This window comes from Syngnathus leptorhynchus, chromosome 8 (genome assembly GCF_054491065.1).
Source record: "Syngnathus leptorhynchus isolate UIUO chromosome 8, UIUO_Slep, whole genome shotgun sequence".
In the NCBI taxonomy this organism is placed as follows: domain Eukaryota; kingdom Metazoa; phylum Chordata; class Actinopteri; order Syngnathiformes; family Syngnathidae; genus Syngnathus; species Syngnathus leptorhynchus.
In genome coordinates this window covers 7,155,783-7,277,678 of record NC_141202.1, presented here as the reverse complement: position 1 = coordinate 7,277,678, position 121,896 = coordinate 7,155,783, and the positions used below count along the sequence as shown (strand labels likewise).

The 121,896-nt window shown below is 40.1% G+C and overlaps 16 protein-coding genes across 27 annotated transcripts in view; 8 read left to right on the top strand and 8 right to left on the bottom strand.

Moving 5' to 3' along the window:
- Nucleotides 1-1,346: 1,346 nt before the first annotated feature.
- Nucleotides 1,347-3,651, bottom strand: LOC147052211 (gamma-glutamylcyclotransferase-like). The gene is made up of 5 exons (XM_085918512.1): nucleotides 3,490-3,651; nucleotides 2,768-2,879; nucleotides 2,560-2,705; nucleotides 2,339-2,471; nucleotides 1,347-1,577 (listed from the first exon to the last, which is right to left on the bottom strand). Exons 1-5 carry the CDS (start codon nucleotides 3,597-3,599, stop codon nucleotides 1,455-1,457), a joined length of 624 nt encoding a protein of 207 aa, XP_085774638.1. The 5' UTR covers nucleotides 3,600-3,651; the 3' UTR covers nucleotides 1,347-1,454.
- Nucleotides 3,652-4,046: 395 nt separating this feature from the next.
- On the bottom strand, nucleotides 4,047-18,188 carry LOC147052210 (oxysterol-binding protein-related protein 10-like). Of its 2 annotated transcripts, none has more exons than XR_015066984.1 (12): nucleotides 17,829-18,188; nucleotides 15,823-16,001; nucleotides 15,447-15,526; nucleotides 12,381-12,473; nucleotides 11,870-12,179; nucleotides 11,405-11,502; nucleotides 9,193-9,345; nucleotides 7,134-7,644; nucleotides 5,809-5,995; nucleotides 5,447-5,629; nucleotides 4,732-4,847; nucleotides 4,047-4,616 (listed from the first exon to the last, which is right to left on the bottom strand). XR_015066984.1 is itself a non-coding variant. In XM_085919159.1 (12 exons), the coding sequence occupies exons 1-12, from the start codon at nucleotides 18,020-18,022 to the stop codon at nucleotides 4,572-4,574; spliced, it is 2,187 nt and encodes a 728-aa protein (XP_085775285.1). In that variant the 5' UTR covers nucleotides 18,023-18,045; the 3' UTR covers nucleotides 4,059-4,571. The 2 variants fall into 2 exon arrangements, 1 of the variants encoding a protein (XP_085775285.1); XM_085919159.1 differs by having other exon boundaries at nucleotides 4,059-4,616; nucleotides 4,732-4,885; nucleotides 17,829-18,045.
- Nucleotides 18,189-18,898: 710 nt separating this feature from the next.
- Nucleotides 18,899-24,102, top strand: gpd1l (glycerol-3-phosphate dehydrogenase 1 like). Its single transcript, XM_085919043.1, has 8 exons — nucleotides 18,899-19,173; nucleotides 19,514-19,691; nucleotides 19,882-20,022; nucleotides 20,986-21,124; nucleotides 21,220-21,332; nucleotides 21,800-22,036; nucleotides 22,116-22,222; nucleotides 22,863-24,102. The coding sequence occupies exons 1-8, from the start codon at nucleotides 19,130-19,132 to the stop codon at nucleotides 22,957-22,959; spliced, it is 1,056 nt and encodes a 351-aa protein (XP_085775169.1). The 5' UTR covers nucleotides 18,899-19,129; the 3' UTR covers nucleotides 22,960-24,102.
- Nucleotides 24,103-24,426: 324 nt separating this feature from the next.
- On the top strand, nucleotides 24,427-29,212 carry tcaim (T cell activation inhibitor, mitochondrial). 2 transcript variants are annotated; one of them, XM_085919445.1, is made up of 11 exons: nucleotides 24,427-24,995; nucleotides 25,458-25,559; nucleotides 25,993-26,125; nucleotides 26,303-26,453; nucleotides 26,544-26,799; nucleotides 26,951-27,073; nucleotides 27,214-27,311; nucleotides 27,601-27,692; nucleotides 27,770-28,002; nucleotides 28,081-28,212; nucleotides 28,295-29,212. In XM_085919445.1, the coding sequence occupies exons 2-11, from the start codon at nucleotides 25,525-25,527 to the stop codon at nucleotides 28,518-28,520; spliced, it is 1,479 nt and encodes a 492-aa protein (XP_085775571.1). In that variant the 5' UTR covers nucleotides 24,427-24,995; nucleotides 25,458-25,524; the 3' UTR covers nucleotides 28,521-29,212. The 2 variants fall into 2 exon arrangements, with proteins under 2 accessions (XP_085775571.1, XP_085775570.1); XM_085919444.1 differs by having other exon boundaries at nucleotides 24,440-24,568.
- Nucleotides 29,213-29,536: 324 nt separating this feature from the next.
- On the bottom strand, nucleotides 29,537-35,682 carry cnot10 (CCR4-NOT transcription complex, subunit 10). 3 transcript variants are annotated; one of them, XM_085919020.1, is made up of 19 exons: nucleotides 35,485-35,682; nucleotides 34,291-34,382; nucleotides 33,835-33,996; nucleotides 33,588-33,738; nucleotides 33,346-33,485; nucleotides 33,165-33,236; nucleotides 33,006-33,089; nucleotides 32,759-32,876; nucleotides 32,460-32,609; nucleotides 32,162-32,364; nucleotides 31,851-31,972; nucleotides 31,557-31,736; nucleotides 31,388-31,468; nucleotides 31,133-31,246; nucleotides 30,913-31,043; nucleotides 30,604-30,639; nucleotides 30,301-30,428; nucleotides 30,050-30,125; nucleotides 29,537-29,892 (listed from the first exon to the last, which is right to left on the bottom strand). In XM_085919020.1, the coding sequence occupies exons 1-19, from the start codon at nucleotides 35,498-35,500 to the stop codon at nucleotides 29,750-29,752; spliced, it is 2,199 nt and encodes a 732-aa protein (XP_085775146.1). In that variant the 5' UTR covers nucleotides 35,501-35,682; the 3' UTR covers nucleotides 29,537-29,749. The 3 variants fall into 3 exon arrangements, with proteins under 3 accessions (XP_085775146.1, XP_085775148.1, XP_085775147.1); XM_085919022.1 differs by having other exon boundaries at nucleotides 30,604-30,636; XM_085919021.1 differs by having other exon boundaries at nucleotides 33,346-33,482.
- A 594-nt stretch (nucleotides 35,683-36,276) lies between these two features.
- calhm6 (calcium homeostasis modulator family member 6) lies at nucleotides 36,277-38,142 on the top strand. Its single transcript, XM_085919023.1, has 2 exons — nucleotides 36,277-36,816; nucleotides 37,278-38,142. The coding sequence occupies exons 1-2, from the start codon at nucleotides 36,277-36,279 to the stop codon at nucleotides 37,692-37,694; spliced, it is 957 nt and encodes a 318-aa protein (XP_085775149.1). The 3' UTR covers nucleotides 37,695-38,142.
- Nucleotides 38,143-38,169: 27 nt separating this feature from the next.
- Nucleotides 38,170-40,792, top strand: LOC147052205 (calcium homeostasis modulator protein 5-like). Its single transcript, XM_085919024.1, has 2 exons — nucleotides 38,170-39,489; nucleotides 40,025-40,792. Exons 1-2 carry the CDS (start codon nucleotides 38,947-38,949, stop codon nucleotides 40,412-40,414), a joined length of 933 nt encoding a protein of 310 aa, XP_085775150.1. The 5' UTR covers nucleotides 38,170-38,946; the 3' UTR covers nucleotides 40,415-40,792.
- A 229-nt stretch (nucleotides 40,793-41,021) lies between these two features.
- On the top strand, nucleotides 41,022-43,803 carry rwdd1 (RWD domain containing 1). Its single transcript, XM_085918003.1, has 7 exons — nucleotides 41,022-41,338; nucleotides 41,626-41,691; nucleotides 41,943-42,073; nucleotides 42,380-42,523; nucleotides 42,695-42,827; nucleotides 43,105-43,167; nucleotides 43,410-43,803. The coding sequence occupies exons 1-7, from the start codon at nucleotides 41,266-41,268 to the stop codon at nucleotides 43,520-43,522; spliced, it is 723 nt and encodes a 240-aa protein (XP_085774129.1). The 5' UTR covers nucleotides 41,022-41,265; the 3' UTR covers nucleotides 43,523-43,803.
- Nucleotides 43,804-44,016: 213 nt separating this feature from the next.
- Nucleotides 44,017-48,572, bottom strand: zup1 (zinc finger containing ubiquitin peptidase 1). Of its 3 annotated transcripts, none has more exons than XM_085918002.1 (11): nucleotides 48,468-48,572; nucleotides 47,383-47,908; nucleotides 47,215-47,313; nucleotides 47,006-47,101; nucleotides 46,785-46,894; nucleotides 46,190-46,358; nucleotides 45,825-46,013; nucleotides 45,336-45,501; nucleotides 44,958-45,118; nucleotides 44,346-44,566; nucleotides 44,017-44,183 (listed from the first exon to the last, which is right to left on the bottom strand). In XM_085918002.1, the coding sequence occupies exons 2-11, from the start codon at nucleotides 47,897-47,899 to the stop codon at nucleotides 44,136-44,138; spliced, it is 1,776 nt and encodes a 591-aa protein (XP_085774128.1). In that variant the 5' UTR covers nucleotides 47,900-47,908; nucleotides 48,468-48,572; the 3' UTR covers nucleotides 44,017-44,135. The 3 variants fall into 3 exon arrangements, with proteins under 3 accessions (XP_085774128.1, XP_085774126.1, XP_085774127.1); XM_085918000.1 differs by having other exon boundaries at nucleotides 48,323-48,471; XM_085918001.1 differs by lacking the exon at nucleotides 48,468-48,572 and adding an exon at nucleotides 47,982-48,229.
- A 25-nt stretch (nucleotides 48,573-48,597) lies between these two features.
- Nucleotides 48,598-55,785, top strand: kpna5 (karyopherin alpha 5 (importin alpha 6)). Of its 2 annotated transcripts, none has more exons than XM_085917997.1 (14): nucleotides 48,598-48,739; nucleotides 50,023-50,154; nucleotides 50,489-50,590; nucleotides 50,673-50,772; nucleotides 50,886-50,980; nucleotides 51,179-51,310; nucleotides 51,741-51,829; nucleotides 51,911-52,010; nucleotides 52,112-52,275; nucleotides 52,619-52,697; nucleotides 52,790-52,915; nucleotides 52,996-53,123; nucleotides 53,369-53,547; nucleotides 54,076-55,785. In XM_085917997.1, the coding sequence occupies exons 2-14, from the start codon at nucleotides 50,026-50,028 to the stop codon at nucleotides 54,261-54,263; spliced, it is 1,611 nt and encodes a 536-aa protein (XP_085774123.1). In that variant the 5' UTR covers nucleotides 48,598-48,739; nucleotides 50,023-50,025; the 3' UTR covers nucleotides 54,264-55,785. The 2 variants fall into 2 exon arrangements, with proteins under 2 accessions (XP_085774123.1, XP_085774125.1); XM_085917999.1 differs by having other exon boundaries at nucleotides 48,635-48,735.
- A 2,834-nt stretch (nucleotides 55,786-58,619) lies between these two features.
- Nucleotides 58,620-64,827, bottom strand: gprc6a (G protein-coupled receptor, class C, group 6, member A). The gene is made up of 6 exons (XM_085919215.1): nucleotides 64,524-64,827; nucleotides 63,464-63,758; nucleotides 62,002-62,799; nucleotides 61,174-61,389; nucleotides 60,955-61,078; nucleotides 58,620-60,665 (listed from the first exon to the last, which is right to left on the bottom strand). The coding sequence occupies exons 1-6, from the start codon at nucleotides 64,721-64,723 to the stop codon at nucleotides 59,545-59,547; spliced, it is 2,754 nt and encodes a 917-aa protein (XP_085775341.1). The 5' UTR covers nucleotides 64,724-64,827; the 3' UTR covers nucleotides 58,620-59,544.
- A 575-nt stretch (nucleotides 64,828-65,402) lies between these two features.
- On the top strand, nucleotides 65,403-67,689 carry cnih4 (cornichon family member 4). The gene is made up of 5 exons (XM_085918430.1): nucleotides 65,403-65,563; nucleotides 65,925-65,993; nucleotides 66,360-66,472; nucleotides 66,570-66,710; nucleotides 66,794-67,689. Exons 1-5 carry the CDS (start codon nucleotides 65,495-65,497, stop codon nucleotides 66,819-66,821), a joined length of 420 nt encoding a protein of 139 aa, XP_085774556.1. The 5' UTR covers nucleotides 65,403-65,494; the 3' UTR covers nucleotides 66,822-67,689.
- A 5,418-nt stretch (nucleotides 67,690-73,107) lies between these two features.
- On the bottom strand, nucleotides 73,108-81,246 carry wdr26a (WD repeat domain 26a). Its single transcript, XM_085917737.1, has 14 exons — nucleotides 80,536-81,246; nucleotides 79,544-79,643; nucleotides 79,402-79,458; nucleotides 78,687-78,823; nucleotides 78,402-78,499; nucleotides 77,800-77,956; nucleotides 77,211-77,349; nucleotides 76,981-77,121; nucleotides 76,308-76,427; nucleotides 75,652-75,797; nucleotides 75,291-75,369; nucleotides 75,080-75,209; nucleotides 74,775-74,969; nucleotides 73,108-74,687 (listed from the first exon to the last, which is right to left on the bottom strand). Exons 1-14 carry the CDS (start codon nucleotides 80,835-80,837, stop codon nucleotides 74,665-74,667), a joined length of 1,824 nt encoding a protein of 607 aa, XP_085773863.1. The 5' UTR covers nucleotides 80,838-81,246; the 3' UTR covers nucleotides 73,108-74,664.
- Nucleotides 81,247-81,913: 667 nt separating this feature from the next.
- On the bottom strand, nucleotides 81,914-100,945 carry adcy3a (adenylate cyclase 3a). Of its 2 annotated transcripts, none has more exons than XM_085917736.1 (21): nucleotides 100,155-100,945; nucleotides 98,343-99,544; nucleotides 95,269-95,418; nucleotides 94,331-94,461; nucleotides 93,839-93,950; nucleotides 93,470-93,597; nucleotides 93,074-93,232; nucleotides 92,140-92,305; nucleotides 91,906-92,025; nucleotides 91,373-91,515; nucleotides 90,833-90,994; nucleotides 90,530-90,617; nucleotides 89,153-89,269; nucleotides 88,776-89,032; nucleotides 88,550-88,631; nucleotides 88,236-88,394; nucleotides 87,960-88,106; nucleotides 87,493-87,606; nucleotides 87,278-87,401; nucleotides 86,450-86,574; nucleotides 81,914-85,355 (listed from the first exon to the last, which is right to left on the bottom strand). In XM_085917736.1, exons 2-21 carry the CDS (start codon nucleotides 99,015-99,017, stop codon nucleotides 85,176-85,178), a joined length of 3,339 nt encoding a protein of 1,112 aa, XP_085773862.1. In that variant the 5' UTR covers nucleotides 99,018-99,544; nucleotides 100,155-100,945; the 3' UTR covers nucleotides 81,914-85,175. The 2 variants fall into 2 exon arrangements, with proteins under 2 accessions (XP_085773862.1, XP_085773861.1); XM_085917735.1 differs by having other exon boundaries at nucleotides 87,278-87,404; nucleotides 100,155-100,944.
- Nucleotides 100,946-102,374: 1,429 nt separating this feature from the next.
- preb (prolactin regulatory element binding) lies at nucleotides 102,375-106,067 on the top strand. Of its 2 annotated transcripts, XM_085919062.1 has the most exons (10): nucleotides 102,375-102,541; nucleotides 103,182-103,369; nucleotides 103,460-103,658; nucleotides 103,786-104,030; nucleotides 104,107-104,187; nucleotides 104,277-104,404; nucleotides 104,505-104,678; nucleotides 104,849-104,921; nucleotides 105,008-105,167; nucleotides 105,247-106,067. In XM_085919062.1, exons 2-10 carry the CDS (start codon nucleotides 103,235-103,237, stop codon nucleotides 105,339-105,341), a joined length of 1,290 nt encoding a protein of 429 aa, XP_085775188.1. In that variant the 5' UTR covers nucleotides 102,375-102,541; nucleotides 103,182-103,234; the 3' UTR covers nucleotides 105,342-106,067. The 2 variants fall into 2 exon arrangements, with proteins under 2 accessions (XP_085775188.1, XP_085775189.1); XM_085919063.1 differs by lacking the exon at nucleotides 102,375-102,541 and having other exon boundaries at nucleotides 103,231-103,364.
- A 7,744-nt stretch (nucleotides 106,068-113,811) lies between these two features.
- lyplal1 (lysophospholipase like 1) overlaps nucleotides 113,812-121,896 on the bottom strand; it is a 10,735-nt gene continuing 2,650 nt past the window's right edge. For 2 of the 3 annotated variants that reach the window (XM_085918562.1, XM_085918560.1), the window contains exons 2-5: nucleotides 121,821-121,896; nucleotides 120,489-120,658; nucleotides 117,815-117,930; nucleotides 114,934-116,124 (exon numbers count right to left, since the gene is read on the bottom strand). The exon at nucleotides 121,821-121,896 is cut by the window's right edge and continues 24 nt beyond it. In XM_085918562.1, the coding sequence (XP_085774688.1) occupies nucleotides 115,888-116,124; nucleotides 117,815-117,930; nucleotides 120,489-120,658; nucleotides 121,821-121,879 (582 nt within the window). In that variant the 5' untranslated portion in view covers nucleotides 121,880-121,896 and the 3' untranslated portion in view covers nucleotides 114,934-115,887. Of the gene's footprint in view, nucleotides 114,265-114,933; nucleotides 116,125-117,814; nucleotides 117,931-120,488; nucleotides 120,659-121,820 lie in introns of those variants that run through there. The other variant, XM_085918561.1, reaches the window with a different exon arrangement.

Here is a 121,896-nt window from a genome sequence, read left to right as displayed (position 1 = left end):
TCATTCATTACAGTCATGTGTTAAAGTGCTTTACAAATAATATTGTATTGAGAATTGGATTGAGTGGGCTAACAATGAATTCTGAATAAATTACCTTTTTGATTGACAAATGATAGCGATTGTGAAGCTGGCACAAGAATTGCTAAGAATCATTTTTGGAACAGACAACATCAAACAATTCTCATTAATAAAGCCGTGGATGGAGAATATCTTCCTTTTCTGTATCTGTCGCGTCTGTCTTTAATGCTGCTTGATTCGTGTTCCTCTCTATGTCAGATGTTTTTTTTCCAACTTATCCATTCCAAATTTCAATCCCGGTTGGTGTACTTTGTCTATTTCTATATTTTTTTTACATCGCGTTGTCATCTGTGGATGTTTGGGAAAATCAATGATGTGCCTGTTTTGACAAATCTTCTGAAGTGCAGTACACTTCTCACCACTGCACTTTGGCGCTATAGGTTGGACTCCAAATCTATAATAACTGGGTCAAGAACTCACCTGAAGTGCACTGTATGAAGTTAAAGGCTGATAACATGACAATAAAGGAGTTGGTAATATCACCTGAGCGCGCCATTCATACTTTTTCGATTGGCTTCTCCTGATTAGCATCAGAGGAGAGTACCTGTACTAGCTGACTTTACACAAACACATTTCCATTCCTATTTAAATCCAATTTAGTCTTTAAATTTTCAGCTACCTACTTTATTTATTGATTTAATAAACATGCCAGAATCAGCCAGAAGCGTAATGATGACCAAAGTATCTAAAATAACTGTGGATGGTTTCTCAAGTTTCTCATACCACCATGTAATGACTCCATTAGCACTTATCGTGTGTATGAAAGTTCAATCATTCTTTAGGGTTGAGTGCTTTTCAGCTCTGCACTGCTGGAGATCATGTGTTGACTGTGATTCTGAGCTGCAGCTGCATTTGTTTTGGATTTCACCCCCCACAGACGGGGCAAATCCCTGCCTGAGATAGTGCACATCTCGGTTGCACACATGGTGATTATTTGTGATTTTGGCACGATCATGTTTGTATGTCCATGAAGACAGCAAAAAGAAAATCAGTAGGGATGACATTTTGTATGCAGAAACTAAAGAGCCACCTGGTTGGCTGATGACGTGCGTGAGGGGGTTGTTTCGTCGGCAGATAAACAATTTTAGAGAAGGCACTACTCTGCTTCATTTCCATAATATTTCACAGCTTACCTCTTTGAAACACTTCAAATCCTCTCAATGAGAGGGACAGCTGCATCTTAGAACAAACACAGCCCTCGATCTTGCCAATTTTGATTTTTGTCTTAATGTTTATTGTCAAACGACCCCAAGGACTATAAATGACAGTACACTTGACACCCTGCTTTATTTGAGCCTGTTTGCCACTGCTAATAGAACAAGTACACCAGAAAACAACAGTTTGTTGATCAGGTCTTGTCTTTCTGCTTCTCTGGCTCACTCAAGCTCCAGTTCAACCATCAGAGGTAGAGAACCCTCATACTTGTTGGTCTCGATTGCTCTTAGCTTCTCCTGGTAGTCCTTAGGCAATCTGTTTTGCTCTGCTCCCATCGCAATCACCTTCAATGGGGAAAAGTCAAATTATACATGGTCTATATATAAACATTGTGTTTGCTGCAATTGTACAATTACTAAAGACTACATCTTGGATATGATTATATCCTCAATACAAATTTATTTTGCAATAACCTGAGCGATTCTGCTGAGCAACAGTATGTTGTCACGTTAACCGTTGGGGAAACTTCAATAGCCAATTTTCCATACCGCTTCATTGTCACGGAAAGGCCTGGAACCAATTCGAACCGACCAGTCATTCGCAGGGGGCATTGAGTCGGAAACGGTGTCATGCTAGCCGCATATAAGTCAACGATGAGAACCACTAGAATACATTTGACCCTGAAAATTAAAAATGGAAAAAAAAATACCCCAAAGTGGAATTATATCTGGCCTTGCACCTATGGGGTCCAAGCATATTTCACTCTTTACCCACCATCCCAGCTCCGCCAGTGCATACAGTGGTCTAATGCACACATTGTATACATATACAGTAGAAGACAAAGCCTTACTGTCTTCATCTGCATTCATTCTCTCAGCCATGCGTACATTATTTGAAGTTCTCAATTGTGCAAGAGAACAATCTGGGATTGTCACAAACAAACTGTGATCATGGAGCGATGTGACCGATTGGTTGTCAGGTGACGATGGGGGGCGAGCGGATTGAACCCTTTTCTAGATTTCCATTTTCTCTTCCAGCATGAATGTCAAAACATGAAAATCAATATCATTAGAAGTAGGAAATTATGTACAAAAGTTATGCTTACCAGTCGATACTGTGGTGATGGTGGGGCATACACACAGCTGTTCATTAAGTAGGTGCGGCAACAAAGCTCCTGGCTTTTTGTCCTTACCGATATTTCCACAGGGCTGTACGCACCCAACGTGACGTTCTCTTGACTGTGTGTGCACATTGGAACACACACAAACACACAATGTCAGTTTCAAGGGGAAAACGTTACACGTTGCTCGCGAGATGCTATGTCACCTGTCGAGAGACTCGAGGTCAGAATTGTTCATCCTCCACACCACCCCCCACACTTCATCTCCTGGACTGTGCTCAATGGTGGCCACACCTCCTTGCCACCGCTCATTGGGGAGGCCTTTAAAGTTCCCAAATACCAATTTATAGTCCTGAAACAGAAATATGTTGTCTATGTATAAGAGTAAAACGTGGGACAGCGATTTAACCGTACCTTTAATCTGGCCACACAGTGTAACGTTGCCGACGGGTTCTTCAGCCGCAGTCGTTCCTTTAGCAGGTTGCTACCATATGCGAAATACAAGAAGTTGCAGCTATCCTCCATGCTGTCTCCGGTTACCAGAAGAAGAGTCAAATAGTTACTAATTTCAGCACTCAGGGTGAGCTAACAGTAACAGAGCTGGGTCCAAGCTCCGTGTGCAGGGCAGTATGGAGCAAAGGTGAAAGAGCATGAGCTGGACTGGGATAGAAATGAACTACTGACCTTCCAGGACACACAAACTATTCTCATGCTAATCCACGGGCGCTGCATCTGCACCCAGTTGATGTTCACAGAGTCCCTTGGGGCTAGTCATTGTTCAAGTTCATCCAAATTCAAATACGGTGAACCACGTCTAGTAGCAAGTTTATAATTCATAGCATGCTTTATTGCAGATTGAAGGCAATCATTTTTGGTGTGTTTTTATGGTACGGTATAGAATTTTAAGTTGCACACTTTCAGTGTCAGACCAATCAAGGTGTGCTGCAACATCGTGCATCATACAGGAGTGACCTCTACTGGAAGAGACGCTGGATATTTGAAGTTTTAGTTCTACAATGTAAGAACTATACTGAGTTCAACAGTGCATTGGCTAGCCTAGCTAGGTTAGCTAATACTTCCTGCTCGAACCAACACTGTAACGTCAAACTGGGACTATTTAACATCCGCTCCCTCACCGGCAAAGGACACCTTCTATAGGACCTTCTCCTTGAGTTGAAGTTTGACTTTCTGTGTCTGACTGAAACGTGGCAACATCCTGGTGACTTTTCTCAGTTGAATGTATCATGTCCACCCGGGTTTGTTTACATATGCAAACCACGTCTCAGGAGGAAGTCTCGCGATATTTCATCGTGAGACTTGGAAGGTCTTATTTGTTTTAGTGCCAGAGACCAGTTCTTTTGAATCAGACGCTCTGCAGCTAAATGGACCCTCACCAATTATTTTAACTAATATCTACCGTCCACCCAAACCAAATAACCCTTGCCTTGCTTGATCTCCTTCATGTACACATTCCTACCCGGTCTCTCAGGTCTGCCTCCAGTATCACCCTCACTGTCCCCTCATTTCATCTGTCAACTATGGTTGTCTCATTTGATTACTCTGCTGCGGATGTTTTTTGCTTTTCGACTTCTTTTCTTTTAATTGGGTCTATTTTATATGTGTGTTCGGCGACCTTGAGTGCCGTGAAAGGCGCCAAACAAATAAAATGCATTATTATTATTATTATTAAATCTAAATTTATGGGTTTGTAGGTTATTGATGGAATCTGCTCACCTGCTCAAGGGTAAAAACATTTGAATAGTGACAAAACCTGTTATTGTTGTTTTTATTACGACCAACATTTATAAAAATGTGAAAAAGTATCCTCAGAGGAAAGTTGGAATTAAATCCACCAGAGGATGACTGGTGGAACCAAAGGAACCGTTTGGGTTACTTAATAATTACAAGAACGTAGACATGAAAACATTTGGCACACTATGCAGTGCTGTTTTCCTGACTATATTAATTTGAATAAAGACTTAAGGTCGCACATATAGTGTCATTTCACTCATTTACATTGGTACAGTAATCTCAAAAGCATTAAAAACTATGCGTCCGTCCGTCCATCCATCCATCCGTCCATCCAACCTCTGAACCATTTCATCCTCACAATCAGATGAAATTTGTCTGAAAGCTTTGCTCTCCTATTTCTCTTTTTGCCATTGATGGCGGACCCTCTTCTTTGATTATTCCACTTGTTTTCTGAGATGGTCTTTGTTCAATGAACTTTCCATAGTGGGTTGTGGTATACCCAATCTTCACCCTGTATAAATAAACAAACAAACAAACAAACAAACAAACAAACAAACAAATAAATAATAATCGATTCCTATCTGCCTTTTTTGGGAAGGATTCACTGAATTTATAGTATTCCTCACCTCTTTGATAAAATATTTGGGTTTCCAAGGAGTTTTGGTGGCAGCTCTCTGTTTGTCCTCGCTACGTTGCCTCTCTTCAAGGCGCTGTTTGTGTTCCGCGGCTTCGTCCATCCTTCCTGCCCGCAGAGATGCGGTTACATGCTGCCAAAGGCGCCTAGACTCAGCACACAAAACATGCGTGGTACACCCCAGGAAAGCTTAGTACAGCTTCACTTATTGCGTCTCCTATTTTTTCTCAAACAAATCAATTCAAAACCAGTCATCGTGCTGCAGCCAGCAAAACGTTCTCCACTTCTGCAGAATCTATCTCGGGTTTGTTTTTGTTATCTGGTAAATGCCAATCAGGCTGCCCAGTGGGAGGCTGTAAGCAGAATCTGAACATTTGGAGATTAAGCACTTGGGCCTGTCGTGGAGTTTGTTTCTGGCAAATTGGGAAGAATCATGCACATCAAGAAAGTGGTCCTGCAGTCACCAGTGTGAAACTCTCAAGGTCTGCGGGCCAGATCGAGCCCTCCACATCATTCTATGTTGCTGGCCCACAAATGTTGTTTGACTTCTGCTCAAGACTACAAATTACAAAACTACAAAAGTACAAATACAACTATACAAAATCTGGTCAAAAGTCATGGTAACCATTTCACTAATGTTTTGGAACGCTTTCTACAAAAATTTACTAATCACCTTTTTTTTTTTTTCATGCATCCGATTGACTCACCGTGACTCATTTTGTTCCTGCTTCTCGATTGGTCTGATCCTCTTTTTGATGACGGGCAGCTTGGAGGTGTCAATTACTTTACTTTCTCCATTACTGTAGGTAAACTCCAGCACGCCGTTCCACTCGCCTTGGACTTTACACACTACGTTTCCTGTTTGATTGTGCTTGACCTCAGCTGTTACTCTGTAAAAGGAAGATTTGTTCCGTTCAGGAAAACATTTGGAGTGGAGTGTTCTACCGCTTTTTCGCTGTTTTGTGATTGAGTCAAAATCATGTCTTAATGGACAAATATTGCTTTGGGCTTGTTTTATAGACAAGGACAATAGGCTGTTAAAAACTCGTACAAAATGTGTGTCACCTACCGGTGAACTTTCCCTCCATAGAAAGGTTTGGTGTGGAATGTGACTGTGGCTGAGTACCCAGTTTTGGCACAACTGATTGTAACCTTTCCCCCCAGCTCCACCCAAGGCACGGCCAGAATGGAACGGGCGTAGGCACAAGGAAGTGTGAACACATATTCTTCATCATGCTCTAGCAGATGCATTACACCTGGGAACAACAGGGCGGAGACATGGGTGGATGAAATGCTCTGATAAGGATAACAGATTTTTCATTTAGATGGATGGGATTGACACATAACGTGTTGCCCAACAATGTGGACCAGAACTGGTACACATCTTTATTGAATTGAACTGAATCAAAGTACAATATTGAAAAAAAAACAACAAAGATTGATTTCCCTCTATTGACTAAAAATATTTCACTTTTATCCTGCAGTGATTCTTTTTCCCAATTTTTTTTCCTGTGGTTGTTTGATTGATTTTATTTACAGTATTTATATAAATGTAATAAAATATGCAATATATTTTGTAATAAAAACAATTGTTTGCTTTATTTTGTGTTCTTACATTTTATTATCTTGAGTAATTTTAAACCAATTAATTTAATTTATTTCGGATGCCTTTATAGTACTAATTTGACGACCCGGGGAAGACTATCAACCATTTTGTGGATACTAATGGGAATTCTAATAAAAAATAAAGGATCATTTAATGATTGCCGATAATGTCGCACAGCGCCCCAGCACCTTGGTTGGGAATCACTGTTCTAAATCTACCATGAATAAATGAACATTCTTTACACTCAGCTTCCTAGCAAGAGCAATTGTGTACTTTAAATGTGTCATGTTTCAATTTTAAAATGCAATCTATATGTCAAAGAAACAAATTTAAAAAAAAATATTTAAGAGGGTCCATGTCAGTTTAGCTTGTATACTGTGAATTTTCAAACGTCTGCCTTGTCCTTATTGTGCACGCTTCATACTTTGCCCCCCTTCCTCCCTGATGCTTATGTAATAGCCAGCTGTCTTATGTCCAGGTCAAATGTATTCATATCTGTTTCCTTCCCCAAGACACACATGCGCTCACACATGTACACACAAACACACAGTCAACCAAAACTATGTCGAGCAGAAGTCATGTATGCATTGTTTAACATCTTCAGGTATATCATATGATTTGAAACACGTGAACTTACCTTTGTGTATATGTGCATTCTCTTGATTGCATATATAAATATATGTATAAATAAAATATATATCAAAGTCAAAGTCCGCTTTAGATATATAGATATATAAAATGTCAAATCCAAAGTGGAAACAGGATAATGTAATCATAGGTTATCTTACCTTCTCCAACCATTGAAACTCCAACAGACATTCCCAAGAATTTGCTTTTGGTCCATACATGAGTATTCACACACATCCTCTTCTCCTTGCACTCATAGTAAAAGCCTGATACAGGCGGGTGGTGAGACACCTGCTCTGCCACAAAGCGAATCTGATAACAGTCAGGTTTTACCCCACTGCAACTTTCTGTCCCCCTCTGTGAAGGGTTTGAAGTCGTGACTCCTGATTTAGGAGCCGTACAGTTGCTGGCTCTGAGGGATCGAACGCGTTCCCGAGGCACACACCAGGTACAGTGGAAGGTTTCACCCAGGATGGGGTTGTAGGGCTTTTTGGCTACCGCGCCCTTCCGGCCTTCATGGAAGCCAGTAAGATAGTATTCAACAAAGCGGATGATGCGCTCCTCTGATGTCGATCCAGTTGTGATCGAGAGGAAGATGTCAGGGTGAGCCATGAAATTGGCATACATCTCCAGTAGAGAGCGCTTCTCTAGGATGAATGTAGGGAGGACAACCTGTGAAGGAAAGAGAAGATGGAAAGAATTAAGCTGCTCTTCTATTTGATTAATTCTCCATCTATTTTCTGCTGGGCCAAATTAAGTTTGCGAGAGAGCTGGAGCCTATTTTTGGGTGACATTTATATTTTTTGGAATGTGGGCGGAAGCTGTAGTACCAGGAGAAAAAACACTCTGGCACAGGGGGAACATGCAAACTCCACACTGGTTTGTCAGTGTTGAAATGCAAATCCTGTATCACAAATGTAAATTCTGCTTAGCACATTGATGTATTTTTCTTGGATGCAAACACATTCAAATCTAAACAGGCGACTGAGAAATGATGAGGTAGTGAAGCTCAATGGAGTCGCGGGCTGAGCAGTTTGGAGAGTTCAGTGCCACTGTTTCCCAAATTATCTTATTGACTATATTTAACTGAGATCTGTGACAGTTGCCCACTTAGAATGAACCTCTGCTATTTGCAAGGTAACGAGACCAAGCCCAGCAAAAAGTGGAAATCACCGAGAAATTGACCCCTACCGCAAAATGGTTTAAAATTGTCTTTTTTTTGTTGTTGCTGCCACAAGATGTTAGAAAAGCACTACTTTTGTCTAAATGAATCTCAGCCATGGACGACGAGGAAACTGTGGCAATCCATCGCGCTTCGAGGTCAACTCGAGTATGCAGTAGTTGACTTTGAGTGCAATGTAAATGTGAAGCTTAATAATGTGGGACGATCGACTGCGCAACGATCGTTGTGTGCTTCGGGGTAGTTACCCCTCTCCTGTCCCTTGCTGCATTCGCCCATGCTTCCTAATTACGTATCATCGTTTCATAATACATAACTGCAACTTCCCTATATGTGATCAAAATAAATTCATTCTGCTTATTTGTGTGATGCAAGGTGGTAGTAATCATTCACAAGCGACAGCAGGAACAACTGCATTGATTATACTTTACATCACATGAAGGCCACAGGGCACTCACACCAGTCCAAAACTCTGACTTTGAAAATCGAGCGTGACCCAACATTGCACAGATTGGCCGGTACCAGTGGACCCTGAAAAAGCGACCAATATGATCCAACAAAACACAATCCACACATCCATTTTTTCTATCGCATTCTATTTCGGGTTGCAGTGGGAGCTCGAGCCTAGCCGATGCAGCAGATGGGTAGATGACGACTGATTTTGGGAGTGGATGACTCTGTTGACACTTCCTGCCGTTTGAGAAGCACAATCTAAATCCTTGTCTTTCTTGTATTCTATTCCATCAGCACATTCTTCTTGTGATCCAGAGCAGCGGGCCATCGATAATCACATTAGCTCATTGGTCTGAAAGAGTCACCACAATCACCTGAGCAGAAGTCATGTGATTGTAGCATACAATCAAAAGCCTAAAGGTTGATAACACTAGAAAGCAAAGGACTTGGACTATAACAATCAAAACTTAATTGACTTTATCAGCCATGTCCCCTAAATTAACTCAGCTGCACATTTCATATTTATACAGATGCTCTTGCATAGGGAAGGTAAAGTCATCTAAAGAAGCCAAGGATGAGAAACTCACCTTAGTGAGGTCCATTCCAAGTTTGAGCTGGGACAGTAGATGGAGGATTATACTTCGCTGCTCATCAAGAACTCCCAGGTCCTCCTCATCGTTATCTTCTGTGTCCGTGGTCTCGGCACTGGGATCCAGGCTCTCTGGGCTGTTGGGCTTTCCCTGCAAATGCACATATTTTGCCAATGCTTTTATTGAAATTGAATGAGAAAAGCTAGTTTGCTGTTCTTAAACATTGGCTTGGAAATTGTAACTCATACAGAGTTGTTTGTAATTCCTTCTAAAAATGCAAAACTACTGCAAATGCACACTTCACAATGATTTTAGAGCATTCTGACCTTTCTTAAGTGCAGTGAAATATCCATTTATTAGTGTAGAGTATCGTGCCAAGTTTGCTCTGTAAATTACTGCACTCTGTAAACACACCATTCGTACACAGAACCACTCACTTGGCTCGGCTTGAAGTCAGCCACTGCAGGCAGAGGAGTCCTGTTGGATTTCATATCCAGCAAAGTTAAAAAAAAAAAAAAGTGCAGGTAGGGAATAGGAATAAGGTAGCGAGAGACAGAATGTCTGCCTATTTGTGTTTTTTTGGAGCAGCAGATTAACCCTGATGCTTATGATGGTTTCTGTCTCGCCATCCAGCTTTACACATAAGCCCCGCCCCTTACACACTCACCATGTACATCACAACTCGTCCTACTTTAATAGCTCCCCCTCACTCCATCAGTCTTTCATTTCCCTTAGGCATCCTGCCTACTCTGGACTGGTTTCACTTTTTTTTTTTCACGCTATTAACGGCAATATCGTTTGTTTTTGCTCTCTTTTGGAGTCTTGAGAAACAACACGGGAGATACATAAATTCCAACATATCTTGATAATTATAAATAAGAACAATGGACTGCTTGTCGCAAGTTTTACTTCTCGTTTCATCTGTAGCAATCTTAGTGGACATAAATAAAAACCAACAGTAGTTCCACTTGTCCCTTATAACAATATAAAAGAAGCAAATGTCAAAAACATTATGCAAGACACCATTTAACACAGCTTCCTTAGTTAGGTAACATGTCTATGAATATAGAAATGAAATTGTTTTCGCTTGCTTCACAGCTGTAAGACCATGCTGATGTGGCTTTTATTATTTTTTTAATTTGATTATTGTAAGTGATTTGCTACTTTATCTACTCAGCCGACATCCCAACAACAGAAACAATCGTCTTCAGTTAACACTACCGCGTTTTAGCCACAATCAGCAAATAGCAGAACCAAAAAAAGAGATGCAGGTATGACCTGAGGCACAACTTCTGGAAAAGTAAATGTTGGCTTGGAAGTATCTTTAGTCAAATTAATAATCAATGACAAATATGCTTTCAGACAAGCAAGGACTGTAGTGTGAATGAAGTGTGCTGATGTAGCGAGGTGTACAAAATACAACAGGAACTAAAATTAATGACATGAATTTGCATCACCTATTTTGCATATCATTTCATTAATCAGTGCCAAACTGTATGCTTTGGATTTTACCCAAATCTGTAACTGACATGCCACCACAAGGGTTTTAATTGCTTATATATGCAGGGAGAGAGCAATGTGCCCCCCTACTCGGGTGAAATTTTCATATTTGGGATTTTTGGGCATTTTTCACCCAGATGGAGTATTAACTACACATTTAAAGATAGATCTTCCGTCAGTACACATTTTCATTTGTCTTCTGAAAATCTGTTTATACTGTATTTAAAAAAATGAAAAATCTAAAAAAAAATCCAAATCCTCTCCTCTGCAGAGCTGCTACAACTAAAATTATTTGTCATTCCCATTTATCTCACAGTTGTCCTTTACTCTTGAGGAACATCCAGTTAATGCGTTATGAGGGTTTGGAGAGTGTGAAATTGTTTGTCCATCATTTCGTGCTGCAGTACTGACAAAGAGGTGCACTCAGCCAGCCAATGTTTCAAGCAAGATTTATATATACAGTGGCTTTCATTTTCATTGGTAGGAGAGATGTAACAATATTTGGGGCCACTGCAGCTTTTTTATATATATGTATATATAATAAGCCGTTTTGACAAAAAAATAAATAAGAACTTTGATTGAAAATGTGTCATAAATGACAATCTTTAGGTTTGTTTTGTATTTCGAATACACAAATGTCAAATATTGTCATCTCCCTAACTATTTGTTGCAGCTCTGATATGGTGTAAATGAACAGAATGTGCGATACCTCAACGTGGTGTTGGGACTGGTTACTGAGCGTGACCGCTTTTGATGCATCATTTGTCATCTGCTTCTGAGGAGATCTGATCCATCCAGTCGAACTATCTGCAGAAGGGATTCCAAATTAGAAAAGTCAGATGACTTCCTCAGTCATTGGAAGTAAAGTATAAATAGGCAATTTTGTAGAAGCAGCACTTCTTTTTTGGAAATAAATTGTATTCTATTGGAAAATCTGTGTTTTTTTTTTTTAAATGGTGGTATAAAAAATGGAGATTGCTGTCTCCAATGACTAAACATGGACTGAGATTGGAAAGTTCAGGGGTGCACAAGGCTTACGATCCTGTAGCGATACGGTAAAAATTGACACTTGATTAACACCACCACAACAAAAGTCATTAATATAAATAACAGTGGTCATCAAGTTGGTAAATAAAATTTAAATCGGAGATGCAAGAATCATCTCTCAGCTCACCTGTGTGACTCTGGATGTGGTTGTCTTGACTCCGACTGTAGCTACCGTGTTTGGGACTTTGGATGTCACTAACATGGTGAAATGGACTTTGACCAGTCGACTTGAGGCTAGCGGGTTCCATCTGGTGCACGTTAGGGCTGCAGCGCTGACTCCAGGACTTAGCTTTCTCTGCAGGGGCTGCCTCACTTGAACTCATTGAATGATGGTTTTGGTTCTGGTTGTGGGCCCGCACGTTGTGGTGTAGCAAAGTGAAACACTCACCCAAGCAGCTTAACGTGGCTGCAGAAGTAGCTTTTAAAAGGAGTAAGTCCTAAAAAAAAAAAAAAAAGGACAAAACATGAGAGGCACGGCGAAAATGTTCTCATTTTCCAGAAATAAAAAACAAGTATTTTGGGACATCTCGCTGATAATCTTCCTCCTTTGTTGTCAATATAATGGAAGTTGTCGGTGAAGTGTTTGTGTGAGCAGATTCTTATGTCTGTAGTCTAATTGGATTGAAAGTGTTCATTACCTCATTGAGACAGGAAAGCGGTCCAGCTCTTGGGGGTAGAGTTTCATTGGAGTTGACCAGGATCTTCTGTTCCTCTTGTGCCGCAGTAATCCCCTACACACAAACAGACCGGATAAGACAATTGACAATATTGCTTGTGGCAAATCTGCTATTTGCGGGAAATAGGTGTCGAGTCTTACAATCAATATTGAAAAAAATTGTGAGTAACTTCAAAAGGTTCAATATTGTAGAATGATAGCAACTCCAACATAGTTCCTTGGAACCAAAAAGCCTCAAAAGTGCGTGTGGCAAAGTACTACAACACATGAAGTGCGCCAACTTATTTCAATATAACTCCAAAATGCCACAAGATGGCACTGAAGGACTACTATTTAAACTAGACTGGGTTTTGGCCTGGATACAAAAACAGCCATAGATGAATTGATCATTTAAATTCTGGCCATGACAGAACTTTTTGCAACCCTAAACAGAGTATATGGTTTAGAAAATGGATAGATGTGTGTTCTTGCTGGGCACATTTGACCTTTTAACTGACAAACCAACCATCAATCCTTAAAACAGAGATATTCTTTCATTGAATGCTTTTTTTCCACATGGTGGAGGTAAAAACATTTCCAATCTCTCAATGATGTACCTAGGCAGAGCAATGGAATTGACAGAGAAGTATACTCATGTGAGGAGAATTAATGAGTGTTTCCTGTGACCCTTGAATGTAATTAGGACTGGCAATGGCTCCTGAGTACCTCAACTGGGACATGAGCTTATTTAACGAATAGAGATGAACTGTGATGATGAATAATAATCACATCCTGCAGTAATCCATGAAACAGTGCACAATAGATTATACTAGTATATATAGATATATAGATATATATTTTTATTCCCAAAGAAATATTATAAATTAATCGAAATGGCATAAATCACAATGGTGGTACAGTTTTTGATGCAGTCTGAAATATTGTAATTTCCATGTCAGGCTTTAAAAAGACCTTGCAAAAGTGCTAAGATCTTGACCAGCGCTTTCGTGTAAACACCAATACTGACGCTCAGCATCTCAGAATTCTGTTCAATGCTTGATTATTTATTTATAGGGCATAAAATGGTCATTGGTATTTTAGAGGTCACTTTCAGCTCACTAAATCACTCCACTATAGTTTTATTTTTAAACTCACCTTTCAGTTGCAAAGCTTCATTATTTATTTAGGTCAACATCATTGGGATTGTTGTTTCTATGATTTTCTTTTTTATTTTACCACGAGTCAACTTGAGGTATGTTAATAAGAGTGTTGGTCCATGTTAAGATCTCACACACCATTGCAATCAGGCCAAATTTGATCTTCAGTGATCAGCACGCAACTCGCTTCATATATATGTCATGGTCCTACATAGAAAAAAGTTTAACAGCAGAATATAATTTGACCAAAGCTTTATGCAGACCGAGTTCTTCTCTTGCATGGAACATAGACAAGAATGACAGTTAAACACAAAAATGTAGGTTGGCTAAAACAGAGGCAGAGTTGAAGTGAGTCTTTTTATACACTGCCACATACTCTCAGACAGCCTCCCTCAACACGTGTCATTCTCAAGGGAGGGTGAGTCATCACTCCTCTGACAGCGAGCGAAAGATGTTAAGACACGTTCACAGTGAAAGTCCTGATGTACCCAAATATAGATTTGACAAAATACCAAGTTCACTTTATCACTGCAAAAGAAAGACAAAAGCCAAGTAAGATAAACTGTGGCAACAGTTCTAATTAAAACACAAGTATGTTGATTTTATTTAAAGATTTGGAAAGAATCTTGCATTCTCCTCTCAACACCTTTTTAATTTTCTCTGCGGCTTTCGCACATCGTTTTCTCATTCACCTCCTTCACTCATTTCTTACATTCTTTTTTCGCACTAGAGTTTCTCGTCTCTCACCCCGATGATCAAGACTTTATATAAAACTAAACAACACCTCTTCCTTTTTCCCAAATCTTTTATTCTCCTTCCCTGACTTCTGTTCACACGGTTTCTATTCATAATTCAATTGATGCATAACGATACCTCTGAATTCAAATAAATAATCAACATTTATCGTTTATCTGTGGTACCTTGTGACATCTTTAAAAATCAGGAGCTAAAGGAAGTGCAGGAGACGTAGGGTGAGAGGCAGTTGCTAACCTAATTCCTTTCTGGCTTTGCACCCACTGCACCTTCGGGCTACACCGCTGCCATCATAAGTCCAAAACGCACACAAGAGCAAGAGAATTGTGTGGCATTTATCCCCCCATTAGGAAAGAGACACGAGTAGAACAATATGTTCATTATAGAAAAATAGGCACATCAAGAATTTCTTTGAGCATCATTCCAAGGTCCGAAAAGGTGAATGCTTTCAGATAGATAATGGATCCAGGTCGCCATCGCTCCACTCTGATGAAACCTCTCATTCGATAATAATAATAGTCACATGGTTGCCAAGTTAAACACAGTACACATAGTCCTCACCCAGCACATTAGCAAATGAACCAGACTAAGATATGCTTAAATATATCAAGCGCTTGGTACAGCTGCGAGTGGAGAAGACTGAACAGATGGGAGGCTTTCAGCAGTGAGATGAAAACCAAAGAGGATAGATATTTGGCTGAAGGTGGAAAACAAAGCAACAGCATCAAAGTGCATGGATAATTTTGGTTGTCCATTTAGAGACAGCGGGACATATTGTACATCACACTACCGAGGCTGCGTTGCTTTTAAGACACCTGTGATGGTGAATTTGTGTCGGGGGGGGGGATAAACCATTAGCGAGATGCGACATCTGCTTCACATGCCTGAGTGGAGAAGATGTCGATGAGGCTGAATAAAACAAACTATATCTTACAAGTGCAGCACCTGGGTAGAAATTTAATCAGGCTCCAGTGTGTCTCGAAATCTAAAATCTCTGGCCAAGCACATTTTTGGAGTATTGCCAATCCAATAAGGAAGCAGGAAAGAGAAGGGAATTGAACACGGCTGTCTTGTGATCAATGTAGAATTCAATCGGCGGTTTAAAATGACTGCGTGTGTGCGTGCATGTGCGCGTGTACCTTGGCTCCATTGTCAGAGTGGCGTCGAGAACAGAGCTGTAGCTGTGTCATCCATAACTCCTGCTCCTCTGCATTTGATGCTAAAAACAAACAAATAAGATTGCTCAAATTGCTGTACAGGATGCATCACAGACTGCAAGAAAGTGACTGAAATTTTTAAATCGTTAAAAAAAAAAAATCCAACAACCTTTACGATTTGTTTTCCTGAAGAGATTTGAAAGAAGTTATCTACACTTATTATAGTATATTCAATAGTGAGTACAAAATTTACACTCAACAAACAACTCCAAAAATTGCTTCGTTTTGTACATTTATGTGTTCATATATTTATTTATAAAATCTCTAAGTATTAGAGAGTATTACATGTCACACTTACCTCTAAGTTTATAAGATTCACCATTTGGGGACTGAATAGCAAACATGTAAGGAAAGTCACTGCAGGAGACAACCAGTGCTCCAAGTAGAGACAGAGAACCTCTTGGGGGTCGCTGGCTTTTGTTGTGTTCATGTCTATAGTAGTCAAGACGGCTAATCTTGGGGTCAAGCACAAAATACCTGCAAGAGAAGTCACAAGAACAACAGAGAAAAATCTGAATACCTTCATGTTCTTTGAGGACCAAATGTATGTATTTTGTTGTGTCCATAGCAGGACATTTTTCTAACATCCCATTTTAGACCATGTCATTGAAGTATCAACACTATGATTGTGTAAACAACCTAACACACCCAAAACACAGGGAATACCAGCTGCAGAGAACGTGAATATGCTAGTGTGATAATGCTCAGTCAGCATTCTCGAATGGGTCGGAAAGAACAAAATGAATTCATTTCACTCTTGACCTCATGAGCAACTTCAGAAAGAAAGATTAGACCCAATAGTCTTTCCAACAGTCACGATGCAGTCTCTCTAGGAATACAAATGAGAGCTACTAATGTTAGGTTTAAAAATGTGCAAAAATATGCAAAGGCATGTAACCAAATAAATATATACATATAAATGTGTGTGTGTGTGTGTGTGTGTTTGGAATTAAGTATACATCACATTGTCAAAGTGTGATCATGGAGCTCATTACACATTTGGATGGTTCTATCGATCCAGCTGGACAGTTTACAATAGAGAGGAAGAGAGTTGGAGTTGAGGGGGGGGGGGGGGGGGGGTTTGGGGAGAGAAGATGCAGGAGAGCTTCAAGTGCAGGGCTTTCCTGGATGACTCATTCAGTGTTTCTGGGACAGCCACCCACATGATTTTCAAAAACATCTCAAATGGAATGAATGGAAACATGCATGAACAATTGAATGGCTACAAATATGACATATAGCAATGCAGTCAGTAGGCGGGAGTTGATGAACAAAGTTGGCTGTGATGAGATTTATAGGACACAATGCAGTACACGTTTCAGTCATCCACAATGACGGATGGAAATCTCGAGTTTCATTTTCATAGAATGAATGGGAACGTAGTTCAGGCAGTGATTATATTGAGAATTAGTGTGTTGGCTCCATTAGAGTGGCAGTTCTTCAAAGGACTAGAACAAAAGACCAATAATGCCAAATATGTACAGCAGTACAATCGACTCTCTTTCTGACTAACATTAACCATTGAGCAGCCTTGTGTTCACAAAGTAATAATTGTTTTGTTACTTAGAAGAGAAATTAATTGTAAATGTATTTTCTTCGGGAAAATTGATTGAAATGATCTGTCATTGTTTTTTTGAGGGACATTTTATGTGGCAAAAGTTCTAGTGGTGTCGTTACTTGGTATCATATCGAGACTACTCAAGAATTGTGTATTTGTAGTGGTATCGGTCTGGAAAAAAGTGGTATCAAACATCCCGAATGTTAATTCAAGACTGGTCACTACTGGATGAACCTTGTTTTTTGCTCAGAATTAGATGGCTCAAACTCATCTGCAATCCTGAACAGAATACGCGTAAGAAAAATTATGAATTATACTGTACTCTGATGGATAAAATTGCACTATGACTAAAATTTTATCACATAGTATTCATCCATCTATTTTTTTTACAATGCTTGTCTTTGTAGTCATGGGTGGAAAATGAATGAAAATGAATCAAGGTGTAACGCTTCTTATGAAACAGGGGAAAAACAATCCTAGATTTGGGGATTGATAGTTGGATAACAAAGCTCCCTGAATTTCTTCCATGAATTTTTTTTAGACATCAATCATTATTTGAGCTTTTGGCAATGATTAGTTCATCACTCGTTAATCCTGCAACACTATATAAAATGCAATTACGTTTGCATATGATGCATAGCTAGTATCTTCAAAAAAAAAAAGTGGGCATATAACTTAAACAAAAATCTATATCTAATAGGCTACAATAAAAGTTAGTTTTTTTTAAGACACTGCATTTCACTTACCTATTTTGCCAGCCCTGCAGTAGATTAGTATATTTCTTCAGGACCCCTTCAAGATGCTGTTTGTTGCGGGTTGTTTTATGCGGCGATGACCCTGCACCACCATGCCCGGACTCGGAAGCAGGTGGTCCTACTCGCTGTTCTTGCCTCTTGTTGGGATATTTGGGAGGGCTCTCTTGGTGCACGGACCGGCTCATGCTGCCGTTTCTGCTGCTGCTGCTCAATTCTGTCTGTTCACGGCTGGTTACTATGTTTAAGTGTTTGTAAAGAGACAAGAAGCCATTGATCCATCGATTAACTGCAGTTTTTAGTAATTGATGCAATGATGATGAGATAAGGACATGAATTCTGCAAGTAAGAGCTTTACTGCATCCTGACAGTGTTGACACTGAAGAGATACTGACTTATTTACTGCGGAGCTGTCCTCCTCCTCCTCCTCCTCCTCCTCCTCCTCCCTCCATCTGTGGTGACGTTATCGAGTTTTTTCATTTTGGAAATCCCGGGTTGGTCACTCCCCCAGCCTGGAATACTCCCCCCTACAGTCACTGGATATTAATTATTCATCACATTACGGCATCGCAGGCTGGGCTTTTACTTGGGGTGGGTTGCATCCATTTGCCATTTTGCTCTGAACTTTTGAGTTTGTTTTGCACAATAAGTTTGTCCCATTTTTAATGCCAGCCTGCAGGTCTGCCATTGTCAGGTCATGTTGGAGAGCCCATGTTTGACGTCATCAGTTGGAGACGCTGACGTATGCAGCGCAATAACCGCAGCACGTACAGTCAAAATAATACAGTACAGTAGGGGAAGCCTTACTTATCCACTGTATTTATTTTTTTATTCTTTGTTTGCGACCAATTTCAAACTTTGCACAACATGCAACCGCAATGATGTTACGAAATCCCGCATATTGCATATTTGTGGCTCTCCCCTTCAAGTCACGTTACACTGCCCACTGAGCGACATTGTTTTTTTTTTTGTTTCAACTAAATTAAATGAATCATCTGTTTTTGATGGTTATGATGAATTCTAATGCATTGGCTATAAAAGCTCCACACAGTGGTTAAAACGTTAGTATTCTTTCTGCTAGCACAAACAGTCAGCAATCGGGATGTGGCAGTCACGTGATCATTGCCTTGCTGATTGACTCCAACCAACTGCCACTGCTGGATAACTGTCGTCTCGTCCTGCCGCTAGTCAATGCGAGGCTCATTTGATGTTTCTAAAATAAACACGTTAAAGAAAAAAAAAAAATAAAACCTCAACAACCTCGAAAGGTTGGCGAAGTAGAACACGCTGCACCCATGGCGTCTCCGCTTAAAGTTTGCATTGTCGGATCCGGAAATTGGTGAGTTTTCAAATCGATTATAGCAATGATGATGATTTAAACGAATGAAACCCGTTCGAATCAATGTGGTTATTGTGTTACATTGCTTCAAATCTATACGTGAGTTTCTCATATAATAGCTTGTCTGATGCTAATGTGGAAGAAGTAAGTGGGCAGTCTACGGTATTGTAACATCACTGACAGGAAGGGGGCTCAAGTCCAGTAAGATTTGTGCTTTAACCACCACTGCCACATAAAGGCAACATACAGAAAATTAAACTCTACTTTGCCAAATTATTGAATGCAATTGTGGGACTAAAACAGTGGCAAACACGTCCTCTGCTTTGTTTTTGTTTTTTAGGGGCTCAGCCATTGCTAGGATCATTGGAAATAATGCCAGGTCACTGCAGCGGTTTGCAACCACAGTGAAGATGTGGGTGTTTGAAGAAAATATTAATGGCCGAAAACTCACTGACATTATAAACACTGAGCATGAGAATGTCAAGTACCTGCCTGGATACAAACTGCCTGATAATGTGGTAAGAAAAAAGCTTTCATTAGAAAATCTCTCCTCAGAATGCTTCCTACCCTAATAATCCCAATTTATGCTTTAGCTAAAGTGTGGTTCCTTGCTTGAGCTCCCTGCATTTGCACTGATCACGCATCTTCAAGATTCAAGAATCAAATCACTGCATTTCTTTTCATGTTTTATCTTTTCTATGCTGCCAGGTGGCTGTTCCTCAGCTCCGCGATGCTGCCGAAGGAGCAGACCTTCTGGTGTTTGTGGTGCCCCACCAGTTCATCAGAAAACTGTGTGATGAGTTGATGGGTTGCGTTCCAACCAAAGCTCGGGGAATCACACTAATAAAGGTAAGAGATATCGTCTTTAATACTCAATTTCAAAGAGCTCAGCACACCCGCTGACAGTGCGCTTTCGTTTCAAACATCATCTCCTCAACAACAGCCTGGAGTGTTGCAAAATGTGTGAGCTTGGCACATTCCATGGAGTGAGTGTTAATTTCATACACTGCTGGACAAATACTGATGCTCTCACACAAGATGCGAGCAGGCTAATTTTGCTCAATTGTAGGGCTAGGTTATAAGTATGCAAGGAGTCAGTGCGTTTAGTGTTTAGAAGTGAGAAAAGAAAAATATCAAGGAAATACTCTTGATTGTTCACTGAAAGATTTATGCCGTTTAAAACCAGTGGGATTTATTTATTTTAATTATTATTGCAAGTGATCAGTGGTGTGGCTGGTTGAACAAAACAAAGCAACAATTCAGAATTGATGATGAAATCTGCACAATCGCTACTCTTACCATTATATCTAATTAAGTTTATGAAATGCCATTCATCAGATTTTGTTGTGTTCAACGCACATATAAATCTTTGGGCTTCAACTACACATACAAAAGCCAACGTGACAGGCTGTCTACATTTTGATCAGGGACGTGTTTGAGCTATTACCGGTATCTCCATTTTTATACTGCACTGATGACTGAGACAGAGATGAAAGCCAAGATAACACTTAGGCAAACAAGGTTTGCGTGTGCATGCGTGCAAGAGAGAGACAATTTTACACGCTATCCTGGTTAAAAAAAGCTTATTAAAAAAAAATATGGACAGACTCATTAATTGGAGAGCCAGATTAGTAATAGTTTCACTTGTAGTTGCTGGAACACTAGGACACAGATTTGTTTTGGCACTTGAAAGTACACCGAATTATTATTTTTTTTAATCCCTTTCAACAAGAACAATTGCATAACGTAGTAACATTTGAAATAACGCTTTACGAGCAATGAGACATGACATGCTTTTTTTTTTTTTTTCAGGGCATAGATGAAGGTCCTGAGGGCCTCAAGCTGATATCTGACATCATTAGAGAGAAGATGGGCATTGATGTCAGTGTTCTCATGGGTGCAAACATTGCCAATGAAGTAGCAGCTGAGAAGTTCTGCGAAACCACCATTGGTGAACAAAACAAATAGGATGACAGAACATAGACGACGTGAATACCTTTCTAGCCAGTTGACACCATTGTATGTTTGTGTTTATCGGATATGCAGGCAGTAAAATTCTGGAGAATGGCCAACTTTTCAAAGAGCTCCTGCAGACTCCCAACTTCCGGATCACAGTGGTGGATGATGCAGATACTGTAGAGTTGTGCGGAGCTTTGAAGGTATTCTACATAAGTTCTCCGTCATTCAATTATGTTTAAAAGTAATGACTTGGATCAAGCTGCACCATGACTGCACCAGCTCATTTCCAAGGGGTCTGTAGGTAGCCGCTTTTTTTTTTTTTTTTTGCAGTGCTCACATCTGCTGACTAATGGCTCTGAGTTTGTTTGGAGGATGAGAAATGTGACAGCAGCCTTAGTGTTTTCCATTCTCTGTCCATCCATTATCTATAGCTGGACCATATCCACTGGCACCGAACACCGCATTGCATCAACCCTCCATTGGAAAAAATATATAAATAATAATTCTTTGAGGCTTGTCAAGTTGCTGGAAGATAAGCAATCTCAGACTTATCACCAGTAACCAACCCATACATAACCTGGTACAAGTGATGTTATATACTGCTCAAAACATAAAGGGAACACTTTACTGTAAACTAATCTGATAGTTCTTTTGTCTTCTGGGTCAGAACATTGTGGCGGTGGGTGCAGGTTTCTGCGATGGACTGCGTTGCGGCGACAACACAAAGGCGGCCGTGATTCGTCTAGGCCTGATGGAAATGATAGCTTTCGCCAAACTCTTCTCTAAGGATGACACGGTTTCCACAGCAACCTTCTTGGAGAGTTGCGGTGTAGCCGACCTTATTACAACCTGCTACGGCGGCCGCAACCGACGGGTGGCAGAGGCTTTTGCTACAACAGGGAAGGTACAGGAAGACATAAAACTGCTGAATGTTTGACATGGAAACAATGAATGACTTTCAACTATGTCTCCCATTTTCTAAGACCATTGAGGAACTGGAGAAGGAGATGCTGAATGGTCAGAAGCTCCAAGGTCCTGCCACCTCAGCTGAGGTTTACCACATACTCAAGCAGAAGGGACTGGTGGACAAGTTAGTCTGCATCTTTTTTTCCCTGTATCGATTATTTATATTGAAGTGTCTTTTGCAAATTTGATCATTTAATTACCAGTATCCAGGAGAGTTCTTACTTGGTCCTTAACACCAAGAAATAGCTGATGCCAAACCTTAAACGAAATGAATACGCCGGTCAACAGCAATTTTTAATTTTGCCATTTTTAGCTGTAAAAAATGCAGTATGCCACTTGCTGTTGACTAAAAATGACATCACATGTGCTCAGGGCTCAGGTATCAACCAATAACGGCTCATGTGACATTCCTAAGATGTAGTCTAAACTATGGGTTGTTATTTTTAGCTATGACGGTTCCCTAAAAAAATTCCACCTGTTGTTGAACCTAACCCTTCATAAATATTACTAAATACACCACGTGTGCTCTAGAAAAAACTGAGAGCGGAATCAGTGCAAAGAAGTCATCTAGAAAACTGAACTTGCATCTCTGGTTAAAAAATGTCGTAAAATTTTCTTGATATCTTTGTGACAATTAAGATTATAGGGTGCAATTTCACATTTGACCGCCACAAATGTTTTAGCCGGAGACATACAGTGCCTTTACTGTTTTGTTTTTATACCGTTCAGATGTGCAATCTAACTCTTTTGTCCTCTTTCCCAAGGTTTCCTCTTTTTTCAGCGGTCTATCACATTTGTTTTGAGGGCAAACCAGTCCAGGAGATGATCTCTTGTCTGCAGAGCCACCCAGAGCACATGTGACAACTGGCATGATAAAGCCACGGGTCCTTTGTTGTGCTAAAATCAAAGTAACAAAAGTATGTTCAAAATTTGCACTCTGTTGATGGTTGTTGTAATTTGATCAAATAGTGTATATTTCATTTCATTGGCTGAGCGATCTTACACTTATAATGAAGGATCTATTTTTTTTTTTTGTTTATGCAAAGTAATGGACACATGAAGGACTAAAGACAGTAACAGTGGAAATCAATCGCATGAGTACATATGAAGCTTGACTAACAGACGATAAAACTAAAGATTTGGGTTGCTTTTTGTTTTTGTAAGACATATTTACTTCTTTTTGTAACAAATACTTTTGACGCATTTTATTACAGGATCATTTTGTGCATCCTTGCAAGACGTATTAGGACTAAAACAATATGTCAGTATGCTGCAGTAAGGTTTATTAGTTTTCATTTTTGTAGCATAATTCAAATTCACTTTTTGTTTAGAGATGAGTTTTTTTTAAGCACAAATTGTCAGTTATTAGAGATGTGAGTTTTTTTTTAAGCACAAATTGTCACTTATGACTTCCAGTACGATTCTCAAATACTCAGGTCTGGATGAAAGCTATAAAACATCAGTCTTTGGGTCACTGACTAAAAATGAAGCATTTAAAAGCTTGTTTTGTAAAAAGGCATTGTCATCATAAATCCTTCACAATCTTGTACACTTGAAAATGTATCTTTAAATCATTTTGTTACAGAATTTTCAGGCAGTAGATCTACCAGCACCGCTAATGCACAAAGTCTATGTTCAAGGCCATTTATGCACCAGCTCTTAATCCACTGCCATGCAGATGGTGCATAGTTGTTTTCTGGATGTATTTTGTTACAGTGTGCTGATCTGAATAACTTCAAAGAAGCCATTTTGATATCAAAGGAGATATTATGTATGATGTGTCTCATTAGGATCTGTATTTATATGCCTTTACTGCTTCTCGGGAAATCAGTGTTTCAATGTTACCTGGTGTAAAAGCCATCTTATTAACAGAGACAAAAAATACAGTACCATCTGTTATGGATTCAACTTTTGCCTTTATTACAGAAATGTTCTTAAACTTTTGTTGATTTTTCAATAGTTTCTCTGGCCATGCATTTGTGCAGAATAAAATGTACAAATGTATCACTTGTATTTTTTATCTTTTTTTTTTTTTTTTAAACTAATTCATTGATTAGGAAACATGTATCCATTTTACTTGCAGTAACGTCCACAACAGATGACTTATTTTAACATGCTACATCATTTCAGATTCATTCAAAGATTCATTTCAGTGCAACAATGTAATGTTCATTGTTGACAATTGGTAAGCACTGTCACACTTTGATGGTAGAAATGTGTCCAAATCTTTTTAAAATCAAGTTCTTTCTTTTTTTCCATCACGTATATGCACAAGAATTTGTCTTAAAACTCTTTTTTTTTTCTTCATCTAAACATGCGTTCAAAAAGGTTGAGAACCATTGATGCAGTGAATTCCATGGGCGAGGGCTCTTCCAGTCCAGCTGAGGGCACTAAAGGACGAATATATGACCAAAGAAGAAGAAGAGCGAAGACTCCTACCAGTCCAGCAGGCATCTACCAAGACCCCCAGGCAAGTTTAACACGTATCAGATGGAGTAACAGCAGTACACTTCTTTAAGTCTTTCACTTTATTCCCAGTTTACTCATTAACTGTATCTTTTGCAATAATAAGGATTTAATGTTCTCACAGCTAGCCATGTTATTGAAGCTCATAGGAGCCATGATTTACTTGATGCATATAATTCGATGGCAGCAAACAGTAATGACAATCGCTCTTATTACGTAATTGTTATTGTTTTGACGTAATTGTTTTTGGCTGGAGTGATCATGTATTATATGCATTTATTGTGGTGTGTTTAAGAATGGTCAAACGTAATTTATATGACCTCATCTCGTCAATGCATGATATAATTTGGTTATGATCAACTTACACAATGTTATGTGACTATTCTGTGCGTGACATCTGGAAGTAAGAATACTTGTAAGGTGGTTAAATGGTATGTCGTTTTTTGTGAAAGACAGCAGATTTGATGGCAACTGAATTTATCTTGTGTACATTTGATACTTTTTGTTAGACTGTGAATAGCTTTGACATCCATTGGAATAATTAAGCACACTAGTAAAACAATTGTTCATGCCTTTCTCATCTGCATGAATGGTGTTCCATTGTCACATGCACTAAGTGCTGCAAATTCCTGCACTTCCTTCAATGTTATTGTGAGCCACTTGGCATTTTTTAATGCCTTGTTTTCCTTGTCTTATAATAAATTTTGTAGGAATTTCCTGCTCATGGTACTGTCGGGCCATATTTTCTTCACATTGATGTATTCCATGGTATATTTAATGTCTTGGGGGAAATAATTGTCCCTCTTATTTTTAATATACTGTAACAAAACCTTGATTTTGAACAGGGTTGTGCAGGCCTTTTATATCCACTCTACTATCACTTTTGATGGCAGGACTGTTGATGGAGCGATTGCTGGGATCATGAACTAAAGTTCATCTGACCCCAGCACAGCATTAACTATGTCTGTCCACTGCCTCCTGCGCTGCACCATCAGGTAACTCTGAGTGACTCGTCTCCAGAACAACAACATTTAAAAAGAAGTAGTAGCGGACCCACATCAACTACAGTTAGGTCAAGATGATATTGTTTTTATACATTGTAGTACAGTGCAGGATTTAATCTTTAATGTATTTGGTTTCACCACTGTATGGCTTAATCATGTACCTTTCTGGAATGATGACATGCTTTTATTTTGTCCATGTGAGACTATGGACATCACATATGGACAAACATGTAGCCAAATGTGATTTAAAAAATAAAATAAAAAATAAAATAAAATATTACATGAGCAGGATTAATGTGCTACATTTTTTTCTGAAACAAATTCAATTACAGTTACAATTGGAAATATTGTTTTTCAAAGTAAAAATTTGTAGCGTGTGTTCCGTATTTCTATGCTACTTGTTAAAAAGGTTTTTCTTCTGTAGGCTGGAAAGAAAACATGTAGCCACACAGTTGTTCCTGCAGCGAGCTCTGTCTGGAGCAGACGCCGTCAATGCTCTCAGACCATTTTACTTTGCCGTCCACCCTGACTTCTTTGGCCAGTATCCCATGGAGCGGGTAAATCTGTCATTTTCCCATTCACAATTTTTCATTTCCTTGACTGTGCAACAAATACATAGTGATGCGCTTGATAGATTTATGTGCCTGTGTGGTTTTTCTTAATAATTGTACTGCATGGATCATCACTCTGCTGGAGGCTTTTGAGGTTGTTTATAGGTTTGATGTGATTTACAGGAAGTGAATGAAAATTCCTTAAAGAGGTTAAATGGCTATTTGGAAAGTCTTCTGAAACCGGGCTTACGTTCAGTTCAGCCAACGAGACTCACCTTTTATGTGAGAGAGACGAAAGACAGCAGTGAGGCGCAGCAAGATCTTCTCACCTCAGGTACCGATCCGATTTTATACAGTAATATTTTCCACAATAACCATCGATGTTGTTACAATAGAAGCTTTCAACATTCTTACTTGGTTTAAGGGTTCCGTTCAGTGAGCTTTGTCTTGCATACCAACGATGTCCTGAGCACAGTGACGAATGTGTTAAAGTCCTGCAGTCTGCCCATGGAGCACATGAAGGAACTTGAAGCAGTTGCTAAATCTTCCCCAAGTCCAGCTGAAGCCGCCATTCCTTTCTACAGACCCATCAAGTGGGATAAGAGCTACTATACCTTCACTGGCTTCAGAGACCCTGAGGAGGAGCTGCAACAGGCCGCAAGAGTTGAGCCTACTCTCAGGTTAGTAACACTGGGCTCGCATTTCACTATGGAGACACTTTTGTTCTATTTTTATTTTATTTTTTTTGCTTTTTTTTTAGACTGGAGGCTCAACACACAGGCGCTGATACAAAATGTACATAGGATAAGTTTGTTTTTTTTCCTTTGGCAGTATATGGCTTCAAAACAATGAGCCAGAAGCGACGAAGAAGCACAATGATAGTCTTCCTCGAAGAGGAGAACTCAAACGGTTGAAGGAGGAACTGTGCCACAAATTTGTTCTGACTGACATCAGGTACATCCAAACATTGAATACTTTTGAACTAATACAATGACGAAAGCGAGACAGAGAGCAACCAAAACCAATTTTGAGTGTGCGCCAGCCCTCGGCAGGTTTCGTTTGTGTTGTCGGGTAACATCAGGTCCAATGTGCAGGTGGCAGCGCAGTTGGGGAGTGGCCCACAGGTGCGCTCAACTTCAGAGTCTCAATCGACTGGCTGTCCAGAATCCAGAGGCCATGCGCAACCTACAAGGTCATTGGGACTGTGATCCGCTGATTCTATACGTATTTTCTGATCAGTTTAATTTTCTTTTGAACTTATTTACTTACTAAACCACTTATTTTTGTTTTGCACTTGTCTGCTATAAAATACTGCTTTGGTGCCGTATTGCGGCATCTTGGTAACTGTGTTGAAATGAATGCAGGAATTTTGCTGTCATCTTGTGGCATATACAGGCCATTGATTACTTTCCCCTTTTCAGAGGAAAAAAAAAAAACAATTTCCACCTGACAATGAATAAATGTCTCCATTTATTGTCCAGGTCATGCTGTTGTGTTTGCTGACCAATCAGGGATGAATGCCTCCGGCCATGTCATGCTGGGAACTACGGATGTTCACCATCAGTGGACCAAAGTAATGTGCTTTCATATTCCTTGATTCATCCTCAACTCCATTTTGTGTTCACATGAGCAACTTTTTGTGCCTCCCAGCTATTTCAACAGCTTCCCGCCTTCCACGTCCTGCAGCAGCAAACAGAGTGGCTCAAGGAGAGGATCAGTCTTCTCCTGGGTGGGACTCGGGTCATTCACGCCGAGAGACTGGGACCGGTGGAGCCCATCACAGAGCTCTACAGCACCCTTAACACCTTCCATAACAATCTGATATCACAAAGGCTATGCCTACACCCCAGAAGCCTTGAGGGGCTCAACATGATATTGGAAAAGTACACTCCTCTTATTTGTTCACTTTTGGTTTGGACCTTCTCAATGAAGAAGACATGATTTGTCTTTCTTATCATCAGAGGCCGCTCTAGTCCTAGTCTTCATAAGATGGGCTACTTCATCATACCTACCAACTGTGACCTGCCCAAGCTGCGGGTTTTCCTCCAGAGCCACGCACCTAATGCCAGACAACACACACAACGTAAAAAAATGTGAGTTATTCCGAACTAGAGAAGAAATCATTTTGGTTCCATTAGGTGTGTTAACAGCCAACTACTTTGGGTATATGTACAGGTTGCAGGCAGAAGAAGAGGCTTTGATGAAAATGTGTCTCCAAAGTCTTTCTCTTCAGGGTCTTTCCAAAGAGCCCAGTGTCACCTCAAGCCAGATGATTCTTTGTTGTAAAAGGTTGTTGGAACTGCATTCACCCTTCATGCTGGGTCTTCATATTTGTGTTTCTCACTTCTACTCAGTCATGCAGGACGGAGATCTTTGTATCCCCTGGGACTGGAAAGGTTGAACCTGATGAGGTTCAATCAGGTATCTTTTGCAGTTCAGTTCAGTTAGAAATATTTTGTAGCAGTTTATTTATGTGAACCGACAAGAGTTTGGTACTCAACAAGAATTTGTGGAGGAACAATTGTTTGGAATAATGGTTAGTCTCTGCAGTGACTTGAATGAAGGATGAATGAATCCATTAGATACTGTTTTTAATAAATGAGGAATCATTTGCTAGTAAGCACTTTATTCACTAGAAATGACCAAATATAGAATCCCTATCAATGCTTAAACTGTAAATAAAGCACGGCCATTACGTTACTTGCATATTTAGGGAAATATAACGGCCACTAATCGAATAATGGTTGAGTTCAGGTGGGATTAGTCAAGTTAATGTAAATTCAACGGTTAGGTCACATGTTCTAATTTGACTCAGGTACACGTGGCTCATCCTTTGACAGTTTTTGGGATACACGTGGCAGTGAATTGTTCCCTTTGTTGTGGATTTCTTTTTGTGGAATTTTTGTTTTTTTAACCAAAATAAAGGTTCCTTTTTGAATTTATCTGTTTAGGACGAGCTAATGACTCATTTTCACACACTCATCCACCAGTTCTACTGTCAAATGTTTTGCAGCTAAATTGGATCGTTTTCTATGAAGTCAAATGCTTTTGAAATGTGATAGTCAAAACAATATAAGGAATAAAATGTGTGTGCATTAGTAGTTACAACACATCCAAAAATGGTTTTGTTCAACAGGCTCAGATTACTACTACTTCACACGTAAGTAAATTATGATGCGATCACTATCATTATTTCAATATCCATGATCCATGTGTTATTAGTGTATATTGCATGTTTGTCTTTTTCACAAACTTTTCCAAATTTCATTTTAACAGTGACGTTGGGGAATATAATATCCTGTTTTTCCAAACCACACCCATACTAACACCACAACGTGCAATCAAAATGATCAGTCTTGCAACATGGAGACAGTATAACACTGTAAAACATTATTAAGAGTCACACATCATATAGTAAATTAAATTTTATTTTCTTCATTCAGGCCTACTGGCAAAATGAATTTAAAATGAGGATGACCTCAGCGGGCCTTAATTCATAATCACTTCTTACATCAGTCAGACTTGCATTTCATACCGCTCCCAATGCCGAGGCAGGAAGCAGAATAAATATCAAGGCTCCTTAGAGTGCTTGTGTCTGTAGTCTAATGGGTTCAAAGTGACTTGGAAGGCTCATTTACGTTGGACTTGTGTGAACGGTGAGGGAAGTTGGATCGGCTGCATGAGTTTCTTGCCGGAATCTGGTGATACCCTCTGGACCGCCGCGGGTAGCAGCTGGTTGCGTTTGATGATCTGCAAGGCCAGCTGAGTGTTTCCTGAAGAAATGGACAGAGGAGATTTTTTTTTTTTTAAGGTTTCACTTGCAAACAATTGACCATTAATGTCACTTTTTGGTGATGAATGCCAACTGCTGACAGCAATGACTATTTTGACATAAAGACAACAGCTTCATAATCGTAGGTGCCAACTGACCGTTTTGTAGCTCCAAGTAGACTCCCAACAAGATGGCTTCAGGTGGAATCTCCTTCGTATTCACCATGGATGCAGCCTGAGACGTTGGGGAATATAATATCAAACACAGGACACACAAAATTAACTATACAGAGTCACTCAGTGATTAAGAAATGAACCCATGTAAGCAAAAATCTTTTTTTTTTGTGTTGAAGAAATATGTGAAGGACCAATTGATGCCATGTGACCGCTGAGCGTGCTCACAAGGTTACCTGTTGAAGGCACTTGCGGGCTTTGTCATATTCGCTTCGTAAGCAGTACGCGCTTCCCAGGTTGAAGAGCATCATGGCCCGAGCTGACGTTACATTGCTGGGATAACAGAGCGGGGTCAACTTGCCTGCTGCAAACAGAAAATGCACAAACAATAACCCCAAAAAATCTTCCACTTGATTATTTGTTATGATAAGCATACTATGTCATTGCCAGATGCTGCGATTCATCATTATTCATAAAACTGCAGAGTCAGCATTGTTTTGGGATTTGCTTGGGTAAACGTTAAAATAAAGAGAACTTACGAGATTCAACAGGTTCGTCTCCTTTATCAGAACCTGCTAAGAAAAGCAAAATGCACTTCAATTAATCATTTCAAAACCTTTTCCGACATTTATATAAATTACAATACAATTCAAATAAAAAGAGAATTTTTTTTTTTTTGAATGGACGTAAAGACTGATTATGTGGTCCTTGGGCTAGAGTTTCAAAATCTGCTCCTTACAGCCGTTTAGGAGGCCACAGACCTCCAGGATAGAAAATCGCGCTTCAACATAAGATATTTGAAGGTATTGTCTGAACTTCCAACTCTGCTTAAGCAAAAAGCAGCAGACCTGGGTCTTGCTCACTGGTCAGCACCCCGATTGACACGTCGATGACATTCTCCGGGTTGAGGTGCGCGATGGCATCGGAGATCCTGTCCAACGAAATGAGGGCCTCGGCCGCGTACAGGTGACCGAGGAACCTGGAGGCAGCAAAGATACAAGACAGGAGTTCAATGATTCCAATCATCAGGTAGCCATAGAGGTCAAGAAGCACTTTAAGAGAACTTACTTGAGTGAGCCTGACACCTTGGTTTGATGCAGTAGTTTCTCAGCATGGTTTAAAGCCATCAGGTTGTCTCCTAGTGCTAAGGCCACATAGGCACTACATGCTAAGATGGAGCATCTGAAGATTGAACAAAACAATCCAATTACATATAAGGTACAGATAAGAGGTTCCAAGTAAACATGGTGATGCTGGATTTAGTTATTATGCTGAACACAGATGTAGTCGGCTACCAAGCTGCCTTGACTTGACTTGAATTACCTGAGATTTTCAACTTCTTGTTTTCTGAGAGGAGACGATGGCGCCGCAGAGAGTAACCTGTCGGCCTCTTGACCTTTCCCACTGAAAAAACAAATGACGTCAAAAGCCATTCAGAATTTTCTTTTCAATTTAAATGGAAAAAAAAGTAGTATGAGTGCACAGGTCAGACCTGCAGGCATCACTGTTCTCGCTGCCACTCTCGGTGCTTCCTGACTGACTTGAGTTCTTGGAGCTGTTCTCCATCTTGACGTCCTGCTGTTGGTGTTCAGGCAGCAACAGCAGAGAGTTCCTTAGACAAATAGCAGCAAACTCCATACTTGCAACTGGAATGGCTGCTGATTGGCCCTCACTGCGAGACACACACACGGAGCAATTAAGGGAAGCCGAAAAAAAGCTCAGCAGGATAATTGTGCTCAAATAGTTTGATTGTATTCTATGATGAAAGACGAGCAATAGTACTAACCTGTAAATAGTGTTCTGCATAGACTGGGATGCCAAGACAATCTTGCGATGGTATCCCTGTCCCACAATTGACTGAACGATGCCTTTTTTACAAGGTAAACCTTTGCTCTCCTGTTCTGAACCCTGCAAACAAACAGTAAAAAAAACCAGCCCTATTATAAAGCAACTTGTATTTGATCAAGCATAACTCAAATATTTTCTTTCAAAATGTTTGGAATTCAAAACAATCGTACAAAAACAGTGCAGCATGACAGTTAGGTTAAATCGATACTTAATCACAGAGGGAGATGATGTCGATTGGATTTGACATACCCCTTTATTAGCAGAGATACAACACTCTGCGAGCCGCAGCCACAGTCGAGGGTTTGAATGGTAAACCTGCACCGCCTCAATCAGACACTCGAAGGCGGCCAGAGGCCTGCCGATGTGCAGCAACTGGATGCCGCAGTTATATAGAAGTTCATAGCGTTTGTTGGCTAGTAGAGCACACATGGGGATACCTGTGAATTTCTTAGCTGCGAAGTAGAAGAAAGGGCAGAAGAAAATAATAAGCGCCTCCCGATACTATTACGTACAGAATCGTTGACTGATGTGACTTTCTTTGACTCACCTTGTCCATTGCCACCATCTCCGAGCTGTGCACACGTATGGTCATTTTCTTGCAATGCCTTCTTGAAGTAGAAAATTCCGAGGTTGTGTTTCCCCATTGCAAAGTGAATGCAGCCAAGATTGTTCCAGAACATACAACGGACACATTCACCTGGGGCGGGTCAAGACACGATTCACGAGGAAGATAACAGGTAAAGTATTAAAACCAGATTCATGTGACACCAACAATTTGCAGTTAAAAAAAGGATGTACCCTGGCATGTCAAAACAATTTAAGAAACCAGAACCAAAGTACAATCACCTGTTTTGATGGGGCCGGGGTGTTCTGCTATATTGGAACTGTTAAGCAGCTTTACTGCTTTCCGGTAGTTTCCTCTCAGATATTCAAAGTTGCTCTTAAGGAATAGTGATGGCGCAGACTGACACAGAACAGGAATAAGATTCATTTAATTGTTTTACTTACTTTTTTCAATTCAGTCTTTTGTTAAACCAAAATAAAAAGTAAATATTCCGGCTAACGGGATAATGAGGTGCCAAAAGAGACTCACATTTCCTGACGTGTTCATCACTGACTTGATCTCTCTCTTACACGCTTTGGAGGATTTCATTTGAATGTAGGCTCTTACTTTGTACTGTTAAAACAACAATAGGAAACATAAGGAGGGCCAAAGCAATAAATCAAGTCGTGTAGATTTCCTCTAGCATACCTGGTGCATCTTTGATTTAGCTGCCTCTATCATGGCTGAAAACTCTGCCTTCTGGTTTCCGTCTTTGTTATTCTGCAAGCACAAAAATGTAGTTCAAATCTTAGAGTACATTTTGACAGAACTCAGAACCTATCCACCTGCACATGGAGAGCACTGTGCGATAAGTTTTGGAGTTAGGTACCTCTCCTTTGCCGTTCTTGTTGCTTCCTTGTACAGATAACTTATCCAGCACAGCCAACAAGTGGAGGGCCTTTTCCGGCTGGAACGTGAGCAGGTACAGATCCACCAGCAGGAAACACACGGCCTGAGCAAACCTCTCTTCTAGGACAAATAACAGAATGACTCCATGCCAAACTACAAGGCGAGCCCCCCTAACAATTTTCTCTTTTCATCGGCGACATCTTCAAACACATAGAAACATACCAAACGGTTCCAGAAATTGATAGAGTTTCTCTCCAATGGAAATGGCTTCTGAGTATTGCCGCATATGGTAGTGAATAATGGCTTGATTGTAGTACAAGAAACTATTTTCAACATCATCCAACCCATCAACATCTTCGGTGGCTGTGTGAACCTGAAGGATTGCCAGAGCGATGGATGTAAGGAGGCAAAGTGTTATGTTACCCTTCAAGGAGAAGGAGGTGGAGAAATATGAGCCACATTCACTTACCTGGGTCTTCATTGCCATTAGGCTTTGCTTAAGGTTTCCTGTGGTAGTCTGACCACTTTTGTAAAACTCTACAATAGCTTTATTCAAAGCAATCTTGTAGTCCTCTTTGTTCAATTCTTGCAAAGCTTCGAGGTGTCTCAAAGACTCGTCGTACTTCTTAGCCTGTGGGTACAGCATAGGCGTGATTGTCTGGAATACTATTCTGACATTCGCTTACATTCAAAAACAATGAATAAATAGTAGTTTATAGATGGAGCTATTAGAATATTTCATTGTGTTGTCAATAAAAAATAAACATCTCAAGATGTGGAGTAGCGTTTGTATCAAATTAAGCATTTCTAAATGGGAGTCAATTAAATGCAGATTTTCACTATTTTCCAGCAGCCCGGTCCCTCTAACCTGGAAATATTAGCGTGCACTGTAACGGTTCATTATAATTCAAATGTGAACACTCACCAAAAATGAATCATATGCACTGGCTGCCATTTGTTTCTCTTGGTCTGTCATTCCAGGTGACGATGACTTGTCATGCTTTGCCTCGTTTTGCTCTGATCGGAAAGAATATGTGTGAAAATATGCATTATACGTCCTACTCATGAGCAACGCTTTCACTTTGTAGTCACATCGACATAATCAGTCATTGTGACATATCGTTTGACCGGTGATCGACTTGGAATAGTTTTGACATTGACATTGCTTTCATCAAAGAGCAGTCAACATCCCTTTAAAGTTCCAACCAAAACATACAATGAGATAAAGGGCAACCCATTGAACCAGATCCTCAAGTGACTATTTTTTCCTTCTGCTGTGGCTCTCTGTGTCTTTGCAAAATAAATAATGAGTCGGAAGTGACCTTTGGCTTTTCCCTGTCAGGGGTCGCCAGAGTGAGTCACTCACATTATGTTTGGCAGTTTCTGCCCCGCCTGACACATATATTTATTTTAGTCAGTCAAAACATGAACCACTACAACCACTTCTAATCATGTGTGAAGCCCTAGTGTGCCATTTACATTAAGCAAGTACTTTAATAGCTATTAAATTTAGTATAAATATTTTATCTTAATATGTGAATTAGTCTTTTTAAGTCATCTGATTGCCAGTGATTAGAAATGATGACGTAACAGGAGCTGACGTCATTTTTGGTTGACTGCAGATGGGAGTCATACACGAGGATTCAAATAGACATTGGCATCTCGTATAAAAGTAAGTTTTTGTTACATGCAGGAATATATATTTTAGCGCTCTGTAGCAGGTATCTGACTTTATAAATGGAACACTATCGTCTTTATCAATACAACAACAAAAACATTTAATGCATTTTTTGGCTCACAGGTTCGAATTTTTCGTAGGAGATGCTCAACATTGCCCTTTCAGCTTGTCTTAATGCAAATGTACTTGGAAACGATTGGTAGGTCAGCAGCAGGCGTATCACGGATGCTGAAAGTTAACGAGGTGCAGAACTGCTACGTAGTTAAACAGTTCTGCATAATATATATGTATTTAGAAAATCTTGGTCTCCTGCACAATATGTCAATAACCATAGGACCCACAATAGCATCAAAATCCATTTTTCTAGGGATTATATCTAAGTGTAATGCTAGTTCAACTGCTCTTGCTTGCTAACTGGCTAACGTCAACCAATGCCCTTACCTGTGTTTTCTGCCATGTTTAGACTTTTCTGACTTCAGATAAGGATGCTCAATCTAAACGCAAGATGAACTAAACTGTCGATTCAGTTGATTATCGAAATACACTTAAACAATTATCTCAAAAGTGTCCAATGTATTCAGCATACAAGACTGGTACAACCAAAAATCAGTCGCGTTTCATATTCTTCTTTATAAATAGAAGACAGTTTGCAACTCGCGCGTAAGAATATAGCAGCGCTCTTTGTGGATTGGAGTAAAATTACAACAACAACAAAATTTGAAAAGGGCTGCTGCTCAGATGATCAAATAAGGTAAAATGTTGATTAATAACAGGAGATATACCCTTCACACTCCTGTAATGATGATCATCTTAGATGTTAAGAAATTCCCAAGAAAGAATTTAACATTGTTGCAAGAGCAACAAAAATAGCCTCCTATTATTACACTGTAAAAACTATACTAAAACCTTACCTGTCACACCAGAATAAACAGTTATCCATACCCACTGTAAATTTTAACAATAACAGCACACTCTGCCTTCACACAATAATATTTGAGTGAATATGGGATAACTTATTTACAATTACTTCAACGTGTTAGGAGGTTAAGATAAAAACATATGAGCATGAATTGTGACTTTTTGATGTTGCTGTAACTATATACCTATGAATAAACCATTGCTAGCTAGCTGACACCTGTGGGTGTTTGTGGTTAAGGGGAGGAGGAAAAAAACTGAGTCGTGACACCATACGCTTACATACTGTATTTCAAAAAAGTCACACAGCAGTCTGAGATGGATAAGTTTAATGCAGTTCTCAAGATTGCCAACAAACAGACAAACCTTGGTTTCGGGTTAATCTCCTTGCTGACGGCCGGAGGAGAGCAGATCTTCTCCTCGGTGCTCTTCAAGTGTCCTTGCAACGAGCTCAACTTTGTTTACGGCATGGTGTTCCTGTTAGTACCTGCTCTGGCTCTGCTACTTCTAGCTTATATCTTAAGTAAAAAGATGTGGAAGATGATGACGGGCTTTTGCCAACGTGGGACCTATGCATCCTGCTGTAAGAGGATGTCTCACTGTCTGAGGATAATCTTTCAGATCAGCACCACAGCCCTGGTGGCACCATCCAGTTGGATTGCCGTGGCTCTGCTAAACGGGAGCTACTTTGAGTGTGCAATGACAGGTGTCAATGTGAGTGATTACAGTGAACGTCTCTGCAGCGGTGCGACTTCTCTGAACGAATGTCGAAAGGAGCTTCCCAAGATTCCTTGTGGAGGAGGAAGCAGTGTCAATGACAGACAAGCCGTGCTGCTCACGCTCAGGGCTCACTCACAGGTCAGTTTTCATTCACCATGAGAACACGTTTCCCATATCGGAGGGCTTTCAGTGGTTTTGATTAATTTTAGGGGCTTTGTAAAACATATACAGTAGATGAACATTCAAATGTTTTTTAATGGTCATCATTGTCACGCGAATTTTTGTATTCGGGGGCCAGCCTGGCCCCTATCACCTGAAAATAGTAGTTTGTTTAGTTGTAATATCAACGTTCACCACTAGATGGCATATGGTGCGTAGTTGTGCTTGCACTGGGTCTTGTACTGCTCTGTGCAACGTCATTAGGCCCAATAATTGTTTGCGGATTTCAAATGTTGAATTGATTTTTGTATACAACCATTATCTACACGTATGAAACCATCTGAAGTACAGTTGATATTTGCAATAAGAGTACCACGTGTCTTACAACTCAATGATCTCAATTTCCTATCGTTCTAAAAATTGTGTATCAATAATTGTAGATCCTTGGCTGGCTGCTGATTGCATCTGTTATGTTGTCCAACATTCTGTTGACCTGTTTGGCTCGGTGCACCTCGCCCGTCAGCTACCTGCAACTCAAGTTCTGGAGGGTTTATTCTCAGGAGGAGAGCAACCTCATGGACTTCTACACCATGAAACATGCCAAAGAACTAGCAGAGAGAAACCTAGAAAGTTTCTTCAAACAGACAATGCCCCAACATGTCATCACTCCATCCAGCAAAGATTGGGAGAACATCTCCACGCTCTACAAGTTCAGTACCAAAGACTACTACTACAGCACATTACACAAGTATGTGGAGACTGGAATGGTGCGAATGGCCTCTGTTAAATCAGCGGAGTCACCTGCAGACAATCCTGCTGTTCTTAATTTTGTGGATGAAGGCGGGATAGGCTTGTAAGGACAGATGTCAGTTGGGCAGTCTATTGACGATTTGCCAAAATATTGAAATAAAGACTGAGATTTACATGGCGCCCAATTTCAAGGTCTGAATGGTTTCAAACAGGAAATGCTCATATTTGTGGCTGCGTTGTGTACCAAAATAGTCACGCACATTTTGTGTCAAATGGAAAGGTCTAATTTCATGTTGGTGTACAAGACAAAGACAATTATTCTACTCAGATCATCCTTAAATCATGGATGATGGGCTTTTTCTTGGGAAGATGGTGGGATCCAAATCAGGTTGTTAAAATAATAGAAGAGTAAATTGTACAATTGACTTCTGAATGAAAAGCAATTTAAGAAGAAGAAATCAAAAGTGTAAACAGCTCGCGTATTTGTGAAACTCGGTGTCATCGGCGTAAGTCTATTGAGTGTTTGTGCCGGAAGAAATAAACGAGATAATAAGCCTGTTTGTTATGTATGGCTAGTGTTTCACATTAGCAGCCTTTTACAAGGCAGTTAGTCTTGAGTAGTCACTGTGGCTGGAACAGTCAAACCACTGAGAGGATGTGATTTGGTCTTCATTCTGCTGAGCTACATGATGCTGACTGGATGTGTTGCCATCACAATGGTATGTTTTGTACAGAAACATTCAATAGAAGAAGTGGTGTCATTCTGCATGATTTCTTCTTGCTTGCAACTTTCCCTTCCTTGCATGCTTTTGTCCAGATGTGAAATGACAGTTGGTGTTTTTTGGTTACCATATAACAGAATAGATGTGAATGACAGAAGTAATTCGACTTTGAAAGGGAGTAGTTTACCTTTAAATATGATCAGGGAATTGCAGTTACAAAGAGGTTATGCTTTTGAGCCTGCATTATTGTCAAGAGACTCGGGTCGGTAATCAGCAAAACAGGATATGCAGGATTTTCATAGTACAGTTGCAGGAGAAGAGCACACAGAAACAGATAAGGTGCTGTGTAACATATTTTTCCAACCTCTCTTTTATTGTTAGCTCCTGGATTTTGTGACTTTCCTTGGATTAAATGTAGATTTGATGAATGAAAAAGCAATGAGAGCGTAGGAGTAGCTAAGGGACAGAGGGAGGAGTCTGAAGGGAAAAACACAAACCAAAGGGAGGGGCACTGTTTTTGTCTCCAGCAAGCCCTAGCAAATGCCTATTGCTTGATGGTCCACATTTTCATTCTGCTCTCTCTTTTTTCTTTCTGGTTTATTACTTGTGGAGCGCGTCTAAATCCTCAACTGGTACCATGGATAAATTCCAGACGGTCCTTCGCTTCTTCATGAACCAGAAAGCCACAATTGGCTACAGTTTTATGGCTCTCCTGACAATAGGCGGGGAGCGAGTCTTCTCCATGGTCTCCTTTCAGTGTCCCTGCAACCACGATCAGAACTTTGCCTATGGACTCACATTCCTGCTCGGACCTGCGGCTGTGCTTTTGGTCTTGGGACTGTTCTTCAGTGTTAGATTGTGGAGGCTTTACACTGGCTGCTGCCTCAATCCCATGAAGCTTTGTCCACGCGGAAGATGCTTAGGATGCTGCAGGGTGCTCGTGAGCATCTTTACAGGGGCTTGTGTGGCTCCTATAATGTGGCTCTCTGTGGCCTTGCTCAATGGGACTTTTTACGAGTGTGCTGTCAGCGGTCTCGACGACAATCTGGTGGTGGACCTGTTCTGTAAAAACAAGACCATGAAGTGTCGGGAGGAGCTAGCCAGAGTTCCTTGTGGCAGGTCCAAGTTATCTGACGAGGAGCGCATGGATCTGCTGCTAATGTTCAGGGCCCAATCTCAGGTAAGGGAATTTTGGGACTTTATGTACCATTTGTACTGTGTAGTGTATGCCATATTATATTTTCTGCAGTCCTAGAGGCAGTCCACAGAAACAAGCCCCAACTTGTTATTTAAACGTTGGCTCTTGTTAAAATGCTGGTATATTCTCCCCAGCTTTGTCATGAACAGTTTGTAGTTTGTAGGCAGGGTACACTAAAAAACTTTTCTTAAATAAACCAACATCCTCTTAATTGTTATAACCTCAACATTGAATCTGCAATTTGAAAGACAAAAAGCAGTCCCAGATTTAACTTGTAAATTTAGTAAACAACCCTCTGATTTGAAATGTGCTTTTCAAACTTTTGATCCAATGTCCAAGTAAATTTGGTTTGACAAATTCGAAGTCTCCAGGCTAAGATTGCGTCGTAAAATGTTGTAACTAATCTCTGGTAACATTCCATTTTAAATGTAGGCAGGTGTGAAAGGTTTGTATATTTGCTTTCTGCGAAATGTCATGATTATCCGGTATAGTGTTGACTATTATTTTGTATCTGCAGATTCTTGGCTGGTGCATCATCATCATTGCAGCCACATTTGGGCTTATTGGTACCTGCTACAAAAATTGCCGCTCCAAAGTTAGCTTCCTGCAGCTCACATTCTGGAAACGCTATGTGGAGAAAGAAAGGGAACACTTTGAGGCTTACACTCTGGAATATGCCTCCAAACTGGCTGAAAGAAATCTACAAAGTTTTTTTGAGAACAAGGATCCTGATCCATTCCCTTTCCCAAATCATAGGGCCTGGGAAGAGATCTCTGCACTCTACACTTTCTCAACGAGCGAACAATATTACAGCACCCTGCAACGTTATGTGGAGAGAGTGGACAGGGACTTTGTGCCAGAGAAGAGACCTGTGATGAACTTTGAGGATGAAATTGAAATGAAATAAGGTTTTTGCGTGTGTGTGTGAATAAAACAGCAGACTGTGGGGACTGTTACAGAATCATTAAAGGCCACAACGACTTTACTAAGCATTGAATTTTCACAAATACTTGCATAATGTATTTTTTTTGTCTTGTTGTGCAGCCAGTACCATCTCATTTGAATGAACACCTTTACACAATTTCATACACTCCAGATCTCTCTGCCAATGACAAGTCGGTACAGCTTTTATAGCAGGAAAATGCAAGAAATAAAGTGAAAAAAATAATTTCATGAGTAGTCATCAGAATAACTACAGAGATCATTTGTAGATTTTCTGCTACAGTTCCTTGTCACAAGATGGCTCATGGCTGAGCAACTGTGATGTCATTTGCACTCAACAATAAGTGGCAAAATAAAACAAATAAAAATAGAAAGATTCGGATCGGAGAGTACAATGATTTTGTTTTTCAACCGAGCTTGACGGTATAAATAGCGTGTTTTTTTTAACCTGGTTCCCACCCCATACCAGTAGACGGCGGTAATGCGCATGAACGTTTCTTACCAACCACCATAAAACTACGAGAAGAATACTCGCAGACAAAAATAATTAAAAACAGAAAAGTCGTTCTATATCCGCAATACACAAACAGCGTAAAAACATGATTAAATGAAGTATGAATAGAGTTGCAATCTGCATTTAATAACACAATAGATAACTGTGGACATTTTTTGCTCATTTCAAAACGATTAATGCACACACCGTGGATATAATCGATCGTCATCGAACTACCGGAACACGCAGCATGTGATGGTAGCTGCATGCAACACTAGAGGGATGATTTCGCTAACTGCTAGATAACCTGCAATAACGTGAAAATGACAGACTACGCTGAAGAGCAAAGAAATGAACTAGAAGCTATTGAGTCCATATACCCAGACTCTTTTACAGGTGTGAATTCATTCATGTTGACGTATGAGCAAAAGAACAGCTAACATTCGGATGTCTTAGCCATACCTTAAGAACTTTTTATGGAAGTATCTACCCATATGTTAAGCCCCTTTGATGAGTGCATTCCCCTCATATAGGTTATTTGTTTCCAATAATAATGATATTTTATACTACTATGATATTTATAGCCTATGTACCCCACTAATGGCCCATTCAGCTGAGATAGACTATTGAGATAAAGTGGTTGGCTGGATTTCATCATATTAACGAATTCCATTCGGTTACAGTACTGTCAGAGGATCCCATCAGCTTCACCATCACTGTAACGTCGGATGCGGAGGAAAATGGCGAAAGTGAGTATGTTGGGTAAATAAATTGCCTTCCTAAATATATCTTCTTTGATTTTGAATTTAGTAGTTGTAATGATGGTGTTTTGAAATTGATGATACATAGTGGAAGCTCCAAATGTTTTTCCATGATGCTGGTTGTCTTCCTAATAATGTTAAGAATGAGACAATTGTCAGTAGTGTTCCAGACTACTCGCTTTGAATGACTGTTGCAATGAATTCAATTCGGTTTGTATGTTTATTAAATCCCTTTTCAGCTGTGGAAGCAACTTTAAAGTTCACATATGTTGAAAAATATCCAGATGAACCACCATTATGGGAGGTCCACTCCCAAGAGAACCTGGAAAACAATGATATGGATGACATCCTCACATTATTGCAGCAACAGGTCTGAACATAACACAAACTGTATGTTATTTTCATTATTATTGACTCCTGTTTTTTCCTCTAATTGACTTCATATCAGTCAAGGATGTTTTCAGTTTTATGGGAAAACATTACACAAATTTGTTGAATAAAGATGTACATATTTTGTGGCAAGGCTGAATTATGAACAAAAGATATGTATTTATGTATCTTAATCTACTGTTTGAATTTAATATTCTTAAAACAAGATCATTAAGTCCTTTGCAGTTCATGGACCGCATTGGAATCTGTTTCATCGCGAGGGTTTTTTTTTTTTTTTCTTTTGCAGTCAGAAGAAAATCTGGGAATGGTGATGATTTTTACCCTGGTGACAGCAGTGCAGGAGAAACTCAATGAAATTGTGGACTTGATGAAGAACAGACGAGAAGAAGAGAAACTGCAGAAAGAAAGGGAGGCTGAGGAAGCAGAGAAGGTAGCAGCGTGACACTACTGTATGATCAGAAGACTGTGTACGAAGATTTTGTTTGGCCATTCGGACAGCCAGCTCACATATGTGACAACTGTATTTGTCGTGATGCACCTATCTCATTGATGATAGTGCACAATGAGAGGATGATGAGGATACTACACATGTGCTTGATAGGTGGCGTTCCAGGGTACAGTGGTAACGATCGAGAACTTCCTGGCATGGAAAGCCAAGTTTGAACTTGAAATGGCTGACGTACGGAGGAAAAGACAAAAAGAAGAGGAGCAATCAGGAAAAGCAAAGCTCACTGGTAAATGCTTGGTCTTTCACCTACAACATAATTTTTGGCCCAGCAGCATCATTAATTTTGTCACCCAACAGAATGTAGTAGATGTTTTGATTCATTTCTATACAGATTTGAAACATTTTTAAGGTAAGGGTTCTCGTGATGGGAATAAAATAACATGATAAATACTAAATACACAAATAAAAGTACAAAACATCCGCTGAGTTGACACCTTTGTGACAGTGATTTTAATTTAGAATTTCCAGTATTTGAAATTGAAAAGCATATGATTTTTACACAGGCAAACAGCTGTTTGAGACGGACCACAATTTGGACACGTCAGACATCCAGTTCCTTGAAGATGGTAACTTGTTAAAGACGTTGACAAACATGCATGAAAGAAGTTGATTTCATAGTTATAGCATTGTTTTAACATTATCTTTAAATGTCAGTCAGATTGATGTACAGTGTTGGAATCATTTCAAATTTGATAAGGGTAACCTCAGTTGATACATTTTCTATATCAATATTGATAAAACAAATGCATGTCATGAATTTACCCGCTTATTGTTGAAAGTCTCTCCCGCTGTCTGTCTTCTCTTTCAGTTGGAAACAATGTTGAGGTGGATGAATCATTGTTCCAGGACATCGAGGACTTAGATTTAGAGGATGATGACCCCGACTTTGACCCTTTAGAGATGGGTAGTTATGAGGACTAAAGCTGCGCTACCAAAAAAAGGACTGTTGGCGACTGACAGAAGAACCATTTCGTTTGTCTGAAAAATTATTACTTGGCCAAACACATGAAGAAGACCCAATGCAATCCAATAAGACACTAACAGCAATTAGAGAGGCAATCTTTGTCAAAGCATCATTAATTCCCTCCTGTTTAGAATTGCTTCATCATCGACTTCTGGTGCTGTCCACAAGGGTGTACTATAATCAGACAGTGTATACCCGCAGTGTATTTCACAAATCTACTCAATAAATTTAAAATGAAGTGCTTAATATTTTATGCATACCACCCAAAGACATCTAGGTTAGGGTAGACCAGGTTGAGGGCATCTCAAGTTTAAAGATCTTTTAATTTTTATTTATTTTCATTTCAGAGAAATCATTAATCCCTGAAATCCCTGATATTGTCTATACATATATATTTTCTTACATTATATTCAATTTATGAGTAAACCACTCCACCACCAGTAACTAATTTTGAACATTTATTAGCAAAAGTGCAACATACTGTACATGTTGAAATGATAATTTAAATATTCACATAAAAACATGGGTAAAATGAAGATGGTGAGATACTTAAAAAAAACACATTTCAGTTCATGGGATCCTTTCAGCACACAGTGTTCTGGAGTTCGAGATGCGGATCTGTGAAAACAAACAACAATGTGCTGAAACTTCAAATCGATGACATTTTTTCATCATTTGGCAAAATGTATATTCACAAACAGTACTGTGCAAAAGTCTTAATAATCATCTTCATGTGATTTAGACAGCAAAAAAACTGTATAAACAACGCTGCCATCTAACCTGTTTCTCTTCAGTGGACAACACACCATCTACCCCCACCACCTGGTACTGCTTATGTTTCAGGCTGCCAGGAAGCTTTCGGACATTGCGGATGGCTATGGACGCAGTGTCTTTACTCATCAATTTCATGGTGTCTGATGAAGGCGAACCAGGATCCAAAAGCAGAAGGCACAAGCTTCCAGTCTTGCGCTGCTCCAAACCCACAATGGAGCGACTATGCCCTTGGGGACGAAGGAAGAAACGTTTGACATATTACTAGCCAAACACTTTTTGAACAAGTTTGGGGATATGTTCAAGTAACATATGGATTTCACTTGCGTGTCCAAACTTGGAATGTGAGTACTTGCCACACCCAGTGAATGTTTACTGGCAAACTAAACATAAACCAAAGTAAATTATCCCTTTTGTATTTAATACAGCCTTTTAGTCTGCCAGTGTAATGCTAAGTCACGGTAATTATTGCCACTTCCACTCATTTCAGTTGGAAATGTTTTGATGTCTGGTTCATCTTATTACCCAATTGAAATCAATTTTCCCATAATCCCCCCCCAATTTATGATGAAGACCTAATATCCATATGCAGTGCAATTTTTGTTGTTGCTGTGTGCGTACCTTGATGCTGCAGGTACAGTGGGGGCAAGGAGGTCTGGATGATTCTGGGAGGCAATCTGCTACTCGTGCTGGACTGACTGAAGTACTGTTTGACCCACTCAAAGAGCCGGGGATGGGTGTCTCCTGGGCCTGTTGGCTGGTGGAAGTCGACAATCCGGCCGCTTAGAAGAAACAAAAATAATCAAGATACCGGTTTAGAAGACAACAAACGGATCGTTTGGAAAGATGCTCATAATGACATTCATGATAAGAGCCAGTGATCTACTAATTAAAATTAAAAATAGAAACCAATGAAACATTGTTTAACTTAAGATATTGCTCAACTGAAAAACAACAGATATTGCTTAAGTCGGCAACAACAAGTTGAATGGTAAACACCTGATTCCTAGAGAAGTGAGAAGTACGTAGATCTCGGTGGCACCAATCCAGGCTCGCGTTCCTTGGAGCTGATGATTGAAGTGGGACGCCCCTTGAGGATCAAGTCCCAATTTCCATGCATCCTCAATCATACTCTGCACTCGTGGAATACTTGGCACTGACTTGTCTGAGACAAAGTGAGCATCAAAAGTGAGATCATCTTTCATTTGTTCAACAGGTTAAGGAATACAATGTGAATCAGTAGCTGTTTTATTTGTGCTATATACAATTGCATATAGTTAACAGTAAAGTCTGCACACCCCTGATTCAAAAGCCAGATTTTCGTTATTTAAAAAATGAGACCAAGACAAAAAAATGTAAATTTTTCCCTGCATTAAATGAGACCGATAATCTGTACAAATCTATTGAAAGAAAATATATATATTAACAGAGGAAAAGTAAAATTAATCAATGTAGGATGTTCATATTAGGCTGGATGGAATGGCACACCTTGTAAAGGGGAGGCAAATGTATCGAGTCTGAAGAGGGATGAGAGCAGCATCTGGAAGTTTCTGTATCCGCAGCCCCAGCCTTTGTCCCCCAGCGAGGAGCAATAGTGATCAGTATCAGCGCTGAGCCACACGTGCACACAGTCTTTGCTCTCAGTCTGATAGTACTGACACAAGGCTCCAATGACACCTAGGCCCAGGTGGATCAAAAAAAAATGCAAGTGAAACTTACACAGGGGAAAAAGGAGGACATTCCAAATTGCAGTTTGGCAATCACCTCGTGCGTCCTCATTCCTATGTCTAAGCGTGGCATTCTGATTAACTATGCATGATGGTCAAGGTGCAAAGACAAAGACATCACTTTACCCTGAGTTCTGGTCCTGCCGTCATCAACCCCCGAGGCAAGAGACTCCATCATCTCCACCCTCTTAAAATGATACTCTGCGGGGGGCATAATGCCGCGGGCTACATCCCTCTTCAAGGTCTTCTCCATCTGTGTGCGATAGCCACCGCTGCCATCCAGGCCAAACTGCCTCTGCACAGGTAACATATGACACGCCGGTCCAATTGATACACAGAAACCTTACAAAAACTACAAGACAAAAATACCAATGCATGTGCTACTGTCATTAGGTGGTTGTGTGACTTTAAATTTTGATCATTGTAAATAACAAAGATTGATAGTGTTTCATGCTCACACGCCAGTGATGTGGTTACATTCAAGTTTTTAAGTTGGCATTAATGGCATAACCTTACTTTACAATTTACACTTGGTGGATGTCAGCATTTTTGCATGAATGAAAGTCATGAAAGATTTGACGTCATCACATACTCAAGACACCTATAAAGCAAATCTAAAATGAACATACCTGATCGTTGGAAGCTAGATATTTATGGATCAAATAAAATGTGCAACTTTCAGGGACTATAACTGCAGATTTCTGCTGTGAAAACCTCCAACCTGCAACTTTTTAAAATGCTCCTTCTCCACTCGGTTCTCCTCTGCCATCCTCTTCTGCTCCATTTCCTGCTGAAGTTTCCAAGCCAGTCTTGAGTCTGAATCAGAGGTCCCTGCAGCAAATGCAAACAAGCAATATAGGGTTGTAGCATTTACGGTCAAATGAATGTGCCTCGATAAGTAGATCCAAACAGTTAAAATCATGGTACGAAACAATCTCCCACCTGCCTCATTGTCTAAATGCAGTTCGACATGTTGCTGCAGTGAGGCGCTGTCGCTGCAAACAGCTGGGCACATAGGGCACTCGAGTTTCTCCGGTGCTAAAAGACATTTGGGAAACCTTATGCCAGTCCAATAACAGTCTTCTTTGTTAATATACATTAAAAACACCCTGTGAAAATTAAGTGATTATATTCAAGACATTAAACCATACCTTCAGAATAGTGCTGTTCCTGCAGGTGTAACTCAACATGCTCCTGCAGAATGCTGGTGCTGTTGAAGACTTGTGCACACATGGGGCAAGAGAACGGCTCTGTAAAAAGGACATCAACACTAATTTATAACTCTTAATAGGACTTTGGAGTTTAACATAAAATTATACCATTCTTTGGAGAGGCTGGGCGCTTCTGTTTGGGATTTTTCTGCTCAGATAAATATCCAGCATTGTCCAGAATAGGAATGCTCATCTCCAGACCACGCTTTATTCCAGAGCTGACATATGTTGATGAGATGGCTGAAGTCCCCTCACTGGTTAAAACTCCTTTACTTTGGGTAAACACGGCATCAGTTCTTTGTTGAAGTGGCAATGAATCACTGGATGATCCACAAGGTTTTGCTTCTAAATATGTACCACTGCTGCTTGCCTTTGGATCTTCAATCTCTGTGAAATTTGTGCCGGTTGGAGGAGGACAACAGGAAGTGGAATAAGATGACTTTTGGGCTTTGTGTTGGTAGTCTGGATGTGCAGAGCTAATATGGTAGGAAAGTTCATCGTAGGATACTCCAGACAAAGAACATAGTGGGCAACTCATGTCATTTTCCAGATGGCTGAGGAGCAGATGTGTCTTCATGTCCTCATCCAACAATATTTCCTCACTGCATATCTCACAGGTCAGCATAACCACCGCCTGTTCATTCAAAATAGAGTCAGATTAATCATTTTCATAGAAAAAATATGAAGCCTCAGAATGGCTCACCTACATTTTCAGAAATGTTGAAGCACCACTACTTCACTAAAAAGAAAGCACTTTATTGATTAAGAGCTATTGATTGAACAAACGCCAAAAGTCAATTTGTTAGGTTTGCATCTTCGGGGAATTAGACGAAATTTGTCTCTGAATGAATAGTGACCATTATGATATCCAACGTTATAAAGAATTCAAAATTAGGACTTCGAGGGCCAACGCGAGTCATGAGTAAACGTATACGTGATTAGATTTACTTGGTCATACAGTGACTGACGTCAAGCGACAAACTTAAAAACACGTTTGTTGTTGATTTAAAACAACACCGGGTGCATAATAACATGTACATTTACTTACCGTAATGAACGATATTCTGTACATTAATCAATACGTTTCTCATCGCAATCATGTGACTTCCGGAGGCGAAACTATCATATTATATACAAAAGAAAATGCAGTAAATTGACAAAATATGAATATAAAAATAAAATGTTCGCCCTACCCCGTGTGGGTTTGTTTATTTTCAAAATATATATCACATAAGATCGTAAAATCTTAGAATGGCAGGCCAGGCGATTTCATTTTGGTGCCACAAAACCACCGGAAACCAATCGACAGCTGGCGGAAGTGACGACTATCTTGTTGACGCGAGGTGTTTTGTGGGAAAATTATCTCTCGGTCGCCATTTTCCTCTACCGACGGGGGAGGCAATCTAGTAGGAATTGGAGTTTTGAAACACCCGCAACGTTTTCAAGTCCGTCAAATATTTTGTGGGTAAGAACCCGCCTCCTCTGTATTTCGAATTTTATATGTTGTCATCGATGTTAAATGTAAACACACTAGTGGGCGAGAATAGCTGCATGTGTAAAAGGGCTAGCACTAGTGGTAGATTAGGAACCGATGTAGAATAGCCGAACAAAAAATATTATCTTGCAGCGAGTCGAAGTAGAAGTTTCGAGAAGCACAGGCAAAAATCTCTTCCGATTAACTTTTTAAACCTGTGAAATCGTAGCAATGGAAGATGTGAGTGAGGACGAAAAGCAGTGCAACGTTAGCATTTGACAGCACTGTTTATGGGGTAAGCCCTGATCGAAATAACGGTTGATAAAGGTAAAAAAAAAATGTTTTGGGAAGCTTGACAGTGAATCTCTACAGTGTGTTGTGTTCACAGGAAACTCATTACATTATAACGAATGTAAAAATGATATATTGATCACGCTGAGATCTCAGCCCCCAAGCCATTTGTCAAACCTCAATTGCTGTCATTCTTTTTTGGTTTGGGTGGGGTGGGGGTAGCTTTTTACCTCAATATTGCTCAGTAGTAGTGTGGGAGTTGGATACGTTTGCCAACTCTGTTGAATTGTGAAGGACAACAAATGCACAAGTAACTTAAAATGAATAGTCACCCTGTCAGATGTTCAGTTCCTCTGTAGAAACTTACCAAGCAACTTGGTCCACTTTTTTTGCCATTCCAAGCATCGGAACTGAAGGGATCCAATTTTTTTAGAGAATTGCACAGTGCACGCAGGAGCATGCATACAGACTAAACCCCAAATATCCCTAAACATGCTCTGGTCAAGAGATCAACAGTTAATTCCTGAAACCTGATAGATGCAAACGTCTTGACAGTCTGGCAAAGTACTGAACCAAGCAAGTTCTTTGGGAAGGGGCTAGGATATTTTTTTGTAGCATGGCGTGGTTGAAGGAACAATTTGGATTTAAGCTTTTGCACATTGTACTTTTTTCTCCAAATCCCTGAAATATTAACAGGCTTACACAAACAAGTAATCGGAACGGTGTCAGTGTAACATTCTGTGCCTGACAAGCACCATTCTCAAAGGGTAAAGACAAAGTCCAGGAAGAAATCATTTACACTTCAAACACAATTAGAAGGAATGTGTCTCTTGAATGGAATAAGCAGAAATCACAAATCATAAGATCGTGCCGAAATAACAGAAGGAAAAACATGTCAGGATAATAGTGTTCATTAGCCTTTTGTTATAGTCTTCCTTTGCTTCGCCTAATACTTAATCCTATGCTGTGTCCTGACTCTTCAGACCATGGCGAGTCCAGGGAAAGATAGCTACAGGATGAAGAACTACAAGAACAAAGCTCTGAATCCTCAAGAAATGCGTCGAAGGAGAGAGGAAGAAGGAATCCAACTGCGCAAACAGAAACGAGAGGAGCAGGTAAGCACTGGTGTAGAATTTATGGAGCTCATGAGATGGGACCACACATGTCTTCATCACAAGCTGCTGCTTCTGCTGTTGTCAGAATTGAGACACAAAACAGTCACATGTGAGACTGTGTGCCTTCTCAAATCATCCAGTTTATCCATAGTACAGTAAAAATGGGACACGAATGTGTAGAATACTTTACAGATGACGTTTGCATCAAACAGCTGCATTATCGAGAAAGCGGGACTGTGTATGATTGAGAAGTGAATCCAATTATAGCTACAAAATGTCAAATGCATTTCATGTCGAACTCAACTAATCACTTGGCACCCTACTTTGCCCACAGCTATTTAAGAGGCGAAATGTATGTACACCATCAGGTGATGAGTCAATGTCAGATTGTCCAATCCAAGATCCAGACATCAGCTCCACAGTGCCGGTCACCAGCGTAAGTCATATAGTAGAATGAATCGAGAAAAGTGTGAATATTGATTGCTGCTTTGGTTCATCGAACTATCTGATACCAACAGGATGGCGTCATAACACCTGAAATGGTTCAGATGATTTTCTCTGAAGACCCAGACCAGCAGCTGATTGCGACACAAAAATTCCGAAAACTGCTGTCCAAAGGTTTGTGTTTCCTCCCTTCGGGTTAGTTTACTTTACAATAACAGTGTTATCGACTCATCAGTCTCAACCACTTACGAGAGAGACGATTTAAAAGCGTGACTTTGGGTTTTTAGATCCCAACCCGCCCATAGACGAAGTCATTGCCACGCCTGGCGTTGTGAATCAATTTGTTGAGTTCCTGAAGAGGAGCGAAAACTGCACATTGCAGGTAAAGTGTTTCACTCACTTACACAGTGTTAGAGGTGGACTTCAATTTGGGTTTCATTATTTGAATCGCGTGTGGTGCTTTTGACTTTCACCATAATACTTCAGCAGAATGTTTTTACACGGCAGACAATATTTGCTGGATTGTTATGCTAGTCTATATCATGTCTATGTTGTCTATGTCTGTGTTTCTGTTTTTTAGTTTGAGGCAGCCTGGGCGTTAACCAATATTGCCTCAGGCACCTTCCAGCACACCAAGGTTGTGATTGAAACAGGAGCTGTGCCTATTTTCATCGAGCTACTGAATTCTGAGTATGAAGATGTGCAGGAACAGGTGAGAACCTTTGTATGCAAATGCAAACAACACGATATCACTTTCATATTTACACATGACAATTTCATGTTTCAAACTGCTTACGCTTAGAACACCTAAACTACTCCATCCGAAGGTCTGGTGCGCATTATATGCGCTCCAACTCGGTGTAAGTGGATCCCAATACACCAGGCATTACCAATAATATTAATAATAATCGTGATAATGGATGGAAACAGTTCATGCACAAGTTGCTGGAAACGTTGAACGATTAAAACATTGAAGTAACATTGAAACATGAAGTAAAGGGCAAAGTTCAGCTGTCACGACCGACAATGTAATGAACTTTGGTGTTCTTTCTTTTGTACATGCATCCAGGAAATGTTGAGCTCTACTGGTGATTCGCAAACACAAGAATAGTAGGAACGGTGCTGACTGTGGTGTGTTTCAGGCTGTGTGGGCACTGGGCAACATCGCTGGAGATAATGCAGAGTGCAGGAACTACGTCCTCAACTATGGCATTCTACCTTCTCTACAGCAGTAAGTTTTTCTTCTCCCGTCCGTCACTGTGTTCGACATTATTTGGTCACATCTGAATGAGCCTGCTGTCTGTTGATCCAGGTTACTTGCAAAATCCACCCGTCTCACAACAACTCGAAATGCAGTTTGGGCTCTGTCCAACTTGTGCCGTGGGAAAAACCCGCCACCAGATTTCTCCAAGGTCAGTTAGCAAGCCTGGTTTGATGAATATAGGAATTGTTTTTCCTTCTTTTGATGCATTTCTTGGATTTGAGACTGAAATTAAGCTGTTCTTGTTGTCAGGTGTCGCCGTGCCTTAGTGTGCTGTCCAGGCTTCTTTTTAGCAGTGATCCAGATGTGCTCGCAGACGCTTGCTGGGCCCTATCCTACTTGTCTGATGGTCCCAATGAGAAAATCCAGACAGTCATTGATTCTGGAGTTTGCCGCAGGCTGGTGGAACTGCTCATGTAAGAAACCTTTAAATGTAACTTCACCTGAAGTACATTGAAAATGGAAAATATGCGGCAATGCATTCTCTAAACCATATAGTGTGAATTGCATGTTCACGTCATTCCTCGGAACATACGTTAATAGTGATGAGCTAGAACCTTCGGTTTGATGTAGTGGTGTTTACGTCAATGACAAGAAAAGGCATAATAGGGAAGCACGGTCATGGTGAAAAGGGACTGCTGTTGAGTCATGTTCTCACTCAAGGCTAAAATGCACAGTCAGCCTGCTAACATGACCACAATTTATTGGCTATCGAGTCATTTTCCTCCTCCATTTTCTTTGTGTTTGTTCTCTCTAAAGGCACAGCGACTATAAAGTGGTTTCTCCCGCTTTACGGGCAGTTGGCAACATTGTCACAGGAGATGACATTCAGACACAGGTTGAGTCCAGCCAATCATGTAGCTCACATGCACTCGATTTATATGGCGCTCTTATTCTTCTTGAATGCTTTTTGTCTGTTGGTCATCACAGGTGATCTTGAACTGTGCAGCGCTGCCTTGTTTGCTCCACTTGCTAAGCAGTCCCAAGGAGTCGATCAAAAAGGAGGCCTGCTGGACCGTGTCCAACATCACAGCTGGAAACAGAGCTCAGATTCAAGTAAATGCTGCTCGAAACAGATATTTTTCCCTCTTTTAAGGCAGGTAGATTTATTTTCTTGCCGTCATTTCTTTTAACAGAATGTGATCGATGCCAACATTTTCCCGATACTGATTGAGATTCTTCAGAAGGCAGAATTCCGCACAAGGAAAGAAGCAGCGTGGGCGATAACAAACGCCACTTCAGGTGGTACTCCGACACAGATCAGGTACCAGATGTTTTATCTTATTTGTCAGGAACGTTTGTATATATCTTTGTTTTATTTTACATATGCGACAACAGGGAAACATATAACATCAATTTCGAAGGTTTTGGAATAAATTGACCAATAAAGTGCAAACGTGATTGCAACCACTGTATAATTACATATTTTTGTTTAATATTTAATTTTAATGTTTGTCTATGAATTGGAAGTGACTGACTTGATGATGCTTTCCTGTTTTGTGTGAATAGGTACCTGGTTTCTCTTAGTACCATCAAGCCCATGTGTGACCTTCTCACCGTGATGGACTCCAAGATCGTGCAGGTCTCACTAAACGGTCTGGAGAACATTCTCCGACTGGGAGAACAGGAGGCCAAAAAGAATGGAACAGGCATCAATCCTTACTGTGCACTTATCGAGGAGGCTTACGGTACAGCTCTGCATCTTAGCAACACACCTTGCACAGTAGCGCATAACCAATTTTACAAAAAGGATATTACTGATACACTTGCTGGAACACTGCATTTGGTTGGTTTGTATTTAGATGAAATAAGAATGTCATGTAACAGTTTGAATTTGTATGCATAATGCTCAGTTTTGATGAAGACTGTAAAACGTTTTCATAAAACACAACGAATCTATTTTTTGTACTTATAGCAAATCATATTGAGAAATTTTAGACACATAAAACATCTCACAATGATCAAGTGCAACCAGCAACATGACAAGTAAAAACATGGAATACAAACTCCAAATGCTTCTAAAATAGTCCTTGAATTCATAATCGAAATATTGTGTTTAGAATAGTGGGAGCACTGAAAACAAGAGTAAAAAAAAAAAAAATCTTTCACTTGACCTATGGTGTAAGACTTTGGGGTGATGATTTTTAGCCATTTGGACTTTGGAGATTTTGGCGCCCAATGCCAGTGATTTTTACATTTCATCCTTCCTTCATCAGGCCTGGACAAGATCGAATTCCTGCAGAGTCACGAGAACCAGGAGATCTACCAGAAGGCTTTTGACCTGATTGAGCACTATTTTGGTGTGGATGAGGAAGATGCCAGCCTGGCACCACAGGTGGACCAGGGTCAGGGCCAATTTATCTTTCAACAGCAGGAAGGACCCATGGAGGGTTTCCAGCTCTAACATCAATCACCTCACCTTTACCCCGTCGTCGTTTTCCCTTAATTCAAGGATCTCGCTATCTGATAAACAAGGCCCTGACCTACAGTAATTTTTTTCTGGGCCAGCTCCACCAGCTCCCCCCTCAGACCATCCACATCCTCAAGGCCTTCCAAAACAACCATCTCTGAAATGATGTCGAGATGTGTGAATACCGAGCTAAATGTTAGCGCATTAGGCCCATGAACGCTTCCCCAACATAAGCGAGCCCGTAAGGGTCGGTCGTACCTGCACTGAGGAAAAAGAAGTATTCTCTTTTGATTTCGTGTAACTTTTGGTTTCCTTTGATGTTTTATTATGAAACCCAACAGTGCTTGTGTCACAATCGAAAACCAATCACATAATTCACATTCATATCCCTATTGAAATGTGAATTTGCCTCGTTATTGCTCAGATGGGGTGGGAGGTCAAAATCCCTCAACAATCAGTGAGGATTTTATTCTATTCTGGTCGAAATTGGAATGGGGTGCCTGTCATGACGACACAGGTACTGGATGTAAAATACAATGCAACTAAATCCTCAGAGAGCCTCTTCCTCCTGATGGACAACTGTGTGGGTTATTTATTTATCTTGCGTGAGAGCTGAGTTGCTTCTGTTATTCCAGCTTTCAGGTCAGGCTGATAGTCGTCCCCTTTGTAAAGTTTTCCATCGGCCCGTAGTCAGGCAAGATTGCTGCCTGTGATAGGATGCACCCTGAGCAAAAAGTCTCATTCAAAGATCGTAGCCTAAACTAGCAAAATAATTGTTGTGAAATGATGAAGCAGGGTTTGACATGGAGGTTTTTTTTGTATAGCATACATATGTGTAAGAGTGTTAAGCAACTATTTAAATGGAAGTGGGATGTTGATGTATGAAGGTGTAGTGTTTACAGTCGTGACTGCTTCTCCTTGATACCTCAATAATTAGGATGAGGTTACCCTACTCTGAACTTGTGTGCCCCCCCCCCTCACATTGGGACTTGGTGGTTGAAGTTATATCCATAACAGAAGCACAGTGGGGGTTTTTTTCTTTTCTCCATCCCCCCCCCTACTTGATGCCATCCCCTTCAAACATACATTAACCATATTTCTTGCACATAAATGCACAATTGATTACTGCAATGTTAATTGGTGGACAATGAGAAATGATCTATATTTACATGGAAATATTTGTAATGCAGAATTTATTTCATCGAGCACATTCAACAGTGTATAGTTTTCTAATATTTCTGGTTTGTATGATTTTTTTTATGTTTTATTAGCACATTTCTTGTTTGAGAATTCATTTGCTGTGTTGTGGCGCTCAGAAAAGAAAAGAAAAAAAATCCTGATAGACCTCCACAAGTCAGGTGCGACATATCATGCAGCCAGACTATGAGACTTTGATTTTGGACAATTGAGTCAAATGACGCCTGGAAGTGAAGCTGTATTATGTTGCTGGCAATGCCTGTGTCTGGAATACACACCTGATATTTTATGGCAAGAACTAATAAATGCAATCGTCGGATACAGACTCCATCCATTTCCTTTTTGCGTTAGGATTTTATTTTATTTTTTTACTTCATGCACACACATCGTAAATTGTTATTGACGCTTATGCTGAGCCATTCAACTCACATCCAATCGACAAGAAGCATTATAATGGGAGAAAAACACGTTCGGTGGTGCGTGCAGGGTCTCGAGCACAAGTACTTCTTACTGGTTTGTCGTTTTGCACCCTTCATTTTAACACAAATTATATTTTTAACCTCTTAAGTCTCATATGAGTACCATTGGTGATTTTTGCGCTCCCTCTTGTGGTAACAGAACGAATCACAGTATTGAGGTAGATTGAGGTCAAAGGTTTTTTACTTCAAAAAACAAAACTTGAATCTGAAACGTTTTTTTGAGTTGAAAATAGTTTTGCTTCGCCCTGGTAATTTTTTTGGAAGAAACTAGTTTATATAAAAAAAACGAGTTTATAAATAGTTTATTCAAAAATATTACCATGGTGAAGCAAAACTATTTTCAACTCCAAAAAACTTTCAAACAAGTATTTTTATTTTTAATGCATTGTTTTATTTTTGAAGTTTTAAGCTCAGCATGTTTATTTTCAGATTCAACTTCTATTTTTTCAAGTATAACTTTTGTTTTTTCAAGTACAAAACCTTTGACCCCAATCTACCTCCATGAATACAGTCTAATAAGTCTTTTTGTTGTATTTATTTTCTTTCCAATTAGACACACTAGCATTTAAACTTAAAGAGCTGTTTTTCAAATTATTTATGTATAATTCCATTTATCTTTTACAATCCCCGCTCGCGAAGACAAATTGTGCATCAAATTCGTGTGTCATTACTAGAATTGCAAATTGTCTTCACTTTTAATATCTTTTTTTATATATATATTTGACCAGGTTTTACTCGTCTGATTTGGAAACGCGTTATTTGTCAGTTTGTTTTGTAGCTTTTACTGTTTTTAATATGAGGTGCTCATAAATTTATTTGGGTAAACAGTCATAATGGCCCTCCGAAACAAGCTATGACTACAATGCGGCCTGCGAAAAAAATGGGTTTGACATCCCTGAATTGATTGCACTTTCTTACGAAATGAGGAGGCCATCTGTGTTTCGTGGTTTGTGGTTACACCGCAGGGTTGGGTGAAGGTGTGTCTGGACGGAATTTCCGAGAAGCAATAATTAGAATAATTGTTTACTAATTGGGCACTAGGCAGAATTGGTGGGGCACTGGCTAGCACGTCCCCCTCACAGTTCAGAGGTTGCCCTCTTCCGGCCCTCCCTGTGTGGAGTTTGCATGTTCTCCTCGTGTCCACGTGGATTTTCTCTGGGCGCTCTAAGTTCCTCCCACTTTCCAGAATGCTTGGTAGGCCGATTGATCACTCCAGATTGCCCGTAGGTGTGAGTGCGAGTGCGGATGGTTGTTCGTCTCTGTGTGCCCTGCGATTGGCTGGCAACCGGTTCAGGGTGTGCCCTGCCTACTGCCCGATGACGGCTGGGATAGGCTCCAGCACGCCTGTGACCCCCGTGGGGACAAAGCAGTACAGAGAATGGATGGATGAATGTTTACTGATTCGATTTGCCACTCCCTTGTGATTTATTCCGTCCCCCATTTCTTCACCGCTGCCCCCCCTCCTCATATGCCCAGATCTTTCAAACATGACAATACTCATAAAAAGCTTTGTGCACAAAAATAATAGTCTCAAATTTAAATTCATATTTGAAGCTGACCATGCCAGAAAGCATGCCTTTCTTGAATGTACCCTCCACTGCAAAATACAGTAACTAAATGTCATCGTAAGCATAAAACAATGTATTTGAAGAATTATACCACAATACTTACATCATTAAAATAAAAAATAAAAAGATTCCTATTAACAGAAAGTACTAAGACTTTTTTTGTTAAATGTGATTAAATGTCATTAACAAAGAGAGGACACTGCGAATCGTTCTTGGCTCTGATATCTCATTTCATCTTAGTTGCATTTCAGGAGAAAATAAATCAAATTTTTGTTTCGCGATTAGTTTCCAGCATATCTTCAATATTGTCCTAAAGTAGCTTTTGTTTATTTTTAATCATTATTTTTGGCAAAAATACCATTTCCCCATATTTTTCTGTTGACATAGACCTACTAAAAGGACAACAACTGGGCAAAATGATTTGCGCAAGAATGAAAAGGTTTCTCCACACTCCGCCAATGTGCTGTGTCACACAACCAGACTGACAAGTTTGTAGTTGGGGCTTTTCCATGTGCGTGAAACTTGATGACATGCCGCACCTGAGGCTGTGTACGTTCTATGTTTGAATTATTTCATTCTATTCAAATCTTATTTCCTATGTCTGGCAAACATCACGTTTGCCTTGCCCATCTAATCGTTGCATGTCATCAAGACAACATGACGAAGAGAAGTAGGTCAACATGAGATTATATGCATGCATGCATGCATGTGAAAATAAATTCACGTTCAGAGATGGCATGCCTGATCCCTTCTATTGCCTATTTCCTGGTTGTTTCACAGAAATGACCTAAAAAGATATCCATCCCTCAAACACATAACGACCACTAATTACTGAATTTAAGATCGATTATTACTCCATATTTTCAATTTCACCCGAGGCTAGGATGTCAAGGATGTGGTTGACTTATTTTAACTCATTTTATAACAGGGGTGGACAATAACTTCAATATTTAATGTTAGCTAAACGAAGGTACACAGCTTACTCTTTACTCTATAATGCTAACCATAATTTTACCAACTCAAGTATCTAAAATGATATTTATCACAGACCAATGACTCTAAATTAAATCAGCACCCAAAGTTGTAAACATTCATAGACACCCATGTTCTGCATGACAATACATTTATTTGTGCAATGAATAATATTCTCAAGGAATGACAGGAAAAAGAACATCAACAGAAAAACAACAAAACAAAAAGATGTGCACCTTTATCTCGTTCTACTCCTAAATGTAATATGTTGTATATATCGGCCCATGTCCCACGTCTATATGTTGTTTCTTGAAAAAAGTTAATAATGTAGTAGCATGTGATGATTACACAACCTCCCTGGCTTGAATACAAAGAGACAGAAACTTCACTCTAACATAAGACTTGATGAATTAAAAAGCCAGAAGTTAATGAGAGCAGTTGAAGCAAACAGGTGTCAAATGAGCTGCTCTTTACCTGTTCTATCACCAGAAACAATACTGTTAAAAGACCAATCATTTTTTCGATTGGACTTCATTATTTTTGGATATAACTGGCTTTTTTTCTTTTCTTTTCTTTTTTTCTTTTTCTGAAAGCTGTGCCAGCGTGTTAATCAGATAGTTATGCATTTCATGCAAACGGGATCCAATGGTAATTGGTCACCATGCCCTGGTGAAGAGTTTATTGTTAGCTCGTCCACATTCCTAAATGTCAATCAACGCCAACAATCTTGCTTCAGGCATTCAGGACTGTAGTTTCTTTATCCAAATCAAGTTTGAGAAGCATAAGACTGATCTCTCACAATGATTTGTCTTGTGTTTTCAAACTTAATAGGCTTTGGAAATGTACCATCCATCTTTGATAGAGATTTAAAGAAAGGTGCAATAACATACACAATGTTTAGGAATGAACTTTAAACACACGTGCATGTCTTTCATTTTTCCTGATAACCATTTTCAAAAACATTCAAAACCCATTTGCCTGTTCATGTTGTCTGAAAAAACCCTCATGAGAGAGTAGATGAAGGATGGAAAGTCTTTATAGTCTGGGAGAGCCAGCCGCCTATAGGCTGATGCTTCTTCTGTAGGAATTGTTTCGATCAATCAATTTATCTTTGCTTCTGTAAGTAACTTTGAAAGTGTCTCTGTTGGTGTAGCTTTTCTCCATAGGTGGTTTCACGTAGTCTTTTTCCGTCAAGCAGGACGGAGAACGTGTGACATTCTGCTTACTGCTGAGCTCTTTCTCTGACACCGAACTTCTAGTCACAGAGTCTGTACATTTGACATTATACTCATACAGCTTTTCCCTGAAAGCACTGCTGGTGTTTTGGTCACTCCTGAAAATGATGATGTAACACTTTGGAAGGAAATGACAGCTTATGATGCCGTAATTGGAGATGAGAATGACCACCATTTCCACAGCCGGAAGATACACTCCAGATGCTGTGACGTAGATGGGGATAAAAATCACCCAGGAGGTCAGGTAGAGCAGCATGCTGAAGGTAATGAATTTAGCCTCGTTGTACCTCTGCGGTAACTTACGCCCCACGAAGGCGCAGACGAAGCAAACGAAAGCCAAAAGTGCAATATACCCTAGCATCACACCAAAGGCCAAATACGATCCTTCGTGACAGTCTTCCAGCAGAGTTCGGGGCTCCTGGATAATCTGTTTATAAGGGCTTTTGAGGACCAGCCAGCATATGCAAATAATAACCTGGACTGCCACACAGGCAAGCATAATTAAGTAGGAGTGGTAGACTTTCCGGAGCGCTCCCTGCATGTCTATATTTAACTGGAATGCCAGAAGGATCTTCAAAGATTTGACAAGGATGCAGGACACGCATACGGTGAAGCTGATGCCAAAGAGCACTTGTCGCGCTTTGCACTGGAGAGAGATAGGCTGGCCAACAAACAGCACGGCGCTGATGAAACTGACCACCAAAGAGTACAGGATAACCTGACTCAGGGGTCCTCCGGCGGCTCTCACCACAGGGGTGTCCCGCTTATGGAAAAACAGTGCCGACACCATCAGAACAAGCAGGATGCCCAGAGCGGAGAACGCCAAGAGGACTACAGCAAAACGGTCCCGCCATTTGAAGTAGGTGACAGTTTTGGCAAAGCACGTAGAACTTCCTTGAGGGGTCCACTCTGTGTTTTTATCACACCTTAAACATTGGTCCATATCTGGAAGAATGAAAAGGTGCCACACGTGAGTTCATATTGAATTGAAACAGTTCATTTAAGACACTTTTTATAGCTCCAAACAGAAATTTAAAAAAATGCATATTGCTGTTACATGTTACAAAGAAAAAAAACAATTAATGGAGATTTTTTTTTTATCCACACTTTTGCTTGTGAGTAAACCCAGTCAACCTTAATTTACAAAGAAGTGTGTTGTGTGTTTGTCTTCATTATATTTTTGTGTGTTGGCAGAAGAAAGTGGAAAGACGCTAATTACAAGCTAATTACTTGCCTGTGTCATTGGAGTAGTAGTTCTCCGTACAGTTGATGCACTCATAACAACAAGTGTGGTGACCCTCCGATGTTTTCATGAACTCCCCGGGCACGCAGCTATTGGAACATCTGGAGAAGATTTTCTGTAAGTAAGGAGAAATATTATGAGCATATTTATCCCTCAAGGACATCAATACACTATATTTGTGTCTATGAAGGTCGCCGCATGAAGACCCACCTCCAAGTCTAGTAAGCGAGCTGCGAAGTCGCTGCTTTTTAAGGTGATGTTGCTAGTTTGCGGATCGTACTCAGCCACAACGCTATGAACGTCAATTTTCCCATCAATTGATCTCCACAAGGCCACATCATAACCTTGGTTGATATCTCCTTGGTCATCAAATGTGTATTTCTTCCCTCCACTATCAAATTCTTCCATCCGAAGAGCTTCCAATACCTGCAGAGAAAAGAAACTTTAAAAAATGGTGGAAAACACAGGAGCATAAACTTTTGCTGTTGATGATCTTGTCAAGTTGTGTTTTAATTTTCGCTTCTAAGTCGATTCTGAAAGAATTAAATACATTATCACTCTCTCATGAAATGTGTTTGTTTACTCTTGTAACATTACCACCCTTTCTTCACAGCATTACACATTGCAATTGAGTCCAAGCATTCATTTTCTATCATTTATGCCGATTAAATTCATGTTATAAAATCATAGTCAGTTAAGTTTAACTGGATCCTGCTGTGTTATCACGAACAGATTGAATTCCTTGCGCATTTTCCACATGATGCCCTGGAATGATGATGATCTGGAAATGTATTCTTTGCTTCCTCATTTATGATGCTTTTATTTGACAGTTGTCATCTACCATTTATTTTTGCGGTCGATGATCTGGAAATGTATTCTTTGCTCCCTCATTTATGATGCTTTTATTTGACAGTTGTCATCTACCATTTATTTTTGCTGTCGATTCTGAGTCATGTAGTCGTCTAAAGTAGAGTAGTGTCTATGGTTGTTTTTCACTTTTGGTAAGGTAATTATGCAATGTTGATTGAATGACCATACCTCCCATGGCTGCAGATTACCAGGTGTTTTGCAATCTCTGCTCCTGCAGAGAGAGGCTATAGCGTGAGCACAGGCGGCCACAGCCAATTCGATGCTCAAGACTGTGGCCGGGTTTGTGTGCTCTTTGAGGCTCTTCACCACTTCAGATGCCAGCTCAGTGTTTGGGGAACCGGTGTTGTCATTTATCAGCGTGAACAATTCTTCCAGGTAGGTGTTATTCATTGCGTTGCCAGTCGCCTCCAGCTTGTCCAGGTATGCGTTGTAAGATGACATGTTTCCAGTTTTGAAGTTGAAGCCTACAACATGTCCTATGTCCTCAAGGTTCAAGTCTCCTGTCACATGGGCTGCAGTGGACCAACTGTCGCTGGCCAACCACACTCTTCTCATGGGCTCCATGCTTTGCCCTTTTCTCAGAGTCTCCTTCCTCATTTCCTGATAAATGCCCTCCATTTGAGTCCTCTTTGAAAAGGACACAATCACCTGTGCCTTTGGATGTTGAAAGATGGTTTGGACAGCCTCTCTGGTGACAGAACGTAAGAACTCCTCTGTACCGGTGCGAGGAAGGATGCTTTTAAATGCTATGCAGATTCCATTTTCAGCTGCTTCGGCCGCAAAGTGCTCAAGTGCCGAGCGACCGTAATCGCCGTCCGCGACGACCATGCCCACCCAATTCCAGCCCATGAGCTTGATGAGTCTGACCATGGCATTTGTCTGGTGCATATCATTAGGAACCGTCCTCAAGAAGCTGGGGAAGCGGTCCTTGTCGCTCAGAATCACAGCTGTTGATGAATGACTGATCTGAAGACACAAAATGTATTGTTGGTTGGTTCTAGTCAGGAAATGAACAGGTTGAACATGGAAAAAAACATTAATACTGCAATTAGTGATTCATGACAAAGACTGCTCTTCCATTTAACTACCATTCCTTATTATTGGTATGTAATGCTACGTAAGTGCAGATGTGATAAAGGTCACATGGGGAATGAAAAAAATGGTTAAATAATCATTAAATAGGTTTGGTTCACATTGCAGGTCTTGATGCTCAATTTGGATTTTTGGGTGGAATGTGATTTTTGTGTTTGTAAAGTATTACAACACTAGAAGCGGGGGCAAGTGGAAGCTTTCTGATTTCCCCCCATAAAGTTCGATTTAAACCCCATGCCTTTTACGAACAAAAATAATAATAATATGGAGTAAAGGAAGTAATCATCCCAAACAAAAAAATCAATGAGGCTGCACTAACAGCCTGGAAAATATTTATATTAAAATATTAATATTTTTCAGATTTAAACCCCATAAAGCATGCTTTTTATAGACAGAAAAAGAGAGTAAAGGAAGTAATCAACCCAAAAAAAACAAATGAATGAGGCCGCAATAAAAGCCTGGAAAATGTTTACGTTCGTTCAATTTCGACTTTCTTTGTTCCAATAAAATTCAAACTGAGTAAAAACCTAAAACTTACTTGGGGAATCATGTCAAGAGCCAGTTGCCTTGCAACAACAATAGACATTTCAGAAAATGCAGCACCCAAGACAGCCACAAGAGGTTGTTCACATGTGGAGGAAGCGGGTCCAGTCCAACAATTTGCCTGATCAATGAAGTCAGCTGTGCTTCTCAGACCCGTGCTGATATCACTGCAGGAGTCTTGGATCCGGTAGCCCAGAGTGATGTTCAGATCCGTCAGTAAAGGAGATTTATTCATAACATCGACTGCGTTGATCATAGTCAGCAAACTTTGCATTGCATTAATTGATATCCTGTGTGAAGAGCAACATTTGTACATTGAGGAATACATTTCACTCCACTGGTCTACTAGAAAAGTAACAAAGCAACTTACTGTATTTATTTACCAGAATTTTCAGGGACTCAATATTAGGATTTGTGCCGTTGACATAATGGATATCGACATTATCAATAGCGCTCAATGATTGCATGAAGTCTGGAGCTTGCACAAACCTTGCCGAGTTTTGGGGTTTCTTGTTTTTTTTTTTCATGCACGTTTGCGTGTTTTGCTGCATTTGCTTTTGCAAAAAGCACAAACTTGGTCAATAAAGCTGATTCTGACTCTGGTGGTTGTCAAGCCTCTATATTTAGGTACATTCAAGTAGCTTTACTATGTACGTATTATTGACTTCTATTGATGCATTAAATGGCCTTAAAATTATGTCATCCTCTTTAGTTATCTTGTTGTTGACTGTGAAAATTAGTAGAAGGTAAGTGATCATTCTTATCTTTTTAAAGGCAGATTACTTGATTGAGCTCCTCCTCTAATTCCCATTTCTTTTGAATCACATGATTATTACTGTCATAGTAATAGTAAAGGTCATAGTAAAGATATTTTCCCGCTGTAATTCCACTTAACATGTTGATGATAAGTAATTTCAAACAACCTTGAAAACAACAAATGAACTAAAAAGGATACCAGAATTAAAATTTAAAAAACAATCATACAAATACAAAGTTATTCGTTGTGAAAAACATTGATACACAGTACATTGAAATTCGACTGAACTTGAACTTACCTAGAACATTTGACGAGTTGAGGAGCAAAAGAAGTATTATTTTTGTCTACATGTGAATGGAGAGGAAAGATTCCACCTATGATAACATGTCCACTGGATGTAGCTCCTGGTGGTTTAGTATCATATTCTGCGGTAGCTTTTCCTAAAATAATACTACAAAAGCTGACGTACAAATAAATTACAGAGAAAACCTCTGCCATAATTGTGTCTTTTCGCTCCTGCGCTTCTCTCAGTGGTTCATTTACACAACTTTACCTCAGGCTAAATGATACTTATTCTTTATAGGCATCTTGGCTGGGGTCAAGAAAACCACTCCTCCTACTTTGTCATACTCAGATCTCTGTTCTCATTTTCTTTTTGTAAGCCCTGCCCACTCTTATGTGACAGTAGTGTGACTCAGTGTTTCAGCAACATATTTCTTGTTGTGCATAAACATATTTTTATCTGATAATAAGCGGGTATTGTGGCTTACTTTCTGTTTGGAAGCAGGACATGAACTGAATAGTTTCATGCCTGATGCTTCATTGAAATGTGATGATGTGCATGTGAAACTCCAACACAACTCCAAAGTGGGAATACTCACTTTCAAGTCAAAAAGTTGCAATTCTCACTTTAAAGTCAGAAAGTTATAATTCTCTCTTTAAAGTCAGAAGTTTCTGACTTTAATTCTGACTTTAAAGTCTTTCTGAGTGACTTAATTCTGACTCTGACTTATTTTCTCAGAACTTTAAAGTAAAGACTTTAAAGTCAGAATCCTGACATTAAAGTGAGAATTCCCACTTTCTGACTTTAAAGTCAAAATTCTAACTTTATTCTCCAAATTCTGACTTGAAAGTGAGAATTCAGACTTTTTTTCTCAGAATTCTGACTTCAGAGTAACTGCACTGTGGAAAGTTGCTCGTAAAGGCTGCGTTGCCACCCCCGGCCGCAAGGCGGCAGTATATTGTCCAGCTCTGGTCGCAGCACAAAAGATGGACGCGGCCGTGTTTATTCTGTCACTGATCGACTGTTGTGCACTGATTTTCCTGGCCGTCTATTTTGTATCCTTTACTCAGCATGTTTAATTATATGTACGAGGAGCCCGTTTCTGGACTTTTACACCGTTTCAAAAATATGTTTGAGTTTCGTCTTATTAAAGCTGCAAATGGTTGAAAAAACGAACTACCATGCTAACAAATTAGCCGTATTGCTATCGTTTCCTTGGCAGCGTCCGTAGTAAAATTTTAACGGTTTAACGTCGTTTTCTTTCTCCAGCTTGAACGGGCTACGATCAAGCCAATATACATCAACACTGATTTAATTGCAATTCAACGTAGTGATGTTGTCAAATTATTAGTAGTACTATTTCTCCTCTGAACTGGTTGTTAATATTGTTTTGCACCACCTTGACTTAAAGGTCAGATTATCACCTTGTCTGATCTAGAATGTGACTACATCAATGCCAGAGCATGCTGCTCCAAACTCAACAAAGTAAGTGTGCATTAACAAGTCACATTTGATGTTTATAATATATGCCTGTATTATGTGCCCACTCTTGGGTGTGGATACTGCTGGTAACTGAATTTCCCTCTGGAGATCAACTCCGTCTGTCTCTCTATCTACATGAGATAAGAAGTCAACATTATGCATATTAACATATAATAGCCATTTGATGCAGTACCTCTCCATTTGCCATAATCATTTGTCTTACATTCCTGACAACATACACACAATTTTAATATGTGCTGTGCACACATCTAAGTTGTGACTGCTTGCTTTTTTTAATGGTCATGTTCCAGTATCTGTTTTTATTGGCTCAGATGGAGTGAGCATACTGATAATGTGTTTTGTGTTCAGTGGGTAATACCAGAGATGGTTGGCCAGTGTCTGTCCACTGTGCTAATGTTGATCTCCACACATTGGTTCATCTTCTTTCTCAACCTCCCTGTAGCAGCTTGGGACATTTATAGGTAAACCGGTGTTCTGTTTGAATGGCATGTGTGTTCATGTTGTGGTCAAAGTTATCAGTGTGTTGATTCACTGTTCTTGTTGTTGTTGTTGGATCAGATACGCGAAGGTCCCGATGGGCAACATGGGCGTGTTTGACCCCACGGAGATCCACAACCGGGGGCAGCTCAAGTCCCACATGAAGGAGGCCATGATCAAACTGGGCTACCACTTGCTTTGCTTCTTCATTTATTTGTACAGGTAGATGACCACACAACACTTTGACATGTTGTCAGTCCTCGTTTGAGGAAAAGCTTTACATGAACCCGCCTCTGTTTTGCCAGCATGATTCTGGCTCTGATCAACGACTGAGGTGAGAAGAGGGCCCTCCGCCATCCATCTTCACACTCCTGGATTTAAAGTTTCCTTCCTCCCATCCTGTGCCTGGGCTGAATGGCTCAAATCGTTCTAGCATAGTCTTACAAAAAGTACTTTGCATCTGATACAAAGGTATCAGAGACTCAGTAAAATTTGGGGGTGAAAAAAGTCAAATGCCTAAAAAAAACATGTAATATTGTAATGGTACAAGGAGAAAAAAACAAAAATTGCATGAATAAAATAACTTGACAAGATCCTCAACTGTGCCCATTTTGATGCAGGTGTATATTCCTATAATATTCTGACTTTATTCTGTAATAATGTCATAAATTGGGATATGTTTTGCACTGAACCTGTCATGACCGCCCGACACACATTGTAAAGAGTACTGCAGCATGTTGAGATAACTCAGACACAAGTTGATCATTTTGGCTATTTAGTGAACACTTTGAACTGCTCAGCTCATAGTTAGACATGAGATCACCAAACATCCTCTTTGGTTCCAACAGTGGGGCCATTGTGCTAAATAAACAAATGCATTCTTCTGTCTGAACACTTGCCCTTGTGTGAACTCTTAAGACATTCCTTCATTTAAAAGTTTACTGCATCGACTTGTATGTTGATTTTCATCAGTATGTGGCGAGATTGTGTCGTCACCTCCATTTTAAATGACTGCAGCTCATGTTTTGAAATGACTCCAATGAGAGGCATGTGTTCCGATAAAACAGAGAAAGTTCCTCATTGTGTTGACTGACATGACTGCTGGTCAGCTTGACGCTTGGATCTCACTTGTAAGTCTCTGTCGCAGTGTTGTTTTTCTTGGGATTTTGAGTTTCATAAATAAAGCAGAAAATACAATGTGTCTGAGTGTCCTGTATTTTTGTGTAAATGAGAGTGACCTTTTAGAGCAGAGCTTCTCAATAATTTTCTGTGTGCATACCGCCAAATAAATCAGACATTTGAGTGTCTGGATAGGTCCAACTGGCTGAAATACTACGTCCGAGTGACGTCACAGATCAACCAGCCAATCATAAAGTGGGGGTGAGGGCGGGTGTGGCACTTTTCACTTTCATTTAAGCTTTGACCATGATTCTTCCCTAATAAAGTGGCCTGTTATTAGGAACACCTGAAAATGGCGGTGTACCTAATGGAGTGTCCGAGTGACGTCACAGACCCCTCAATTGTCAAAACAGATTGAGTACTGCGATGTACGAGCTTTTGACGGCGTTTTGAACGCACCGCAGCTTTTGGAAAGTTACGGCTAGTTAAAATACCGTCAAAGGTGCGTTCAAACGCCGACCATGGCTCGTACATCTCCATACTCGTGCTGTCGATCGCCAATTCACAGCTGGTCGAACGCGGGCTATTAAATTATTATTATTATTTTTCGTAGCACTTGATGCGTGTGCAAACAACGGCGCTAACAACACAAACACGCTAGCTCGCGAGTTCCCTCCAATTGTCAAAACAGCTCGACTATGGCGATGGACGAGCTTTTGTCGGTGTTTTGAAAGCACCGCAGCTTTCGGAAAGTCAGGGGTAGTTTAAATACCGCCAAATAAATCCGACATTTGAGTGTCTGGATAGGTCCAACTGGCTGAAATACTACGTCCGAGTGACGTCACAGATCAAACAGCCAATCATAAAGTGGGGGTGAGGGCGGGTGTGGCACTTTTCACTTTCATTTAAGCTTTGACCATGATTTTTCCCTAATAAAGTGGCCTGTTATTAGGAACACCTGAAAATGGCGGTGTACCTAATGCAGTGTCCGACTGACGTCACAGATCAACCAGCCAATCAGAAAGTGGGGGGTTGTTTGGGTGTGGCACTTTTCACTTTCATTTAAATTTTGACCATGATTTTTCCCTAATGAAGTGGCCTGTAATTAGGATCACTTGAAAATGGCGGTGTACCTAATAGAGTGTCCGTGTGACGTCACAGATCAACCAGCCAATCAGAAAGTGGGGGGTTGTTTGGGTGTGGCACTTTTCACTTTCATTTAAGTTTTGCCCATGATTTTTCCCTAATGAAGTGGCCTGTGATTAGGTACACCTGAAAATGGCGGCGTACCTAATGGAGTGTCCGTGTGACGTCACAGATCAACCAGCCAATCAGAAAGTGGGGGGTTGTTTGGGTGTGGCACTTTTCACTTTCATTTAAGTTTTGCCCATGATTTTTCCCTAATGAAGTGGCCTGTGATTAGGTACACCTGAAAATGGCGGCGTACCTAATGGAGTGTCCGTGTGACGTCACAGATCAACCAGCCAATCAGAAAGTGGGGGGTTGTTTGGGTGTGGCACTTTTCACTTTCATTTAAGTTTTGCCCATGATTTTTCCCTAATGAAGTGGCCTGTGATTAGGTACACCTGAAAATGGCGGCGTACCTAATGGAGTGTCCGTGTGACGTCACAGATCAACCAGCCAATCAGAAAGTGGGGGGTTGTTTGGGTGTGGCACTTTTCACTTTCATTTAAGTTTTGCCCATGATTTTTCCCTAATGAAGTGGCCTGAGATTAGGTACACCTGAAAATGGCGGCGTACCTAATGGAGTGTCCGTGTGACGTCACAGATCAACCAGCCAATCAGAAAGTGGGGGGTTGTTTGGGTGTGGCACTTTTCACTTTCATTTAAGCTTTGACCATGATTTTTCCCTAATAAAGTGGCCTGTTATTAGGAACACCTGAAAATGGCGGTGTACCTATTGCAGTGTCCGACTGACGTCACAGACCCCTCAATTGTCAAAACAGTTTGAGTACTGCGATGTACGAGCTTTTGACGGCGTTTTGAACGCACCGCAGCTTTTGGAAAGTTACGGCTAGTTAAAATACCACCAAAGGTGCGTTCAAACGCCGACCATGGCTCGTACATCGCGATACTCGAGCTGTCGATCGCCAATTCACAGCTGGTCGATCGCGGGCTATTAAATTATTATTATTATTTTTCTTAGCACTTGATGCGTGTGCAATCAACGGCGCTAACAACACAAACACGCTAGCTCGCGAGTTCCCTCCAATTGTCAAAACAGCTCGAGTAAGGCGATGGACGAGCTTTTGTCGGTGTTTTGAACGCACCGCAGCTTTCGGAAAGTCAGGGGTAGTTTAAATACCGCCAAATAAATCCGACATTTGAGTGTCTGGATAGGTCCAACTGGCTGAAATACTACGTCCGAGTGACGTCACAGATCAACCAGCCAATCATAAAGTGGGGGTGAGGGCGGGTGTGGCACTTTTCACTTTCATTTAAGCTTTGACCATGATTTTTCCCTAATAAAGTGGCCTGTTATTAGGAACACCTGAAAATGGCGGTGTACCTAATGGAGTGTCCGAGTGACGTCACAGACCCCTCAATTGTCAAAACAGATTGAGTACTGCGATGTACGAGCTTTTGACGGCGTTTTGAACGCACCGCAGCTTTTGGAAAGTTACGGCTAGTTAAAATACCGTCAAAGGTGCGTTCAAACGCCGACCATGGCTCGTACATCTCCATACTCGTGCTGTCGATCGCCAATTCACAGCTGGTCGATCGCGGGCTATTAAATTATTATTATTATTTTTCGTAGCACTTGATGCGTGTGCAAACAACGGCGCTAACAACACAAACACGCTAGCTCGCGAGTTCCCTCCAATTGTCAAAACAGCTCGACTATGGCGATGGACGAGCTTTTGTCGGTGTTTTGAAAGCACCGCAGCTTTCGGAAAGTCAGGGGTAGTTTAAATACCGCCAAATAAATCCGACATTTGAGTGTCTGGATAGGTCCAACTGGCTGAAATACTACGTCCGAGTGACGTCACAGATCAAACAGCCAATCATAAAGTGGGGGTGAGGGCGGGTGTGGCACTTTTCAATTTCATTTAAGCTTTGACCATGATTTTTCCCTAATAAAGTGGCCTGTTATTAGGAACACCTGAAAATGGCGGTGTACCTAATGCAGTGTCCGACTGACGTCACAGATCAACCAGCCAATCAGAAAGTGGGGGGTTGTTTGGGTGTGGCACTTTTCACTTTCATTTAAGTTTTGCCCATGATTTTTCCCTAATGAAGTGGCCTGTGATTAGGTACACCTGAAAATGGCGGCGTACCTAATGGAGTGTCCGTGTGACGTCACAGATCAACCAGCCAATCAGAAAGTGGGGGGTTGTTTGGGTGTGGCACTTTTCACTTTCATTTAAGTTTTGCCCATGATTTTTCCCTAATGAAGTGGCCTGTGATTAGGTACACCTGAAAATGGCGGCGTACCTAATGGAGTGTCCATGTGACGTCACAGATCAACCAGCCAATCAGAAAGTGGGGGGTTGTTTGGGTGTGGCACTTTTCACTTTCATTTAAGTTTTGCCCATGATTTTTCCCTAATGAAGTGGCCTGTGATTAGGTACACCTGAAAATGGCGGCGTACCTAATGGAGTGTCCGTGTGACGTCACAGATCAACCAGCCAATCAGAAAGTGGGGGGTTGTTTGGGTGTGGCACTTTTCACTTTCATTGTAGTTTTGCCCATGATTTTTCCCTAATGAAGTGGCCTGTGTTTAGGTACACCTGAAAATGGCGGCGTACCTAATGGAGTGTCCGTGTGACGTCACAGATCAACCAGCCAATCAGAAAGTGGGGGGTTGTTTGGGTGTGGCACTTTTCACTTTCATTTAAGCTTTGACCATGATTTTTCCCTAATAAAGTGGCCTGTTATTAGGAACACCTGAAAATGGCGGTGTACCTATTGCAGTGTCCGACTGACGTCACAGACCCCTCAATTGTCAAAACAGTTTGAGTACTGCGATGTACGAGCTTTTGACGGCGTTTTGAACGCACCGCAGCTTTTGGAAAGTTACGGCTAGTTAAAATACCACCAAAGGTGCGTTCAAACGCCGACCATGGCTCGTACATCGCGATACTCGAGCTGTCGATCGCCAATTCACAGCTGGTCGATCGCGGGCTATTAAATTATTATTATTATTTTTCTTAGCACTTGATGCGTGTGCAATCAACGGCGCTAACAACACAAACACGCTAGCTCGCGAGTTCCCTCCAATTGTCAAAACAGCTCGAGTATGGCGATGGACGAGCTTTTGTCGGTGTTTTGAACGCACCGCAGCTTTCGGAAAGTCAGGGGTAGTTTAAATACCGCCAAATAAATCCGACATTTGAGTGTCTGGATAGGTCCAACTGGCTGAAATACTACGTCCAAGTGACGTCACAGATCAACCAGCCAATCAGAAAGTGGGGGTGAGGGCGGGTGTGGCACTTTTCACTTTCATTTAAGCTTTGACCATGATTTTTCCCTAATAAAGTGGCTTGTTATTAGGAACACCTGAAAACTGACGTCACAGATCCAAGAGCCAATCAGAACGTGGGGGTGTGGGTAGGTGTGGCACACTGATTGTGACGTCACTCAGACACTCTATTAGGTACACCGCCCTTTTCAGGTGTACCTAATAACAAGCCACTTCATTAGGGAAAAAGCTTAAGTGAAAGTGAAAAGTGCCACGCCCGCCCTCACCCCCACTTTCTGATTGGCTGTTTGATCTGTGACGTCATTTGGACAATCTATTAGGTACAGTGAGTGATAGACAGCGTTGCACACGTTATGCCGACATTGATGTTTTAATTTTGTATTTGTTGGATTGTAGTTGATGGGGTTATTATTTAAAAATTGTGGCTCCTGCCAACATTTAAGTTGCCCAATGCCCTGATTTAGATGGTTGCAGTGTTGGTGGGGCACTGTTGAAATAAATGCATCATCATCCATTAGCAAATGAAAGTACCTGTCTATCAGTTTTGTAGCAGTCTCTCACAGCTCATTTTACAAATAAAATCTTTTTAAATACCAGACAAGAGATTTTTAAAACCCTGACTCTTTATTTAAAATGTGTATACAGAACAATACAGAACAGTACAATCACTTTTGTAATAACACGCATCTGGCAGAAACTACCTGCAAGCAAAGGAAGTTCCTTCTTTTCTTGTTTTACAGCAAGAGAAGCCCGAACCACAGACTCAAAAGAAATGCTAGCAGAAGCAGAGTCTTGAACCCCAGCTGTGAGTGACTGAAGTGTGTGTTTGTTTTAACTGAAGATGATGTTGAGATAGTAACACAGTTCAAGGGCTGGACAATTTTTCTTTTTACCAAGCAAATTGTAAAAGCCGTAAAATATGTCACTTATATTTTGGCCAAAATGCAAATTTGCACTTTTGTTCATTATATACACCAATTGTCAGATTTTTGGTCTGGATTTTGTTTTCAGTGCAATCAGATGTAAATATTAAAAGACAGTCTTGTATCTCATGGAAAAGGTGCACTGAAACGTTTTTATCATGGAAAAAAAAAGAAACAAATAAAAATGCAGGAACCATGTGACATATTTTGTATGCTGTCTTTAAACACAACCTCATCAAACATGCCATAACACAAAAATACAGCACATAGAACATCAGAAATCAGATTGTTCACTTGAGTCTATAAAAAGAAACACTTTGTACAAGTTTATCAGGATTTCTTTTTTTTTACACCGTGTGGGAAGTGAATAGGTAATTGTTAAACATGTTATCTCAGTAGAGATGTGTACAAAATGGCTAATTGCGTAATATAGAATATGCGTTCACTATCAACACATCACGTGCAGACTTGAATCCCAACACCCTTTGGGTGACTGGTGCAATCGGTGACATTCCTGATCACACACATTATAAATCCATCTGACAGCCAGAAATACTCACTACAAGCACTGGCATTGAAAATAGCTACAACAGCCGCATGAAAGAAGTTTAACAACGCCAATGAGCAGCTGTTTTAAGGAGATTATTGCGGCTTCATCTAAAATCATTGTGTAAGATTTGTGAATATTGTCTTGGATGAATTCCAAACTTACTAAAAACAGAAGAATTGTCAGAGAGAAGATGGTAAAATCAAACTTTTCACAGACAAACACAATTATGTTTTGACATCCAAAGTCATATTTAGCTTAGGGTAAACAGAACGTCATAAAAGCAGGGACTTAAAATGTTGAACTCAATTTGTAATGAGGGAAAAAAAGGAAAGAAAACAGTTACAAGAAAACAAAAATATACTAAAACAAGTGGACTGCAGTCTGCGATAAGAGATGACAATAGGCTACACTCAAACAAGGATTGGTGTATAAGAGCAACTAGTGAAGCCAGAATAAATGAAGCACATCCACAACAAAGGCATGAAGGAACCCACGCTGGCGATCCTAACGTACTGCCACAAACCAGCAACTCAATGTCTTGCTAGATGGAGGCCATACTGTTGAGCGTGTCGTGGACCATCAAACACATCATTGTGCAATCTTGTGCGACATGCTTATTAAATACTCGTTTGTCTCAGCACGAAAGCAACAAGGGGAAGGAAAACAAAGCCGGAAAACCTCTTGTGTACTTTAAAATGACAATATAGTGTAGGCTAGATAAATCATTGAAAAGTCCCTTTGCGTGGGTCTTACATCCACTGTGTTCCTGCAGGTCAAATCTCAAGACGTGAGGTGAAGAAGAAAGCAAACACACACACACACGCACACACACACACACACGCACACACGCACACACGCACACACACTCTCTCTCTCTACAAGGAGTGGTTTTGTGTCACTTCAACAATAAATTATGTCTCTGATAATAAATAAGAGGAGGTGGGTGGATCCAGTCAAGAGAAGATGCGTCAGATAACGGACTTCTAGGTGTGGTCTTAAGGAGAAACCCAGCAGTCGCTCTTCTGGCCTCCAGGATGTCCGGTCAGCAAAACTCTCCTTGCTCCATCCAGTCAAGTGTCACCAGAGTCATTTAGTGCTCGTCGCGTTCACAGCGACAACGGTAGCAACGGTCACAGATCATCAGCTGTCCATGCTGCAACAATCTGTGGATACAAAGATGGCTGGTGTCATTATTTATTCTTGACAGTGATGCGATGTGTGTGGAGGGAGTGGGGAGCAAAACTTTCTACCATTGAGTCCCTCTGTGTCCTGGACATCCAAGTAAGGGGCGGGTCCCCAGATTCGGATGGTTCCGTCATCGGAGGCGCTTGCCAGTAGACCGGGCAGGACGGGGTTCCAGCTCACACAGTTGACCGTGCGCGTGTGTCCTGTCAGCTCCGCGATGGGCAACTCGCTGCGCCTGTGCCAGATGTAAACTTTGTGGTCTGTGAAGGGACAGCGCTCGTCAGTTGGCACTTTGATAAAAGTGGACAGTAATGCCATCAAGGGTTCTGGAACATCCCAATGTTGTCCTGTCCCCATTGAAATGACTTGCCTTCACTGCCGCTCGCAATGAAGTCTTCATTGTGGCCTCCAAAGCAGGAGTGGATGGTGTAGAAGCCCTGTGTCACCCCTTGGTACTTCCTCACCAGCACCCGATCCTGCAGGTCCCACAAGTGCACTCCCTGCCAACACAGTAGCATTCAAGTGAAGAAGAAGTCTGAAGCACAAGTTTCACCACCTTTATGGCTTTAACAGCCACTGACCTGGGTAGCAACGTTGAGCAGAGCTAATCTTCCATTCTTGGACACAGTGAAGGACATGATGGGATGGTCCTCCTGGACTCTGGAAGAAGCCATTAACTGAAGTCATACTTAAGACAATCACTGATTCAAACCACCATACGTCTGTCAAAAGGAGAGATTTTTTTTTTTAATTTAAATTCAGCTTTTAAAATGGGCCTCAATTTAGGAAGTCTTTTTCTTTTCCTCCTGTCCTCTGAGTGATCTCCCCGGTTACTGCTACTTGAAGTGCAAAGTGTATATGCATACAACTTGGTTACAATCGCACATGAGTGGCGAGAACTAGCTTTATGCCCAAGTGCGTGCTCCTATGCTACTGACTCACATGTTTCTGTCCGTCAGGTCCTCAAAGTTGTAGCCACGAATGCGTTGGTGGGTGTCAGAAGCAAGGACGCTCCGTCCGTCTCCCAAACACCACAGGCACTGCACACGAATGCCTTCCCACGAGTCCAGTAGGTTTCCATCTAAATCCTGTTAGTCCCAGTTCAGGAGAAAAATGATTCAACAGAATGTGAAATTTGGTCAACTAGAATAAGATAACATATTTCATTTGACAAAAAAAAAGACTCTTTCTGACTTGATGTCTCTCTCATGGATTATTCTCTTCATTCAGTTGGCAAACTATCTTTTTAGCTGTTTTTGAAGTAATGGTGCATCCAAGTCAGGTTAGGCAAAAATAGTGCTACAATGCTAAATCCGCTCTTTTGAGTCAGTGCTTCTGATGGTATCAAAGTCTGATTTTCTCCAAATTATTTGTTTTATCAATTCTTAAGAGGAGTGGTCTATAACTGGTTGGTTGTGACCCAGAAGTGGTTAGCAGACAGGAGTTTATGATTGAGTTTATAACTGTATCGACATACACTGCTGAATATTTATTGGCAAAAATGTCAGCTTGACCAACACTGGACAACCTCAGCGATGAACTGGTTATCAGCGCTCAGCAGTGCAGTCCCAATTTGTTGTGTCGTGAAATATACTCACACATTGGTAGAATTGGCCTCTCTGCCCACCAGTGATGAAGCGTTTGCCATCTGGATTCCACGCCACGCTGGTGAGACTATCTTCATGAGATTGACTCATCTTTGTTCGTAACTCCCCCGTCTAAACAACCGTAAAGGGAACACGCTGCACTGAATTCAAGTTCCTCCAGGGTAAGCTGATGTAATGTGACCCACCTACAGTATCTCAGAAACGTGAGTAAACCTCACAATCTTTTGCCAATAACAGACAAAAATGTTCAACCCTTTGTTTAACGTAAGAAATACCCACATTGGTCACAGAAATAACATCTGACTGAAAATGACAAAACTCAAAATTCAACAAAAATGACTTCCATTTTTGGGCATGAATACCAGCAAATCGGGCTGATGGGATACTAATACATGACTACAAAGAAAAGAACAACTTTTGAAGGGTGAATTAGTAGGGGGCAAAAGATATTCACGTGTAAGTTACTTTCAAGAAATGAAGTTGCTATCTGCTGAGTTATTTAGAGGTGGGCGGTAAATGTACACTTTTATGTACAACCTGTACAGTGACTAATTCACATTGTCGTAAAGTGTCTTTTCAAATTCAAATTACACTCATGTCCATGAGAAGTTGAAGCAGATATCTGGTCACTTTTTTAAGGGCCCCAAGGCTGAGACGAGCTTACCTGTACATTCCACAGCCACAACTCAGAGCAATCATCAGGACCACATGCTATCAGATAGGAGTCATCAGGGCTCCATGCCAAGTAAGAAACTCCATACGCATGACCCTCAAGAGTCTTCATTAACTTCACCTGTCGTGTTTCCTATTTAAAAAATCAAATCACAAATTCTAACTTTCCAGTGACACCTCGTCCCTAAGTGACGACATGATGAAAAGTTAACAATATATTACCGTGTCAACATGCCATATAATGACGGTGGTGTCTTTAGAACCAGTTGCCAGTTTTGTGCCGTCATTGGAGAACTTGCAGAACCAGACTTCATTGCAGTGTTCAGTAAGGATTTGCTGAGTGTAGCAAGGGAACTGTTTCCTAAAAAATGGTGACACACATTTATTGCAGAAACCATTATGAATTCTATTCATAACAATCTATAGAGTAATTCATAAAACGTATTATTATTAAGATGACGCTCACACTTGAATTACACTTGTAAAACTTTGCTATTTTTTCTTTCACTTCATACCAATTGTCACTTCAAAACACATCCCAGAACATTTTATGACTAGTTTGCCCGGGAAAGAAAGAGAAAACAAAATGAAATGGGAAAACTTGTGTCACTGTCCAAATAGTAGAGTATAAAAATGTGTTGCGATAGAATGTAGTCTAAGGGCTGACCCAGATTGGAGTCATCCATCAGAAAGGTTGATCAAATAAAATGAGTTTGTCAAGTCCTTTCTACATTTTCTGCCTCCTTAATCGCAAAAACGATCAATAAATATATATTTTCTTTTAAAAGGATCTCAAGAAAGATGAGGTTACCGGCTGCAGCCGTGGTCCAGTAGCAAGGACACCGAGTCCAGTCCGTTGTCCATCTTAGTGTTGTGGTAAAGGCAGCGCTCCCGCTGTAGTTCCACTGCCTGTTTTAGCAGTGTTTGCAGTCTGTGAGGAGGCAGCATCACTGACGGAGGCAGGTAGGCTACACACGTGCAAAAAGATCACACTCTATGGTGAATATTTAGAGTGGAATAACAAGAAATCAGGTTCAACAACATTTCACCAAATACAACAAGAGACATTGTCAGTCACGAAACTGCAATACTAATTGAATCCAAAGTATGCGTTCTAGGAAAAATGATAGCACTGGTATCAAAAGCAGGTTTAAGGGGGTTTTAAATCTACCCTTAAGCAATGGATTAGATTTAATCACAGTGAAGATGAAAAGGTTGACCTACTTGAATGAATTAAAAAGTAAAACAATACTCCTTTGAAAAGCGTACAAATCTCATCAAACGGTCCAAACATTCTGTTGATTGCACCCGAGACAAATGGTAAAATGTAGAAAAGCAGCTGCAAGATTTCACTAAAGGCATGACAAGCAGAAGGATCAGTCACTTGGTGTGTTTGAGTCAGACTGCACTCACTCTGGAGTTTGTCCAGCAGCTTTGTTCGGGATACAGTGCCTTTGCCTTCCCAGTCCGCTTTGGCTCGCAGGTCCTCTGCATGACTGCACATCAGGTACCTTCAAAGCACACATTCAACTTTCTTATCAACTGTCAAAAAGACAGCGGGTTAATAATATTGATGCGAAAGAAGAACTTACAAAGTACAATAACAGGAAAACTCAATGTTTTCACTCAATGAAAAAAAAAACCCAGAAAGGCAAAAAAAACATTTTTATAATTGATGTGAAGGATTGGTGTACTGACCCGCTCAAAACGTGGATACGCTCTGTGTTGTACTTGAGAGGAGTGAGTTCAGCTCTGAGAACTTGCAGAGCCTCCAAGACTTTACCATCCTCGAGATACTCCAAATACTTTTGCTGCAACAGTAGGAACTTCATGCGCTGCACAGATGGGAATAAAGATAACAAAGACAAAAAAGGCAATGTGACTCCACATGATTTGTGTTGCACATTATACAGCATAACCAAGCAATTTATCAATGATCATCCATACTAAAGTCGACATGCTCAATCTTGTGTCATGTTGTTCATTTATAAGAGTAAGTCAGTCACGTTTTTCCTTTATATCAATATGTTCAGTGCAGCCTAATTAGTCAAAACGTGGTGTTGTGATTAGAGTTTTGTTTGTGGAATATGAATTAAAAAGGCCATCTTATGGGGGGGGGGCGACCATTTTGCCACTTGCTGTCGACTGAAAATGACATCACAGTCGGCGGGACCTGCCAACTGTGATGTCTGGCAAAATGGTTGGCAAGTAGCAAAACAGCTTCTCCTTGATATGGTTAAAAATGGGTGAATTTTGCTGTTGAACTCATTTTGCACAAACGCAATATTAATCAGAATGCCATGTTTACAGCACATACAACATATTGTTAAGAAAATTTGGGAATTAACATTGCCTGTAATTTTCACAACAACAAATGTTAGTTTAGGTGTGTTGGCAGTCTGACGATACACACCACTATAGCAGTAGGAGAATGCATCAGTGCCTTCAGCTCATTTAGGTCACTCTCCGCCTAAATTAGAAAGGTTCATCAAAATCATGTAATCCAAATGACAAATAATGTGACTATAGTAGCTCAGTAAATAACTTGGTTCAACCTTGTCCCATTCTCCTTCCATGACATGATTACGAAACTTTGTGGCAGAGGGATGCTCCAGCCTGCAGCCAGATTCTTGCATGAGAAGGTCCACCGTCTGACTGTAAAGAATATATGTCACGTCACAGAATAGAAAATCAATTCACATCATTAACCTGGGAGTACATATCCTCTTATCGCACATGACTCTGCATTTGGATGAGCTGATTCTACTAATGCTTCTTTGTGTTTTCTATTTGTTTTGTTGTAGTTTGCTACATGATTGCAAACTACATGCAGATAGACCCTTTTAGAATGGTTGTAAACAATTGGCCCCGATGCCACGGCTGACTGAACGGTGAGTGAATGCCGTTGACCTGACAGAAAGGTGAGTGAATGCCGTTGACCTGAACTGAAAACGTTGACCACGAATGCCGTTGACCTGAACTGAAAACATTGACCAAAATTATGTGTTTGGGGTTGCACTGCTTTCTATCAATCAGCGTATGTGTCCGAATGGAACGTTCAACCAGATGACCAAGTAAACAAAAGGAAACAGACCCAAGATAAAATACCAGTGAGTTCTATTTTTTTCTCCTTTTTCTGGTAATGTTATTATATTGTTCTGTCTATGTACAATTAATCATTTACAAGAAAAGCATTATACGAACTGATATGATGATCCTGTGAACAGTGTGGTCTGTCCTTTAGAAGTAAGGTCAGTAATTAAGCCCATCATGCAAGTGATCATCGAATGTAATAAACAGTCTTTTGTTTCAACACCTTTTCAATGAAATAGCCGTTTGCTAAAATCTATTCCAAAAGGCGCACTCGTGTATTTTCGGAATTCACGGTGACGGCGCAGTCATCCACTAACCGACGAGAGCGCTTTGTCGTCATAGAAGGCAGAACTGACAAGATTTTTTTCTCTCCCCCAAATAGTTGGAAAATGGGCTTATGTCATCACGAATCTTGATGTCAGCCACAATGTTAAATCCACTCTAGTTGACTTACTTGAGACCCAAATCGTGTAAATGTTGTCCGATGAGCCTGATGACGTCTTCCTCAGATTGAGACAAGCGCTTCTTCTTCTTGACGCCACAGCTGATGTCGCCCGAGCTGTTGTTGATGTTGTTAGACGCGGGCAGAGCTGACACTCCGTTGTTGTTGTTGTTAGTCACTGGGTTGCCATTGTTAGTGGCTGACACAAGTCCATTTGAGTGAGCTGCCCCAGTGGCAGACGACTCGCCGTTCTGGGTTCCGTTTCGGCAGGACACTTCTGGCTCTCTATCTGGAGCTGCCCCGTTAGCTTGCATGTTAGCACAGTTTGTTTGTCGAGCCAAAACGGAATGGCAGAGAGCGGTGGGACAACGGCGAGGGGAACGATACCACCGGCAAAGCAGCTGACAGGCCCACTGACCCAGATGCAGCCCCAAACTGTCTTGCTCCCCTGCGGCCGAGTCTGCTGCTTGATTCGCGGCGGTTGCTGCGACAAAAAAAAACAAAAACAAAAAAAAACCCCCACGAACAATTCACTCGGAGGACGAAGAGACGAAGGCGACAATGATTCCTACCGCCACATTTTGCGGTATTACGCAGTATTTGGCGCTGTCATATAGCGCTTCGGTCGCGTTGAAGTTAATGGTTATTAAAGCTTGTTATTGTTGCTCCCAGACAGCTGCAGCCCTGTTATGGACTTACGCAGTGACGTCAGCGGAAATTCCTTCATGTCTTTTTGTGCGTGCGGCGTCACCGCAAGGGGCGCACACGTGCATGATCTCCTCCTCACTTCGATTTGCTTTGCGTACCACCATCAATTATAATATCAACCTGTGCGCAGGACAATTTAAGGATAGTTAAAGGGAAGTAACTACCGTCCATAGAAAAACGTGAGACAGTCACAGATTACCACTGCTGACTTTAGATTGAGTTTCATTTACAACTAAAACTACTATGGAGGCCTTTTATTCAATATCCATCTTAAAGTTCATTTATTACACCAGTCATAGGCTTTACACTGGTTTCAATTAAGCTATAAAATAGTTTTTGAAATGATGTGACCAGTTTATAAATGTTTTGGGTCCTAAATACACGAAAGACATGTTTATGAACTCAATAGGGCTCTGTGGTCTGCAGACTTGGGTCAATAAGTGGAGGTCAGAGTTCACAGAAAATTGAAGTAGCTGCCAACAGACCTGAAGTCAGTGTAAAGGCTATTAAAGTTTGTAGGAGATGCTGCCCCAGTGGGCAAGAAAACAAACAAACAAACAAACAAACAAACAAACAAACAAACAAACAAACAAACAAACAAACAAACAAACAAACAAACAAACAAACAAATAAATAAGACAAGCCATAACGATGGATATAAGAATGACAGTCTTGCATTTAGAAAAAAAAATAACTCACTTTATTATGACAACTGAAATCGATAAGGAAACATCGACTGAAAAAGCATTCTAGGGATCAAATGGTCATCAGTGATACAGTAGATGTCTACAATATAATTCAAACTAGGGAACAGCAATTGGCTCATCACCGTCAAGTCAAAAATCAATCTGAGAAAATTGGGGCATCGAGGGTAACTCGGACCACTTGGGGAAATCTACAGGATATATGGTCTTTTGATGCTAACCGTGCTATTTGCTGGAGTTGTACAAGTAGCAATGTCATATTTGGAATCTACACGTCACTTAAAGTGCTATCTTGCTCCCTGGATTCTTTGAAAATACAAATAAGGAAACAATTCCAAATCCATGTCTTGGCTTTAAAATCCAGTCATTTCAAGATAATTGGCACTTTCACAGGGTGCTAAAAAAAGGCCCGTTTGTTTGTAATAAATTCATTTGACCCATAAATACTGCTTTGACTCTTATGTACAACATTATCTTTTTAAAATGGAGAACAGTTTTTATTATAAATATCTGAATTAAAGTGGAAGGAATATCTTAACATTTATTTCAAAGAGTTAGCAGAAGAAACTATTGCACTTTGATCCCAGTCTACAAGAGAGGCTTCCTAAACACACTGACTCAAATCTGACGTAACGCTTACTAATAGTCCTTTGAGCCCCGGCTGCCAACTTGTACATCTAAATTGGCAACATTCTGAAGAAGGATGTTGTCATCTCTGCAAACACCTTATGCAATTATCTGTACTTTCTTAAATTCGCTGAAATGTTCTTATTTTCCTGCAAATTTGACCAGAAATGGACTAACTGAAATTAAATGGTTCTGAACAAATTCCATGATGTTATTTTTGGTAAGTATTTGCTTGCGTATAAACAGCAGTACAGGACAGGTGGTTTGAATACCACAAGTACTGATTTTATGGAATCTTCCCTCAAAGACTCCTTCAGGCAAAGAGATCATTTAAAGTATTCTAAGAATTGTGCATGAAACCCGTTTGTTTACTTTAGTGGTTGTCAGATTTTAGTGTGAAATTCCTAATCATGAAATAAAACTTGTTAGAAGAGGTGAGAATGTCATTATTACAGGACATCTTAATAAATGAAACGACAGAAACTATACATATTCTTTTAAAGAAGTCATAATGAAGAACATTGAAACAAAAATAGGTTATTCATGTTTTTGTGTACAATTTGGACCTGAGAAGTAACTAAAGCTGTCAAATTTATGTAGAGTATCGAATGGCACAAATGAATTTAAATACACAAGTAAAGTGCAGGTACCTCAACATTGTACCCCTACCTATAATCCCATCACTTTCCAACACTGGTTCGTTCGTTTGTTTGTTTGTTTGAAGGTTTGAAGTGCTGAAGTCATTCATGTGACTGGTCAAAACCAGAAGGGAACAGAGGGTAGCCACCGATTTAAAATTGATGCGATCCCATTTCCACCTGATATTTATTTGGGTGTAAGCACAATGCCAGCAATCTCAGATCCACATTCAGATCTCAAAATAAAATCAGGTGGAAAGAGTGGAAACGCATTCAGTTGACTTTTGTCTTTCCTGAAATTCTTGTCCATTTCCTTGCCATGGTGTTAAAGGAAATACAGTTTATTACTGCAACGCTGTTCTTTTTTTTTCGAGCTCCAAATTGACAGGGATGTTACTCACAAACAGAAAAAAAAAGTTTGATTACCTAAAGCAAAGGTGATCAATAGCAGACTGCAGCCCCAATCTGGACCTGGTAGTCTTTCTATATGAAGTCAAATTTTGACAAATACTCTCAGGGGCTACTATTATTATTTGTTTTAATTTCTTCGATTTTAGGCACTTTAGGCAATATGTAAGCAATATGTAAGACTTATTTGAGAAGAATTAAAATTGTCTTTCCAGTTCTGTGTGGAAAACCAACATTACAGAATACATTTTCCTGAATTGGACCTTTTTAGAGTAAGGCCCCTGATATAAGCAAAAGGTCAAACTAATCATCAAAGGTCTGAGCTGTAAGTTGTATTCGCATGGGAGTAGTGTTTCTCAAAATAAGAACAATTATCATTTATAATAATACTATAACTATTGTAGTTTGATTTTATTTTTAGCTCAAACTTTCTTTCGCGGGTTAGTCTAGTCTACTTTTGATGCTTCCGGATTTACCAAGCTCACTGTATAAAATATCATCAAACGTCTTGAACAATAAAGATCAAGGCTGTCATAATAAATAAACTGCAGTTATCTTTTAAAAACACAGCCAATGGACAAGAATAGCTGACTTGAGATACTGGAATCCTTCATCTAAAATTTTGGTGATCACATCTGTGATAGGCACTTCTATCTATCTACCAACATTGAGTAAAACAAACAGTAGCTGCTCTGTGGCTTCACTCGTATCCCAGTCCAAAAACAAGCAGTTGTACCTTTTTTTTCATGTCGATGGCCCAGGCCAGCAGTGTAAGTGTGCTTTAGAGATCCATGAACAGACAGGAGAGAAGAGGACAGTACTGATTGAACTAACCTATTCCCCCACCAGGAGCAGCGTGAGGAAGCAATAAATTGAGCAACGCAGACAAACACTATCATACACACCAACCAACACCCCCCGGCTCAACAGGACAGCTCGCTTCGGGTCAAATTTGGGAGGGGGGGGGGGATTGTAATGTTTAAAGGCGCATAACACAATAAAGTCACAGTGTGATTCCAGTCTGCGGTTTGTTTGTTTTCCAAAATCACACATTTCTTCCATTCATTTCTGTCTTCATATTCCACCATCATAACCTTAATTATGCAGTCCCTTGAATGAGGTGCCAAATATTTATACTGCTAGTACATAATTCACTATTATGTAGACATCCATACTGTAGGGAAATCCGCAATTCCGATCGAGCAGTATCTTCTCCTATGACAAACGATTCTAGTTGACTATGGCACTGAATTACAAGTACATTCTTTAGTGGCATTAAAAGAGGGAATTGGTTCCCATAGAAGTGAAGACATCTTCAGTAATGAGCGGCTTGTCGACACAGATGTCTGCTTAAGCATGTCCGCAGTATTTAATTGGAGCTGTCAACCTTGTCCTACAGCAGAGTCTGCGCAAAGATGTGATTCCACACAGACTTGTTTGTAGGCAGTGTCAAGGGTTATGAGGGTATTTCATGGTTTCAAGGCAAAATGACTTTGCATTCAAAAGTTCTTTGCAAAACCTCTCTGAATTGACCACGTACGTTTGCTATTATTTTCACCTTTTGGGTTTAACTGTCCACAACTTGATGTGGAAGAGTGACAGAAGAACCATTTAGAAAGGAACCTTGTTTGTCTCGTCCCTTGAGGAAATAAGTGAGCAGCTCTCCCTTTCCTTTCACAAATATAGGACCCCTCCTCACAAAGCGGAAGCCATACTCTTTGAGAATCTTGTAGCAATCCTCCACCACCTAAAGAGAAACACACAAGAATTTACCGTTATGCAGATTTAGCAACAGCGCTGTGTGCTATTTGCAAATCTCATCCAATATATTTCTTACATTTATTCATATTTGCCATCATAATAATCATGTGATTTTCTTTCTAAAATATTCAATTCCAGCCTCAGGTCTTTTTTTACAATGGTGTTACACGCCTAGCATGACTTTTCCTGAGTAGTTTCTTCCATGTGCCTTTGCGGGCCCTTGTCAATCTGTATCAGACTGGATGAGGAAGTTGGATCACAGCCACTTTCACATCCCTCCGGAATTGTTCCATCAAGTCTGATCTCTGGCTGGGACAAGGGCACTTAAGGCCACTCAGACTTCTTAAGTCAGTCCTTTCTTAACTTGGCTGGAATATTGTATGAGGACATTTGCCATGGTCCGGGGGTCCACAGCACTGTTCTGGAGCAAGTTTACCTCAAGGACCTAAATGTACATTGCTACATATTTTTTTGCAAAAATGATTCTGCTACTTAACTGCAAGGATGTTATTAAACGCACTCTTACCTCAAGCCAGATTTTAAGGTTGGCTGCATTAGACCAGATGAGGCACATTTTGGCAAAGTTCAAATTGAGACGTTGTCACAGTGTTGGAAGCAACTATTCTTCCATACAATAATTTCCATTTTTATACATTCTCAGACAAATGAATTCCATACTTTCCACATTTGGGTAGGAACCGTGCCATTCCCTTTTGTCTACCCCAGGGAATTTAAGCACACTTGAGTCCCTTGAAAGGTGCCACCGCTACTGTATGTAAAATTCAAGCTTTTGTAATTAAAAAGTGTAACATGCAAATGGAGAAAAAGTGAAATTGGGAAAGGAGATACTTTCAGTATTCTGATTTAAAATGGAATATGGATTCCCAAATAAATGCCTCCTTAAATAGTAGGAGAACTTGATCACAATATAACAAATAAAAAAATCCTGATTTAAACGATGCTTTAAGAATAGGGAAGGAAAAGAAGAGCTTTTCCTAAAAGATAGGTGGCAAACATGTTTTGTAAAGTCAAATTTAGGAATACGTGAATTTGACAAAGAGGCAAAAACTGTTGCTTTACCTGAATGTTTCCCATCACCCCTGTGGACTCCATACGACTGGCAACATTCACTGTGTTTCCCCAGATGTCATAGTGAGGTTTGCGTGCGCCAATAACACCTGCTAAAACTCCTCCCTTATTCAGACCTAATGGAGATAGAGCATTGATAAATATAAAGAAGCATAAGTAATTAGGTAATGCCACTTAGAAATGAGTAGATTCAGAATCATACTTTGATCTATACTTTCCTTTTTTTTTTGTTTCTTCCTACAACTGGATTTCATTTTTCTATTCAGATATGGTCGTAAAATGAACTTATGTGCTGTCTTTGTACGTATATGGGTCATCAAACAGCCAACCCTTTTTTGCACACGGCACTACTTAATCAGAAGACTTCAGAGATCTGGTAATATATTTTGAAGTAGTCAAGTCAAGCTCAGCTATGTACGTTATACAACCAAACCCAGAAAGCAGGTTAATTTTTTAAAAATAATTATACAGTTCTGCATGTGCCTATGCCAAATTGGGACACATGATGGCAATCTTTCTTTGATAAATACTTTACTTATAACAGTGGACTCCCACTTCTCAAAGGGGATAGGCACCCGGGTGGCCCGCAAATACCACACATTGAATTGAAATTTGAAAATTGAAACCCACCTAAAATGCAGAGAAAAAAAATCCTCAACAAACTTTGCAAAACAGTCATGATCGATTTTCCATGAAAAATGGGAGGTGGGGTGTAGGGAATATTTAAATTCACGGGTGCTGAACCGCAAGTATTGGAGGATCCACTGTATATTAAAAATACAAATTGCATACGAAAGCAGCTAAATCAAAAAGACGTACCGATTCGTAGCATGAAGTTATTGAATGACTGGTAGTTTATGTTCATAAGCGTAACCTTCATGGCTAGGGCAAAGTCTGCCAGGTCTGCCAGATGCTGCCAGCGCTCTCTGTCAGACTGTTCCTCCTTCTGCCGAACAAAGTTCAGTTAGGTATAAAAAATTTTGGTGATCACTTACATGAACCAAAAACCACCAAAGTGAAGTGACCGTTCTGACCTTCATACAGTTGTACCCATTGTTGACATCAGGAGTAACACCTGATGCGGCCATGTAGGTGCTTCCGATGGTCTTGATTTTTGTGATGCAGCGAAACTGAGGCTCGTCCAACAACTGTAATGGGTACAAATCAAAACGATGAGCTCCATCCGACACAGCTATTTTACTTCTAACCAAACCAATAATAGCAGATACCCTAATTCAACTGACCATGACCTGAGGCAAGAATCGTTTATTTTCCTTTTTGCAGTCCCATAACCAGTCATGAAAGCGTCATTCACAATTTGTCAACTTCTTATTACATTATATCACGAGGGTCATTTTTTTGTGGACAATAAAGAGATGAGGCAAGAATATGTGAAAGGTTAATTTTAGGCATAGCTGGATATGTGCGTAGCATAACAAACAACCAGGAGACAGGCTAGGCGTGTTTCTGTCAGTCGTCAGTGAAATGAGGACCGACTTACACTGTCAAAGTCTGAGATGATCTCGTTGAGGAAGCGTAAGCATTCGATGCCTCCATTATTGATGCTCTCCTCTGTGTAGAAGTCGGAGAAGTTTGGGATGGATGCAAACATGACTCCAATTTCATCGTACGATTGACTGTACAACTCCTAAAACACATCAAGTTAACACAAGATTTTAATTTTTGACATTTCTCATATGCAGGACGCATGTATTCTGGCAGAATGAAGGATGAAGTGGAATAACAGACCAGCATTGTGTCAATGTAAGAACTTTACCTCATCTCTTTTCTTAGAGCCCAGAAAGTGCCGAGCAACATGTTCAGGAAGCATGTTGGTCACTAATGCTTCATTCCATCGTCTCATCTCATATACCTTCTCTTTCTGCTCATGAACCTCAAGCTTCCACAGGAATAGGGTCCGAGCAAGCTTCTCCACCTTATATCGCATTAGATTTATTTTTAATGATTTCACAAGGAAACAGTCATATGCATAAAAGAACATGCAATACATCGATATGACTGACAGACATTTTGAGAAAATGCAATATATCATGTGCCATACTGTGCATACTGTGAATAATGTCAACTTACATGTCGGGAGAAATAATAAAAGCTGACCATCATAGTGAAGATCATAATTGTCATTGTCAACTTGGATGGCACTAAATAGGACCTGAGGAGAAAAACATTAGTTAAAATAATCAAACTTACAAAATCTATTATAAAATGTGTGAGCGTGTTTAGCAGCGACTTTGATGGACAAAGAAAGCAAAATCTACTAAAATATATGCATGATTTTTTTTAATTTCCCCTTCACCTGTAATCCTGAAAGCGCGCCATGTCATAGCGGTCAAAGATGTTTCTCCAGCTGTATATATTGACAACACCAGTCGCCACTGTGATGAGCAGCATCAGTGTGAGCTTGACCATGTGACTAACTTGAACCAACATGGTGGTAGCCATAAGCGCCAGTACAGCAATGTAGCTATAATACTTGGGGTTGTTCAAACAACCTTCAGAATGGGACGCAATTGAGGTGCTGACTGAAATAGGACCTTGAGGCAAGCAGCTTAGCTGGAAGAGGGACAGAAATGAGTAATGAGCTCAGGAATTATTCACTTCAGGGTTATGATATAATGCAGCGCTCCACAATGATATCGCTTTTTGATGGGACAAACTGTATACAAATCTCACCATATCAACAATGTCAGCCATTGTAAGTATGAAGATAGCTGCCATGGCCCAGGTGTTACGAGCCCAGCGGGTGTGGTCAATCCAAGTTGAAAAAGCAACAAGCTTCTTAGGAAAAACCTTTAAAAAAGGAAATAAAAATAAAACAATGTTATTTTATGAAACTGATGAAAACTCTTGTGCAAATAAGCCGTACAGAAACATCAGGGCTGTACCAAAAATTCTTTCATTGAAAATGTTCTGTTCAAATGGCTTAAGAGTACATTTTCAGTTTTTGTTCCGAAGACTTTTGTCACCTAGACACCGAAATTATCTGCAGATGCGTCAGTCAGCTATTGGTCCGGGTCGGAAAGGATGCTTAGTCACAGAGGACAGCCTCCGTGGCAACCTTGGGTCACGAAAGCATTTTTTTTCCCTTTTCCTTTTTGAAATGTTTTTCAGGTATTCTAATTTATTTCTCTGTTTTGGTTTTTTGGTTTTCATTTCAGTACATCACTCCAAAATACCCTCATAAATCAATTGTTAAGTGTGGCAGGTGTAGGAAATTCTATTTCTGTTTCCATTTGATGTAATCTTGATCTTGACAGAAGAACTTGGAACACTATTAACAGTGACTCATCTGTATACTCAACTCAGCACAGTCATTTAGTGACTGCTGTGAAATGCCTGAGGGCTCAGGCAATCAATTCTGCTAGAGCGAATGCATTTGAATTTCCATGGAGTAGAGGTCTGAATCAAAAGTTGTGGCAAATAACACAGACATCTTGAATGAGTGTGCTACCATATGGAAGCTTTCCTTTCAGCAAACATTTAATAAACGCAGCAACTTTATGAAATATTTACCATTGTGACAAAAAGCCAAATCGTTGATTGATTGAACAAACTCTAAAGTACTGCAGACCATAACTAACGTGAACAAGCAGGAGACCTATTATTACCATTGAGAACACTTTGCTGAGGTCCATCAAATGTGATCCAGACCCAAATCTTACTGTGGGACAAAATATATCATCTGTCTGTCAACAGGCCCATTTGTCTTGGCTGTTTTCCTAAAAACCTTTGCGGAGGAATTGATCTGCGCTTGAAGCGCAATTTTCCAACAATCGATGGGTATATCGGCTATCCGTAACCTGAAAAGACCATACTTTACTGTCTCTTATCATGAGAGGTCAAACATAATTCTATTTTCTTTGCTTAGGTGCATGTTGCATATACAAAGAAAATAAGGTGAATAAATCCCGACTTCAATGGGCTGTATTACATTTAGCTGGCTTAGCAAGTACACGAAGTACATGTTAAGGTAGCTCAGGCAATGGGTAGAGGTCTTAAAAACTTGTCAAAATCATCCTCAAATAAAAGCGTAAATGTGTTTAAACACACCCTGGGGAAGATGGCAGCCAATGAACAGATTGTCAGGATTAGGAGCAGGACTTCCCCCACTGCAAATGTGATGTAGTTTGTAATCAATCTGTTAGAAAGATCAAAATCTCATTAGGGAAGAGTCAACAAGCAAGAACATAATGGAATATCTAGCAAATTAAAAGTTCGACTCAAATAGTGAAACCCCCAAACAGTACTATTTGCAGTTGTAATTGGCAAAAGCATGTTTCTTTCTATCCAGCGCCTTTTGCTCAATTAAATGAATATATTTGAGGATCAATGCCACGGGCCTGAACAACTAACCTGGGATCTATCAGGGCCTCCGTGGCAGCAGTGAAGAGCAGCACCACGCAGGAGCAGCAGAAGGCAGCTCCACTCTGCTTCTCCTTCTCCACCGAGTAGCGAGTCTCCAAGTCGGGGTCAACAAACCTCAGAGAGAGACGGTTTGTTTGCTTTCCCTTCGAACTGACGAGACAAGAGAACCTCATACCAAGCATTTCATAGTGCATCACAGTATTGAATACATAACATGGACTTGCAGGTGATTTCTATTTTGCGCTGATCCTGAATCTGCCCGTTTTTTTTTTTGTCTCTAGCACATCAGATTTTTTGTGCCAACACTGTGATTCAGGAGCAAAAATCATCAGAACCAGTTAAAATAAATATATGAATGGGCTATAATTTGACAATTAGAAATGTGACTTTTTTACGTGAAACATTCCGTTTATTTGTTCTAATTAGTAAAACCTTTATTTATTATTGTACTCTGTATTCCTGTCTAGGCTCTCTGTACAAGCTAACAGAGATAACCTTTAAAATATGAAAGAAAAAAATTCAACTCACGCTTGGACAGTTTCTCGCTCCAATAGAGCCTCATTCAGCAGTTTGTTGAGCTCCTGTTCATTCTCTTGGGCATCAATCACCCTTTCAGCCAGGTCTCGCAGCCGTAGCCTTCGGCGAGGATTTGGGAAAGAGGGGTTTACCACCTGCAGTTCCACAAATCGCCATCATTATCAATGTCATTTCATTCGTCTTTCTCAAGGAGAAAGAAACACACTGGAAGTTCACGACAAAAATTAATGGAATGTATTATGCATAATGACATTGGCTCCATGATATACATACTGATAGTACATGTTTTTCTTTTTCTTTTTTTTTAAATAAAAACAATAACATTTTTGTTCCACATTTTAGTCTCTCTTTTTTTTTTTCATTGAAGCCTGTTATTCAACAGTTGTGGCATCTTATAAAATATACATACAAAAGTATGGGACTCCCAGCTGAGGACTAATATAGTTTTGTTTTTAAAACAAAACAAAAAACAGTTTTTTAAACATCTGTACTGTAGTCTGATCTGAGTGATTACGAATGTTTACCCTTGTGTCAAGTTCTTCAGGTTCCTCTGGTGTGGAGCAGGCTGTATTCACACTGCCATTACACTCTGTGGTGTTGATCAGCAGAGGGGAGTTTCCATTGGACGAAGTTACAGATAATTTCTAATGGGAAACAGTCAACAATGAAAATTTGGAATTGGCCTCACCAATTCTTGTCATTGTTTTGGAGTGGGGTTCTCCTGAATATGAGTCAATACTGTGTGTGTTCCTACTCACTACACTGTTGATGCCGTTTTTTCCCCCAGGTCCTTTGTTAACGACGACTAGGTAGGTCTCAAGTCCTCTCTCCCTCAGGTAGTCACAGCGCTCACCTCCATTCCCTGGTTCAACTTCAAACTCACCATGAAGACACTCCATGGTGGTTTGTGAGATGTGGACGCGACTAGACCACACCAAAAAACAGGATGTTATTTGAAAGGGATAGGGTAAGGGGTTTATTAGAAGGCCTGCTTTTAGAGTTGACTGCTGTGCTGATGAACCATTGTGAAAAGTAGAGTACTCTTTATTACTGATGGGTCGAGCCAACACGAGTCAACTACGATGCCTGTAGTATTTTTAAAGTCCAGCGGGTACCAGTGTCAATACAGTTTGCCAACGTGACGGGACGACAGACGACGCCTCATCACTACTGTTTATCATGCATACACTCCTGAATAATAACAAGCCACCAGTCAGGTTTTTAGTGGCTAGACATGACTCATACTTTTTAGAGAACTTGGGCGCGGCTAATCCAGCACGTTTACCAGAAGAACAATTAAAACATGAAGACTTGACACAGAGAAGTATTCCAATTGCAATCACTTAAGGTCCTCCCACTGCGAGTGTCTTAAACGTACATCCTTGAGAACCCAATTCACAATACCCCCCCCAAAAAAAAACATCATTATGAAAGCTATAACCCTATTGAATCTGCTTATGACCAAAATTTTATTTGAACAGAGTCAGTAATCTAGTTATTTTTTTAATTTATTTTTTTATGCAGTGGATGGCTAAAAACAGAAACTGCTAATGCATTTCCAAATTAAAAATCCTGGTTAGTGGAAGCTATTTGACTATTATTTATTGATCTAAATGGTGCAGATTACGGCCTTGCCTGTGATCCTCTGAGTGCCATTCTCGATTTTGAAAGGCAACTACAGTGTGTTCTTACCCTGGAATCCCTCCAGCCTCCATCTTGTTGGCTACAGTGACATCAGTGGACCACACGTCGTATTGCCAACGTTTCTGACCAAGCACACCTCCCAAGACTGTCCCGCTGTGCACTCCGACGCGCATGTCGACATCAGTTTGGGTTTTCTCACGCACATACCTAGTGTTTGTGCACACATACACTGAATTAAATCAATGCAAGGTCGACGGAGCAACAATAAAAACAAATCATTTGTCTCTCTCCCTCTTGCACGCTAATGCACTTTCTTTCATGGCTACACAAAAATCTATATTAGTCTGTTGGAGCAATCAATTTCCCACTGAGCATGTGACAGACCACCATGTAATCAGTGAATGACTTCTGGCAACTTGAACTACAGCTCTACTGTATACTCACGAGATGGCCTCAACCATGGCGAGGCCCATCATGATGGAGCAGGCAGCATGGTCCTCCCTGTAGTCTGGCAGCCCACAAATACAGTAGTAACAGTCCCCTAGGATTTTGATCCTCAGCTGGTGATATTTCTGAAAAGGTATTTGGGGTCACTTGATGATGTTGCATGATATTAGCCTCATGATTACTTTTATCAAAGTTTTAAAAATGTAAATGAATGTTTGCTAACTATTCAGTTTTACTCTGATTACTTTTACTGAGAGCAAACACTCGGTTAAAATACACCTTACAGAAACCCGGGGATTTTGTATGAATTCTAAAACTATGATCAAAAAGAATGCGAGTGGATGTGTACAAGCGGGATTTACTCACTGCAGCTAGTTTGTCAAATCGAGCAAAGAGTTCATTGAGCAGCTTGACCAGCTCCTGAGCGCTGCATGATGATGACAGCTGGGTAAAACCCACAATGTCTGCAAACAAAATACTGTGCAACAAGAGATCAAAACAAAGCAGTTAGTTACACATTCACTTGAAATGTGATGAAAAACTGTAGACGTCAGTGTACCGTGCAGTAGTTGATAAAATTGAAAACCTGCCGTTTGAAGCAGGGTCGGTGAAATTCACAAATTGTTTTGTTGGTTTCGCTATCATGATGGTGTTCTGCTACCATGAGTCATTTGGTAAATTATTTTTAAGTTAATTTATTTTTCACATTTGAAAAGACCAGTATTTGAAATAGTAGAATTAGTCTTATCATTTGTTGACATGTTTTGAGAATTCCACAAGAGTCATTTTACAACTAAAGCCTGGTTTTTAGATTCATGGATTCAATGGCTGACATTTTAAGGTTCCATTTGACATTACCTGACATTTTCATGTCTGTACATGTACATAGTGTTAAACTGTTGCATCTCTTTCTGACTGGGCTCCTTTTTCATGTCTTGCAGCATCTCATCGGCTATGTGTTTCGGAAGGATGGACAGTAGCAGGCGTTCCTATTAAAGAAAAAAAAAAAAAAAAAAAAAAAAAAAGAAAGGTCATGAAGGGGCAGCAGGCAGCATCAATTTTGGGATATTTTTATAGACATACTGGCTGAAAACCTTTGGATTCGAAACAGTATTTTTGGTGATGAGTCCTGGAACCTTTTTAGCACATCTCATGCCATTATGTTACACGTGTTAATGCACAATTGAGCATGCATACGCAAAAATTGAAGGAGGGAGGGACATGGAGGGTTATGTGGGGGCGCTTTGAATAGGAATCAAAAATTCACAGTGGAGCAGCTCAGAAACAATTAACTGATCAGGTTGGCTGCATGATTACATATATAGCATCCAAGGAGGCTAATTGTCATGGTAACAGACAATACAACAGACTCCACTCCTTGATTGGTTGGTGGCTCTCATCTGCCAGCAGCCTCAGCGTCTCATTCTGAAGATGATGAACTGTAATTAAGTCGTCAAATTGGATGGCAATTTTTTTCAGGAATGGTAAATTATTCTGACGGAGATAGCAAAGTCTGACGCATCCAACTGATTTTGAGGATGTTGGTTCGCCAGCACATTCTTTGAGCAATTAACCAAAGTAAGCCCTAGTTGTTGTTTTTTTTACTGTTTGTGATCAATTAAAGATAAATACTGACAATGCTAAACATCCTAAAGTCTTACAAATCAAGTCAAGCAACAACAACAACATAAAGAAGAAGGCTAGAAATGCCTTTTGAATCTTTATCTTCAAAATGTACAATTTTTAACATCATAAAATATTTAGACAAAGCCATCTTGAATTATTTGACCTCTGACCTGTTGTTGGCTTTGCTCCTCCAGGTTGAGTTTGACTTCGAGGGATTGTCTTGCCTCAAGGAAAGCCTTTCTGTGCTTTCGGTCTGCCATGTAATATGACATGACGCCCACGGTGATAGCGCAAACATAGATCACAATATTGGCCAGAAGCTGAAAAAAACAATAGGGACAGTTTTGTGAATAGTGTTCAGTAACCTGCCTTTCATAAGAGTGCCAAATCTGCAGCTTGAAATTCTTCAAATTAATATTGGCCAGCGGTATATTCTAAAATAATATTTAAATACAGCCCTCGGCAGATCATTCAACTTGCGGCCTGCACTGTGCTTGCAGCTTTGAGATTCCCTTGTAAAATAATCATATGTCAAGAAATGGCAAATTTATCATAACCTGCCCACTCACATGCACATTGCACTGAGCCCAAATGGATTATCACTCAAGCGCATATAAAGGGAGAATCTTGGATCAAGGCGTAACTTTAAACACAGATTTGATTGGAGAGAAAGGTTTTATAGAATAAACTGTAGACTTTTTTTTTATTCTCACTGTAACTTACACGATATGAGGAATGGGACTGCCTCGTTAATGTCACAGACCTTCTTAGAGGCTCAAAATAGCAGTTCAACTTTAAATCTTTAACTTCAAGTTTTGATATATTTTTTTATTTGACACAAGTTGATTTTAAATTGTGCCACAGCATGTACATAGTAGTGTGCTATAATATTTTTGTATCATATATATATTTTTTTATCATTGTGATGTGACAGTAATGGAATTAAAAATTGGATTAAGTTAAGTAATTCTCCACTGAAGGCCCAAGTAACAAATGCACAAATTGAATACAATCTTCATTATTAAACAGGGCCTGACCGGAATGCCATTCCTGAAAGTCGGTGATGATTAGCATTAATTTGTCTGAACTTCCAGAGACATAATAAAAATATTGTTTTCTTTCCAGATATAAATAAAGAAATAATGGCTAGTAAAACAAATTAAAAAAAAATCACTAGCTAAATGGAGCTGTTTTACAAGTGAGACATTCTGGTTCATTCTGCATGTCCATTGTCAAAGAGCTATAGAACAAATTAAAAATAAATCTCTATTTTTACAACATATAAAGGGGCACTCTATCCTTACCAACATTCCAGTGGGCTCTTTTCTAGTTATGCACAAAATAATGTGAAAATAACTCGACCCATGTCTGTTTCTCAGGAGCAATTAAACACGCTAGTTGCTTTTTGGAAAAACAGTCGCTAGAGGGGTTGGAAAAATCATTAAATATAGTGACCAAATCATTAAACTGGCAACACTGATTACATTTGTGAATGAGCTACTCTCTGCCTGCAGCCATGTTGTCAGTGCAAGCAGTACAGATTAGAGGGAAGCTCTTATAACTAAAGAAGCAGATGGGGGGTGGAGGAATCAATTCACAAAACTAATTGTCTTGACAAATTAATGAATTGATAAAATTGATTTATCCTCCAGCCTTGCATCCCTCGGGCACCACAACACCTGTTCATTACCACATTGAGAGAGAGAGAGGAAAAAAAAAAAGCATTCATCCATGTGAACAGCTTAACACAATGTCAAAGTTGGGTAAAATCCACCCAAACACAGCAATGACACGTTTGATGATGTAACCTTAAAATAAGGGAACAACAAGGGCGGGAAATGCCTTCTAATAGTAAAATTATTTGACTTTTAGCAGTGCCAGTGAGAGAACAATGAATATGAATGAATGAATAGGAACCCCAATGCTCAGTGATGACATGACTTTGGTGACTATAACAGCAAATCTTCTATCGTTGTTTTCAAACATTAAAAACTGCAATAAACAACATACAAAACTATCATTTGGAATTTCCAAATTCAGACTTCCCTACTACTACTACTAATAATAATAGAGTAAAATTTGTAATATTTTTAGCTGTCTTTGTTTGTACTATTTCCGACCATAACATGCTGGGTTGTATGAGTTTTGACAGCTATACAATAAGTTTCAAAATCCAATTGTATCTTTGAGCTATTTTTTTCCTGTTGTAAATCAATTTAGATGTGCTAAAGGGGCTCTATGATTTTTTTGGTTGTTAAATTTATTTCATGACAAAGCAGACCATTTTAGATTAAATCTAAAATGAAGCACATAGAAGACTGAATCTGATCATGACCTTTTTTAACAGAATATAATTGTCGCACTTGAGCTTAGATCATATCTCCGACTAGGAAGGGATACAAGTTTTATCAAAACTTTGCTTTGGAAAACAATCTCAGGAGGTGGCCATTTTGCCAATTGTGCTCCACTGAAGATGACGTCACAGTTGGTCAGGGCTCAGTTTCGGAAAACTGGTGAGCTGGAAAAAAGTTAATTAATTCATATGTATTTTCTAAAATTAATTATCCAATCAATCTGTCATCTATTTTTTTTTTGCTTAATATCGACATCAGCCTATGGATCAGACCCTCCTAGGAAAAACCCAAATATGTGCCTTTTAGGAAAACACCTTATTAGCCAATGAGCATTTGTAGGGGTGCAAGTACATATTTATCATCAGCCTTGTGATTCTGTTGCTTATTTCATTTTTATCCAATGTGTTTCTTTACTATACAAAGTTGTATTTCAAAGGGTTGTATATGTTGAACCTTAAGAGCAGTAAAACAAGACTAAAAATACATCTGCAACATTTGTTTGGTGCGTCATTATTTGTATAATCAGCTCAGACTGGTTTTAATTTTCTTATGACCAGTTTGTGCAGTAAAACAAACAGGCCTGTCACGGGAAGCTCGCTATTGAACAAAGACTTCTTTAAAAGTACAGATAAAAAGGGTGGTATTATCCGATTTTACTTTTCATTGGTACACACTTTCAAAATTCAGCTATTTGTGCCATAATTCTTAAAGCATGTTAAAGTTCAATACTATAAAGTCTGTATTTTTTTCTTCTTAAATTCTTAAAAACTGTTGCCTCCTACGAGAGGTGTCTTTACTTTAATTTTAATTCTAGAGGCTATATTTTTTTTAACAATGAGCAAACTGGCGCTCTGAGTTGTTTACAATTTTCATCCCTTGCCAAGTCTCACCTGTCTTCCAAGAGCTGCCCCCTGGATGTCCTCCTGTTGCTGCTGGGCGATGGTGACGCCCAGAACGAGGGTGTGAACCCCGCAGGTGACCGTCGTGATGAGCACGATGGGAGTCAACCTCAAAGGCAGAGTCAGGAAAAAGGAGAAGCTGAAGAAAGCCTGCCAGCCCACTGTGTCACTAGCCTGGTGAAAGCGGGCATAATTCAAACCCAGGTAGCAGAATATTTGGGCCGCTATCAGCACCCACAGGGCATAGGGTACAACCCGCCTTGAGATGCGATCTGGCAGCAGCCCAAAGCGACAAAGCAGGTAGAGGACAATGTCTGCTAGCAGCCCCATGGACGCCACTAGGACGGAGGCCAGTTTGTCACTGGTGTAGACCACCGCACACATGACAATAACGTAGCTGTCGAAGAGAGCCGCAAACACAACCAGCACCAGCAAGGTTTCGTGTCTTTGACGCCTGAAGTAGGTCTGGTAGAGGTTCTCCAGGGACTCCGGTGCAAAGGTGAGGAGCATAAAACGGGGCAGGCAAAGGCAGCATCCCGAGCTCCTCACCGTGACCTCGTGTGTTCGTCCGACAACCTGCCCTGGGTCGGAGGGCAAAGTCACTGAACAGTCCGCGGAATACTCAGCAGAGTACTCGGGCTCAGAGAAGGCTCGGTTCCGAGGCATGGTGAAGGTTAACTGTTGGAGCTTCCTTGTCTGCTTTTGCTGATTTCTTTCCAACTTGAGACCTGATGGTCTTCACGTAGGCGTTTTGTCAAAGTCTTGAATGCTTCACCAGCTGACCCCTACATCCCCCTTGGATTCCAGAAGTGTACGAAATTCCTTCCGTGTGTTGATTGTCTTATCGGACTGACACTAGAAAGGCATACACTTACATTGCTGCATTTGGGCTCACTCCATCGAATGCTGTCGTTTGGCTCAGTCCTCTGTCATATCCACAAACTGGGCACGCCTCTTCAGCAACATGATCCAGAGATTGTCTTTTCTCCCCCCCCCCCTCACTCAGCATCAGCAATGTGACTGGTTCACAGTCTCATTTCCATAGTGGCTCTCCACAATAATGCACACAGTCTGAGTGACTGTACTGAAGTTGAGATCCCCTGGGGAGATGTTTCCATGAGCCCCCATCACCATCCTTCCACTGGCATAGACAGTATGTTGCATGTTGGCCTTCCATAGTCACACTTCATATCCTAAAAGAAATGGGAAGACATGAAGGGGAGATATACAATTAAACAGTCAAACTCATCATCAGAATGACTATGCATGATCTTGTATGCAAATTGTTGGAGGTACTGTTCCTGGATATATATCATGGAAGGTGAACATTTGGTTCATGTTAGAATCTGTATTGAGGGCAAAACAGAATCGTAAAGCATTTTGTCATCATTCAAGGTCCAGGCCCTGTGCTGTGGGCCTACGTACCTGACTGACTGACATGACAACATGTTGCGCGGAGCCATACGGACAGTTCTTAAATGCACTTCCACTTTTTTTTTTTTTTTTTTGCGTTGTACAAACATTGAGCATCGCCATAATAATCTGCGTCCAAGCGGCCGTACTGAGATCTGGTGTTTATCTTTGCCGTCTGGCAATCCTCTTTCCACTGATGTTGCAGCATTTGGGAGTTTAAGAATGTATAAACTATTTCTGAGATGGCTATGTTTAGTTTACCTTGTCCTTCTGCGTCCCGATTTAGTATTTTATCGCGGTAATTGTAATTTCCTACCTCAATTGACAGCTGATATTTTGTGACCATTCTCCCAGATGTCGTGAAATTCTTCACTGATGCATTTTACCTACCTTAACGTAGATCCAGATTTCGGGTGCTATCCTTACTATTTGAATCTAGACGTGGGTGTCGTCGGCAGAAATCACAACAGCCTTTACATTTTTTAGTCCCCGTCTGCAGAGAATAAATAAGTACAGTAGAAAAAAGTAGCCTCAGCATGAATTCATTTGTTGTGCGTGTTTTTTTTTTTTTCTTTCTCCCTGGTTGGGTGTTTTCCGCAGAAGATACAGCTTCGTCACGAACTGTAAACACCACGAACACAATTTCCGGTCTTTTATGTTGAAATAAAATGTGTGTTGACTAAACTAGGACATTGGCAACATAGCAAATAAAATAATTCTGTCACATAATTGTAATGATACAAGTGTGAAAAATGTTAAAAAGCTCAGCTAATGTAGAGTTACAACGCTAACATATAAAATAAACACATACAACTATAACAATCATAATTACAAATTAAAAAGCCATTCAACAAATTTATTCATACTCAAAAGTGATCATGGGACTGATTATTTTCAATATTTTAATGTAAGCCAATTCATCCATCTATCCAAATGTCTGTCAATGTATGATTAAAACAAAGTTGCATCTAGCTCTTGTTTCGAAGGAAAAGCCACGCTACTTCCGTTATAGTACTTGCATTTTCTTTCACACTTTACACAAAAATCTCCACATTTTCTCTTTCAGTATCCCCGCCCCCTTAAACAAATTAATAAGTACTGTACTGTAGTGTATCTATTTTTATTTGTTTGTTTTTCAACTGACATCTTGCAAATAAATGATGCACTCATAACCCTGCATTATCAATGTATCAATAACTTCAAACTATTTATACTGTAATTGGAAAATTAAAGATGGACATACATCAAGTAGTTTGGAAATTTATATGTGAACATTTATCACCTTGACAAAACTGTACTATTTTGAAATTATTGCATCATTCTTTTCACCTGAAATAAGATCTAAAAAGTCAGCTTCTGGGACATGTTCCTTTTGTTTATTTATATGAACACTAATCATCTCAATCATTTACTTTTCTACGTTACAAACACAAAAACAAATCATTGAGGGTATCAAAGCATCCTTATAAGAAAAGCATACAGGGGAAAAAATCCAAATGCAATCCTAACCGAATTAGACTCATAAATGTTAATGCTTCTTGATTATCTTCTGCTCATTGGGTTCTCAAAAACACATTCTCATAAACGTATAGTGTGAAAAGCAGTATGTGTAGTGTAACGGCCAAAATGTTTTTCAAACCTGCAGGAACTGCATTCAGGGAAATAAATTTTTTTTTTGTTAAGCTACAATTTGCTGCTCCAATGTCAATTGGTCAACCAGGGTCAACATTTAACAACTGCAATGCCTAAGCTGTCAAATGCTGAGGGATTCATATCTAAAATAAAAACAAAATCAAGATAAAGAAAGCATATATACATTTTGAGGTCAAGATTTTCGAAACTATTACGAATCTCACTTGACTATACTTATATCAAATGAACACTGAGTGCAATTCACTGCTTGATTCGAAATGATCAAGTGCACGATTTAATGCAACCTTTTTGGCAATTACTGAACACTGCTAGAAGGCCTGTGCCTATTGATTTTTCCACTGAAACCCTGTGCTTACCATCATCAATGCGCTAGTTGCTGTCCAGTTACGTCCTGATGACTATATTCCGACGTTATTTTAGGGACTTTGATGCCATTAATGTTGTTAGATTTTGACTTAATGATATCCAAACAATCTTTGCTGCTGAAGCAAACTGCAGAGGGTGTGTAGTCTACAGATTAATTGCCATGCATTTTAATGCATCAACATTAAGTAATGCATCTTTATTTTGTCTGCAAGGGTGATATGGCACAGAGGAAAAAAAAAACAGATCAAATCCTATCACTTATGGTTATGAATTAACTGTAATACAGCTAACTGCCATGGTGTATGTAATTTCTGTATTCTGTTCTTGTTATTTTAAGGGTGGACCATGACACGTATTGCATACATTCAATGTAAATAAACATGTTTTTTTTTTATGAGACACGTTTGTAAAATTATCATATTTGGTTTTTTTTTTTTCCTCTCTACCACTTTCATGTACCTTTCGAGGGATTTAATAAAAGTGGATTAAAATGAATCTATTTGTAAGTGGAAAAAAAAGAGCGTTTTTTTTTGTGGCAACGTCACGACGCAGTTGACGTCGACGGTGGTTGCTGACGTGTTCGGGAAGTCGCTGCACGCTGCTTGAACGTGTCGTCACTTCGCGTTGCATCATGGACGCATCGGCCATTTTACACATCACAAGGCTTTGATCGGAACTGATCAGAATGAAATAATCAGCTGTTGCATTTGTAGACCCGATTAAATGACTACATGAGGAACACCAAGACATTTGCACAGGTAGGTGATCTTAAATGTAATGATCGAATATAAGAATACGGTATACTAGCACGAAGTCGTATTAACTAGCCTTTAGCTGTTCAAGTACAACGCACACTTGGTCACAAATAACAATCACTCACTCATCTTAAAACAAATGTTTCCCAAGAAAAAATGATCGGGATAAATTTGTGCGTTCCACTCACATCGACGCACAAGGAGTGCTCACATACCTGTCATTTAAAACATCAGTGGTTTACAGTATTTGAGCTGAATGGCTTCAATGTTTGTGTTCAAGAATGAAGTAATCTGCATAAAACTATCATTTAGTACTATGACACTCATGTGATAATGCAACACGTTAGTGGAGGAATGCATTTACTGTAAGTACGTCATTCTTTAACTTGCGATGAAGTCAGTCACAGAGCTCCAGAGCAGTGGAAGTGCAACCTTCTGCACCATAAAAAAAAGTACAGCTGGACTTTTCAGAATGGGTTGCAATTGGGTGTCAACGCTGACTGCACGATTAATTTATGTTCTCGGAAAGCATGAAAAACAACTGTTTTTGGAAAAAAACTGAAGATAACAAAAATATAAGAAGGTCTATTTAAAAAGACACAGGGGACTGTTTAGGATGCTAAATGCTCATGTTTTCCTGCAGGTGGCCTTGCATGCAACGCTTTTATGAAGAACTGAGTGAATTGTTGGCCAGCAATGGGCAAACGGAAGGTGCCAGATCTCTACAGGGCCCCCTTTCCCCTGTACTCCATAAAAATTGACCCTAAAGCAGGACTAGTGGTCTTAGCAGGAGGAGGAGGAGCTTCCAAGACTGGCATCAAGAATGGTGTGGTAAGCACAGTGCACAAGTTATTCAACTTTCTGTTAAGCTTAAATGTCTTCTAACTCACATGTAACAAAATTTTCACGTTTGTATTACAGCACTTCCTGGAGCTCCAGTTGGTGGGAGAAAACGAGTACAGTGCCAGCCTGCTTCACTGCCACGACACTGTCACACGTGCCACCATGAATTTGGCGTTAGGCGATGGGGTGATTGCTGCAGGTCAAGATGGAACGTGCTCTTTGATGACATTTGCTGATTGCACGCAGAAAAGTGGAGGCACGGCCGCTGATAATGACGGTATGCAGTGCTACGTTCGACCTGAAACCTGACTCCAACTGTCTTACAGAAGGCTTGAGAAGTTGAAGACGTCAGTTTTCGAAACCTTATCTTTTTGTGACACTCCAAATCTCTGTCTTCTACGTAGAAAACAATGTGCAAAAAGGTAACGCCAGGCAACGAGGTGGGAAACGAAACAAAGGTGGAAAGGAGGACGCTGCTGTCACCGGGTCTGATATGAAGGATGAGACGGCACACATCACCGTGACAAGACTGGCAGAACTGCAGTCAGATCTAAACCCTGAGGACCCACTCCAAAAGGTGGTCAGATTTAGTCATGACCTAAGCCTGCTCCTGACAGGAGGCACAGACGGACACATCAGAGTCTGGGAGGTAAGCGTTGCAACATCAGAACCTCACTCTGGTTGATTTCAATCAGTTCTCAATCCTAAATTGATTCTCCTTCTAGTTTCCATCCCTGAAGAAAAAACTTGACTTTAAAGCACATGAAGGAGAGATAGAAGACTTGGATCTGAGCCCAGGAAACAAGGTTGCGCACAAACAACCCCTTTGTCATACTGTACTAATGTAAAACGTGACCTTTACTGGATTGTTACAATAACTGTTGTTTCCATGCAGCACCTGGTAACTGTTGGCAGGGACTTTGTTTGCAGTGTATGGCGCAACAACCAACAAGTTATGAGTCTTAAATGGCATCAAACTATGCCTCAGATAGCTGAAAAGACATATAGGTATATGGCTTGCAGGTAAATAAAAAGAATATATATATTTTCATCATCTTGGTTATATCAGTGTACATGAGCCTCATAATGATGTGTTAACATGGTTGTGTCATGTTTTTTTCAGGTTTGGAAAAGTAGAAGACCAAAAAGATGAACTTCGGCTTTACACAGTTCAGATCCCGCACAAACGAGACCGAAAACCTCCACCGTGTTACCTCACCAAGTGGAACGGCAAGAGCTTCCTGCCTATGTTGACAGCTCCCTGTGGGGCAGAGGTCATTTCAAGCTTTGCTGTCAGGTAAGATTCCATTTCACAAGAGTTGTTAGTTACGGTTGGGGTCACGCCATCTGTTCTGGACGCTCAGGTTCATTCAGTTCGGTATTCTCAAAAAAAGCAGTCGTGTGTTTACTTTTCATTCACTGTACGACTAAGCACAAAGCAAATAGATTTTGTTTGTCTCCCAACAGTGACTCTGGAACGTTTCTCGGACTGGGAACTATAACAGGCTCGGTAGCTATCTACATTGCTTTCTCCCTTCAGGTAGTCAACCTTCTTAAAAGATCTTATTCTAACTGCCCTGCTCTCTTACGATAACTTTTGTGTTTCGTGTACGCATGTCCCTGCAGAGGTTGTATTATGTGAAAGAGTCCCACGGCATTGTTGTAACAGACCTGGCTTTCCTCCCCGACACATTCAAAGGGCAAAATATCAAAGGAAACAATGAAACGGCTTTGTTTAGTGTGGCTGTAGACAGCCGCTGTCAGCTCCATGCCGTCCACAACCGAAGTACGTCCTCTGCACTAGCGTCGGTTTATTTTTAGTAGATATAAAAACTGAGTGTGCCTGTCTTTCTTGTTGTCTTCAGGATCATTTCCCCTCTGGTTGGTGTTGTTCTTCTGTGGCCTCGTGGTGGTTGGACTTGTACTGCTCCTCCAGTATCTCTTCCCAGACTTTTTTTGAGCTTCGAAATTCTCACAGGTTGTCCAATAAGGAGCTTGGACATATCTTTTGCAGGCATACGTCTATCCAACCCATTGAAATCCACCAGTGCTGCACCATTGACCTTAAACTGCTTTTATGATGCCGACATCTCCCTATGCGGGCGCCTACTCAGGGTTGTTGATTTCTGACACGTTAGCATAACACAGACACTCAAAATGGGATATGAATTTTTTGATTGACATGTTTTATGTTTTGATATCATTGATCATGTCTCTTGGGAATGATGTTAAATGCCACATTTAATATCCAATATTCCTTAAGGATCCTTAAAACATTTAGGTTTGACATATACATATATACATGTTTGTTTATATTTATGTCATAGTTATATTATAAATTACATACGTGATGTGTATTATTTATTAGATAATACAGAATATTACATCATATACTAAAGATTACTTTGCATACACTAGTGGGCAGCATACACCAGGAAAATGGACAACACTCTAGCCAGGAGTTGGTAGCTAATGAAATGCAGTAGCAGGTCACCCACAACATATATTGGATTAATGAGCTGTACGTTTTATTTACCAGTATTTGCTTGTTATTCGCCGATCAATATGTGATATTTTAAAACATGTTTGATGTCAGAATTATTCAACCTATTATGTTGAAATTAATTTCAAACATTCCGACTGCAGATGTAAAAATGTGAATAAAATTTTAAATGAATTAAACTTATTTGGAGTCATAATTGCTTTTGTTACTAGTATTGCAGAAAAATGTACACGCATGTCTAAAGGAATCTCAAGTCTGAAACGTCATGAAGGAATCCGTGAATGCAGTGATTTACCTAATATTGTATGGTAGCTATGTATCCCCTGAGGGGAATTAAATTTTTAAGTGCATTTGGAATATGATAACAGCTAAAATTGACTCCATTTAAGAAATTCCAACATTGACCTTTGACCTGCGTTTTTATGGATACCATATAGCTTCCCTGAAGCTCTTATTGTTACAAAAGGTCTGTTGTGTATCTAAGATCTGTCAGTGTTCTTCAGAACACTGAAGAATTAAAGGCGAGTTAGAGGAAGGAAAAATATATATTTTTTAATCATAATAGAATGGCGCCCTCTGCTGGTCACATGGCTTGCAATTTTACCAGCGCATGATAAAGTGGACGCAAATGTACTACCGTACAGACTAAAGACTCCCAAATATTTGAAGTGCGTCCAATTAGGTGACTTTTTGTATGACAAGCGTGTATTTGTATCATTTTAATATCAATATTAAAATCTATATAGAAATACTGAGAGTAACTCATGATTTTTCTTGCGACGACTCTTCATTGGTGTTAAAATCAGATTATGTTTATTTTTCTAACACTCGACAAAATAATGTAAGACTCGTGATTCTCAACCACAGCTCGAAATTCTCAAATCGCACTTAATTGAACAGAAAAATATTTACCACTAACAGCGCTGTCTCACCAATCTGTCAAGATCTTTTAATTTTAGTATACTGTATAAACATTTTGTGACATTTCAATTGGACGGTGTGCTGTGACATTTTTCTAACGTAAAATATGTTCCTTAATTCCCTGCAATTGCAGCTGATGCATTGCTAGTGTCAGATTGACTCCCACAATGAAATATATCATAGAATATCATAACTCCAGGTACAAAATGAAATTGAAATTCATATTGTTATAAAACAGTCACAGCATTCACAAAATGTATGTGCTATTTTCAACACTACTACAGCCCCAGAAATAAGTACAGCCATAAAAATGAGTACACCAAAAAAGTAGTTCTTAGCAACGTTCCTATTTTTTTCACCGCAGTGAGAACTAACTGTTTGAACTGAAGGGGGGAATTTTAGGAACAGCTCCTGAACCTGTTTGTTCTCGGTTGGTTCTAAAAGGCACTGATCCTCCTCAGTTGTTGGCACTATAAGGCCCATACTCACAAGATCCTCCTTGGTCTCTACAAGGACCGCTTCAGCAGAATTGTTCTCAGTTGCTGTCTCTATAAGGCCCTTATCCAGAAGATCATCTTCAATATAAGACTCCACAATGGGTGGTTCTGTAAGGCCCATATCAACAGGACCTTCCTCAATCTCTATTAGACCCATGTCAAATGGAATCTCCTCAGTTTCTATATGAGCAGAATCCTTCTCAGTCACTATCCTCATCAGGATCTTATTGAGATGATCCTCTGTGGTTGTCTTTACCAGAAGGTCTATATCAACAGGATCATCCTCAGTTCTTGGTAGTAGAGTGACCGCATCAACACAATCCTCCTCAGTTCTTATCAAAAGAAGCCCCTCATCAACAGGATCCTCCTGGGTTTCTGTGTCTAGGCCCTCATCAACATCATCCTTAGTTCTTGGCTGTAGAAGGACCGCATCAACAGAATCCTCCTCGGTTCCTGTCACAAGAGGGCCCTCATCAACAGAACCCTCCTCAGAATCTTCCTCAGCTCCTTCCACAAGAAGGCCCTCATCAACAGGACCTTCCTCAGTTGTTGGATGTTGAAGAACCCCATCAACAGAATATTCCTCGGTCTCTGTCACAAGAGAGCCCCTATTAACAAGATCCTCTTTTGTTTCTGTCTCTACATGGCCCTCGTCAACAGGATCACCCTTGGGTCGTGCGTCTAAAAGGCTTGCATCAACAGAATGTTCCTCAGTTTTAGTTTCTAGAAGGACCTCATCAACAGAATTGTCCTTCGTTTCTGTCTTTAGAAGTCCCTCCTTAGCAGAATCCTTTTGAGTTCTTGCCTCAAGTATCGTATCAAAAGGATGTTCCTGAGTTTCGGTCAGCAGAAGCCCATCATCAACAGGATCCTTCTCAGTTCTTACTTCACCAAGGAACCAGTTGGCTGAAGCTTCTGCTGTCTTTCCCCAAACTGCAGCAAATGATTTTTTCATGATTATTTGCCTGAGATGGTCATCAAGATGAATATTAGTTTCCCTCAACCTGATAGCGAGATGGTTCATTTCTGTGATCTCGTGTCGATAAAGTTGTTCCCTCGTTTGCTCGTCTTCACAGTAGTGTTGATATTGTTTTTCATCACTGGGGAACTCGGGGTCGAGAATTGCCATCTTCAAATTACAAAACTGTTGCTCTCGAAGAGTTGTATATTCTTCCAGCTGATCTGCGACGATTTTGTTCTGTTCATAAAGCCCGTGTAATTTATTCCTGAACCTTGCATTTTCTTTCCGGGCATTTTCCGTGATAGGCTCACGATGCTGAAAACAACTTGTTAGGTTGTGGTGTTCTTCCTTCTCAGTCTTTGCTTCCAACAGTCTGTCAAGAGTTTCCCCTTCGTATGCTTTCTCGGAGAAACACGTTTCTTGATGAATGTTGTTCATCAATGTAACATTCTGAGTATGAATGTCTTCCGCAACTTCTGGTTGGTCAGCTATTTCTTTACTGTGGAACTCAGAATCTAGTAAAGATGTTTTCATGCATGCGTTCTTTTGTTTCTGTTGATTTGGAAAGGGTTTACTTGCTTCAAGCTCTTCTCTCCAGAAGTTATTGTATTGTTCATGGCCATTCAGATTGTTGCACAGCCAAGTCCCCCACCTCTTCTTTGTAATGTCATTTTTTCTGAGAATGTTTTCTTGCGCTACCGATGTCTCATTTTGTTTGTCTATCCTTACGCCGTGCGTTTCAACATCAGCCAGCACATCTGGGAATGTATTTTTATCATCAAGAGTGCACTTTCGTCCGAGAAGTTCATGTTGTGTCCTTAATTCCTCCTCTATTTCCATCCTCTCACATCGGCGTGTAAGCATCGCCACTTCATTTCTCAAGGACTTAATCTTATCCATAAGACTGTTCTTCGTTCCTTCCAGAACTTTCACATGTGCCTTCAAGGCTTCATTCTCTGTCTCCATCTTCAAACTGGGAACATCAAGCCGTACTGTACTAAGATTGAAGAGTCGATTCTGCTCAGTCAGAGCGTCATGTTGAGGATCTTCAATTTGTTCCTGAAAGTCTTTGTTTTCGGTGTGCAGTTTCAGTTCAAACTCGGCGCTAACAGGCTCGTGCGCTTTCTTCGAGAGACACTCGTTACATTTTTTGGTGACAAGTAATTCCTCCATCTGCTCCAGCTGACTTTGAAGATCACGTATTATTTGCCTCAAACTGATAATAAGGGTATTTAGCTCCTCTGTGACTTCTCGTTGATAAGCTATCTCCCTATTTTGCTTTTCTATCAAATCTTCTTTACTGTAGAGGAGAAACTGAACTTGCTCACCGTTAAGTTCCTGTTCTTTTAAAGCTGTTCTTAGGTGTGCGATCTTTTGACACTGTTGACTTTGAATGGATTTGTTTTTTTCCAGCTCATCTCTTATCATCTCATTCTGTTTTTTTAAAAATGAATTATTTTCATCAAGGTCAAGCAATTTGTTGGTCAGATTTCTATTTTCCACAAATCCATTCTTGATGAGAATTTCAGCTTCATCAATACGTCTGATTAAATCATCTTGATCTTGAAGCATGGACCTAACTGTCTGCAACTCTGTTCTCAGACGATGAATCTCTGTTTGACTTTTGTCGCTCTGAGTTTCAATTTGATATAAATCTAAAATTAAATTGTCTGTACTTTCATTTATGATGATGACATTTTTTTTCAAAACTTTTGCTACCGCACAAAGGTTTTCATTTTGTCTCCCAATCCTCATACTCTGATTCTGCAGACGTGCCAGTGCATGATGGAAAAATTCATTGTCCTTCATAAGACGGTCCTCGTTTTCTTGAAAATACTTGACTTGTGCCTTCAACTGTCCATTCTCAGTATCCATCTTCAATTTCTGGCATTCCAGCAGTGCTTCATTGAGGAATCGGTATTGCTCATCAAGAACATTCCTGATTTCTTCCAGAACTTGAAGTTTTGCCCTCAAGTCGTCTTTCTCTTTTTCCATCTTCATACCATGTAATTCAAGACTGGGTAGCTCTTTACTGAGAAACCTATTTTTGGTTTTAGTTGATATGGCCTTGTCTCCGTGGCCTTGAACGTGTTTGCCCACAACTCTTTCCATTGTGGTTCAGTCTCAATGTTCTTGCTTAATCCAAGATTTATAATTTGTCCTTTTGCTATTCCCCATCTTCAAACTGTCCAAGACCCAAACAGCAGAGAATCCAAAACAAATTACATAACTGCGCATAGCATTCTAAAATCGACCTGCAATGCGACAAGGCGCAGTTTAAAGATGGTATATTTTGTCTTTATGACATCATCAGAGAAAAATATGACTTTGGTGTATGGTGTCATCAAACTGACAAGTGAAACAAATACCGTGCCTTACTGTTGCTTCATGGTAATTGGGATTTTACTTGTATAGCGCTTTTCTACTTTTGAGACACTCAAAGTGCATCACCAGCAACCGGGTGTTCGGTATTTTGTTCAAGAACACTTTAACATGGTCACAAGGCCTTAGGCTTTGATTGACAACCTCTGGGTTGGGAGTTGACCACTCCACTTCCCGAGACTGTTCACTGCTCAAGTTTGCCAGGTGTTCAATGTAAGGCGAACTCGAAAATGAAGCACATCAAGGGAATGTGAGCCTCTGCCTACAACAGCCACAACTCTGGATCCAAACTTATGACGCAGGGTCTACAATGGTGTATTAACTGGACAAATGTAGTGAAGACAAGTCCACAGAAGTTTATAATTCAACCACAGGGTCGATATCTGTGTTTTGTCATGTGACAAACTATGCAGTAATACCACACTAGTCTATCGTCTGTGTGAATGAACTGCAGACGTCTTTCATGGTTTGTGGCAAACACCAGAAGCAACCAGTGATGCTGTCACACATCTCTCCAAATGAAGACAGAATGACTTGGACATGCTCTCCAATGGCATATGCGGTATGAAATGATGCTATTATTCAGTCAAAGCGTCATGACAGGCTTCGGTAGGGATAAGTCACCATTCTGTGGTCGGAGAGAGTCTAGCCACTTACAGTACCTCGGAGGCAGACAAACAGACTATTGTGGGTCAAGCCACCCACCCTGCTATTTGCTTTGTTCCGTTACCACTTTGGTCAAAAACATCTCCTAATATGAAGTGCCTTGCTTTTCTATGTTTGTCTTGAGTAAGGTTTAAAAGTGGCCCACCATAAAGGCAGGGCGTGTGTAGGATTATCACCAGAATGGAAGAATGGGTCACTGACCTGCTCTTCCCATTCTGTCTCATAAAAGAAATAAAATTTGGGTTTTGGTTGAAATAAACAGGAGACTTTTTTAATGGGCGGTGGGAGAGACAGAACGTCATGGCAAGAGCATCGTCACCCAACCTTTATAGAGCCACGGCTGATTTCTATGATAAAAAAACTCATGATACATCACTAAACAAAGAAGAATAGATATATAGTGGAATGATGATGATCTGGTCTATCCCCAAGTGTAGTATACTGTATAATAGGCACAAAGATAAAAGTCATGTTTAGAAAAGACCCCTTTTTATTGGCTGCTGGACTGGGACAGAAGTCAAAATGATGGCGGGTGTAAATGAGGAGGAGCTCCGTCTTGGGACTCTCAAAGCACAGAGGAGCCACTGTCTCATGGCAAGAGAAAGTTAGAATAATATATATGTTGGATGTAGGCCCACTCTTGGGGTCTACTCACGGTTAGTTGTTTGAACTTCAAAGAAGTTGCAGTGTCTCCCGTAATGTCAAAGCCTCTCCAAAAGTCCGAAATGGAATCAGTGTGATAGTCGAGGGGAGTGATCGGAAACAATAAGATGGATCAAATTCGATTTTCTCCAGTGATAAGGTTCCATGCTTTCACTGTCAGACAGTCGCCATTTGTGAATTGGAAAAGAGGAGGAGCGGAAAAAGTGCTTGCGGTACTTCATGATTTAATCATGTTAATAGGACAAAATTTCAACGTGATCCCTCTTCAAAATAAGCAAAGCTGGGGAGGGGCATATTGTGATTGGAGGGGTTAGTGTTTATCCTGCACGGGGTCTCTGCTCACTGCTCCGTCAAGGTTTTTTCTGGCAACAGTGATCTAAACCCTCTCAAATAAGGGCTCGCACGGTTCAAGAAATTGAGAGAGTTTCTGTCACCCTGAGTACTTTAGCAGCCAAGCCCCCAAAACAGAATAGAAAAACATGGCAGCCCCCGCAGGTCCTCAAGTCAGTGGGCTTCCTTCCCTCAGTGAATGCTAGCAGCTGCTTTTGTAATCACGGGGAAATTCTATCAGTCGCCAATTGTGGTCACACAGCAGCATACGACAGCAGACACACACATCAGTTCAAACAATAGCTCGTACTGGTGTGTGTCCGACTCGATAAAACATAATAGATTGAAAAAAATGTAGTTTGGATGAAAATGTGAGCTGTTGAGTGGTGCATTTTTATAACGCATTATTACGTGTCGGAGGAAAATAGCCTGCTTATGGACGATACAAGAGGCGAGATAAAGGTTTAGGTCTAAGACCTAGGAATGGGATTGGGCGTTTGACTTCTCCATTTCAAAACATTGCATTTGTTATGGTTGTCCCACGGTGGAACAACGTGCCTGTTTAGAGTTCATGTCTTACTGCATAATCCACTTTTTTCATTAAACTGATGCATTTCCTTAACATTTTCCGGGACAATTTGCCGGTAAATTTCCTAATTCAGTTTCAACAATGATGTTTGAGTCAACCTGAACCAGATGGAGAAAGACAGGCCCACATCATGAAAATACAAGTGCCATGTTTCCCCAGATGGTATAAGGTTCTCTTTCAGGATTGTTTTTGCTGAAAGAACTTTTTCATATGACAGCATATGAACATATGCAAAGTTTGTTAAACCTGAACAGCAACTTGCTGTGCAAAGTGTACCCATAAAGATATGGAGTGTGTTATCATTATTTCCTATGGGCCATAGGAAATAATGAAAACCAAGTGTATCAGTTCCAGGGTTAAACTCACAATAATAATTTTTTTTAACGTAACATTCTTAATGACCCTGCGATTGGCTGGCAACCGGTTCAGGGTGTCCCCCGCCTTCTGCCCGATGACTGCTGGGATAGGCTCCAGCACGTCCGCGACACCCGTGGGGACAAGCGGTATAGAAAATGGATGGATGGATTACTTAATGACCTTAAGTGAAAAAAAAAAACTATTGTTAAAGCAGTAAACCTAACAAACTTTAATAACACGCATAGTGCTGTGTATATTTGCCCTTTTTTAATATTAATCCCAAGTCAAGAGAGAAAAAAACAAAACGTAACACCTAGCTTGTACCTCCGAGGTTTTATGTGACTTTATGTGCTACAATTTCCCCAAAACGTTGTTTCGAATCCAACTTGCACAGCCTTAGCAGTGTTCAAATGAAGTTCAATATCAAGTTGTATTTTCATTAAAAGCTGTTTTGCACTTGAGACCAAATATAAACCTAAAATGCAAAGAATGCTAAACACATTCAGCATGTTTATTCAATGGAGCTTAAATCCAATAAACAGAGAAAGTTTTAAAGCCTTGTTAACATTGCGACGCTGTCCATAAATGCGTATCTTCTGGCAAGAGGAAAAGGCTAAATTGAATTATATTGGTTGTGATGAGCTAAGCTAAAGCAGTGCCTTAATGATTTGTGTATGGCACGATTGCCCCAGAGACTGCAAAGGGGGGGTTGATGAGGTCTAATTTTAGGAAAGGGGCGTAGAGCTGGAGGACAGCCAGGATCGAGGCTTCTATTGGTGCTGCCTCAGGGTCAATCAGCTCAAATATTTCAAATGTTGAAGCTCTTCATCTGATACGTTTTGGAATTACAGGGGAAAAAAAACAACAACCCCCGTACGAACGAGAAGCTTTCTTTGAACATCAGGGTGGTCTAGTAGTCATCATTCTAACTTGTCTGGCTCCCTGCATCTGCCAACTTATTATGAGGAATTTCTCCAGAGTCTTCTGCTGCTGCAAATCGTGACAGCTTGCTGACTGGAAAATGGTAGATAAATGAAGGCAAGCAGAAGTATGCCAGAAACAAACAAAAAAATGCATTAATATTGTTCGTAATCAGTTTGTATCAGACAACCTGTGTGTGAGATAGAACAGCAATCACTGCTCATGAGACCCAATTATTTGTAGACAAGCAATTAAAAAGTCAATCCATCGATTTGCTGTCACGCTTGTCCTCAACACTTTTACAATCTCCTGGCAATTGACTGACGACTAGTGAAGATGTTCCCATTTCATCTGGAATATACTATCTGACTCAATAGTGCTGAAGTTAGTTGGATTTGGTATGGCTCACAATTTAGAAGCCATTTTCAGAATTTCAGGCTTGTTGGTTTCTCAACTCTGTTTGATTGGCTGAAAAATGCCCAAATGATTATTTCTAAAGATTTAATTTTGATCCAATATTACCAACAGAACATGTTACGGCTGTGCATAACAAGCAGTTAGCATAGGCCAGTATGCGATCATTTCAAGGTCATCATCCCATTAATTTATAATCTTAACTGAGGGGGTGCAGTCAGATGAGCAATCTGGAATCTGTCAGCACCTTAACTCCCTCGGTCGGGAATTCCTCTTAATCTTGGCCACTTTGGAGCAGTTCCATGTGGAAAGTACTGAGCAGTGGAAACTGGCACAAAAAAACTCTCTACAGTCCACAAGATGTCCGGATTTGCATTCCTTCCTTGTGACACAAAAGCAAGGGAGAACACCATCATTTGACAAAGAGGGGATGCACTTTTGGCTCAGGGAGGTGGTGTGAGTGATGCAAAAAGAAGCTGACAAACTCGGGAAGTGCGGAGGGAACGAATATGACATGATAAGTAATAGAGGTTTTTTTTTTCCTCTCTTTTGTTTTTGCTATAAAACAAACGAAAAAAATGAATATGATGTCAAAAAAAGTTTATTGGCTTCAACTGTTTATAAGGGAAGAGAAGATGTGAAGAATTCAATTCTGCTCTAACTTTTTTTTTTTTTTTTAAATCATAATTTCTTTATGACTTGCGAACCTTGAATCCCTTTACCTCGGGGGCAGGACAGAAGGCATATAAGAGACGATTGAGGCGTCGTCGTGTGGGATGATGATGAGGTAGGCAAGTTCACCAGAAGGGGGGGGATGTGTTTGTGGGGAGCTTCTCAACAGTAGCATTCTTTCACACTCGCTGGAAGTAATCAGGGACTGGGGCCAGAGTGCAAAACTGAGCTCCTTGTGTTTGTTCTAGCTGTACCTCCCCAATATACTTCTTCACCTTCAGGTGCAAAAGCCCCATTTGCTCATGTAACAACGCTGACAACATCCTTCTCCTGCCTTCATTCACTTCCCTCATCCATTCATCCACTCCAAATCACCTGAATATAGTTGCCTGATCCAAGTCAACTGGACAACAAAGGAGAGGAGAATATAGGACATTGATGTGGAAAGATACATTTGCTGATGAGGCACTTTTTCTTTCTAGGATGAGTAACCGTTTCAAGAGATGAAAGATCTCAAGTCCAGAATACATTTTTTTTTTTTAACTTCATTATCAATATGAGAAAAAACACAATCCTAAGTGTACAAATATTTATTGCTAACATTTGATGCAATGAGAAGATAACTGGGGGTCAGGATGTACTAGGTGGAAGTTTTTGGAGAATCCATGCCTTCAGCAGCTCCAATTCGGGCAGGGAGAGTTGGTGGTAAAGACCAGGTAGGGAGTGGAAAGTGGTTTTCATCCCTGCCTTCTGCAGCAACATTGATGTGTCCTCTCCCCACTGATGAAGCACCAGCTCATCACTTGTCCCATGGCACTGGAGCAACTCCGGGAGGGAGCGTCCCGCTCTGATCCGCTCATCTACTGCCTTCATTGCACAGAAATTCACAAACTGAGGGGCCAGTCTGGTGCGATTGTTCAAAGGTGATTTGACTGTGCTGGAGTAGGCAGAGTTTAATGTGGGCTCCCGCAAGGTCTTTCATAAATCATTTCATATTCCACGACATTCGGCAAAAAACAAAAAAAAATCTAACCTTTTGACCGTAACACGAAAGATACTGAGGAATAATATCCAGATGGCGAGCAACCTACGGAAGTATAGATTTACTGGCGCCACCAATACTAAGCCCAATACATCCTCGGATCGGAGTGCTTCCAGGTGTCCTGTCGATCCCCTCCCCCACAGGGGCCCAGCAAAATGCACCCTTCGAAACTCAGGTCTGAAATTGTCATTGCGCTGAAGGTGGCTTTAATTTTCACTAGTGATCCAATTGAACATATTTAAGTCACTCTGCAGATTATATTTGTCTTGTGTTGCGAGCAATAGTTTGAGTTGTGACCCACTGGCGCACTGCAACATATGTATACAGACCATACAACAATATTCAAGCAAATATTATTTACCGTCAACAAAAAGCAACTACTTTTATTGCAACCTACTGAGTCCCTTAATTGTTAAACTCTTATTATGAACGTATATTTATACTGCCCCCTGGTGGACAAAGCATGCACACAAGTAGAACCCCGACGTCAGAAAACGAAGAAAAGTTTCTTTAATATCTGGATTTCTGCATGAATTTGCTATAATATATATCATATATATCATACTTTGCAAAATAGGTTTTGACGCACATAAACTCTAAGTATAATGGGAAGTATGGCACCATATTTTTATGAAATACTAGTGGCTAAGAAAGGATGTAGTAAATCCCAGTTGGATATGACTGGAGAAGGCCTCAATTGAATCCACCTGTGCTGGAACTTTATTATGTTTTAAAGTACCTATAAAGAGTCAGTCTAAGTCTTTGAGTTAAAGTCTTCAAAATATTTTACACACAGTAGAGAACACTGTACTGGACTGTATTGTTTTGGCCTTATCAAACTTTCATTTCCGTGGTAAGGAGCCATAGGTTTACCCCATTTGTGCAAAGTAAGGTCATCGTACAACATATACATAGAGAACAAATGTGTCTTCTTTGAAGAGTGATTCAGAAAAATTCAGTTGTATATTCTCTGGTATTGATTTAATTTTAGCCAACTCGGACTGGTTCCTATTGCGTACACTTCACATGGCTCCGAGACGAAATTTTTATGTAAAACTGATATGAAACAAATCGTGAGCGGAACTAATGTGCTGCCTAATTCAGACAAATTGACTGGTGTGGAAATTCCTAGAAAAAATATGGGAAGCAGACTTGGGTGAATGTATCTCAGAACCAGTTTCTTTGTATTATGAGGATGGCAAATACACCCTCTCCTTTAATTGTCTTTCTAAATGGAAGGACTTCCTCGCACCAAAATGCACTTGATCGGGGTGGCAGGGGCAGGAATATGATTCCAAAAATCTTGTTTTAAGATTTTATGCTACATGGTAACCATTTAAATAAAATATGGCAGCAAGTAATCTGGCAACTTGATAATCATTGTAATTTCAACAAGGTTCAACTTGTTGATGAATGTTGCTCGTTTATGTGTGATAAAAACACTGAAAAAAATACAATATAATATTTTGACCACAAATGACCAGCAGTGACTTTGTGTATATGGATGTGTTGTACCTGAAAAGCAACGGAGTCTTTATTGAGGAAGCTGGAGAGCGCATACACCCCAGCAACGTCAGGGTGGTGGCGGCATGCCAAGTGGAGTGCCATAGCGCCACCCATGGAGAAGCCCCCTTTTATTTGGAAAGACAAAGAGAAATAAAAAAAATGAATAAAATAATAAAAAACAGCTGCAGTTTGTTGGAAGCTGATTGTTTCCCACATATCAGAACAAGGGATGCACCCATGACATACTACACGTTTACCCAGGACAACTTAAGGCTCAACTTTAGGCTTTTTTACAGGGAAAAAAAAGAAACAAATCGTAAGTTCCACATCATCAACTTTTTGGTCCTGTAATAAACCGTCCAAATCTGGCTTTAATCTTTCACATCTGAGCACATCTGGGTCTGAGTGTGCTCGTATCCAAAATCACATCGGACGAAAAAAGGATGAGGGAAATGTAAAGAATGCAAATGTGGACTTCTGAATAAACTGATCAGTGCAAATGAAAGTGATAATTGGGTACAATCGAGCATAAAAATAATAAAGTGCACTTAACGGGTTCAGATAATGCAGAATGGAGAATATTTCTTCAAAGACTAAGCAGCAATGCTTAGAAAACAACAACAACACTTAACCTTCTTAGCATGGAAATGGAAAGTGAATTGAACAAATTGCTTGTGTAAAATATGTTGTACTTTATAATTTGGTGAGGCCAGTCAAATTTTCCACACGAAAAATAACCTCCCTTTTTCTTCAACCTCCCGGAAAACAAATTGATCAAACTTCTTGTCCAAAACACATTCTACTTCATAAGTTAGTGAGGCCACTCAAGTCTTCCTACATAAAGCTCTTTCAACTAGGGATGTCCTATACCACTTTTTTAGACCAATACCAGTACAAATACTCAATTCTTGAGTACTCACAGATACCAATTACAAGTACCAATCCCACTAATAATTTCATTTCATAAAGTTTCCCCACCAAAAAAACAATGACAGATAACTTAAAAAAAAAAAAGACTTACATATCCCAATACAGTATTTGTCCTTAAAAATGCATGAAATTAATGGAAATGTGCATAATACAAAACACACAATAAAAAATATTTTAAATCAATAATTATTTTAAATTCTGTAAAGTGCTTTGTTGCAGAGACAGCTGTTGTAAAAAACAAAATATAAATACAGATGTATTGTATTGTATTACATTGCATTGTATCATACAAAGAACTGAATACATCAATAAATAATTCAGTAGCCCGAAATAGTCTCAATCAAAAGTCTCACAAAAAGTGTGGGCACACTATACGTGCAAGGGTTTTGTGCAATCCCAGAATTGGGTGTGAAAAAAACACCTGACACCACTTCTTCTGACCCCGCTGACACTGACATACAAATCAAACTCTCCGACTGTGGGTCAGGCCACACAGTTGCGGCAATATTTCCCCCGCAAAAATGGTTTCCATAGAAAGTATCTACAGCTTGTCTCCAAGCCAAGGAAGAGCACTTTGGGTACTCAGGGCTGCAATTCTAAAGAACAGCCACTCAGTATTTATAGTTAATGACAAAATGTTATGATTTAAGAAAGTATTCCAGCACTTTCCCATGAGCATATGTTTTTTCACTTATAGTACTTGGGAATAGAATCCGTGAGCTTTTCTGGACCTTAACACTACGTCTTTCACACAGTTCTCTCAACCCCCCCCCCCTCCCCTCGCAGTACCACCTTCATGGCTTCACGACTTGAACGTTAACCCTTTCCCCACTGCTCTCGGTAGTTTCTCCTTTCATAGGGGACCGGCAATCAGTGAAATTAAAACACTTGATGGCCTCCCATATGTTTCCTGTGGGAACTCTTACCTTACTCCAGTCATAATATTTATAGTACTTCACTCGACTCATTGTATTTCACAGTGATTTAGATGGACTTGATAAGAGGGAATATTTGAAGCAAAAAGCTTTTGGGGAGGGGGGGGGGGGGCAGAGAAATATCTTTACAAACGTTTCATTTGCTGTTGGCAGAATATAAAAGGCCCTAGTATAACTTGATGAGTTGCATTCTTGATTTTATATCATGACGGTGGGAGGCAGGGAGTAAGGTTTGCGACTGTGTGCGAGTTTGTGCATGCGAAGGGGAGGGGAATTAGAGGAAAATAGATACTGTGAGAAAGGGAGGGAGTGAACGGGACAGTGTGGTAGTGTTGGGAGTCGACAGATTGCATCACCACCATCCTGCCAAAGTAAAAAGAGCTGATATAAAGGATGGGGTTTAAGTCGCTTACTCAAGTGGTTATAAATCAAGCTCAATTTATTGAATAAAAAAAGAGCTGCACTTTTTTTTACTCCAACTTTCTTTGCAAAGCTAAATGAGTATCGTTGACAGTTGCTACATAATATATGAGACAGGTAGTTTAAAACTGAAAAATAAATAACTGGTTTCCACAAAACGTGAAGGGGTGCAAGGAACCGCAAAAATTCAGATTTTTTTGGGTCGTTAAAACCAGATAACTTCTTCCACTGGTTAACATGAGCATTTAATCCGTGTGTATCCTGCCACACTAATCTTGCGAAACAAATGCAAATCATTGCAGTCCCAAGCAATATAAACATAATAAATATAAATTATATAATAATAATGTAAGAAAAACACAACACATAATATTGACACTAATCAGATAAAAACGTACCAATGATCATGCGATGTTTGGGAATCCCAGCACTGACTTCCTCCTGAATGATGGAGCCTAAAGTGCTGCACATGGCATCTATAGATTGTAGATTCTCTGGGCTGTTGTACGAGATCTTGTAACGGTCAAACCAAACAGTGGACAGGGCTCCGTTCATAGGTGTGTACGGTCTAATTGGAATTAAGAAAGGGGTCAAAGGTCAGCTCCAATGACAGTCACATGTTAATTGTTGACATCTTAACAGTGGCTCCAGCTAAATGATGCCATGCAAAGGATAGTCCCTCATCAACATGTTGTCAGTGTTTCACTATCTGCAGTATTTGTCTAATGAAATTGTTATTGGTGTTTTTAAAAAAATAAAAATAAAAACACGCCATTAAATAAGTGGAGAAGGAGGCCGGTCAACTTTTTAACATTCAGTCATACTGTGAATTGTCACCTGATGGGCACGAGATCACTTCAAGACTGAGTAAAAGTAAATGACATCCAAGTTATTTTTAAGATCGATGGAAAATTGTCACTATAGTTGTCCATAAATCAACAAGGTACTGCATTTGTAAATTCTCCTTCAAATTGATTTTAAAAATACACTCTCACATGGCTAGGTCATAATATCCTCATAAACAACCAAGTAAGTAGCAAAGGATTTTCACATCAGCGCCTGCCAATGTTCCTGGTTTTGCTCCAGGCACATGATCAAAACATCAACAGCACGCTCACTCACTCGCTGTGAATTCTCTCGACAATGACCTATTCAGTTCACACATGGACTCAATCGGATCTTACACAGACTTTGTGCTAGGAAGCTGGCACGACTGTTTAATATCCACTTTGAACCTGTCTGACTGGTTTCGACGTTTGCACTCTTCCAAACGCCTCCAAGATGACTATTTCAAAGAATACGGTGATGTTGGGCTGCTCGTTTATGAAAAAAATGATCAATCGTGATTACTTTGGTAATAAGTGAACTCTTGATCATTCAAACAATCATTTGTTTGGACGCAAAACGAGGAAATGTTTAAAGATGAAAAACATATTAAAACATAAATGTCTTTGAAACGCCATAATTATGCATGTTCCTTTTGGACAAAACTAAATTGAGAAAAAATGTTATTTGGGAATAAAAAAAGTGCAAATGCATAAATTGAAGAATGCTGTCCTTGTGTCAACAAACATTGGATATTAATGCATACTGATATTTTTTTTTTACAATTATGCCAATTTTATAACTGTGGAGTGTAATAATTGTAATTGCAATTGAATTTGGATGAATTGAACAACCCTGCAATTCGGACATATTTGATAAGTTGAAAACAAACAAACAAATCTTACCTTATTGGGGCTGTGGGGTAAATGACTCTGATGTGAGCAAAAGTCAGACCAGGCATCATCACATCTCGAACCCAAG

What these genes read in the sequence shown, in the direction of transcription:
- LOC147052211 (XM_085918512.1), bottom strand. Translation starts at nt 3,599, where the DNA reads ATGATACATTCAACTGAGAAAAGTCACCAGGATGTTGCCACGTTTCAG. An exon ending in ACTGTGTGGCCAGATTAAAG is followed by an intron (nt 2,706 to 2,767) that starts GTACGGTTAAAT and finishes TTTCTGTTTCAG; the next exon opens with GACTATAAATTGGTATTTGG. An exon ending in GACCTCGAGTCTCTCGACAG is followed by an intron (nt 2,472 to 2,559) that starts GTGACATAGCAT and finishes GTGCACACACAG; the next exon opens with TCAAGAGAACGTCACGTTGG.
- LOC147052210 (XM_085919159.1), bottom strand. Translation starts at nt 18,022, where the DNA reads ATGAGCCGGTCCGTGCACCAAGAGAGCCCTCCCAAATATCCCAACAAG. An exon ending in TGAATCTTATAAACTTAGAG is followed by an intron (nt 15,527 to 15,822) that starts GTAAGTGTGACA and finishes GTTTGTTTTTAG; the next exon opens with CATCAAATGCAGAGGAGCAG. An exon ending in TATGGAGGGAAAGTTCACCG is followed by an intron (nt 5,630 to 5,808) that starts GTAGGTGACACA and finishes TTCCTTTTACAG; the next exon opens with AGTAACAGCTGAGGTCAAGC.
- gpd1l (XM_085919043.1), top strand. Translation starts at nt 19,130, where the DNA reads ATGGCGTCTCCGCTTAAAGTTTGCATTGTCGGATCCGGAAATTG. An exon ending in GTTCTGCGAAACCACCATTG is followed by an intron (nt 21,125 to 21,219) that starts GTGAACAAAACA and finishes TCGGATATGCAG; the next exon opens with GCAGTAAAATTCTGGAGAAT. An exon ending in AGTTGTGCGGAGCTTTGAAG is followed by an intron (nt 21,333 to 21,799) that starts GTATTCTACATA and finishes CTTCTGGGTCAG; the next exon opens with AACATTGTGGCGGTGGGTGC.
- tcaim (XM_085919445.1), top strand. Translation starts at nt 25,525, where the DNA reads ATGTCTGTCCACTGCCTCCTGCGCTGCACCATCAG. An exon ending in GCAAGATCTTCTCACCTCAG is followed by an intron (nt 26,454 to 26,543) that starts GTACCGATCCGA and finishes ACTTGGTTTAAG; the next exon opens with GGTTCCGTTCAGTGAGCTTT. An exon ending in TTTGTTCTGACTGACATCAG is followed by an intron (nt 27,074 to 27,213) that starts GTACATCCAAAC and finishes TCCAATGTGCAG; the next exon opens with GTGGCAGCGCAGTTGGGGAG.
- cnot10 (XM_085919020.1), bottom strand. An exon ending in GTGCATATGATTCATTTTTG is followed by an intron (nt 33,997 to 34,290) that starts GTGAGTGTTCAC and finishes CTGTACCCACAG; the next exon opens with GCTAAGAAGTACGACGAGTC. An exon ending in ATGCAGAACACTATTTACAG is followed by an intron (nt 31,737 to 31,850) that starts GTTAGTACTATT and finishes TGTGTCTCGCAG; the next exon opens with TGAGGGCCAATCAGCAGCCA.
- calhm6 (XM_085919023.1), top strand. Translation starts at nt 36,277, where the DNA reads ATGGATAAGTTTAATGCAGTTCTCAAGATTGCCAACAAACAGACAAAC. An exon ending in CGCTCAGGGCTCACTCACAG is followed by an intron (nt 36,817 to 37,277) that starts GTCAGTTTTCAT and finishes CAATAATTGTAG; the next exon opens with ATCCTTGGCTGGCTGCTGAT.
- LOC147052205 (XM_085919024.1), top strand. Translation starts at nt 38,947, where the DNA reads ATGGATAAATTCCAGACGGTCCTTCGCTTCTTCATGAACCAGAAAGCC. An exon ending in TGTTCAGGGCCCAATCTCAG is followed by an intron (nt 39,490 to 40,024) that starts GTAAGGGAATTT and finishes TTGTATCTGCAG; the next exon opens with ATTCTTGGCTGGTGCATCAT.
- rwdd1 (XM_085918003.1), top strand. Translation starts at nt 41,266, where the DNA reads ATGACAGACTACGCTGAAGAGCAAAGAAATGAACTAGAAGCTATTGAG. An exon ending in AGGCTGAGGAAGCAGAGAAG is followed by an intron (nt 42,524 to 42,694) that starts GTAGCAGCGTGA and finishes TGTGCTTGATAG; the next exon opens with GTGGCGTTCCAGGGTACAGT. An exon ending in CATCCAGTTCCTTGAAGATG is followed by an intron (nt 43,168 to 43,409) that starts GTAACTTGTTAA and finishes CTTCTCTTTCAG; the next exon opens with TTGGAAACAATGTTGAGGTG.
- zup1 (XM_085918000.1), bottom strand. Translation starts at nt 48,346, where the DNA reads ATGTACAGAATATCGTTCATTACG. An exon ending in GGAACAGCACTATTCTGAAG is followed by an intron (nt 47,102 to 47,214) that starts GTATGGTTTAAT and finishes AATGTCTTTTAG; the next exon opens with CACCGGAGAAACTCGAGTGC. An exon ending in GCATTTAGACAATGAGGCAG is followed by an intron (nt 46,895 to 47,005) that starts GTGGGAGATTGT and finishes CATTTGCTGCAG; the next exon opens with GGACCTCTGATTCAGACTCA.
- kpna5 (XM_085917997.1), top strand. Translation starts at nt 50,026, where the DNA reads ATGGCGAGTCCAGGGAAAGATAGCTACAGGATGAAGAACTACAAGAAC. An exon ending in ATTCTACCTTCTCTACAGCA is followed by an intron (nt 51,830 to 51,910) that starts GTAAGTTTTTCT and finishes CTGTTGATCCAG; the next exon opens with GTTACTTGCAAAATCCACCC. An exon ending in ACTTATCGAGGAGGCTTACG is followed by an intron (nt 53,548 to 54,075) that starts GTACAGCTCTGC and finishes TTCCTTCATCAG; the next exon opens with GCCTGGACAAGATCGAATTC.
- gprc6a (XM_085919215.1), bottom strand. Translation starts at nt 64,723, where the DNA reads ATGGCAGAGGTTTTCTCTGTAATTTATTTGTACGTCAGCTTTTGTAGT. An exon ending in CAACTCGTCAAATGTTCTAG is followed by an intron (nt 63,759 to 64,523) that starts GTAAGTTCAAGT and finishes CTCTTCACACAG; the next exon opens with GATATCAATTAATGCAATGC. An exon ending in CTACTACTCCAATGACACAG is followed by an intron (nt 60,666 to 60,954) that starts GCAAGTAATTAG and finishes TCATTCTTCCAG; the next exon opens with ATATGGACCAATGTTTAAGG.
- cnih4 (XM_085918430.1), top strand. Translation starts at nt 65,495, where the DNA reads ATGGACGCGGCCGTGTTTATTCTGTCACTGATCGACTGTTGTGCACTG. An exon ending in GCTGCTCCAAACTCAACAAA is followed by an intron (nt 65,994 to 66,359) that starts GTAAGTGTGCAT and finishes TTTTGTGTTCAG; the next exon opens with TGGGTAATACCAGAGATGGT. An exon ending in GCAGCTTGGGACATTTATAG is followed by an intron (nt 66,473 to 66,569) that starts GTAAACCGGTGT and finishes TTGTTGGATCAG; the next exon opens with ATACGCGAAGGTCCCGATGG.
- wdr26a (XM_085917737.1), bottom strand. Translation starts at nt 80,837, where the DNA reads ATGCAAGCTAACGGGGCAGCTCCAGATAGAGAGCCAGAAGTGTCCTGC. An exon ending in TGCTCAACGTTGCTACCCAG is followed by an intron (nt 75,210 to 75,290) that starts GTCAGTGGCTGT and finishes CTGTGTTGGCAG; the next exon opens with GGAGTGCACTTGTGGGACCT. An exon ending in GGACACAGAGGGACTCAATG is followed by an intron (nt 74,688 to 74,774) that starts GTAGAAAGTTTT and finishes TTGTATCCACAG; the next exon opens with ATTGTTGCAGCATGGACAGC.
- adcy3a (XM_085917735.1), bottom strand. Translation starts at nt 99,017, where the DNA reads ATGCCTCGGAACCGAGCCTTCTCTGAGCCCGAGTACTCTGCTGAGTAT. An exon ending in GAGGCCCTGATAGATCCCAG is followed by an intron (nt 90,618 to 90,832) that starts GTTAGTTGTTCA and finishes TCTTTCTAACAG; the next exon opens with ATTGATTACAAACTACATCA. An exon ending in TCATCTCAGACTTTGACAGT is followed by an intron (nt 87,607 to 87,959) that starts GTAAGTCGGTCC and finishes TACCCATTACAG; the next exon opens with TTGTTGGACGAGCCTCAGTT.
- preb (XM_085919062.1), top strand. Translation starts at nt 103,235, where the DNA reads ATGGGCAAACGGAAGGTGCCAGATCTCTACAGGGCCCCCTTTCCCCTG. An exon ending in CTGGCATCAAGAATGGTGTG is followed by an intron (nt 103,370 to 103,459) that starts GTAAGCACAGTG and finishes TTTGTATTACAG; the next exon opens with CACTTCCTGGAGCTCCAGTT. An exon ending in ATCTGAGCCCAGGAAACAAG is followed by an intron (nt 104,188 to 104,276) that starts GTTGCGCACAAA and finishes GTTTCCATGCAG; the next exon opens with CACCTGGTAACTGTTGGCAG.